The sequence below is a fragment of the Peromyscus eremicus genome, chromosome 5 (genome assembly GCF_949786415.1).
Source record: "Peromyscus eremicus chromosome 5, PerEre_H2_v1, whole genome shotgun sequence".
NCBI lineage: Eukaryota > Metazoa > Chordata > Mammalia > Rodentia > Cricetidae > Peromyscus > Peromyscus eremicus.
This window is the reverse complement of record NC_081420.1, coordinates 46,854,414-46,998,592: the sequence shown is the minus strand read 5'-3', so window position 1 is coordinate 46,998,592 and position 144,179 is coordinate 46,854,414. Positions and strand designations below refer to the sequence as shown.

Genomic DNA, 144,179 nt, shown 5'->3' with positions numbered 1-144,179 from the left:
TGAGTTCCAGGACAGCTAGAGTTGTTACACAGAGAAATCCTATCTCAAAAGAAAAAAAAAAAGCTATGCTTCAAATGCTTTTTAGAATGATTGGTGCTTTTCATATCATGTTTAGATGGGTGTAATTCATTTCCCTCTGATTGAATGTTCTTAAGTACTTAACCACAGCTGTTAATTTTCTTCCTCCATGGCTATCACAAGATTAAATTTGGATTTATTGATTTAAACACTGAACATAAAAGGACATATGTGAATTGTAGTACTTTGTCATGGCTTTCTCCATAAATACCTTTTTGAGTCTCTATGTCTTATGTGCATTTGTAAATTCACTAATTGCTGCACCTGTGAGACTATGCTGGGCATGGCACTTTCAGGCTCTGAATGCAACCAGCCACTGAGCATCAGGGATTGTGCTATGTCAATTTTATGAAACAGGTGTCCACTGTGCCCCAGGGTAAATGTGAGTCAACTTTTGTTATCTTGAAGATAATCATTATAGAGAAAGAGAAAAACAATGATTTAATACTAAATATAGAAATAAGTATTTGAAAAATCCTCAATATTGCATTTTAAGTAAATCTTCATGCTTGCCATCACATTATTATTTAATGAATATTTGTAATTTTTTACTGAAGCTGTATGTAAATCTCTATAAACACTGATTACCATTTTAATAAGCTCAAATTTCCTATATTCCATAATTGTTTTCCACAGTTCACTGTTTCTTCTTCTCATGCTGTATTTCATCCCCATCAAAAAATAAAATAAAGTCTTGGAAGAATTCTCAATGTTTTTGTTCCCAAAGCCAAAGACTCTTTTTAACTGCCACTTCCATTACTTTGGATCCTAGCTTGCTTGGTATGCCCTCTTTGTTGTTTACTTTGGATAATTTTATTCCTCTAGGACAATTAAATTTGATAGCAATCTATTATATATTCATGAAGACATTTACATTTAATTGTGATTTTATAATATCTAAGAATTTTCTGACACATCTCACTTGATAGAGTAAAACCTGTCTACTATTTTGAAAGTTAAGCCATCAGTTTGCTGGCCGATCAAGCATGATATTTACTACATGAATTTACCACAGTGTTTGAAAACAAAGGCAGACTCATTAAATCCTAAGAGCCATGCCCTTTTCCTGCCCTCAGTGCCCCTTTTAGGGGGTCCTAAATATATAACTGACAAGTAGGGAGAAGGAACCAGCAAATTCAGCAGCGTGAGTTATGTTCTAGTCGCTTTTTATATTCAGATGCTTCTCAACTTAGAACAGAATTATGTCCTGATCATAGCATAAATAGTGTAAGTAGAAAGTGCATTTAATGCACCCAACCTACTACTATGATTGTATAAATGTCTCCCAAAGACTCACAGGCTAAAAGCCTGATCTTAATAAAGGTAAATCATCCTTCAATTTCAAACACAATAATTAACTTAAAATACTCTTTAGATATGATGTGGAATTTAAGTAACATCAGATTCAAAAGGAAATGGATCTTCTGAAGCTATCAAAAGGCAGCAATTATGGAATTGGAATTAAACATCCTACTCACCTCAACAACAAAGAATGTAAGCATTTCTATGGCTTGAATATTCCTCCCAAATTCACGCTGAATTTCATTGTGACTACAGCAGAATTAGGAGGTAGGACCTCTAAGAGATGACTGGGTCATGTTACCTCAGGAGGGGATTAGGTATTGTGGATGCGGTCTTGTTAGAAAAGTGAGTTCTTACCCACTCATCCTGGATCACTCCTGCCCTTCCCCCAGTGCACACTTTCTACACAGTACCTACTCTGCTGTGTTATGGTGCAGCAAGGAAGTCCTTATTAGATACTGCTCTTTGATTTTGGACTTTCCAACCTCCAGATCTGTGAAAACAAATATTTTACTTTGCTGTAAACTACCAAGTTAGTGGTATTTGCTACTGCAAATGGGATAAGACAGACATTGTATTTAAAAGTAACCCTGTAGTGATGAAAGAGTAAATAAGAACTATGTTTTTATTCCAATCATGTATGTTTCATATGAACTCTTTCAGATTTGAACAAGCCTACATACAATGCTAATGCTCTGTTGGTCCTGAAGGAAATGAGATGAGGAAAACTGAGTAAAATATAAGAGGTGAGATGTAAACCTCTGCATCCTGGCTAGTTTTACGTCAACTTGACACGAGCAAGAGTCATTTTGGAAGAGGGGATCTCAACTTAGAAAATGTCCTCACCAGACTGACTTGTAGTGTTTTTTCTTGATTGATGATTGATGTGGGAGGGCCTAGCTCACTATGGGTGGTACAACCCCTGGGCTGGTGGTCCTGAGTGCTATAAGAAAGCCAGCTGAAAATTTCATGAACAGCAAGCCAGCAAACAGTACTCCTTTAGAGCTTTTGACTCAGTTCTTGCCTCTAGGTTCCTGCTCTGCTTGAGTTCCTACCCTGACTCCCTCAGTGATGGACTGTTACCTAGAAGTGTAATATAAAATAAACCCTTTCCTCCCCAAGTTTCTTCTGGTCATGGTGTTTTGTTACAGCAATAGAAACCATAGATAAGACATTCTGCCTATCTTCAAAGTCTCTTCAGTGTCTTTTCACTCCCCTGTTACTTGATCACCATATCTGCATGACACCACAAAGTCATCTTAAAGACAGACATTGCAGAATGGATCCTGAAGAAAATGTAGTTATCTATTACCTAATGGGGAAACTGGATATGAGGTGTGTGTGTGTATGTATGTATGTATGTATGTGTGAAGTCTATATCTTTAAGTCTCTCAAAAATAATGTGTATTTTTGAAGGGATAAAAGTGGAAATCATACTAAATGAAGTAAGCAAGACTCAGAAAGGCAGATACTACAGTTTGATCATAGGCAGAATTTAGATTTTTTTTAAAAAAAAATAGCTGAAATAAGAAGTGAGACTATCAGGAAGGAGTCAAAGAGAGCATGAAGTAGGGGATATGATCAAAGCACATCATATACACGTGTGAAAATGCTGTCCATCATTCTGTACAGATTATATATGCCTTTAAAAGTCACAACAGCCGGGCGGTGGTGGCGCACGCCTTTAATCCCAGCACTCGGGAGGCAGAGACAGGCGGATCTATGTGAGTTCGAGGCCAGCCTGATCTACAGAGCGAGATTCAGGACAGGCACCAAAACTACACAGAGAAACCCTGTCTCGAAAAAAAAAAAAGTCACAACAATGTACAGATTTTTAAATGTAACTCCAATCAAAATCCAAATGAGACTTTTATTAATAGAGGATAGAGAGAAAAATTTTCCATGAAAATGTTGCCTCATAGGTCTTTGATAAGGCTAAGCAGATGGAGTGGGAGTTGATCTGGGGGAGAGGTGAGGTGGGAGGGAAGCTGGGAGGAATGGAGGGAGGTGAAACTGTGATTGGAATGTATTGTATGAGAGAAATATCTGTTTTCAAGGGGGAAATGAGTAATCCAGGTTATGTAGATGACTACTATTTCAGTGCCCTGTTTCGTGTCTGTGCAGTCTTTCTTCTTATTGATTCTACATTGTCATGGACTTGAGCATGTGCTTATATTTTCATGGAGACGTTTTTCCAGAAATAATAGATTAATGGAATATTTCCTAAGTTTCAGCATGTCTCAAAGTGTGTTTCTTCAGTGGCTGCACAAATGCTATGTTATCTATGCAAAATAATGCAGGCTGACAACCTGGTGAATCTTTGCTTCTTATCAAGTAACTAGCATGCTCACTGATCTAATGATGCTATTGTTCTCTTCTATATGTTATTTTAGTGTAGAGATCTACAGAATCTTTCTCTTTAACCACAAAATTGAAACACATTCTGATTACATGGATATGTGTGTATGTTTCAATATCTTATATAGGCTTAGGAAAACCTTTCCAGTAGAAACCTCAAACCTTTTTCAGTCCATACGAATATTATATCTTTAAAATTTCTCCATTTTCATTTACTCTAGAGCCTTAGTTAAGGTTTCCATTGCTGTGACAAAACACCATGACTAAAAACAACTTGGGGTGGAAAGGGGTTGTGCAAGCTTACAACTCAGGGCAAGAACCTGGAGGCAGGAACTGAAGCAGAAGCCATGGAGGAGTGCTGCTTGCTCAGCAGCCCATGGGTGGCCCACAGTGAGCTAGGTCCTCCCACATCAATCATCAATCAAGAAAATACACCACAGTCTTGCCCACAGGCCAGTTTGATGGGTTCATTTTCTCAGTTGAGTTTCCCTCTTCCAAAATAACTGTTGCTTGTGTCAAGTTGACATAAAACTAGCCAGCACATCCAGGCAGAATGAATAAGGATGGACATTTATTAGATAGACTATCGTCTCAATCATTTATCTTTCAAACTTCCTAATTGTTTACATTTTTGCTCTGCATTCTGCGCCTCTAGTTTCTAAATCTATAATTCAATGATAAATAGTATTTAATTCAAATAATGGGAGAGCTCATTCAACAATCAAATTTTAGATTTCCTTTTTTTGTAACAATTGTCTTTTGGCAAAATATCTTTCAAATACTTTTGAGATTTCTGAATGGAATATATTTCAATGTTTATTTTAAAAATTAAGTTGATTGGCTTGATCTGTTTGGGAGGCATCCAGGCAGTGGGACCAGGTCTTGTGCTCATGGCATGAGTTGGCTGTTTGAAACCTGGGGCTTATGCAGGGTCACTTGGCTCGGCCTGGGAGGAGGGGACTGGACCTGCCTGGACTGAGTCTACCAGGTTGATCTCAGTCCTCGGGGGAGGCTTTGCCCTGGAGGAGGTGGGAATGGGGGGTGGACTGGGGGGAAAGGGAGGGGGCGGGAGGGGGGAGAACAAGGGAATCCGTGGCTGATATGTAGAACTGAATTGTATTGTAAAATAAAATAAAATAAAATTAATTAATTAATTCTATCATATCTTTTTCAAGCAGTCTACATTTTCCTTCATCTGTTTGACCTGTTGTTTTTCTTTAAACCTCTTCAGTTAAGTTTCTTTATTGTCTGCTCATATTTTTAAAATATGATAGTGTAGATCAATTGTTTTTATAAGAACAAGGTTTCCTAAGAACTTTCTATAATTGGCCACAATAGTAAATAACATAAGCATTAAGTCATATAAACCTGAAATGAGACTTCTATGAGATAAATGTCATTTTTCCTGCATGTAATCATCATGAAGTGAAGACATAAGGAAATGCCAAGTCATTGGCATAACTAACTGCCAAGTCATTTTGTCCAGACCACTGAGTTTTTTCAGGCTTCCCAGCCCACCAATCCTTCAGGCTGTCTTGAAGGCTTATCTATGCCCAGTCAGAGATGTATAACCAGCAGAAGTCAAGAAATCATACATTAAATGACTCTTGCTTTCCACTTCACTCTCTCTGATTCCCCAACCACTGTACTGTTGTGCTATTCCAGAGTTAGCTGAAGGCCTGGCCAGGTAAAAGTCATCTGTGCTCCATTCACCCCTTTGCTTAGCAAGCGCTCTACACCAAGTTAAACCTCTTGGCTGAGTCAGCTACTGGTGTAGGGGTGCTGGGACCAGTGCTATAATCTGCTATTACTTTCAGGGCCAACTTACGTTCCTTTTCATCTTCCATTACTCTATGAAAGGAATTTTCTAGGAGACACTTGATACTCCCGTCTTCTCTGGACACCCTTTTGCTTGTTTGCACTGATTTGAAGGTCATAAAGCACTGGCCATTTTTTGTCACTATGATCTAATCCTTAAAATGTTGATTGTATGATAATATCAGAAAGAGAATCAACTGTTATTATTATTATAAATAGTATAATTAAAAGCTTAAGTAATGGTTCAAGTCTTAGATCACAAACAAATTACTATGTGAACTTAATCCAGCTATTTTACTTCTCTAAATATCTATCTATAAAGTAGCGATAATAATACCGTTATTGAGGAGAACTATGAGACAGCATATTTAAAGAAAACTGTGTTTGATTTGCAGTTAATGAAATAAATGTTGGTTATCATTTTGTTAACTATAAAACCTTTAGATTCAGCAATGCCATAAGAATAGCTAAGACCACTACAGTTATTCACAATTGTTTAATGAACTTTAGATTTGGGGAAAATAAAGGGTTTTAAATGAATGCAAAATCATTATTTGCAAATCACATGACACATACAATTTAATCAATTCATTTGTATGATCACATTTGTACTTAAAAACATTAGAACAAGTAAGAAGTAATACTGAAGAACATATCTGTGAATCTTGTAATGCTTTAAAAGACAATTACTTTAAAATAATTTAGACTTACAGAAAAGTTGCAAAATATAACAGAATGCTATTGTTCACCAAATTTATCTTTATGTTAACATCTGATTATTATGATACATTGGTCAAAACTAAGTATTGGTACACTGTTATATTCCAAAGACTGTTGTCACAGTTTTTTGATGTACAGTTTTGTTCCAGGCTCTTTCATGGTGTTTGTTTTGCCTCCTTGTTCTTCAATCTGTGGCAATTCCTCGCTCATTCTTTGTCTTCTATGATTAGAAATTTTGAAAGAAATTATTTTGTAAACTGTTCCTCAATTTGGGTTCGTCTAAGAATGCTACATCACAATCAGACTGAAGTGTGTTCTGAATGAGAATCTGCAGAAGTGCTTCGTATTTCATGGTACATTAGCAGGAGGTGTATAATGTCTTGTTACTGGTACAAATTACTTTGATCAACTCATTAAGGTGATATTCGTTCCAAACCTGTTATCTATCCTTTTGTAGTCAAGAATAGAGGGGAGGATATTTTGATAGCAAGCAAATATTTTATGAGCTTTCAATTTCAACATTCATCTACCAGTTTTACCTATAAAAATTACTTTCAGTGTGTTATAATGGTGATTTCCTACTTCCTTAACTTCCTATGTATACACATATATATTAGTTGGAGTTATTTTGCAGAAAAGAACTGACATTTTAAGATATTTAAGACATTTAACTCACTGGTTTTTAAAGCTGAAGTAGTATGAGGCTTCGGATGGGATTGGTATTGAAAACATTTGAGAGCCAGTTATAAATATGGATCCTTAGACACTTCCTGTAGACCCTTTGGTTCATAATCTTCATACTGACAAAATTCCCAAGGGACTCTTCTATTTTAAAAGTCCCTTCAATTCCGTGCTCATTGTTAAGAGGCTTGAACAATTAAGGTCATATGCAAAATCAACAGCAGAGTGACAGGATACCCAGTCTCCTGAATCCAGTTCAGTTCTTCGCCTTACTTTATTATATTCTGAAGAAATCTAAGGTATTACAGGCTTTGGACCCAGGCCTAAATTTAGATAATTAATACTGCTTATCTGAAAAAGCAATTTAAGCACTAAAAACTTCATGTGAATGGGAGATACAAACTACTCCAATGGTCACAAAGAAAATAAGAGTTAATAGGTAGGAAGCACCCGGGGGAGTAGTTGTGTATGAGGACACTGGGCTGTGGGGAGGTTCTCTTCCAAGGGACACTACAGCTGGACTGGTGGGAGTGCTGATGGGTCCTACAGGATCAGAACATGGCACAGAGCTGTTCTCTTAAATCCACACTCCTGCAAAGAGAATCACATCCAAAGACAAGAACTAGAGGTCCAGCCTTCCAAGTCTGTTGGAAAAATGCTGAGATAGTTCTGCTGCAGAGTGCTGAGATGTCTATGGTCATCTTTCTGGCAGACCTATGTGGGTCCCTTGCCTCACAGTTCAGCCCCATTTCTGTCCCAACTCTATCCCACTGGCCATTTGCAAAAAAAAAACAAACAAAAAAACCCAAAAAAAAACCAAAACAAAACAAAAAAAACCCAGCATGCCACATGGCACAAAATGAGTTCTCTCTAAATGGGAATAGGTGTTCTTAATATGAACGCTATACTTTGAAGAGGACAGCTTTGCACTCTTACTACACACAAACTGACTAAGATGTGAATTAAGTACCCATCATGCACCTGGCTTGTGTTAGGCTTAGGAATATGGAATTTAGCAGAATTATGGCTTGCTATCTATCAGGGAAGACTGAAAAGAACAAGTTTGTGCAGTTAAACAAAATTCATTTTTTTGGGGGGGGGGGTTAAGATTTCCATGGCTAGTGGCCAGTTCTTTTTCAATCCAAACTCTTTAGCATATACTTTTCATTTTATTTTTCTTTTCCTGTCAGAACTTGAGATGAACTCAAGGCCTTTCACATGCTAAGCAAATGCTGTATACTATTGAGCAATACTCTCAGCACTATATGTTTTGATACTCCATCAGGGGCTATCTTTGGAGAACCTTGGGAGATAGAATGTCACCATTTGATCAACAACAAAAACATGCCTTTAAAGCAAAGGAATTCATTGTTTCCTTAAATATTTTTTCATCCTTCATACAAAGATCTAGACAGGTATAAGCTGATGCACATGTAATCCACCAGCTTGGATGAATTTCATAGCTCCACTTTGAAAAGTACTTCTTACATGTTTTTAAATGGTTTCATTTCATCTGATATGCCATAACAAAAGAAAAACTACCTCATGGCTCTACTGCAAAGGAATATATACTGAAAGCAGAATGAAATCATGTTTCTTAAAGCAAAGGGCATTTTTTGCACTCTATGTAACTTCTTTTAAAAGGCTCAAATAATATCTTTATTATATATCTCTTTGCACGCTTACTACACACAAATTAAGTGTTCAATTATTTACTCTGATGAAACATGTCTTTGCGTAGAAAATTCTTCAAGGGGTACACAATTATACAAGCACATTATATAGCCCTAAAATTGCCCTTAGACACAGTGCGTGCCCCTCTATGTCCCATGTCTCTATGCCCCTATGTCCCCATGTCCCTATGTCACGATGTGAAGCTCATTATAATCTGCTTGCCTTCTCCACCCTCACCTTCGCATGCCTGCCTATTCCAGATCATATTCTCTACCTTGACGGGCAGCAGAAGCCACTGTTTGTGAGCCCTCTGCGCACACACAAGACTTAAAGAACACCCGACTACCACTGGCTCCTGATGTGCCAGGCTCCTGAAGGAATGTAGTGGGCATGCCAAAGGAGTCTTGTCCAGTAAACATTCTCTTTTATAACACTTTATAAGTTTCTCTCTTCAAAAACATGGCATACTCTGTAGCTAAAGTCTACTCCCAGATAAAAATGCACAGACTGGCAGTAAGTTGGAGTTAACAATGGGCACCGATAACTATTTCTCGGCTCAAATAGACATAAGTGCTATGCTCTTTTTTTTTAAAACTGTTGAGGCTTATTCATTTCATCATTGCTAATTTAAAATGCCACAAATTGTCTTGGAACAAAAAAATGTTTTTTGAGACAAGGTCTTTCATGTAGCCCTGGCTATTCTGGAACTCTTTATGTATGTAGACCATGCCAGCCTCAAACTCACAGAAATTCATCTGCCTCCCGAGATCTAAGATGTGTGCTAATATAATTGGCTCCCAAAAATACTTTAATGTTGACATAAATACATGTGATCTAGTTTTTTAGATTATAATTACATTTCTCCCTTCCCTTTCCTTTCTCCAAACCTTCCATATGCCCCTCCTTCTTCTCTTTAAAATTGAGGGTCCCCCTTTCCATTGTTATTGCATGTATGTATGTATATGTGCATATATAACCAATCAGTGTGTTCTTCCCTGAAGAAGACTATTTCTCCCACTCTCAGCATTCCTTAGTTGCCTATAGTTCTTTGTAGAGGGTTGAGGCCTTACCCTCTTCTCAAGTCCATCTTGGCCTGTCTATTGGTGTTATCCTTGCTCAGCTCACATTTGGGAAGTCATGTCATTATGAGGAGACACAATCTCACAGCAAACTCCTTGATCTTCTGGCTCTTACAATCTTTTTGCCCCCTCTTCCACAATGTTCCCTGAGCCTTAGGTGTGGGAGTGTTTTTTAGATGTATCCATTGGTACTGCAAATACCACCAGTTTTGTTCACTAGGGAACATAAGAAAATGTCTGGTGACATTTTAGACTGTTATATGTGGGTGTCGGAAATGTAGGGTGGTAGCACTAATGGGCAGAAACCAGGGATGTTGGCAAACACTCTACATAGCACAGGGAAGTCTAGAATGCTGATTCAGAGGAAGAATGGTTGTTATAGTTTGGATCTGGAATGTTAATCAGAGGTCTATGGGATAAGGGCACAGTGTCCAATGATACCACTGAGTCATGAGGGCATACCCTCAAAGAGAACTGTGAGATTTTCACATCTTCCTCTTTTTCACTTCCTAGTTGCAGTGAGTAAGTGTTCTTGCTCCTCCATGGATTCTCACCAGTCTGTTACTGGCCCCCCGAAATGGGTCTGATGGACCATGGGCTGAAATCTCTATGCTTGTGAGCAAAAATAACCTTTTCCTCTTCTAAGCTGATCATCTTGGATGTTCATTATAGTGACATAAAGAACTAACATGTGACAAAACTCGAAGTCCATACCCAAATAATTAATAGAAAAGGAAGTTAAAGTTCAGATGGAAAACAGAGTAGTAACTCAGTCAGGGATGAATTCTGGGCTATAAGTGAGCCATGTATTTAGCTCTGAGTTTCCTGTCAGCAGTCGCAAAGAGGGAGACACCACATGGTAGACCAGTGGCTCCCAACCTTCCTAACGCTGAGATCCTTTAATAGGATTCTTCGTGTTGTGTTGACCCCAGCCATAAAGTTATTTCTGTTGCTACTTCCTAACTGTAATTTTGCTGCTGTTATGAATTGTAATGTAAATATCTGACATGCAAGATAACCAATATGTGACCCCTGTGAAAGAGACACTTGACCAGAAAGGAGTCACAACCCATAGGCTCAGAACCACTGTGTTAGACTCTAGCACCTCAATACAAGCACTCTGGAGAAATTCTTGCTAACTCAAAATCTGATATAAACTCTTTGTAGGGGCAGCATACGGTGGTAGAAAAGACCATGTACTCTATCTATCACACATTCCCAAAGGGAATCCAGGCGCAACCCCAGTGTGGCTGCTTCCTATAGCACCACACTACAAAGCAGAGGGGAAACACAGCATAGTTCCGCAAGAGCCATCTCACAAAGGACACAAACTGGTGAGTCCAAGACAATTTTTGCTTTGTTGTCTCTTTTTCCATTCCACCTTGGAAGTTACACAGAAGATTCAAAGTATTGAGCTGACTGTAAAACTTTCATTTTGTTCCTGGCAGCCATACTTTGGATCAGACTGTGCCACAAAGTTCTCTTTTGGTGATAAATTAGAGCAGGCACAGTTTCCAAGTAAGGGAAGATGTGTATTCTTTGGACATCTTTAGCAAGAAGACACATGTACTTTAAGAAACTGTTCATTGGAATATACAAGGGAAAGCAAGAGCAGAACTGATGACTCTCTCAGCCGGATTAATAAGCCAAGTAGATTGAATTCATATAGCCAATAGTCCAGCCAGTCAATATCTTGGTGCTAAAAAGCAGAGAAAACTACATTAAAAGTTTGGGGCTGGAGAGATGGCTCTGCAGCTAAAACATACACTGTGCTTGCAGAGGACCAAAGTCCAGTTCTCAGGACTCATACTTGGTGGGTCACAACTACCTGTGACTTGAATTCCAAGGGATTCCAATACCTCTGGCCTCTATGGGTATCTCCACACAAGTGCACATTACCACTGACACACATATACAAAACTAAAAACAAAAAAGTTTTAAAGTATAAAATGAATCTTATTGAGAGAATTAGTAAAATATTTTAGAAAAATACACTTTATACCATACAAACATAGCTCATGTATTCATTTTTTTAAAAAGAAATAATTAAAATGACACATGAGCAGACTATTATCTCTAAATCCATATAGTCATCCATAATTCTGCCCTGAGAAATTAGAAGGTATTTTGAGAGTGGAAGAAAATAGGAAAAGTTTGGTAAATATTCCTACATAAAATTGAATTGCATGGGATTTGAAACTACAAAATACCATTAATCTCAGGAGCCAAATATTAATGAGTCACCTTGAGAAACCTATATTATACTGTAGCAAAAAGAAAGAAGAACTTATCAAAACATTAGAGAACAAATACATGCAGAGATGCTATGTCAAAGAGACATGGCGGGGGGGGGGGGGGGGTGTCAACCTGTCAACCAAAAGAGCACCTATGACTAAAGAATTTGAGTAACAAGGCTAAGATTTATAACTCAAAAATATAAAGTTAGTACTCATAAGTGCATTCTTATAAAAAGAAAAGATGACAAATTAATAAAAGAGAAGAATTCCATGTTATTTATACCTCAGGAAGTAGATATACCCCTCACTTGGTAAGTGTCTCCAGAATAGCATGCTCCTTCCAAAAAGTACTGTACAGAAAGAAGAATGTCACAGTGGGAAAACCTATCTGAAACTATATCAGTAACTATAAGTGACTAAGGTCAGTATCATTAATGATGAGTCATACACATATAGCAAATGTATTTTATATAATGGATGAACTATGTAGGAGATACAATATCAGTTTTATCTCTGTGAAATTCCTCATCAAAATATGTGTTTCCAGTATAATTGGGAGAAAAAAGAAACTCCAACAGAGAGCCTCTCTACTAATGTTTGACCAGTACTCTTCAACACTGTCAAGAATATCAGAAACTGAGAAGGCCACACAAGCTTCTATAGGCCAGGAGGAAGCTAAGAAGACGAAAGCTAAGTGAACTTGGTACTCTAGATGGCATTCTGGAACCTGCCAGAGATAGCAATATTATTGCAGATAATAAGTGGTCAGAGGCATCAGTGGGAAGTAATGACCATGGTCTTAGTGAGTGAAAGCTGTGTTTGTGAGTACAAAAACAATAGTAATAAAATCTACCTAGATCTGTAGACTTCAAGCTGTGAAAACTCATGATCTCATTTTACTCCAAATTGATAATCAAATAAGATAAATAATTTAGCATTTCCAATGAGTGTGTTTGGAATGGCCATGTGCTTTTGGCAAACTGAACAGTTTATGGCCAGAAAGATTTTAGTCAAACTTCGTAGATAATAGAGGCAGCAACTGCATAGGCATGCATACTGAGTCTGGATTCCTACAGTAACAACTATCGTTTCAAGATGGGGAATGAGAGCCATCACCTAAAGACAGTTTTCTAGTCTCCAAACTGGATCGTCCCATTGTTAGCCCAGGCAGAGCATCCATCACCTGAGTAGGCATTAGGTTCCAGGATTTGCCCCATCTCCTAAACTATGACCCACCTCTCATGCTTTACAGAGTGGCCAAGAGTGCAAGCTAAGCCATGACTGCTGTGATTTCTGAGTATAAGTGACAGAAAGCAGACAAGTGGATGCTAAAGACCCCAAAGTTTAGCCTGGTAGAGTATCCAAAAGCTGCTGTCAAAGTCCAGTGGTGAAATTAAAAAACCTTAAATGACACTGGATGCTCAGAAAAGCAAAACCAGTGGACAAGGTAATGTGAAAGGATGGAGCCTCACCCTGGAGTCAGCTGGAGCCGAGACAAGGAATACGACTGGGCTTTGTGTGATGACCAGGCTGAACCAGAGCAAGAGTGGCACTTCAGGGCAGCAGCTGCCAGCTAGGGACAAGGTAGGCAAGTTGGTATGGTTGGCTCCTGGAGCTGAGATTCAATGCACTAGCTTCTGTGTATGAACAGGCTTTTAAGAATTCTTAATTTAGGTGAGAAAGGTAACACTGGAATGTACAAATAAAACTTGTTTGAAAATGCAGACTTCAGGCACTATCCACATCACTATTGTCCTAGTACCAGGGAATGGGCCCTATTCTGGAGTTTTAGAATCTGTATGTTAATTAGCACTCCTCAAATGATTTGGGGGCAAGGCATCCAGACCAGATATGAAAAACAAAAGTAGTCATTTCACTTTTCAATCAGACCCCAACAATAGTTAACTTGAGTTTTCAGTTCCTCAGAGAATTTTTCCTCACTGTAGAAAATGTGGATTATAGGGAAATGAGTAAATACAGAGTCTGGTCTATCATAATATTCAGATTTTTCAGGAAGGATACAATACTGAGCTCCATTGCATCCAAACTGACAGAGGCTGAGTACCAGAAGGAAGAGTCCTGTTGTGTTATGTAGTGAATCTGGATGTGGTCATTCTGGGGCTTGTGTAATTCAAATGCAGAGAACATTCTTGTTGCTACAAATGATTTTTATTTCTTTGGTTCTTTCAAACTAAAATATCAGTTTTTTACAATCAAAATCTCTCAGTAAATATGATACCAGAACCCAAGTGAAACATCTTATTCTTGGCTTCATTTCAAGAAAGGTGCACAGTAGAGATACCACTGGCTCCCGAGGTCGGACATAGCCCAAGGGCAGGTCCTCTCAGCCAGGAGCCAGCATGCCATGCCACATGTGGCACCTTCCGGACAGGCGACTTCTGTGAGAACCGTGTGGCTGGTCCTCAGAAGAATAGTTTCCTAGTGATGACATTCAGTGGATTCAGGTAAAGCACAGTACAGTCAGAGGGTGCAAGCTGTCAATCACCATCAGTCAGCTTTCTCCATCCCAATACAGACAATGGATGGAATGTCTGTGCTTCCTCAAGAGCCACAGGTTGAGAGTAACTAAAGATAAATGAAGTACTAAGATTGGGGGGTCTCATCTGATAGAATTAGTCTCCTATGAAGACTGCCAGAATATTAACATTACAAATAACCTTATTAGATATCTCTTATCTAAGCCCTGGGCTGGAATCTTTACATGTGTGTCTTTCACGTAAGACCTAGACCAGTTCACCACCAATTCCATGTTGAAGGTCAGAAACTGAGGCTGGGAGAGAAACTGAGCAACCTGCCTGAGACCAGGCAGGACCAGGTAAAAACAGTAGTCAAACTTGTGATCTGCCCCTAAGTCTACTTCCTTAGCTACCATGCTGTCTCCATTTTCTACAGATGGCACCTCCACATGAATCATGAAATAACAATGGTAAGATACAATGCAACTAAATTTGAATTAAGAAAGAAAGTCAAAAGAATGGAAATACAGAGGTGAGGAAAGAGAAATAAAGGACATTATAAAAAGGAAACATTATGAGTGAAAAAAGATATAACAAACCAGAAGAAACAAAATGAAAACCACTTAAAAATCTAGATGATGTACAAACACCTCATTAAAGTAACTTTGAAATACAAGTATCACAAAAGGAAATGTGACATCACTAAAATACAAAAGCAGGAGTCTCTAGCCAGGAAATGGATTCCTACACTGTGAATTCTTGGCAGCTCAAAAGGCTCGCTCATGCTCTGTAAAAGGGTCTCTGAGAACTTCTGGGCCAAAGTGGTTGCATCTTAGTGGCTAAACTCTGGCAAACTCCAATTTTGCCATGATTACAGGATTTCCAACAGATTAGGTGGAGGTTTGCAGTGGTACTCCTCAGTAGACAGCACACTTTACAGCTGCTTTCAGGAAAAATAGCTTCATGCCAGGAGCTTGTAAAGCGCTGTGGTAGCCCCTCTGTGATCCCATTGTTAATGTCTAGGGGTCTTAATTAGATTCATTTTCTCTGCCAGTTTAAGAATTAAAAGGCAAATTGGATGCAACAGGTATCATTGCAGCTGCAGCCCAGAAATCTCAGACACAGCAGACAGAATCAGCTGGTAAAGAAAGGCTTTTATAAGGGGTGGGGAAATGAGTGCAAACACACACACACACACACACACACACACACACACACACACATGCAGAGACATACATACACACAGACACAGAGACACACACACACAGAGACACACAGAGAGATACAGAGAGAGACATACATACAGACACAGAGAGAGACACACACACAGACACAGAGAAAGACACACACACAGAGACACACAGAGACATACACAGACACACACAGAGACATGCATACATACACAGACACAGAGAGAGACACACACATACACAGACACAGAGAGACACACACAGAGACATACACAGACACATACACACAGTCATACACACACACAGATACACACACAGAGACATGAATACACACACAGATACACACAGACACAGAGAGACACACACACACACAGATACACACAGACACACACACAGAGCCAAACACAGGGAACCTGAAGGCCTCTGCCTGAAGGCTGTTTTTGGTTGTTTGGTTTCTTTGTTTTGTTTTGTTTCATTTTTAAAGGGACTTGAAAGGGTTTCGTCCCCTAATTTAGGGGTGGCCAGTTTGAGAACAGACAGGATGGCTGCTTGGCCCACAGTTGTAGTGTAAACATGTCCTGATCCTGTCTTTAGCTTGTTGAGACAGTAAATCAGTAGGGTCCCCTACAGGCAGGGAAAAAAGACCACAAGGACTGTTTTAAGCTTCCAGGCTTTTGTCTCGGGTTAGGAGGGTGAGGAAGAAGCCACCGTCTTGGGAATTCTCCATCTTTCTTACCTAGTTACGGTCCTTCTCCCTGTGTCTGCCTATTGGAAACTCTGTTTAATTCCTATCACCATCACTGTGTTCCTGCTGGAGGCGGTGTTCACGTGAGACCTCCTTGCTGTGCGGACAGGGCAGACCCTCTGCACAGCTGTGGATTAACCTTATCCAGAGGGGGCTTTACTACTCATGGATGGATGCCAAAGGTCCTGTGATGTTCTGCAGAAAAGAAACCCATTTCACTTTGTTCAAACCACCTTATCTGTCTTTGGAAATCTTCCCTTTACTCTCACTCTTACGTTATTTTCTCCCTCCCAAGTAAGCTTTATTTTCATTCTAAAGCAATTTTATAGAAAATATTTGTCCTAAAAATGTTTCTTAAACCTGTGCGTAGTTTCCTCCATGAGAAAGCTCTTTGCTAAGATGCAGGCCAGTCCTCACCATTCAGTGTAGCTACAGCTACAGATTAGGAAGCTGATAGTTCTTCCACGGTGATAAATAGACCACACAAGCAAGTACGTATACAGTTGGGAAACTTGGGATTTTGTAATGGTGCCATCAGGACAAGAAATATTGAAGAACATGATAAATGAACTTCCCCCAAATAACCCTCGACTACTGCCTCCCAGAAGGAAACCACCTGGGTGCTTCATGATTAATTTACCAAGAATGTGGGAACAGATATGCTTTAGGAACCAAAAGAACAAAACAAACACAAAACTAATGTTCCAATAAAGAGATATTTAATCATCACCACTGGGTACACCCTGCAGCACATTCTGCAAGGAGGAAATGATACCTTCACCCTGCTTCTCCATAGTCCCTGTACCACCAGGTTAATGCCAACCTGAACAGAAATGATTCCATCTACACAAAAAACAACATATTCTTGCATTACCTCTCCAAGTTGGAGGGTCATTATTTTCACTCTCTAAAGAACAACCAAATTTATTTATTGCATGTTCTTACAGGAATGATGCAAGTATGCACTTCAGAGGCGGGTAAAGGAAATCCCCCACCATAAAACTAAGGTCATAAAAACACGCTGGAGGCTTCAGGAAACCTGCCACCCATGGGATTCTGGAAAGCAGCCAGTTGCCATCACATGCCGTGGAGGAGCCTGGCAGTGGCGGAAACAACCCAGCTGCCTCATCTCCCACCCTGCATTTTCAAAAAGCCTTTTACCCAAAAGGGCAGTTCCTGGGTCTGGAGCAGACATGCTCTCCCCATCCATGTGCCTGACTACAGAATCTGTTCTCAGACCTCATGCTCTGTGTTCTCCTGTACCTGGGATAACCAAGCAGCAAGGTCTGGGGGTGCCAACCTCTCAGACTGATGAGAGTCTGCTTTCGCCATTCTGAAGTCCAGCTGCTTCTATTGTTCCATTTTCCTCCACATTTGGTGCTGAGACCTGGGAAGAGCTTCCTTCTGGGTTCAGCCCGAAGGGAACCTTTCCTTCACCAGGTGCTTTCTCCACATACTGTTTCTCATCTTTCCTTAACTGTCCAAGAGCCACTCCACCCTCCAGGTTCACTATGGCTTTATGGCAGTCAGTTGTGATCTGGAGACCTAATCTCATCAGGGGCCAGGTTTCCAGCAGCCTTATGACCATGTGAGTGGAGCAACAGGTTTTTGTCTCAGCGCCTTGTTGGCAGAGTAGCAAATCTACTCTTTTTCTTATCTTCTAATCCAACTCCTCACACTTGAGAGGGATATCTTTGCAGTTCTGGGAGACACACACAATGCTGGCCATTCTTCCTGGGCAGGTGAGCAGGTAAGAGCCCAATGGATACCCAGTGGTGCCTGGAGACTTTGACTTCATTTCGGGCCCTGGGGTCTTTCTTCCTGATAGTTCCCTCAGGGAGGTCTGCAAATCTCTCAGGAACTTCATTCTGGTGATATTCCCAAACTAAAGGAAGTGCCAAGTTGGAAATTAGGCCTGGACTATTCAAATCTACAGTATAGGCAATAGCTCCTCTATTCCTAAAGAACAACTGGGCCTCAAGCTGGACCTTGACATGGGCCCAATATACCCGCAATAACCAGAAATTGCTGGCCTTGACTTGGCATGTTCGAACCTGCCATCTAGGGGAGTGCAGCAAAACATCATAGGCATAGGGTCAGAGGTTCCCTACCTTCAAGTCTCCTTTTCATCTCCACTCACGTCCTGCCCTTTATTCCTCTGTTTCAGTGGATCAGGTTTTAGCAGCTTGAACTTCTAAACCCAATTCCTTGAGAATCTCTTGCAAATTTTAATCAGGCAGATTACTCCATCACCCTACCAAACTTGTCTCCTACTCTGTCTCTCTACACATACCTTCTCTTCCCTCATATTCCTGTCTCCACAGTTACTCACTGACCTCTTTCCCTCCTTTGATCCCCGAAGCTTACCCTCTCTGTGCTTCAAACTCTTGGCCTGTAGATCTACTTTTCTTTGGTTGTAAAAGGTCCAATTGAGATCAGAGATCTCATCCCTCCTGAGAGATCCTCTAAATCTTGCTAAGTCCAAGAAGACAGCCCCCAGTCTACACGATTACTGATGGTTTTTAATTAGCTCAGGTGTGCCACAATGGAACCTTCTCTGCTATGGACCAAGTGGGAGCTGCCGGAGCATACGCATGGGGGCGGGAGCAGAGCAGCTGCTGTACATAGGTCATATTGTGGAACTGTCCTGTGCTGTTTAAGCTCATGGAGAAGCTGACCCTGGAGATGGAATCTGCCCCTCCCACTTCAGACTGAGGCATGTTTACTTCAATGGCCTGGGTCAGGCTGCCCTCGACTCTGTGACAACAAACAAGAGAATAACATAATAGCCCAGGAATGAAAGCATTGTGTTTTAAGGACAGCTAACAAGGAAAGTATTTTCAGCATAGGTTACTATTCTTTATCTCATGATATAGAGATATTTATAGTAAAAGCAGCTAATGACATGATCATCATAGAGAGAACAGAAAAGCCTTTCTATCTAGAATTACACTAACCAGTAACTCCAGAGTAATAGTTCTGGCAGGCTTTCCTTAGATGATTTCTAGGGGCAGTTGTAAGTGTTTTACTCTGTATCTGATGCTTTGCATCTGCTACATGCACTCATTCAAAGCCAAAAGCATGGGTATGATAGATGGTTCTATACACAATATAAAGACTGTGCTGTCTTTTCTGTAAGGTTTACTTGGAAATTTACAAAACCTCATAGTTTACAGTATGTAAACAGGTAATGTTAATTAAATTACATTATCCTATGTATGTTGTTTGGATTCAGCTTTCTTTTATTAATATGGTATTTCACAACACTGTCTTTTAGGGCAAGCAACTGTCATCTACATAAGACTAGCTGTGGAGGCTTATAAAAGATCATGGCAGCTGGAATTATTGAGTGTAGGTGTTCTTTCATAGGAGGGAATAAGAAAGGTCATTGGACTATTATCCTGGGGTAAATGTGACTGTTTACTGAAAGGACCAAGCAGATGCCATAACAGGCTGCTCAGTCTTTTCTCAGAGATCAGGCCTCAATTTCAGTTTCCTGAGACTGAGCCAGCAGTCTCTGGGAGGGCCGTGAACAAAAGACATAGTCCTTGCAGTAGCTCCCTTTCTGCATGTACTCTGACTGCTCAAAGTTCAGCCAGATGTTTACTGTCTGGGACCCCTCACCAACTTAGAGTTATGTGCATGAGTCAAAGACAGAGCCTAGACCACTGAGCCAGCCCCCACAGTCAGTACGTGCTTGGCCAGCCAGCCCCCATGGAGGCTTAAGGACAAAGCCTGGGACTTGTGCTGGACTGCCCCCGAAATGGTAATAGTAACCCCCAACCAGTAAATTCAAAGGTTACATACCCTCACCCAATTAAAAGAGAACAGAGATAAAAATAAACCAATCCGAGTTGCACCCGTGCAAACCCCCCCAAACCCCCCTGAAGGGCTTGCGGTTTTTGCCTTTAAAAAGCTAGCTACACAAAGAAAGAGCAACTCCTCCCTGCCTCACTGTATTGGTTGTAGGAATGAGTTCCCTGTCTAGACTTGCATCTACAGAATAAACCTTGCTGTTGCATTCTGGACATCCAAGGTCTTTGGTGGTCTCTTTGGGATCACAATCTGGGCATAACATTTACATTTAACCCTAGAAATAATTTCTGAATCTGAACATCTTATAATCCATGTGTAAAGGGCAATATTTTTTAAAAGTATCAGAAAATATGAAAATGAATTTCAGCTGGATCTTTAGAAGAAGGTAAAATGTAAATTGATTAAAAAGAATGCACAAAGCAGCCCAGGCACAAAAGACATAAAAAAATCCAAGTGAGAATGCATTGTGTTTGACACATTGATGATATAATCATCCATTTTACAGATGGCTGGGAAGAAGTATTGAAAGCATAAGTGTGGAGTACAACCAGGAAGCCCTGCAGGTTCATTCCTGGTCTGTAAGCCTGATAGCACAGGTTGAAGGGAGCAGGTACAAATTCTTCAGCAAACAGAAGAACTAAAGTGCTACGTGTAAGAAGAGCAGAAGGAACTGGGACTTCCATGGAGGGGATAGGAGCCTAAGGGTAAGGTTGTAAACTTGGCTTCAGTGATTCTTGTAGTTGACCTAGCAGAAATGAAGATATTCCAACTGTTGAAACAATGAACATCAAAGAAATGTGAACTTCTCTAAGACTCTCATGTTGGGAAAAGGAAAAGTTCCTAGCCAGACAGAGAACTACCCTCAGAAAGAGACTTCACACATTTCTAACATCTTGTCTTAACACCTTACAGGATGAAACTGAAGCCCAGACAATGATAAGTCAATGGTGGATATGACCACATCTTGCCTGGACCCATTTAGGTGAGCATATCCTTAGCCCTCTATTTAGACTTTGATCTCACTTCAGGTCCCTAAACATGGACTTGAAGGATTTGCTGGATCTTTTTTATCCCTTTTCCCAATGTGGTCACATTGAATAAATCTCCTTTTTCTACTTTTCACTATTAATTTGGCTCATTGTATTGGTTTATTGAGGACTGGGGAGGCCAGATCTTATTGGGGTTCAGATTGTGACCCCCAAGTTCAATAGCATTCTGACATTAACTTTTAAACCTTGAACAAAAAAATGACACCATGAAAACAGGAAGGTTGGAAAGTGTAATTCTGGATTTGTTATTCTCTGTGTGGAGTCTGTCTAGCTCTGATATGTTTACTTGGACACAAGTTTTCAGAAATAGAAGAATTAGATTATAATAACCAGGAAAAGTCATAAATTTGGTTTTAGACACAAACTTACGATGATAAGAAATTTTTCACACGAAACACCTTGTAATCTCAATGGGTTCAGTGTTAAATCAAGAAAATCCTGGGCTGGAGGACATCACTCAATTGTAATGCTTCTGCTAGGATTGAAAACGTAGAATCATATTTCACAGATCAATGGGAAGAATTTCTTAACTGCCTTTTGGGTATATTGGATAGCAAACCTCTGATGTGCTTAGTGGACAATTTTTGAAGGCTATAGAGGTGGAAGCTGCTATCTGTAGCATGCTCCTATTTCAGATAAGCAGCCAAGACAAGGGCCATGCCTTATCAGAAAGTGGTTGTCACAGAAGGACCTGCCTGTTTTCCCCAAATCTCTTTCCCAGCTGGCCTCTTACCACACCTAGTGGGAGCTGCAAGAGTCTCTTAATCTCAACCCAGCTTGGGAAGGACTACCAGGAAAGGATGCTCTCTGCTCTGAGACTAGAATCAAACTCACTTGGGAATGGAGGATGAAATAGTTCTACAAGTCTGCCACCCTCTCATTACCAGTTGCAAAAACTCATGCTCTAGTGATCACAGAACCACATACAACCTTGTGAAGATTCCTATTTAAAATGAGTCTTATTAGATGTATTAGTTTATTTTTTATTACTGTGATGAAACATCATGACCAAGGCAAGGCAACTAATTAAAAAAAAAGAATTTAATTGGGCTTATGTTCCCTAGGAGTAAGAATTCATGCTGGCAGAGTGAAGGCATGGCAGCAGTTGGCTGGAACAGCAGCTGAGAGTTCACCTATCAATCCATAAGCAGAAGACAGAGAGCACACTGGGAACCACAGGAGTCTTTTGAAACCTCAAAGCCCACTCCAAGTGACACACATCCTTCAACAAGGCCACACCTCTTAATCCTTCCTAAACAGTTCCACCAACTGGGGACCAAGTATTTAAACATGTGAGTCATACATAGGGCTCATTCTCAATCAAACCACCACACTAGATAAATGCCAAAATACTGAGTGGCTGCTTCTAGACAGCTTACCCTCTCCCCTCATCAATATTGGGGCCCTCTAGTTCTAGCAAAGGCCACAGGGAGTTTAGAACAGAAGAAATATGTACCTCTGGTACCTGGTCAATATCAGCTTGCTTTTACTGTCAAAAGTAAAAGATAAAAAAAAAGAAGTGTAACCACTAACAGTCAAATAAGAGCACAAATACAAGAATTCAGAAAAACGCATTTTGGAAATGGTCTACTAGCAAATAGTTCTTTAAAATCTTATAAGTTATACTTATTGTGTATCTTGAATGAAATGCCATAAATACACAGATGCAAAACCAGAATTGTTAAAAAATGAAATGAAAATGAACTTAGAGATGCATAAAAGATAAAAAACTGAGAACATAAAGAAAAAATGGGTTAAAAGGGCAATTGCTGTATACAAACACTTTATACCTTTGTTATCTGAGAAGGCTTTTGAGGCACCAAGAAAAATTGCAGTGTTTGCTTAGACAAGAAAGTTAATTCTTTTTCTTTCCTCTTTAGGACAGATCTGGGCCGATATGGCTGCCATATGATGCTGTCAGAAATCCAGACGATTATTTTAGCCCTTGGTCCATCATCTTTAGTGTTTGGCTTTCTTCCTCAGATTACAAAATGGCTCAGCATTCTAGTCACCACACTAAGATTCCCTATCTAATATGGTGGAAGAGTAAAGAGATACTACAGCTTGCCAGATGAGTCAGCTCCCTTAAAGAGCTTCTCAGAAGCACCACCTACTGATTCCCAAATATATCTCTTAAGATTTAGTATATCATATGACTATATCCACTTGACAGGAACACTGGAAAACAATACTTTTTAAGATGGAAATATTTCTAAGTTCCAGCAGGGTTTTTATTTGGGGGAAGTAGGGAAAGAAAGGAAAGGATATACAATAAAATTCCTAACATAAAAATAATAAAGGTACAGAACTGACACACTAAACATGTTAGAGAAGTGTTTTCCTGTAGGGAAAACGGGAATTTAAAGGAAGCATTCATGTTCAGATAAGGGGAATAACAGTCACAAAAGTCTAGATAGCACAGTGTGATATTCAAAATTGTTAAAAAAAAACATCTTAAAACTCTTGAAGTGACAAGAAACAAACAATGCAAATGTAGGCTGTCCTTAGGCTAATCCATGGTCATCAAGGGAAGACTAGTAAATATGCAATCCTGGGGAGAAAATTGTGCCACAAAATAACAATTGCAGTCAAAACAGTAGTTGTGAAAAAGAAAAATATCCCATATCTGTTGAGTAATCGCTAAAGTTTTTGTAGAAACAGACCCTTTCCCTGCTTGTTGTGTGTATGTGTAGTATTTGTCTAAAGATACACACACACACACACACACACACACACACACACACACACACATATATATATATATATATATATATATATATATACATATATACATATGATTCTTATTTTTATTTGTGACCCAGGAATCCCTTGGTCAAATCATCTTTTGAAACATCAGTAACATTTGTTATCTACATTAAGAAAGTATAAGAATATATAATAGTATATACACATACATAGTAATACTTTTTCTCTGTCTTGGGAAAAAGATGAAGATAAAAGTTTGGATTTCACTATTTTTCCCAAAGATGTTATACCATGATCTAAATATACGCTTTTAACAAAGACACATTTTACTTCGTTAAAAAAAAATGATGGAAAATATTTGCAAAGTTCCTTTGAGAAATAGTGCCATACTGATGGAAAGAACACTTACTTATATCATTGAACATGGGTTAGTTCAACTGGTGCTTAACTAGAAGTGTCAATAGTGGCACACATGTTATGGGAGTAACTAACCACTTTCTGGTTGCATTTGAGCTGTACTGCATGAGATGGAACCCATACCTGATACTACTAAAGTAGCCAAGAACCTGAGACTAGATATCATGGGCCTAGGGAAAAACCTATTATTGTTATTCTGCTAAAGGAACATAATAATAAAATGATTTCTATTAACATACTTCTATACCCATAGATCTGGGCCTCACTTAACCCACATCAGAAAAGCTTCTTCTCGACCATATCAGAATTAATACAGAGATCCACAATTAGACAATGTGCTGACAGTGAGATTTTGGAGTCTCAGCCCTAAATGAGATGTTTTCATCAAACCCTACCTCTCATGATTCAGGGGTCTATGTAGAGGAGAAAGCTGGAAGGATTATAAAAGCCAGATGGTTGGCTCCAAGGAAATAGCATCTTCCAGAGACAACAGGTCTGATGGACATATGATTTCACTATACTGTGACAGCATACACAAGGCCTGCATAGGTTCAAGTCAGATGGGGTCTCAGCACTGAGAGGAGGGAGTAGATATGGTGTCCTACCCCTAAACAAGAAGCTAACCACAACTGATATCCACTGACAATGGAAAAACCAGTTTTCTCCAATGGCGTCTCCCTGAATATATCAATCACACTTCAGGGTAGTTCACATTCCCTTTTGTCAACACAAAAGGAGCTCATTGGCATTTTTGTGGACTTTTTGTTTCAATTTGCTTTGTTTTGGAAATTTTTTGTCTTCTTGGTCTTTAGTTTGTTTTGATTTCCATTTTTCTGTTTTTGTGTATCTTGGGATTTTTTATATTTTTTAAAAAGACCGGGAGAAAGGATATAAAGTTGGGAGGCTAAGGAGTTGGGGAGAATCTGGGAGTAACTGGGGGAGAGGAAAACATGATTAAAAAAAAGTTGGGGAGAATCTGGGAGTAAGTGGGGGAGGGGAAACATGATCAAAATATACTGTATGAATTTTTTTTCAAAACAAAGTTGTTCTAACTTGCTATTGACTCCCGTTTTTGTTGATGTTTTATTTTTTGAAAATTAAATACAATGTATTTTTTTATATTCTTTTCCCATGCCCAACTCCTCCCATACTTCTCCCTTGACCATTGTTATTAAAGAAGACAACATTGACCATAAAATTGGAACCAGATGATTTTGATGCCAATTGATTCTGACCTTACAGCCTAAAAAGAAGCAGAGACCAGACAAGTTGTCTAGAAGAAACAAAGACCAGCTGAGCCCACTAGAAAGGGTATTAGCCAGCCTATTGTGTTGCCTCCAGGCTGTGCAGTTTGCCCCAGGTTTTCCAGCTTTTGTGAACTGTCACCCACATGGTGGTGGACTTTGATGGTGCAGCTGCTCCTGTGTTCCTGTCAGTAACCCCAATAAAACGCATTGGTTCACCAAACTGGAATTTTCTGTATCTGTACTTAGGTCTGTTGTGGGCTCCCTTTCTGATCTGTGTAGACAAGTGTGTTGAATGTCCCAGGAAAAGTCTTACTGCACAACAGATAGTCTATGGCTATTAGGGGGAGTATTATCAGCTCAAGTGTGATAACTTTATTTAAACTACATATGTATACACATAGATTATGTACATTACATGTAATTTTAGGTAAATAAATGACTCCTTATAGATTTTCAGACATCCTTTGTGATTTTTTCTCCTTCTCCCTCGATCTCTTCCTGTATTGACCCCCTGCCCCAATTAAAGTTCACTCTCTGTTTTTCCTGTTTCTCCCTTCAACATACAGGTTAGTAAAGAAAAAAAAAAATATGGCGGGCTAAAGAAAGCTCTGTATAAATTGGATTAGTCTTTGGGCTAAGAACATTTGAACCTTTCCAAACCACTGAAGTTTTATCAGTTAATCAGCTTTTGCAATACAGCTTAAAAATGCATTTGTAGACATAGTTTTTCCCCCAACAGTTCTCATTCCCAGTTCCAGAACCAATCACATCTTGTGCTTTGTGTGTGTGTGTGTGGGGGGGGGGGCATATTATTTTCAAACAGTATAACATAATGTCTCACGTAGTTAGGAAGACTTATTCCTAGAATCTGATGTAGATGAGCTGAGTAGTAGAGAAGACAGTCTTCAGGAGAAATACTTGGTACTATTAAGGAAAAATCTCCTAGATTATATAAAAACTATTAGCATAATGATCCAAACCTGACTTTTTTTTTCTCATTTGCTCTATCTGGTATAACATTTATACATGACATATAATAGGATTATTATACTTAAAATAGTCATGAACACTGTTTAATCTGAAGGTAACAGATGAAATATGCATTTTAAACAATCATAATTTATATATTTTTAATAAAAAGCTAGTTTAACTACATGTTCTCCCTGAAGTTACAGTTATTTGTACCATATGAACTATCTTATTTATATTTAGAATATTTATATAAACCTATTGTCTTTTAAACTTAGTTTTCCTTTTGTCCATTTCAACCTTATAGTTATGAGGTCATGTAGAGTGGCTAGCTATAAATCTGGGGAAGACAGATCTTCAATACTTAAATTATCACAGCTCTTCTCTTTGGATACTGACTTGATCTGTTCTATTATATTTGTATTATACTGGCTTTATTTTTGTAACAGTAAGTGGAAAGTCACATTATAGAAAAAATTAGATAACAGTATAGTATTTAAAAAAAAAAACTTTCTTTTTAACAAGGTTGTTTTTTAATGGACCAAATAGTAATAATAGTGATAGAAGCAAGAAGTCAGACCTGTTAAAAATCAGAATTTTGTATCCTTGTAGGCATAACCAAATCTTACTTTTCATTTTAATGGTCAGAAATTGGAGTGGAACCCAGAAGGAGTCATTGTAGTATTGTCCATTTCCATTTATTAAACTATACAGACATTAATTGTATGAGTCCCATCTAACTGTCAATAGGACACCTTAGAGACCAATTTAATCAAGAAACAGTACTTAAGGTACAAGATAGCATGACTGTTCTTGTTAACAGGGACTGATGTCGTCTGTATAATTTGGATGAGAAGATTCCACCTAATCTTTGGATATGTCTAGGAAGGATAAATGGAGTTAAAGTTACTTTGTTAGTTACACATCGTGTGCTATAGAGCCATCTACAGTGCTGGATTTGTTATATCTTCATAGTAATAAAGATGGTGGGGCCTAGTTCATATATGCATATGTATGTGTATATATTTTAATAGGAATATAATATACTATATGTGTTTTTAATAGCAAAAAGTTTTTCTTTGGTTATAAGAAATTGGATCTAAAAATATAGGTACCCCAATATGGAGTTTCTTTTGGAAGATTTAAAGTAAATTTTTGTCCATTTAAAAATTAGATTTTTAAATCGGGGTATCCAAAGCAGGATAAAAAGTCTGACATTATTTTTACTTTATTCCTTCAGAGCCACATGTTTACCCTTGGAATAAGTATGTAAATCATTTAACAAGTATTATACCTAAACTAATTTATCTTTATTTTTAAACTAAAAATACAGAGATGGATAATTGTCCCAATTATATTATTATGATATAAGGTTTTAAGATTAACCGTAAATTTTAAAATGACCTTGTAAGCCTTGAAGCAGACTTTAAAAAAATGACCATTGAAGAAAAATGTTTAGAAATGTATCTTACAAAGCTGGCTAAGAAATGAACCTTGAAAAGTTTGTTCATTCATTTGTTTGTTTTCAAAGAGTCAATAGTGATCAAAAATATCATATATATATATATTTGCACACACATACACATATATGTATATACATACACACATATATATGCATACATATATGCTCACATACATACATATGCACACACATATGCACACACACACACATATATATATACACATACATGCAAAGCACACATAAAAGCACAGAGATAAGTCCACCACTTAGTCTTTGGAACAAAGAGTTTATTGTCTCAAAGGAGGGCAATCATCCAATAGAAAAAAAATTACACTGTGGAGCAGGAGTAATCATCTCTTTAAATTAATTTATATTCTCAAGTAATACAAATCATGTTATAGAAGCAGATTTGAGACAAGGATCAGAACGGTATTCCAATAATTGGAATACTGGACATTTGGTCACCATTAGTCTGCTGGGGCAGTTGGAGTTGAGACTATTTTCCTTAAAATTTTAGTTTTACAGTGAGCCAAAGGAAATTGGGCCAATTTAATAACTTTAGTTTATATGAGCATTTATATACAAGCCAATCTGGTACCAAGTAATGATATAAAACAAACACATGTAGACAATGCATACATATATAATCAATCATAAATATATAATTTTTTAAAAACCAAGATTTTTTATTGTTATCATTTTGAGGGATTATTTATATCATCTGTAATCCTCACTGTGAAAAGGTACTGTAATACAAAGATCATTAGTAAGCATAAATATCCATTGTTTCATATGTAGTCTAAACTTTACATTTAACATTTCAATATTGAGAAAATTTGGAAAAGAAACCATATGATTTTTATGTTACTTATGACTATTATTCAAGTGTGAAATAAATTTTTAATTGGCATATTTCTTCTTTTGGAAGGAAAGCCTTATCAAAATTTATGTATATAACTTTTGATTTTATAGCTTAATGAAATATTTATCTTCTGACTCTAATGGGTGTTGTTCTATATTAACAGTAAATACTTTTGGGTCTTATGAAACAATTGATAGACCCAAAGGTATTCTTTTATAATGTTTTAAGATGTTGTGAGTCTCCAACTTTATGAAGTGGTATATATTCCTCAGGCTTTCTAATGCATGACCAAAATACTCACATTTTAAAATATACACTTGTGCATTTTAATTAGGCATGCCAAAAATCATGTTTTAGCACACAATTAAGATGAGTTAAAAGAAACCAACATGGTCACAGTTTTTAAAAATTTCTTTTGACTCAAATGACACATGAAAACAGTTATCTCAGACACATATGACACAATTACATGCAGGATGCACCTAGTTTAAAAAGTAGAAAGTTTATTTAAAGTTATTTTATTATTTTATGTGTATAGGTGCTTTGATTGCACACATGAATGCAGTGCCCACGGAGTCCAGAATAGGCATCAAATCCCTTGAAACTAGAGTTACAGCTGATTTTGAGCCACTGTGTGGGTAGTGGGAATCAAACCTGCGTCCTCTGGAAGAGCTGTCCATGCCCTTAGCTCATGAGCCATCTTTCCAGGTTCTGCTTTTTAAAAAAATCAACCATAAAATAAAACATACAGAGTTTAAATGTATCTATTTTGACCTTAAAAATTATAGAAGTCAGCTTCCTCTTCAGAACATTATAGGGAAAGCAGCCATGGAGCCGTCCTTGTCTAAGCTATCTCTGTACAGAGTGCAGAGGAGACAGGCAGGAAAGCAAAGAGGCAGAGAACATAAAGACCGCCCCATTTTCCCAAACACTTGAGTTGAAAGTTTGTAACTGTCACACATATAGCTGCCTGGGGTACCAGATGGCAGTTTATCTCTAAACACTTCCTCCTTTCTGGAAACCTTGTTCACACCCCCCATCCCCCATCTGCCTTTCCCCCTTTCTCCTGAAATAAAACTTGCAAGCCTCTTGGTATTAACTAGGGATTCCTGTTCTGGATCAGGTTTACCTGCTGCTTTGACTACTGATGTTCTCACCTTTCACTCCACCCTCTTCTGGTAGGTATTGGGATGATCCAGCACATTTATAAAAACATGAATGTGCTCAGAGACAATGACTTGTCAAACTGTATATGTTGCTGGACAAGTAATAAAGTTCCTTCTGACCCAGGAGCAGGGGTTTGTTGGATTTGCCTAAGAGGCCATGGCACAGACAGCTCTGTTGGGTTGGAGGGAACAAGTGCCTCTTACCGTTCGTTTCTTTATGATCGGGCATTCAGCAATGCCCTAAGCTAAAGTGTGCAATAAGAAGAAGACGCCACCAAAAAGGGGCACAATTAGGCATTTGAAGGGTATCAGGAGACAGAGGGAAAATGTGATAAATCACTCCAAAGGCAAAGAAAACAAAAACAAAACAAACTAGAAATCAAAATATCTTCAAAGGTTTAAAACGGAACAAAAGCTAACGACAAGCCTGTCAGACTCCAGAATGCCTTTGGAGATTTGAAAGCAAGCAAGCAAACAAACAAAAAAAAAGCACACCAAATGTCTAAACCAAAATGTTCCCAAAGTAAACAAATGAAAGAGATACCTTAAACTTTGAAGGCAAACCAAAATAAGAAAGGTATCTATCAACAGGATCCTTAAGTAACCAGCTCAGAATAAACAAATGGACCATCCACCAATCCAAGGGAAGTTTGAGGGAGTCCTGGAAAGAACTCACCAACAATCCACCCAAGGAAACATCTCCAAGTGGCTTGGACTGAATGGGTCTTTGTCCGTACCTCGTTTCTATCCAGGTGACTCCTGTTGTGTGAAATGGATTATTCCCCCAGAGTCCCACCCTGGATGCAAAAACACAGCTCTCACCTCACAGAGAATAAGAATTTAATTTGAAGTCAATGTGAGTGACCATGGTCAGAGAACACACAATTGGGTTACTCCTAATTCCTTTTCCAACATGAAATAGTTTCATGAAGGTTTTTTGTTTTTTTGTTTTTTGTTTTTTTCTTATAGTAACAAGACAAAGGAAACCATAAATCAAGACATTTTTCAGATATGTTGGTGGAAACATCAGAGAGGCAGGTTATAGCCAAGTGGAAGAACATCAGCTGTGGATCTCAGATGTTATCTGACAATATTCTTGGCTTTTTGATTGATGGAAAATAGGGCTTTGTTAAGTTAATACATTCCAAATATTTTTATCTGTTAGTCACTGGATATTAATTCTGGTTTTATCTATTAGTCAGTCACAGGGTGTCAGATACAAAACAGAGGTAGGCAAGGCATGGCTGTTTAGAGGGCCAAAGAGTTCCAAAGGTAAATTTAAATCAGGCTCTGGACCTGAAACGTTCCACCCTCTGCACATCACTGAAGTGCTGGTCAGTCAACCAGTCTTTGTGGACTCAGTTTCTTCCCAGAATTTCTTGTTTACAGGGGTAAAAGAAAATCTGAATATAATAAAGAATAACAAGTCCTTTGGAAGATAGCAACCTACTGTTCCCATGCTATGGTGTTTTCTTGTTTTGTTTTCTTTTTTGGTTTTGAGATAGGTTCTCATGTAGCCCCGGATGGCCTGGAACTCTCTATGTAGCCAAAGCTGACTTTTAATTCTCCAGTTCTACCTCCCACTTCCTGTTGTGGAATATTACTTTAACTATGTGAAGGTGTGTTATATTTGTTTGTGCTGTATTTGTTTAACTATGTAAAGATGTGTTGCTGTTTCACCTTGCCTGCCTAAGACACCTGATTGGTTTAATAAAAAGCTGAATGGGCAATAACTAGGCAGTAAAGGATAGACGGGGCTGGCAAGAAGAGAGAAAAGAAGAGAGGAGAGAATGAGAGAGAAAGAGAGGGAAACACCTGGGGCCAGCCAGCCGCCAGCTGCTAGCCAGCCAGCCAGAGTAAACAGTAGGACTTACAGAATGAAAGAAAGGTAAAAAGCCCTAAGGCAAAATGTAGATGAATAGCAACAGGTTATAAGAGCTAGTAGGACAAGCATAAGATAAGGCCAAACATTCATAACTGTTATTAAGTCTCCATGTTATGATTTGGGAGCTGGTTGGTGGCTCAAAAGTACAGCCTCCAAGTACTAAGATTATAGGCTTTTGTGTCACCACTCCTGGTTTATGCAATACTGAGATGGAACCTAGGACTTCATGCTAGGATCATCCTAGGCAAGCACTCTACCAACTGAACTGTTGCATCCCTCCACATCCTGCAGTCATTTCAGCAGGAAAATGATGAGTTATTGATAGGTTTCATCCATCCAAAGCATGGTCTTCTATTTTATCTCTTCATTGTTTTTACTGCTTAATCGGAATATCTGCCTTTTAATAATGTATATGACAAAAAATTTCTGTTTCTTAAATTTCTCTAAAATTTAAAGAAAAATCAGACAGCATTCTTGCAACTTAAACAGGTGTTAAGGACAAAGTGATTGAATTATAATCCTTGGTCATAGAAGTAAATTTTGGTTCTTTTTTTTTTTTTTTTTTTTTTTTTTAATTTTTATTTTGCAATACAATTCAGTTCTACATATCAGCCACAGATTCCCTTGTTCTCCCCCCTCCCGCCCCCCTCACCTTCCCCCCAGCCCGCCCCCCATTCCAATCTCCTCCAGGGCAAAGCCTTCCCCACAGACTGAGATCAACCTGGTGGACTCAGTCCAGGTAGGTCCAGTCCCCTCCTCCCATGCTGAGCCAAGGGACCCTGCATAGGCCCCAGGTTTCAAACAGCCAACTCATGCAATGAGCACAGGACCCGGTCCCACTGCCTGGATGCCTCCCAAACAGATCAGGCCAATCAACTGTCTCACCCACTCAGAGGGCCTGATCCAGTTGGTGACCCCTCAGCCATTGGTTCATATTTCATGTGTTTCCGTTTGTTTGGCTATTCCTGAGACTTAGAGGCCAGCCCCCAGCTCCCATCTTCCCCCGGACTTCCCTTCTGAAGCACAGGTTCTTTTTTTTTTTCCCTTTCACACACATGATATTTCCCTGACATCTGTGCAATACAAATATATCTAGAAAGTGTGAAATGAAAAATCTGTTCCACTAAATACATAAAGGAGACCCCAAATGAAGTCTCCATGATAGTGTTCATCATCATGGGCACAGATGGTGTCCTCCTCCAGCTCACCCCTCCCTCCCCTCAATGCAGACTTAAGTTTCATCCACTGTATTCATCCAAAAATATCACATGCAAATAGATAACACCAGCAGAGCCCATCTGCACACTATATTTTTATTTTTCTGTCCTTTGTGTGCATCCAACTCTAGATTGATAAATCAAGAAAAGTATGGTTTCCGGTCACACAATGCTCAGATTGAATATGTATTGTTGCTGCAGAAATTCAGTGACCTAGAAGTCGAGTAGTCATTAAAGTATTTCATCAATAATCATGGCATTATTATCAAATTATATCATTATTATAAAAAAATCTTGCACCATCCCTTGCCATTTTCTCCTCCAGTGCCCATGCCACAGAACACTATAGTCACTTACTAATAACCCCATGTATGTGCATTATGAAACAGGATCTATAAAATCATCAATCTGCTGTTCTCTTTCCTAAAATATCTAAAAGAGGCTTTAAGAGACAATTGCCTGGAGTTTACACTTCAGGTGGAGTTGAGAATCTGTGAAAACAAAAATACTACCATATCCTTGAAGACTCCAACTGTCTCTCCAACTCACAGTAGCCTGATCTGGAAAAGTGCTGCTGACAAGTGAACCTTGGGATGCAGAACTGGGCAAGGCAAGTGGAAAGCAGTGGACTCTGACAGCCCCCTTGGTGTAGCCCACGGGGTGAGTGGTAGGGACGTGTTTTCAAGATAGGGGAGGTGTTTGTTTCAGGAGACTGGGTTGAAGTGAAACATGAGGGTCAAAATGGAAAGTAGAGAAACTGAAAAGGGAAAGTGCTGGTGAATCTCAGGGAACACTTTTGAGCACAGATCAGAAATTGCTGGTAATGGAAGCAGAGCCTTGACTATCAAATCCTGAAATTCTAAACATTCTGAAATTGTACATCTTTTCAACACTGCACTCTACAAACAAGAAATGTCAAGGATCTCCTTTCTTTAACACAATGCATTTAGTTTTAAAATTAGGAAAGAATTACTGTGAGTATCCACAGAGAATAGGATTAACAGAAAGCTCAATAAGATTACTAGGAAACTTGTCTTGCACACAAGTGGCCTTAAGTTACTCTACACACATACAAGACACATACATTTAAAATGCTAATTGGATTATCGATTGTTTTTCACCCTCCAGTTTGCTCAATGGAATAAAACAAACATAAACAAACAGAATCATGGTCTCAAAGTGACCTGTAGCGTTGTCTTGTTAAACTTCCTGCTTTTAAAGAAGAAAGTAGATCACAGAGAGGACAAGTGACTTGAAAGAAGCTACCCAGAGGTGTAGTGCAGGGAGGGCACAGGAGACTGGGCCTCCGAGTTTCCTGAGGTGGCTTGTCCTGGTAATAAGAAGTGGGAAGTCTCAATGTCTGTAAGTCATACCTGTCTATCCAAGAATCTGTCTACAGGAAGGCTCTGTCTAAGTAAGCTGGCCCAGGAAATAGGTTTGTCTCTAACTGCCAGGTCATTTCAGAAATACAGTGTATGATGGTTCAATGTGATCTGCACAAATATGGGTCAGTCCACTTTCTAGACACATCTGTCATCCTTGCAAAACTTGAGGAAGAAGCCGCAGCAGTGCCTTGTTCTGCTTATGTACAAGTTAGAGGACAGAGAACTTGGGCCAAACAGTTTTCCTTCAAAGCCAAGACAGAATAAAAGCAGTGACCAGATGTATTTTTATCAAAGCAGACAAATACAGATCATTCAAGTAAAAAAAAATTAAATAACCCAACCCTACAGCATTTTAGTGTCCTCTTTACATAGTGTTGTTTGTTTTCTTGAGATGAGTAAAGCCTCCCTCAGAGGTATCTGCTGAAAGGCCTGGATTTGAGTCCTCACTTACCATTTCCATTAAGCATCTTACATAACCTCTCTGATTCTTCCAACTGACTCATGAAGCAGAAAATACCCACCTACCTCCTGCCTATACAATTACAGAACATTTCCATGACCTGAAATCGATTCAGTAAACATTCCTCACTACAGATCATGTACCAGGCAAAGTGTGAGGTACTGCAGAGATGAGAGGTGAGTTTGATAGTGCCCTTGTTCTGAAGAAGCTCAGATGGACATTTAAACCAGGAGGCTGTGGCACAGTCACAACTCGGATACCTGCAGTATGATCAGTACTAACTTAGCTGTGTAGATGAAATGGCTATGGGCAAACAGTAAACTGCCTGGAGGGTACTGTTATTCCAGGATGTTATTTTGATTGTATCTTTAAAAGGAAATTAGTGCTCAAATGTGGTATTCTATGTAGCTAGGCTAGAGTCAATGATTCAATGCCTTACCATGTCTAACTTTTCATAATTACTGAAGGAAATGAAAACATTTTATTTGCCTGTTTAGAATCGCCATTGCCTCACTCGTTATCAAAACAGCAGCAAATGTTTACATTTATTATGAACAATACCAAATCCTATCAGAGAAAGTAAACTTGATACCATTGCTAATTACTGCACAAGACAAAACACACGTCTACACTCTTTCATTAGAAATGAGCCAATAGAAATCAGTAGTTGGAAAAGTTAGTTCTCAGTTATCGAACATGAGGTAGTAATGAACAATCAAATCTTAAAGTAAGAAGACCTGTTACACAACACTCTCCACATTCTTCAGTGCTCCCCAGCTCCCCTCCCCCCCGTGAAGTCTCTCTAGTGGGCTGAAATGGATCTGTTGTAAGTCATTAGTTGATTTAATTTATGGAAAAAGTGCAGACGCTGGAGTTACATGTTTTAAGATGTAAAAATAAGGTCTGTAATAAACCCATAGTTTGTTCCCATTGTTTGGGCTATGACTGTCTTTCCTAGAATGGGTAACTTTTCTTGTCCCCTTGATCAGTTATCAAGGAGTGCTGGAACTAGAGGGAACTATTGAATTAACAGGACGAACTCACTTTACACTTAAGAAATGGAACGAAGGGGTTTCTTCTAATGATTACATTTTTCCCTGTATTTCTTCATTAATAGTCATATCTAACGCATGGGAGGCAGAGCTTCAATAGGCCCATCTTTAAAAGCCCAAGTGTGAGAGGAATGAGTCGAATGATGCTATATCCACAAATAACAGCAGCTGCAGTCCTTCTGCATGATGCTTCTGCATGATAAGCTGTTCCGGCTCAGGATGTGGCCTCCTGAACCACGTCAATAATGTCACAATCTGAATAAATTTAGGCAATTGTCTTAATGAAAACCCATCCCCCACAAGAAAAGGTCTGTCATTCTGCAAAGAAGCCAAGTGCGCTCGACTGGGATCCTAGTGTGGGTCTGTCAGAACATGGTTCATTCAAAGAAATACTCCAGACCTCAATTTGCCTATTGGTCTAGGAATTAAAATAGTTCTTCATTTTACCAATGACACATTCCAGAGGAGGTAGCAAGCAGAGGAATCAGGCAACAGGGAATTCTGCCACAATCTACGTCTCTACAAACAGACACACACATTCATATTAGGGTAGGCATGTGGATTGTAATCCCTTCTTAGTAGAAAACACATTTTCAAAATGAATCCCCAAGCTAGAGTGAATTACCGTGATAGCCACAGCCGGAGTGAGTCCCACTGTTGAGAAACGCAGATCTGGCCACCTGCTTGAGAAGCCTTGTAGCACAACACTGTTGGGGTCTTTTAAGGGGTGGCCTTTTCAGGTAGGGCACCTACCCTCCTAAATTGTCTTTTAAATTCCAGGAAAAAAAGAAGCCACCCCTTATCTTTGAACTACGCTGTTCTTCCTATATCCACTTCTGCTGAATACAGCATAGTTATCTTTTCAAAGAAAGAAGGAAAACAAGGGAGACTCGAACCAATGCAGATCCCAGAAGAAGTAGCCTCAAACCACAGCAACGTCAAAATAATATCTTCAGCAGCTAAGAAAATCCCCGCATGCTATCTGCTGTGAGCTCAATGCAGACTGAGGCTAGCTGTGCCCGGAACCACAGCAAGCTGGGGCATCTCTGCAGCCTGTGTCCCTGCCAGCTCCCCCCACCCCACCCCCATGCGCTGAATTTGGCAGAGAAGTTACCCTGCCAAGCCTCTGTGCACAAGATGAACAGACCACACATCCACACTCCCCAAATTAGTTCGGTGCCTGGGAAATCGAGGCTTCAGGGCTGTCAGAAAGCCCTGGAACGGAGGATGGAGGGCCACTTTGAGCTCTAAGATTTTGCTGCATTGTCATGGCCTGGTAAACTATGGGGAATGTGTCGGATCTCCAGCCAAAAATGGACCGGATGCGGTTTTTCCAGCGCCCCCTGCATACCCTCTACCCCTGCCCCTCTTCCCGCTTGTGTGCAGGTAGCAGTAGGGTGGGCGAAATGACCAGCTGCTCCCGCTGAAACTCAGGTGCCAGGCCCAGCTGAGAGGCACAGCCAGCCAGGGATAGGGAGTCGCCTGGGGAACACCCACACCGCGCATCTTCCCAGCCAGTCACCACCCAGGGGACTGCACCTGGCCACCGGCTTCAGGAGCCCTTGAGTAAGCACAAGAGAGTTCGAGCGGAGACCATGGGATACAATTGTCTAAAAGCCCATCCCAAGCGTTGGTTCATAAGGAGTGGGTGTGGGCTAGGAAGGGGGATTACGTAGGTCTCTCCGCCCCCTCCCCTGGCATCTTCTAGTCACTGGGAGGGCGCCCAGGGGCGGAGGAGGCGCTGCGAACCCATTTGGGGGCTTCTTTGTTTCTCTCCGGGGCCCTCAGGAGGGGCCCGGTCAGCCTGCTGTACCCAAGCTTTGGGATGCCATCCCGGCCTGGGCGGCGACCCACCTCAAGCCAACAATTGAACCTCGCGGGAGAAGAGAGAGGGTGGGTAGAAGGGTGGATCCCGGCTGTAGGAGGGAGGGCGCTGCAGGGGCTTCACGGGGTAAAGAAGCCGCCCGAGAAAGGGGGAAGGGGAGGCTGGTGGTTTGAGCGTGGTGTCTGCTTACCTTGGCAGCCTCCGACTGGACACAGATCATGCTCCGGTCAGCACGCAGGTTAGAACTGGGGGTCGCACGTGGCTTGCATAGGTGCCAAGCATTGAGGACCGGGTTTGCAAGCCCTGGACGATTAGCGTCTTTCGCGTTGCTCTGACTGCCGGGAATCCAGAGCCAGTTACTGTCAGAGCCACCGCCACGGCTGAAGCAGCTCGCGGCTGGTGAACCTGTGCGAGCCAGGAGGGGGCCTTCTGGGTCAGAGGCGCGTGGTGTTGCGGCTCAAGCAAGGGCTCCCGGTGCGTGGCAACGCAGCACACTTTATTGCTTTATCCTCCCTCCTGCATCCCCTCCCTTCCTGCCTGCTCCTCTGTGGGAACCAGACTTCAGAACCAACCAGGAGCCAGGCTTGTTCTCTGTAGCTGTGCTCCGCCCTGCAGCTTCACGCACCTCCTCCTCGCCCCCATAGTAAATATATATTGATTCTTGTTACCACCGGCCCCATCCTTCCAACACCCAGCACGCGTGCGGGGCTGATCCTGCACCAGCCATGGCTCATCAATCCCTTTGTGCATATGCAAATGGTGTGTTCCGAAAGGATGCAGTATAAACCTTCTAGGTAGGTACACTGTGACAGGTGTTCTTGCCTCAATTTTAAGCACCTTTCTTGTCCATCTCACAGACTTATTTCAGAGCGTCCTCCAGTATTTCCATAGCAAGTACCCAAAACAACATTGCTATCCCAAACACAAAGGTTGAAAATCGCCCCGGGTATCTATTGTTGGCAAGCTTAGCTTTCCAAACAGGCTTAGTATTAAACTGTGCACATTATCAACAGGAAAATTGAAAGTAGGAAAAATCCAAACCTCTCTTTGACCAGCCAACCAAGATACAAAAGAAAATGAAATGCTGGTCACTGATTGCCAACTCCTCCACATAAATGAATTCGTGTGCATTTGATCTAATTTGGGCTTGCAAGTGTTCACATAAAGTATAAAGGTTCTGAGCGCATAATCGCCATAAATCCATGATTCTGTGCTCTTCACAATGCTTATTTATTTCTTCCCATTTTCCTGCCCAGCATCCCCTAGATACCCCATTTTTCACATCCTTAGAAGTGATTTTTTTCTCTTACCCTGACAAGACCTCTATCTCCAGAACCTTTTGCTGAAGAACTAACTGACTGCACACATCTCCAACCCATTCATAACAACAAGACGGGTGGCTTCTCAGTGATGCCCTTTGCATTGACCCACCTCTTGTCACTGATTACACTCTCACAGTAGGAACTTTCCAGAAGAGTAAACCTGGGCCAACTGAAGGCACCCTTACCATTCTCCCCCTTCTCTCTGTTCACTTGAGGCTCTTTGCCCTTTCCCAATAGACACTTCCCTTTGTCTGGCAGGAGTCCGAACCTTCCTGCCAGATGAGTTCAAAGCTGAGTATATATTTTACCAGATTTTATACTTGAATTAATATAGAAGTACTGTCTGAAGAAAACCTCCAAGAAGAGACTTGGTTGAGCTGCAACAATAAACACCAGAAACAACCAAACTATAATACCAACCAGAAACTTGGCGGGGGGGGGGGGGTGTAAAAACAACAAAAGTCTCTTGTATGAAGTAGTATTGAGGGTTTCTAAATGCACACACAATACCAACAAACTGCAGCAAAGGATAATTACCCCCCTCAGTTGCTATGGTGTTCAATTTGACTTTCAGTGTTGCAGCATCAATTTGGCTCGAAGAGATTGTCTTTTTCTTGTGTCATGAGGATGACTGGACAAGTCACCATATCTCTGGGAGTTGTCGAGGCAGCAACCCTGGGGATGCTTCATTCATTTTCCTCTGGACACTTCTTTCTTCTTTTCTAGTTCTTTTTCTACTGAAGGCAAAAGACACCAAAGTTTCACACTTTTGGTAATTTTAGAATTTTTAATTAATTAAAATATAATTATATCATCCACTCCTCTTTCCTCCAACCCCTCTCATTTACACCCCTCCACTTTCTTTAAAATTCGTGAACTCTTATTCTTTAATTATTATTACACACACACACACACACACACACACACACACACACACACACACACACTTAATAACTTGCTGAGTCTGTTCAGTGTTACATTTAGGGGCTTATTCCTGGAGAGGACTAATTCTCCCTCCCTCGGCAGTTTTTAATTGCCTGCGGCCCTTCAGTTAGGGTTGGGGCCCTGCACAACGTTCCCTACCTATGTTAGCATGTCAGCTGGTGCTGTCATTCTTCAGGTCTTATTTAAACAAACACATTGTTGAGATTTCATGTGTGTAGCTTCCTGATCATCTCTGGAAGATACAGTCTCACAGCAGACTTCCTGGTCCTCCCATTCTTACAATCTTTCTGCACCATCTCCCCTGATGTTCCCTGAGCCTTAGATGTAGAGGGTGTGTTATAGATACACCAGCTAAGTCTGGACATTTTAACGAGGTGTGACTTCTGTAATGGTCTCTGAAAAGGAAACTTTTTTGATAACTGTTGAGAGCTATACTTATCTGTAGGTATAAGGACAGATATTTAGAATGTAGTTAAGAGTCATACTGTTTTTTTGTTTTTTCTCTCTTTCTTTCTTTTTTTTTTTTCCGAGACAGGGTTTCTCTGTATAGCTTTGTGCCTTTCCTGGAACTCACTCTGTAGCCCAGGCTGGCCTTGAACTCAGAGAGATCTGCCTGGCTCTGCCTCCCGACTGCTGGGATTAAAGGCGTGCGTCACCACTGCCCAGCTGAAGAGTTATACTGGTTTAGGGATGAGGTCTTTCTCTAAGATCTATGACCTCATTAATCATGGGTGTTTGGCTATGATTCCAGTACCAAGCATGATTTCCCTCCCATTGAATAGACTTTAAGTCCAATTAGACAGCTATTGGTTATCACCAAGATGTAAATGCCAGTTTTGCACCTTTGGGATATTTTTCCATACTGATTAGTGTTGCAGTTCGTAGGTACCACAGCTTAACAGGTGGAATACATAATTGAATTTGTGTAAAGCACTTTCTATATGCTCCATCTGCCAGTGATCTCTGCAGTGCTGAGAAAATCATGACTGGTCAGAGGCTTCATCTTTGGAAGAGACCTTCAATGTGATGTCAGAAGTGCATGCCATATAACTAGGAAGAAGATGGACCTGTTGAAGTGGCACTCATGGTGTAACGTCTGACACTTCTGAGAGTTGGGGCTCTTTCTTTAGGATAAATTGTATCTGGTTTGCAACATGTTATGGGGCAGGCTAGCATAAGAAGTGTCTTAGCAATAACTTGGCTTGGCCTATGCCCACAACCCACTCTGAACAATGTGCCTACCAATCTGTTAGCAACCTAAAAACCCCAACTGTATCTAGCTGCATGCACATCTCACGTCAAAGAATAGAATGAATCTCTCCTTCCTTTAATGACCATCAAATATAGCCATCTTCTATTCATTCATATTTTATTTTTAGCAGAGTAGGGGCCTGATATACACAATAAGGGCTTCACATACTTAATAAGGCAACCTATGTCCTCTAATAGAACTTTTAGAGAGAATCTTCTACTTAACATCTTATGCTTATGCATAATTCACTATATGACTAAAATGAAATATATTATAGGAAGGGAAATGCATAGTGTTCAAAGATTAATGATATCCAAGCTTGTTAATCAAAAGAGAACCACCCAAACTACGCCCTTAGCAACAAAACTTTTTCCTCACTTGAACTCCAGAAAAGGTAGGTCCAAACAAAAACTGGCCCTGAGTATTCTCATTTAGATGGGCACTGTCACTCTTGATAGTGTAAGCCAATTTGTACTGTCTCTTTACTTTGAATAAAGTTTCCCTGCTACATTGCAATCTGTGTGAGCCAAGATGCTAAGAACCTGAAAACATTTGATATAGACTGCTATGACTTAAGGCTTAGGACAATAGCTCATAGGCAAGACTGCCCAACTTCAGTTAACAGAGCAAGTTATATATCTGACCCTTTGCAATGACAGAATATTTTTAATTTTGAAGAAGGGGTAAACCTGCATATGGATATTGAGTGGCAGTGGCCTTCTTAGAAGCTATAAAAGTCTTAGGGTGGTTTTAGGTAAAAGGCCAATTCTAGGCTGACATTGTATGAAAGAACATAGGAATCTCTCCATATGAGTTTCTTTATTAAACAATTTTTGAAGCGTGATGACTTATCAGAAGAAACTTTGAAGAAGACAGTCTCTTACTTGTTAGAGATTAAGGTTGAGAGCATGAAAACTTCTAATGAAACAAGCAAGCATTGCACATTTGATAGGAATAGTGACAGGTCAAATGTCAAGTTGACAATACATAGAGGTTGTATGTAATCCAGATCCAGATTGGGAGGGGAAAAGGAAGAATGGGAGTTGAGAGTAAACTTCAATGCCTGAGTTGAGGCTTGAAGGATTAGTAGGAACAGAAAGTGAGGGAGTGGAAACAGAGTGGCCAGAAGACAGAGAATAGCAAGAAGACAGTGAGGCCTGCAGTGTTCAATCTGATTCGAATGTTGGCTATGGTAGAAGTGGGCTGCTGTGTGATATTTTGTTTGTGTTCTGACAAATAAAGCTTGCTTGAAGTCAGAGGGTGGAGCTACCCACTAGTTAACCATACAGGCCTGGAGGTCTGAAACAGGAAGTGATAAGGCAGGTAGAGACAGGATCTCAGTACTTTTGGTTGGAGGAATGGAAGAGGTAGGAAGTGACTGTGGCTGTTCCCCTGCTTCTCTGATCTTTCAGGTTTTTATCCCAATATCTGACTCCTGGTTTTTATTGATAAGATTAATTAGGTTTATACATCATCTGGTGCCCCACATTGGGTGCCATATGTAGACAGAAGTTTTCCTATGTCTCACAGCCACTCTCAAATACCCAGCAGCTGCTTCCCAAATTACCACACAAAGGCTTATATTAATTATAAATGCTCAGCCAATAGCTCAGGCTTGTTACTAGCTAACTCTTACACTTAAATTAACCCATATTTCTTATTTATGTTTAGTCACATGGCTTGGTACCTTTTTTTAGTTCAACATTCTTATCTTGCTTTTCTGCATTTGCCAGCAACTCTCTTACTCTGCCCTTCCTCTTCCCAGAATTCTCCTAGTCTGGCTCTCACACTAAATCTCTTCCTGCCCAGCTATTGGCCAGTCAGCATTTTATTAAACCAATTCAAGTGACAAATCTTTACAGTATAAAAGAGGATTATTCCACAGCAGTGGACAGTGCTATTTCACTGTACTCTTATTGTGCACATTCCTAATTACTGATATGGCATGTATTTTTTGTGTTTCTTTCCCAATTGTCATTTTTAGTGAAGAATCTTTTTGAAACATCTTCACATTTTAAATGGTTTGTTTGGTTTTACACAGTTTATTTTGTAGAGTTGTTTGTCTTACATATGAATTCTTTGTCTGACATGTAATATCTGAGTATTTACTCTCAGCATGTGGCTTATCTTTTAATTCTTTTAGTTTTTCTTTTGTCCAAGAAAATGTTTATATTTGATGGAGTTCATACTACCAGCTTCCTTTACAGATCATGCTTTTGACATCACATCTAAGAACTCTTTTTGACAAATCAAGATTATAAGAGTTTATCATGGAATGATTTACAGTTTTATATTTATACTTAGGTCTGTGGACCCTTTCATTTTATTGTTATTTCTTAGTTGTGAGGTATAGGCCATGATTTATTTTACTTTAGTTCATTGTTTGATTATGCATCTCAAATTATTCCAGCACCATTCACTAAAGACTGTTCTATCTCAATTGAATTGCTTTTGCAATTAAAAAACAAGTCAGTTGGATGCTCTGTTCTTCATCAGTGATCTGTATGTTCATCTGCTTGCCAATGCTATTTTGATTATGTAAACTTATATCATGTTAGTCCTCTAACTCTGTGATTTGGCAAAATTCTTTTCAATGTTTATATTTCTCTTCCCATATTTAAAATCAACTTATTTGATATTTAATATCTACCAAAAATCTCTGCTTAAATTTTGATTGAAATTATATTAAACTTATAGGTCAATTTTGGGGAGAATTTTAATAATTTTCCAATTCATTAATATCTTATAATCTATAAACAGTATAATTCTGTGCATATTAGCTTTATTTATTTTATAAGATGTTGAAGTTTGTGTATATTATATAGATACTACACAGATTTTTGAAGATGTTTACTCAATAATTTCTCTTTTTTTGGTGATATTGTATAAACTATTGAGTCTGATTTTGAATTTTTCTTTACCTTTTAAAATTGCATTTATTTATTTTTGGGGGGTGTTAATATGCCTTTGTATGCATGTGGAGATCAGAGGATAACTTAGGAGAATCGGTTCTCTCCTATGTGTGGATCTCAGTGGTCAAATTCAGGTCATTAGGCTTGGTGGCAAGCACTTTTAAACATGGAGCCATCTCACGAACTTTGTGAGGATTTGTATTACTCATGCATGGACATACCGACAACTGATACAGAAATGATTAAACATTGCCATGAAGTAGGAAGTGTTTACTGGTCAGTCACTAGAAACAGGACAAGTGGCTGAAGCAGAGTCACATGGGCAAGCAATGGAGTCAGTAAGAATGCAGAAGGACCACACACCATCTGCCCCAGAGGGTTTATATGAGCAAGAATTGTTGAGACCAAGGTTGGATAAAGCACAGGGACAAATAGCCAAACGAATGGAAACACATGAACTATGAACCAATGGCTGAGGGGTCCCCAACTGGATCAGGCCCACTGAATGGGTGAGACAGTTGATTGGCTTGATCTGTTTGGGAGGCATCCAGGCAGTGGGACCAGGTCCTGTGCTCATTGCATGAGTTGGCTGTTTGTAGCCTGGGGCCTATGCAGGGTCGCTTGACTCGGCCTGAGAGGAGGGGACTGGACCTGCCTGGACTGAGTCTACCAGGTTGATCTCAGTTTGCGGGGGAGGCTTTGCCCTGGAGGAGGTGGGAGTGGGGAGTGGGCTGAGGGGAAGGTGAGGGGGGAAGGAGGGGGGAGAACAGGGGAATCCGTGGCTGGTATGTAGAACTGAATTGTATTGCAAAATAAAAAAAAAAAAAAGAATGCAGAAGGAACGAAGGGAGAGCATGGCCTAGAGTCAGTATTTTTGCTGTGAAAACAAAAAGGTGATGCAGGATGGGAAATTCCTGTAGCTCTAGGCCGTATGTTAATCTTTAGCTGTTTTTTCCTTAGCCTTGGTATGATCTTCCAAGACAACAATGCCCACTTCTGTTTTTTCAGGACACCAGGTGCTGACATGGTTTACATACACACATGTAGGCAAATGCTCATAGACAAATAATAAAAAAAAATAAATTTTATTATAAATAAAAAATAGGATTGATAGGCTTGTTCATTGCCAGCATAGATAAGAACAAATCAATGTCTATATTTTATGCTGGGACTTGACTTGATTAATTTTTTAGTCTTTGGAAGTTTTTGTGGAGATTTCCTGAAGTGTCAATATAAGCAATTCTATTTGTTGTGACCTGAGGGACCTTTATTTATTGTTTTCAATTCTGTATGCCTTCCTCTTTATCTTACTGGCTGTCTTACTTCTTGTGTATGTTTTTATTTTATTTATTAACAAAATAATTTATTCTTAGCTTCTAGTTCATGACAGGCAGTGTAAACTTGTTAAATATGTGTGATTATATTAAACTTAAGAATAATATGATATAATTACCAAGAGTTAAGGTTGTGTTTTCAGTGTGATATGAACAATAACACTAACTGTGGGAAAGCAAGAAAGAACTCTGAAAATATGAGTTTATAGAGAGAAGCTTATTGAAAATCCAAAAGACACTGTACAAGAAATATAATATGTAAGAAGAAAAAGAATGATGGAGAAAAATGTAATTGTTGTGAAGAGTTCATTCTAACTGATACAAAGACAAAGCAAAGTCAGAGATACAACTTGAAGGGAAGGTTTAAGATGTATGATGAATCAAATGTTGGCCTAGTCCAGCTTTTAGGAGCAATTATTGAGAGTATGAAGAACCCTAAAGAGTTTTAAAGCCAACAAATGAAATAAGAATTTCTTTTGCTAGGGGAGCGGGAGGTCCCAGCTGAATCAGGAACAGAGTGGGAGAACAAGGAAAGAGATACTATGATAAATGAAGACCCCATGGGAATAGGAAGAAGCAGAGTGCTAGAGAGGTCCCCAGAAATCCACAAAGATACCTCCACTATAGATTACTGGTAATGGTTGAGAGAGTGCCTGAGCTGACCTACTCTGGTGATCAGATGGCTGTACCCTAACTGTCATGATAGAGCTCTCATCCAATGACTGATGAAAGAAGATGCAGAAATCCACGGCCAAACCCCAAGTGGAGCTCCAGGAGTCCAATCGGTGAGAGAGAGGTGGGATTATATGAGCAAGAGATGTTGAGACCATGATTGGAAAAAGCACAGGGACAAATAGCCAAACTAGTGGAAACACATGAACTGTGAACCAATAGCTGAGGAGCCCCCAACTGGATCAGGTCCTCTGGATAAGTGAGACAGTTGATTATCTTGAACTGTTTAGGAGGCCCCCAGGCAGTGGGACCAGGACCTGTCCTCAGTGCATGAGCTGGCTGTTTGGAACCTGGGGCCTATGCAGGGACACTTTGCTCAGCCTGGGTGAAGGGAGGAGGGGACTGGACCTGCCTGGACTGAATCTACCAGGCTGAGCTAAATCCCCGGGGAGTCCTTGCCCTGGAGGAGATGGGAATAGGGGGTGGGCTGGGGCAGGAGGAGGGAGGACAGGGGAATCCATGGCTGATATGTAAAATTAAATTAAATTATAAAATAAAAAACAAAACAAAACAAAACAAAAAAGAGTCTTCACAAAACTGAAACACAACTAAAAGTTTAAAATTGTTTTTAAGAAAAGCTAGATATTAAAAATATATAAAGAGAGGTGCACTGTTTATATTCCATTTAGGGCTGAACATTTCACAGTCTCTTATTGTATGCACCTTGGCCAGCTGTGGATCTCTGTATTAATGACTCTCTATTGCAAATTTAAGCTTCTCTGATGAGGGTTGAGAGACAATTTCATATATGGGTATAATAATAAGTCATTAGGAGTCAGTTTAATGCTATGTCTATTTAGCAACACATAGTAGTGGGCTTTCCTTTAAGGCCTATGGCCTGCCTAGCCATAGGTTCTTGACCCAATAATGGTACCAAGCTTGAATTTCATCCTGTATAGCAGGACTTGAATCCAATCATAATGTTTTTAGTTATTCCCACGATGCCCATATCACTATTACACCAGTGGTATGTTGTGTTATGCCAGTCATTATTGCGGCTCTCGGGGTTCACAGCTAGCTCATGGACCATCAAAAAAGGAGGGCCTGAAAGAATATAAGAGTCAGAGGTGGGAGATGACCACAAGGAAACAGTGTCTTTTAGACACAACCAGGCAGCTGCATGTGTGAGCTTGCAGCAGTTAGGACAACTTGCACAAGACTTGTGCAAATTCTTCTATCCTGCTGTTGAAGAATTCCTTCACTGGTGTTAGAACCAGCTTCTTTAGGATTCCAGTGCAGACCAGAGGCTGTCAGCTCTTTAGGAATCTTCTGAGACTCCAGCACCAGATTTTGACTGCTGAGACATCCAGTCTAACAGACTCAATAAATACACGGTTATTGAACTTTTTGTAGTGAGACAGCCATTTTTTTGTTTGTTTGTTTGTTTGTTTGTTTGTTGTTTTTTTCGAGACAGGGTTTCTCTGTGTAGCTTTGCACCTTTCCTGGAACTCGCTTTGGAGACCAGGCTGGCCTCGAACTCACAGAGATCCGCCTGCCTCTGCCTCCCGAGTGCTGGGATTAAAGGCGTGCGCCACCACCGCCCAGCGAGACAGCCATTTTTAGGCTACCTAAATCCCAAGCAAACCCAAGCCCTCAGAACATTGTTCTGCTCCTTTAGAGAGTGCTAATATGGATCACAATCTGGGAGTGGCCCTAGAAAAACAGAATAGCAAGTATGAACCCTTTTAAGTATCTGGGACTATCTTGACAATTCACTGTACCTACAATTACCTAAGACTTCCTTGGTAGAATGGAGAACACTGAAAGGCCATGGTTAGAAATATCTAAATGGAGGGTATATTGTAAGTCAAGAGTTTTGTTAGTGTCCAGGTTTCTCTTTCTGTAGCCTGCAGAGTATTTTCCAATGCCAAAGAGACTAGAATGTAGGGGTGAAGGCTCCATGTAGGCACTAGCTAGATCTCTCTACATTCAATGAGCTGTGTGGATGTTGTCCTCAGCAATGGAGCCCACTGTCAGTTTTCAGAGCATCATCCTGGGTTGTTTAGAAATCTCCATGAGACTCCCTCAGCCAACAACTCAACTGAATGCAACCCAGTCCCAACACTGGAAGCCTTGCCTGACTACATAAGATGGCCAATTCAGATCTGTATCCTCCATTACTAGAAGTCCTCACAAGGGTCACCCTCATAGATTTTAGAAGTTTCCACTACACTAGGTTTCCACACTGCCCCCAAAGTGCCCCTCAATTCCAGATGTCTCTCCCTATACTCTCTTCCTCCATCTCACACCCCCTTATCTTTCCTGCTCCTGCCCCCACTCACTCCCAGTCCACCTGCAAAATCTATTCTATTTCCTCTTCCCAGTGAGATTCATTCTTCCCTCCTAAAGCCCTCCATTTTACTGTACCTCTCTGGGTCTGGACTATAGCTTGATTATCATTCACTTAATAGCTACTATCCACTTATACATGAATATATACCATATTTGTCTTTCTGGGTCTGGATTACCTCACTCAGGATGATTTTTTTCTAGTTGTATTCATTTGTCTGCAAAAAAAATTTCATGATGTCTTTTTTTAAACAGCTGAGTGATACTCCACTGTGTAAATGTATCACATTTTCTTTATGCATTCTTTGGTTGAGGGACATCTAAGTTGTTTCCAGTTTCTGGCTATTATGAATAAATCCAACCATCATGGACTTGGTTGAATAAGTGCCCTTGTGGTAGGATGGAACATTCTTTGGGTATCAGAGCCAGACATTATGTAGAAAGAGAGTCAAAATTGGGTCTCCATTGGGTCCCTCCCCTTAGAGCTTGGAGGACACCACAGAAGATTAGGAGGAAAGACTGTAGGAGTTGGGGGGGGGGACACCAGGAGAACATGGCTCACTGAATCATCTAAGCAAGGCTCATATGAGTTCACAGAGATTGAAGAGGCAAGCACTGGACCTGCAAGGGTCTGCACCAGGTCCGCTGTATATATGTTATGGCTGGTAGCTTGGTATTTTTGTGGGACTCCTAATAGTGGAAGTGGGTGTGTCTCTGACTCTTTTGCCTGATCTTAGGACTCTTTTCCTCCTATTGAGTTACCTTGTCCAGCCTTGGTGTGAGGGATTCTGCTTTGTCTTACCGTATCTTGTTTTGTCATGTTTCATTGTTGTCTCTTGGATGCCTGCTCTTTTCTGAAAGGGAGTGAAGGAGGAGTAGATCTGGGGGAGGGGCAGGGGATGGGGAGCTAGGAGAAGTGGAGGGAGAAGAAACTGTGGTCAGGATGTATTGTGTGAGAGAAGAATCTATTTTCAATTTTAAACCAAAAGAAAGGAATATCAGAAGGGCTTACTGTGAGGAACAAGGAATTCAATGAATATATATATAAAACTTTTGACACTTTGTGGAAAATGATGGTGCTGACAGGTTGCTTTTAGAAGCTTCAGATAAACTGACAAAGGAAATGTACGCGTTCAATGAAAAAAATCTGACTGGCTCCAGATAAACTGTCAAGAGCTTTGTAAGTATGCCCTTGAAGAGAATCTTCTCTCCAGCAGTCATAGAGCTCAAGTTGCAGAAAAGCAAACCCAAGCCCTCAGAACATTGGCTGACCTACAGTGCAAAGGCAAGTCCCAGCCTTGGAGAGTGTCAGTGTTAAAGTAAAGGCACTGATTGGTAAGGAGTGGGATTCTGTAATTCGGGATGGAGATCTGTAGGAGGACCCAAAAGAGGTTGAGGACTTGGAAGCCTCCGAGTCTGAAGAATTTATCTCACCTGAGGAGCAGTTTCTCCACCCTTAGCAGAGGCTGTATTGCCGCCCCCACCTCCTGCTATACTGCCCTGTCCACCTTTGCATGAGGAAATTAATTATTCAATGTCTATGGAACTAACAGTGACTTACCTTGCAGAAGATCCCAGGAAGAACAATACTGATGTCACTCAGTCCTCAACAAGAGTTGTCTCTAGTCCTATGAACAGACTTAAGACTAAGCAGGCTCCTTCCTAGAGGGGGAATAGAAAGTATGGTCTATGAAAAGGTGTGCTAGGAGAATGAGTTTGCTAATTTGTTCAAGCAGAAATCTGGGGAATATGTGTCAGAATGGATTTTAAAGATGTAGGATAATGGTGGAAAGGTAAAACTGAATCAGGCTGATGTAACTGATATAGGCCCACTGAGTGGAGATTCTAGGTTTAATGTAGAAGTTTGCACGGTTTTAAAAGGTGTCAGTTTGTTTGACTGGTTGGTTGAAGCATTTGTCATAAGATGGCCTACCAAAAGGTAGCTGGAGATACGTAATTTCTCTTAGCACAGTGTTGAAAGAATTTTAAGGCTTAGGGAAACCAATTTGAGAGTGGGTTTGCTGTGTAGAGTCTAATCCTCGCAATGGAAAGGCCCAGAATACACGCCCTTCACTGATGCTATAAGACACAAAATGGTGAGAAGAGCACAGGCACATTTGAAGAGCTTTGTTATTGCTCTTTTCCTTGTGCCAGACCTTAGGGTCAGAGATGCTGCTTCTCAGTTGGAGGAATTAAATGCAATGTGTTTAACTGGGCCAAGGAGTAGCAGGGGCCAGGTGGCAGCACTGAACTGCCAAAGGCAAGGTCAACACAGTTTTCCTAAAGGGCAGCACAGGCAAGGCAACGTCTACAGTGGCCTGACTAATAATGGGCAGCATCGGCAAAATGATTTTTATGGTGGCACGACTTGTATGATTTTGGTAATAGTTAACTAATCATGGTGTTTCTAGGAATGAAACAGATAAGAAGCCTACTATATTTTTGTTTGATCTCTATAAGCAGAAAAAAAAAATGAGAAAAAGCTGCATTGGATCACAGCCATATAGAATCTTGCTAACTAATTTCTAGACACAACTGGGTTGCAGACCCAGATTACCCCTTGATGAAGGGAAGGCCAGGTACCCCTGACAAAGGACCTTGATAAAATACCCCAGAATTTTACCTTCTCACATACTGTGCAGAAGATAGATGGATCATGGAGAATGACTATTAAAAACTTAATCAAGTAGTGACTTTGATTTTAGCTACTGTATCAGATGTGGTATCCTTATCAGATTGCCATTGATCTATCAAATCCCTTTTTATTTTAGAAATCTGTCCACAAGGACCACCAGATAGCATTGAGTGGGGCTTAGGACAGAAGAAAATTCTTCAGGAAGTCCAGGCTGCTGTGCAGGCGGCTCTACCACTTGAACCATCTGATCCAGCAGACCTGATGATACTGGAGGTGTTAGTGGTAGATGTGGATGCTTTTTTGGAACCTTTGAAGGCCCATATAGGTGAATCACAGATGATACTCTTGGGATTTTAGGGCAAGACTCTATCATCTTGTCTGTAAACAACTATTCTCCTTTTTAGAAACAGCTGTTGGCCTGTTATTGGGCCCTAGTGAAAAGTGAATGTTGAACAAGGGACCACCAAGTTAACATGTGAACTGAGATACCCATAGTAAGCTATGTATTATCTGATCCACCAAGCCATAAAGATGTACATGCACAGTAGCAATTCACTATAAAATGGAAATGGTATATATGTGATTGAGCCTCAGCAGATCCAAATTGCCCAAATGTTGTGTGATATTATTTTTGTATGTTAATAAATAAAGTTTGCCTGGAGATCAGAGGACATAGATAGCCAGCCACAAGCAAAAGTCAGGCAGTGGTAGCACACACCCTTAATCTGATCACATGGCAGGCAGAGTCTCCGTGTATTCAAGGACACAGCCAAGCATGGTGACACATGCCTTTAATCCCAGTACCAAACACAGAGACCTGGAGGTCTGTACAGACAGGCAGTGATGAGGAAGTGAGGTGGCTGGGCTAAGAGCCAATAAGAAAGCAGAACAGCGAGGTAATAAAGGCACAGATTAGACAGGAAGAAGCTGGGTTTAGTTCTCTTAGGAAGCTATGGTGACATGGTGAGCTAAGGTTAGTTGGTGGCTATCACTAGTCCTCTGATCTCCAGGCAAACTTTATTTATTAACATACAAATAAACTATCACCACATTTCAGCACAAATAAAATATCACCACAAAATGTCTATAGTTTCTAATGCTGTTACAATGCCTTCTGCTCCCAAGAATGTCTAAGAGGGTATGCCCTGTGATCAGGTGACTAAGGCAGAGAAGACGTCCTGGTTTACTAGTAGTTCTGCATGCTATACAATATCACACAGAAGTTTACAGCTACAGCGTTACAACCCCATTCTGGGAAAACCTTGAAAGACATCAATGAAGGGGAATCCCCACAGTGGGAAGAACTTCAAGCTGTGTACAGAAATGTACACTCAGAAGGAGAAATGGCCAGATGTGCAATTGTTTACTGACTAATAGGGTGTAGTCAATCAATTGGGTGGATGGTCAGAAACTCACTAAGAGCATGGCTGGAAAATTGTTGAGAAAGTGGGAAAGTCCTTTGAGAAGTATGTGCATAGATCTCTCCAAATGACAAAGGATGTGAAAGTTCTTGTGTCCCGTGTAAATGCTGAACAAAAAGTGAGTTCAGAGAGGAGGAGTCAAGCAATGAAGTAACTAAGATGACCCGTTCTATGTACAGATGCCTCTTTCCCCAGCCATTGCTACCATTTGCCCAGTGGGCCCATGAACAATGTGATCACAGTAACAAAGATGAAGTTATGCATGGGGTTGACAATATGGACTTTCCCTCACTAATTGCTGAGTGCCAGATCTGCCAGCAGCAGACACCAACACAGAGTCCCCCAAACGGCACTATTCCCTGGTGCCAAAGCTACTATATATGGATTACAGAACACCTTATCCTCAACCATGGCATTCCACATAGCATTGTTTCTAATGAAGAAACTCACTTTCTAGACAGAGAATTGTGACAGTGGTCCCCTGCTTGTGGAATCTACTGCCCTTAGCATGTTTCTCACAATCCTGAAACTTCTGGATTGATAAAATGTTGGAACGGTCCTTTAAGGCACAGTTACAGCACCACTTAACTGTGTTATACAGGGTGGTTTGAGTCTCAAATATCCCCAAGTACCTATGTGTTTAAAAAAGAAAAGTCACCAGATCTGGTACTATTGGGGGGAGAGTGTGGAACCTTAAGAAATAATAAGACTTAGTGTAAGGAGTTGTGATGCCTGGGGCATGGCTTTGAAGTCATTGCTGAGACCACAGCTGACAGTTTCAGAGGTTTAGAGCCCAGGATGGCAGAGCTGAAACTGCAAGCTGAAAGTGGCCGAAGCCGCAGCAGAACACTCACATTCGATTCACACACAGGAAGGAGAAAACTAATTTGAAATGGCTCCAGGCTTTTGGAACTTCTAAGCTGCCCCTCATGACATAATTCCTACTAATCCTCCCCAAGCAGCTACCAAGTGGGGACTGCTATTGAAATGCCCAAGACTTATGGGAGACATCTCATTCAAACTACTATAAGCATTCATACTATACACCATTGCCTATTAAGATTTTAGTAATTTGAAAGTGTTAGTACTTACTTAATTTTGATGAATTTTAGTAGAGTTTAAAACACATTTTCAACTACCTAAAGGCTAAAATATAAACCAAGATTTCAACAGCAACTGCAATCCATGCACTGGATCACATAAAGCAGAGGTCATGTTCTTAAAGCCAGAGCATCATAAAGTAAGTATAGATTGAGATGAAGAATGCCTTTTGGGGCTGAATGGAATTATAAATTTGGCTTTATCCCAGAGATCCAGTGATGGTTCAACATAGTAAGGCAATGAATGTAATAAATCAAACAAATGGATTTAAAGACAAAATTCACATACTCATGTTAATAGACACTGAAAAAAACTTTGGCAGAATCCAACATACTTTCATGGCAAACTTCCTAGAGAGAGTTGGACTACAGGGGGCATAAACCAACATAATAAAGGCTCAATGTAACAAAACTATAGCCAACCTTCCCCCCCTACCCCCCGCAAGAGCTCAGGGAACCCAGCACAAGAGAAGGCAGAAGTAGGGGAGATCTATGAGACAGAGGGCACCAGGAGAACAAAGCCCTTTAAGACAACTAAGCAAAATTCAGATGAACTCACATAGACTGAAGCAGCAATCACAGGGCCTACATGGTTCTGTACCAAGTCCTCTGCATATATACTATAGCTTTCAGTTTAGCATTTCCATGAGACTCCTGAATGTGTGAACAAGTGGGTCTCTGATACATGCGCCTTCTCTTGAGGCTCTTTTATTTTTCTGTTGGCTTCTCTTGGCTAACTTTGATACGACGGTTTTTGTTTTATCTTGCTATATTTATTTTGTAATGTTTTATTGTTATCTCTTAGAAACTTGTTCTTTTCCAATGAGAGACAGAAAGGGAGTGGATCCAAATGAGAGAGGAGGTGGAGAGGAACTATGAGGAATAGAGGGAGGGGAAACTGTACTCAGATTATATTGTATGAGAAAAGAATCTATGTTTAATAACAGGGGAAAGGCCTGTTATAAAACAAAAGAAAACAAGCCTTTCCATGTGATGAATTAAAACCCACTTGTACAATTAGAAAAAAAAACAAAAAACACACAAATCTTAACTGAGTACTCACTGATTTGCATACTCAATTACAGATTGTAGTTATTTGTAGTTACTTTCATTTTACAGAGAAAGATTTCATGCATCCTGTGATTCATTTCACGTATCCTTTGATGGCCACAATCACACAATTGGGAAGTGGCAAAGATACAGTATGAACTCAGGGAGAATGGCTTTACCTCCCACAGGCTGAACCTTCCACTGAGTGTAGAAAGGCAGGACTACTGTCCATGGGTGTCAGCACTAGATTAAAAAGCTGGGTTTTGTCTTTCCACTTGAAAGGCATTAGACTAAAAGTTTGCCTTAAAAAGTGATTCTCCTATGAAAGTAGAATTTTTCCTTAATCTTTCAGTGTAGTATTAAATACTAAAGAACATTTTCTCTGTGCCTTTATAATGTCAATTATATTACAAACGGTTTTTAATTTTAAAATATATGTGTTTCCAAAAGAGAGAGAAAATAAAATTAATAGGCTACAAAGAGGAAAAGAAGAAGTCAAATTAGTGCTATTTGCAGAGGATATAATAGTGTGCATAAGACACCTAGAAACAATCAACACTTTCAGCAAAGTGGTGGGATGCAAAATCAGCTTACACAAATCAGTAGTCTTCCTACACACCAAGCATAAACACACTAAGAAGGAGATCTATTCTCCTATTCCTAATAGCTTTAAAGACCATAGAATGTCATGGAATAAAAGTAACCAATAAGATGAAAAACCTCTACACTGAAAACTTCAAATCTCTGAAGAAAGAGACTGAGAAAGACACTAGAAAACAGAAAGAGATTCTGTCTTCAAAGATCGGCAGAATCAATATATGAAAATGACCATTCTCCAAAAGCAATTTACAGACTTAATGCATTCTCCCATAAATACCCATGATATTTTTTTAACAGAAATAGAAAAAAATCATAAAACTCACATGTACCTGTGATATATTATGTACCCTAATAAACTTCCCTGGTGATTGGAGGACAGAGCCAGCCACTAGATTAGACGTAGAGGCCAGATAGTGGTGGTACACATCTTTAATCCTATCACTCGGGAGGCAGAGATCTGCCTTACTATATTCAGTGGAAGGTTCAGCCTGTGGCAGGTAAAGGCAGTGGTGGCACACACCTTTAATCCCAGTACTGGGAAGCACACATGCCTTTAATCTCAGGAAGTGACAACAGGGTGGAGAAAGGCATATAAAGCGTGAGGAAATAGGAACTAAAGCAGTTTAGCTGAGACCCTTTTGGGTGAGGACTCAGAGGATTTCAGTCAGAGGATTCATGGAGTTGGTGAGGTAATAGGTGGTGGCTGTTGCTTGCTCTGCTTCTCTGATCTTTCAGCTTTACCCCAATATCTGGCTCCAGGTTTTTTATTAAAAGACCATCTAAGATTCAAACAACATATACCCACATAAGATCCTGGATACGCAAAGCCATCCTGAGCAAAAAGAACAGTGTTGGAGGGATTGCCAGTCCAGTTTTCAAGACATATTATAGAGCTATAGTAATAAAAACAATATGGTACTGGCACAAAAACAGACATGTAAGCTAACAGAATAAAATAGAAGATCCCAACATAAGTACATATAACTACAGCCATCTGATATTTTTAAAAGATACACAGTGGAGAAAAAACAGCAACATCAACAGCTAGTGCAGGGAAAACTGGATGACCACACACACAGAAGTGTGTTATGTTATGTATGCTAGACTGTTATGTATCACTCTGAACAAAAATTGACCCCAAATGGATTAAGGACCTCAATTTGAAATGCTAAAACTGAAAGAAATAGGACTCAATTTGCCTAGAAATTGTTTCCTTAGCTGTATAGAAATATTTTAGTTTTATGAGGTCCCACTTGTCAATTATTAGCCCTAATTTCTTAATAGGACTCAATTTGCCCAGAAATTAGGGCTAATAATTGACAAGTAGGACCTCATAAAACTAAAATGTTTCTATACAGCTAAGGAAACAATGTAGAGAAGAAGAAGCCCACAGAGCAGGGGAGAATCTTTGCAGTTATACATCTGACAAAGGGCTAATATCCACAATATACAAAAAAAAAACTGAAAAAAAAATAGTCAAAACAAATGACCTGATTTAAAAAAAAAATGGGCTAGGTTTTTTTTTTAATTTCCATGGTGTTGCAGTTATTTGTATATAAACATGTTTTTCCTTTTCCAGTGTGAGATTTACCAAGGAGGGGAAAGGCCTTTCTCATCTTTCTCATGGTTTATAAATTAATAAATGGAATATTTAATTCTATACATAAGCTCACATCAAGTGTGGACACTGGGGTAGATGATACAATCAGGGTTGATCATATTTGTAAACAGTTAAGACTGTAACTCAGTGGGTAAAGTTCTTGAAGCCCAGTTCCCAGAGTGCTCTTAGAATACATAAAGTCCTGGGTTCCATCCTCATCACTGCATAAACTGAGTGTGGTATCTCACATCTATGAGCCCAGAACTCAGGAGGCTGAAGCAGGAGGATCAGGAGTTCAAAGTCATCCTTGGCAACATAATAAGTTTGAGTTAGTCTGGGATACATGAAACCCTGTCTCAGAACAAACATAACAAAACAGACCTTCGTTATGTTTCACAGTTTACTTTGGCCTTGGCTTGTTCAAAGTCACACAATTCCAAATTTACCTCACATTCACTTCTCCCGGTCTTGCCCCATCTGCCTCTCTGTTGGGGTTCATATTAGAGAATTGATGTTGCTCTTCCACACACCCTTGAAATGGCCTGGTGAAGATACTGACTCTGACTCAACTCCTTCATTTTACGGAAGGGGAAAATGGTCCTCAGAAGACTTGGATAATGTCTATTCAGTATTAGGACACTTGGAGTAGGCAAGAGCTGCCACACCCAGCTTTAATGGGAATTTTGTAAGTACCTTATTTTAAACCATTTATTCTAGAGAAAAGTCAAACTCCTTGACCAAGAAGACAAGCCAGATGTGCTGAGGCAGGGAGGTACCTGAGATTCATTCCCCTGTGTGTTGAGGGGACTCTAGGCAGTGGAATCTTTAAAATCAGATCCCAAGTTCCCAAACCTGAGGATCTAAAACATTGAAACTGTTGTTTCTTTAGTATCAACATCTTGAGGTTTCCATGACATTGACACGTGGAAATAACTGTGTTAATGGTTAGCATTCACAAAAATAGTGGAGGCTGGGGATAGTGATAGTAGTGGGGCTATGGATCTTTTTATGACAGTGCAAGCTTGTACAGCCACTCTGGAAATCAATATAAAGAATCCCCCAAAACTAAAAATAAATCCTCCACATGACCTCGCTATACCACTCCTTGGCATATGCCTAAAGGAACTGACATCCTACACCATAGATACCTGCTCAGAAATGTTCATTGTTGCCTATTCATGGTAAATACGAAATGGAGATAACCTATATTTCCTTCAACAGATGAACAGATAATGAAATGTGTTACATATACAAATGGAATACTATTCATCTGCTAAGAAAAATGAAGTTTGCAAGTAAATTTATAGAACTAGAATAGATTGTGTGGAGGGAGGTAACATAGTCCTAGAAAGACAAAAACCAAATGCTCTTTCTCATCTCTATTTTCTAACTCCAAAATACGTGAGTATATGCAGGAATAACTGCAGAAATCAGGAAAATACAGAGGGACCATGAGGTTGGGGTGGACTTGAGAGAGGAATAGCAAGATACAGGTGATATGAAGAGGGAAATTAGAGAAGTGGAGAGGGTCACTCATTGCGGAGGGAGGAGAGAGGTCAATATAGAAGAATAAAAAGGGGGAACAAATAACATGAAGGCTGTTTGATAATGCCTCCAGGAATCATTTTGTATTTACCTAAAATTAAATGCAATACATGTAAATTTATGTACACACACACACACACACACAGAGAGAGAGAGAGAGAGAGAGAGAGAGAGAGAGAGAGACAGAGACAGAGAGAGAGACAGAGAGAGACAAAGAGAGACAGAGAGAGAGACAGAGAGAGAGACAGAGAGACCCCTTAAACATGGTTATGCTACTTGTACTGATAACACTGCACATAAGAACTATAGACAACCTAACAAAAACCTCAGTACCAGGCATGAGAAACCTCTGTTTGAGTTGTTGGTCAACGTAGGGACTCCCAAAACAATACAGGCTACTATTGTGTTCCTTGGTTGCTCCTTAGATATTGAAGTAAAGTATCTATTGAAGATACTGCACAATTAGGACACAGGATTCAGATGACTTGAGGTGGAATTAACCTAAAACCCTTCTTCCTGCCATCTAGCTTCCATAGTGCCAAAGAGTACTATGCAAACTGCAAGGGAGAGAAACAACGGTCCCATCCAACTATGATGCCTATGAACCACAACAGTGACCAGCATGGCAAGATGTTTCTAAAAATAAAATAGTAACACTCATATGTTGGCAGTAGCTAATAGCCGTCTAATTGGACATGCAACAGGAGAAAATAATGCCTGGTAACAGAAACCTAGCCAACAACTTGGGACTAGTGAAATCATGGATTTTAGAAGAGAATCTACTATTACTCCTTTACTAGACTGGCGTAATTCCTCACTTCATTCTAAGATCTATCTTTATACTCACAGAGTCGTATAGCTCTGACCCCTCATCAAAGAAGCTTCTCTTAATAACAAATGGAGATTATTACAGAAAACCACAACTGTACACAGTGCAGAGATCAATAGATCATAGTGAGCCCAGTCTCAATGTCCACATCTACAACACAACTCCTACTCGTGAATTTTAGGGAACATCATAGAAGATGGGGTAGAGTGATTGTAAGGGCCAGAGGGCCAGGAAGTCTGCTGTGGGATTGTGTCTCCTAGAAATGGCCGCCCAGGCAAGACCTGGAAGATGATAATGTCAATAGACCTTCCATCATTGCTGAGGGGCTGAAGTTGAATAAGGGGTTCAGCAGAACCAGGGGACTCAGGACTATGCTACTCAAAAGTGCCTTTACTGACATCCAGTGAAGCTTTTATTCTGGATAGCTCAGAGTTCAAAGCAGGAACAGAGAAACATGAAAAATATAAGGAGTATTTCTCATCACTAGCACTGAATATGCTCAGGATACAGAAGCTCTCATGACAGAATGGGGGATGTTTGCCTAATGTCCTTGAGTGAGCTAAGCTGCTTTGCTGGAGAGGGGGAGGAAACATCTTGCCTGTGGCATTCCTTGGGCAGGCAGAGTAGTTCTTCCTGGGAGAGTAAACAAAGTTCTATGGGAACAGCGTTCACACAGCAGGATAGTGTGGGAAAATCCTTTATGTGCAAGATACTACATGCTAATATGGAAGAGGGAAAACCTCATGGGGCCCCACCTCCTAGGCAAAGAGCTACAGGCGATTAATGACTCCTGAGAGGAAAAATTAGCCTCTTCCAGAAAAGAGCCCTCTAGTTGGTTATCCAAAACATACTATGTGATCAGTACTGAAATCATATACACACAAACAACAAAACACAGACTCAGCAGGTTGTGTTTACGTGTTTGTGCGTATATACAATGGCACAAAGTGAACATTCCCATTCCAAAAGGGAGGAATCGGGACATAGAAAGATCAGATGGGACCAGAGCAAGACCAAAATCCAAACAGACAGACATGGAATTCTGAAGCTCCAGGTCCGACATCTGGTGAGAAGTGGAGGCATGATGGAGCTCCAGCATTGGTGGACCTGCCCCTGCAGGAGGACCTGCCCCTGCAATCTTGCTTGCAGCAGTTCACAGAACCTCTTTTCTGGGTGGGCTCTGCTCACTGCTTGCAGCTTTCCTCAGCCAATGTTCCATATTCCTGGCATCTCTAACTTTCTGGAGTCATTGGCCTCACCTGCAGGAATTCTGACCATGCACTCATTGTCTGGCCTCCTAGGCCTCCATTTGAAATCCAGATAGAAAGTTCTGTGTGGCACAACTCTTGCATTCTGCTCCAATGATGGTAAGGTCTGTCACCAGTGAGCAATATTTCAGTTTCCTCAGATCATGTCTTTAATGACCTCTGAGTATCTTCATGATTGACAGTGTGGAAACACTTCTCTACACAGCTTTGTAGGGGCAACGTGACCTGAATTCTCTCTTAAAGTTTTTTTAAATGAATTAAAGCATTTGCACTTGATCCTGTCATGATGGTTGAGGTCTGAGCAATTTCTGAGATACCCTTAATGCATTACTCTGTTGTTATTTATTGAGACAGGATCTCATTTCGTAGCCCAGGCTAGCCTAGAATTTAGGGCAATTGTCCTATCTTTGCTGTAAGTGCTGAGGTTATAGACTAAGGCATCTTTTTTTTGTCCTGATGCAAAGTACTTTCCTATGACTCCTTCCTCTTCTTCCTCCTTGTCCTCCTCATCCTCCTCTTATTCTTTCTTATTCTCATTCCTTTTTCTTCAATATTTGGAATGAATCTAGAGCCTCATCATGATAAACAAGTGTTCTACCACCTAGCTACATTCCTAGCCAAATAATGTGACCTTTGAAGAGATTAGAGCCATGTAAATGTGCAAGGCTTTGCGTTCTATCCCGGCACCATACAAACAATAACAGCAAATAAACAAAAAGAAGGATATTAGCACCAGCCTTCTCCACATCTTCGAATGAGATCCTTTTTAGGTCAAACTGCATGGTTTTTAAATCATTTACCCTGCTCTTACTCCTGATTCTCACTATAAATCTGGGTTGAAGCAAATGACATAAAAATAATGCGATAGCTTAAACACCACACTGTTTTGAAATCTCCTTCACCACATTATCTAGTCAGTCACTTTAAAAATCAGCTATGTATGAAGGCTGAAAACAGGGGAAAGGTATGAAAGTTCATTGCTAAAATGTAACATGCTCGACCTCTGGTCATATAGAGTTCTCATTCTCACCTAAAACCTTGGGAGCACAAAAATGTCCCCATTTCTATTGTCATTCTGAACCTGTAAGCTCAAAATTAAAACCATACATTTAAAGCATTATAGGTTTGTTTTTTTCTAACTCACTTCTCCAAACTTCTCCAAATTCCTTCTGCAAACTAATCCCAAAGAGGTAAGAACTGCACAGGCAGTCTTAATAGCAACAACCCATTCCTACCACCCATTTTCTGTCATAGTTAGACTTTTTTTTTTAGTCATTGACAAAATACTTGGCAGAACAATATCAATGAGGAAAGATTTATTTTGTGACAGAGGTTCCAATCCATAGTCCTTGCCTCCATTTATTTTGAAGCCTCAGTCAGGTAGGACCTTGTGGTGAGTTGGAGTATGTGTCAAAGGCTGCACATTTCATAGCAGACAAGAAGTGAGGATAAACAGGATAGGGTATATCTTCAAATGACATACCCCAAAGATCCACTTCCTGTAGAGAGGCTTAGATCTCAATTCAAGATGTGCTGGGCAGGGCTGGGTCTGGAAGTTGGGTGTACCATGGAAGGGATGAAATCAGCTGATCACAGGGTTCTGGGCTGGCAAGCAGGAAGTGTATCCTAACCCAAGCCTAGAGTTTTGGGTCACATAGGAGGTTCTATTTTAGCAGGTCTACCTGATCCTACCTTGCCCCAAAGCTCCTCTATCCTCAGGTCTAGTATGAGTCCTGCATCCAGTGCCTCAGCCTCATCTGATGAGCCCTATCTGTGTATCCCAAATCTCCAAGCTTGGGCCAGGATCCACTCCCACCCTCCAAGGAAGAGGGGTTGGAGATTTCTAAGACCTATTTGTGTTCTTCATTCATAGGCAAACCATGACTCCATGGAAGATTCCTCTGCATTGTAAAAGGTAAGCTTTGCATTTTGTTTTAAGTAAGATTTTAATACAATTTTTTGACAATTTTAACCCACATAAATGTGCTGACTTGACAGTTTAATATATCTTATTCAAATGTTTTTATAAGACTTATAAGAAAGAATACCAACTGTAGAGTAATAGTGCCAGTCAAAGAAACCCACACTGACCCTGAAACCAACACCAGTGAAAGAAACACACTTTGGCCCTGGAATCAGAGCCAGTGAAAGAAACACACCCTGGCCCTGAAACTAGAGCCAAAGAAACACACCCTGACCCTGAGACCAGAGCCAAAGAAACACACTTTGGCCCTGGAATCAGAGCCAGTGAAAGAAACACACCCTGGCCCTGAAACTAGAGCCAAAAGGTTAAAAAGGGCCAGTGAAAGAAACATACTTTGGCCCTGAAACAAGAGCCAAATCTGACTCTGACCAACTCAGCACAAAACCAACCAATCCTGGAGCAGGAAAACCAACCAATCCCTGAGCACAAAATCCAGCCAATCTGAGTTTGTCCAAGCTCAAGGGGATTGAAATCTGACCAATTCCCAGCCCGAAAATCTTCTCCCTGGAAAAACTCTGCCCCTAGGAAGCCTTATCTAAGCCCTGTGCCTGTTCAGTTGGCAGCTGCGCTTCTCCTCTCTGGCAAAGGCAGCCCCTCTCCTGGATTCTTCCCTCCCAAATAAATCTCTTGAAAGAGTTTTAGGTGAGGACCTTCTTTCACCAGAGCAGAGCAGAGTCTCTGCTGGGAAACTCTCTTTGCAGAGTGGAGCAGAGAAGCAACAGCACCTCTCCTGGGAAACTCCCTGAGGGGAGCAGAACTGAAGTAATAACTTTTGGTCCGAGCAAGAGCAGATTGCTGCCTTTCTGCAGGGGTTTCCCCCTTAGCAGAGTGAAGCAGAGAAGTAACAACTTGGGCTGGAGCTGAGAAGAAAGGGACCTTTCTGCTGGGAAACTCCCTAATAGAGTGGAGCAGAGAGGCAATAGATACCTCTGCTGGGAAACTCCCTTAGGGGAGTGGAGCAGAGCTCAGCTGTAATGGCTTTCTCTTGGAGAGGAGCAGGATTGCCACATCCTGTGGGGAGACCATCCCCCACCGCAACCCAGCTTCAGGTATGGCCTGACTCCCCAACAAGTCAGGATACCTTTCCCTCCAGAGCTGTAGGTATCCAGGATACCTTCCCTTCACAGCTTCAGGTATAGTTCGACTTCTGACAGTCAGGGTACCTTTCCCTCCAGAGCTGTAACATTCGCACCACCAGCTTCGGAAAAGTTACTCTGAGTAAAGTTCCTGTCCTATTGAATTCTTTGAAATATCTTCTACTTACTTAAATCTAAGTGTTTACCCTAAAAAGAAATCCTGGGGCCAGTGAGGCGGCTCACCAGGTGAGGCACTTGTTCTGCAAGTGTAATGACCTGAGTTTGATTCCTGGAAGCCATATAAAGCCGAAGAGTGAAAACTGACTCCACAGAGTTGTCTTCTGACTCCCACATACGTATCATGGCATGCACACTCACATGTACACAACACACATCCACTAATACGTACAGTACTTTAAAAGAGAAATGCTTCCTCAGACCTTCAAACTGATTACTGCTCTTGAAGGCAGAGCAGCCAATCTCTTAGTTCTTAAGTGCTTTTGTATCTTAAGTCTTACCAATATTTTCCTGTTCATCATTTGTATTTGAATGTTTTTACGAATAGCTAGCTTTTTGTATATGTATTAGAAACATCTTTTAGTTTTCCGTGTTGATTAGGAAACATCATGGGTCAAATCACCTTTCATTTCTTGCCTTCTTCCCTCCACTTGAACCAAACATATTTGTGTTTCAGACTTTCAATCGTGTTATTTTTGTGTTTGATTATTTAATTTGTTACAATGTATTTTATATGGTATGAAGTCTAATCCTTTCTTCTAAAGTCTAGCTAGATGTTATAAGTTACATGTAGTTTTGAATCATTTGAAGTGATGAATCACTTCTTCCTTTTCACTCTCACTCCCTCTTGCTCTCCTTCTTGCTCTGGCTCTCTCCCTCTTTCTTCCTGGGAGGGTAAGTCACTATTTTTCCCAGACTGGCTCCAGTTTCTTAGCCTTAAACAATCTGCCTATGTCAGCATGTCAGACAGCTGGGACTATGGGCAATATCAGTGTAGCTGGCATTTTCTGTTAAAGTATGACACACAGTGAAAGTGTGCTTACATAGCAAACATCCAACTCACTGAATTTGCCATGTAAACACATTCATGAAGCGCCATACCACTCAAAGAAAAGAACATTGTTAGCACATGGAAGCCTCACACTGACCTTTTCTCAGTCATGATGCTTCGTGTCCACTATGTGCATTTTTTGTGATGTGCCTCCTTCCATCCAAAATTACGCTTTTAAGATTCATCTACGTTGTTATTTTAACATATGGTTTTGTTACATAATGTTCCATCATATGAATATATCACAATTTTGTTTGTTCATTTTACTATTAGTAGACAGTTTTTGTTCCAATTCTCACAAAACCTACACACACACAAAGGAGAAGAAGTAGGAGGAGAATATAAAACTCTAACAAAATGCTTATTTATTGATATTTCTATCATGGTGTTCATGATAGTTCTGACTGTCTGGCCATGTTTTCAGTCCTAGAAATGGAGAAGTCACCAGTCCCTGGAAACACTGGAAATTGATTTGAAGAGGAATTCTCTCATGGGAATTTGAGATGTTTTTACCAAATGGGAATGTGAAGTACCCCAGAAGGGCATTAAGGATAACTGTTGGTTAAGTTCAACTTATTCGTGTTAGTTTAAAAAAAGTTATTCATAATCTCACCAATAAGGAAATTTGTGACAGCATTTTAATATAACTAGGACTCTGGGTGTAAAGTAATGGAACTCTGATCATGTTAGAATGGAGTTTGAAGTAGAGAATGATAGGGCAGGTTACAACTTTTTTCAACAGTTTGTTAGATAAGAAAGGTTTTCCAGTTTTTTAAAAAAATAGTAAGACTCTGTCTCTTGGAGTGAACCTAGCTTAGCTGCTTCCCACTGACCCTGCGAGCCTTCCCTTCTAGCTCACCTCCAGTAGGTTGTGTTAGTACCTCTGGTCTATAGAAACACTTTCTACAGGAACCCAGAGGCCACAGGGCACTCAGGTAGGCAATTTTCACTGACATTGCTGTCCTCCATTCTTGTCTCTCCAGACTTACTCTCAGTCCAGTAGCAGCCCGCCTGCAGGAACCATTCTTCCCACCCTGACTCCATGCCCTCTGGACTCTACCTCTTGGTGCAGACTCAGGTTGGTTCTTTCCTGTTGACCCTGTCAGCCTTCGATTCTAGCCCATCCCCACTCATCTGTGTTAACCACCATGGCTGACCTGCAGAAATGTTTTCTACTGGGGACCTCAGTGGCCACACTAGTCTGGTATTCAAGTAGTCAATTTTCACTATGATTCCTCTCCTCAATTACACTCTCTCCAGACTTATTCTCAGTTGTAAAACAGCTTGTTTACGGAAACCTCTCTTCCCATCCCACATCTGCTCCCTGTGGGCTCCACCTCTTGGTGCAAACCCAGGGTCCCCCTAGTCCTTGCATCTCTGTCTCTCCAGACACATCCTTCGTCCTATTGCAGCCCGCTTTTAGGAGCCCCTTTCCAATGCTACCTCCCTTCCCTGTGGACTTTGCCTCTAGGCATGAACCTTGATACCTCTAGCTCTTTCCTGGGGCCCCTGTTAGCCTTTCCTTTTAGCCTACCACTATTCCTTTCTGTCACCCACCAAACAGCAGACACGCTCTCTGCCATAGATGGATCTCATAGCCACCACCCTTGCCTAGAATCCAGAGAGGGCAACAACCAAAGGATGGAACACTCCCCTACTAACAAAGATAAGACAAGATATTGACATCCAGAAACACCTCAAACATCATAATTCCAGATGCTTAGAAAAAACATAAACAGACATAAACACACGAGGCAATCTGCCTCTGTCAGAAACCAATAACTATACTATAGTAGGCCCTGAGAAATTCAATGCAGATGAATCATAAGATAATGATTTCAAAAATAGCAATTATGAATATGCTCAAGGACCTTAAAGAGGATATGAATAAATCCCTTAATGAAGTCCATGAAAACATAAATAATTGAATAAAATAATGAAAATAATTCAAGACTTAAAAGTAGAATTTAACAAAGGAACAGAATCACTAAAGAAAACCGAAAATGAAATAAAACTGGACATAAAAAACTTAGGATGTCAAACAAAATTTCAGAGGTAAGTCCCACCAACAGATTAAAAGACATGTAGGAGAGAACCTTGGGTGTTGAGGATAAGATAGAAGAAATGGATTCCTCAACCAAATGAAAAGTTATGTAGACTCACAGATGGGTATTATGAAGCTTGAAAATCTCCCATTAATTACCATGAGCTTGCAAAAATTCTCAATTTCTATGTTCAGGATTACATGTCCTAATTTGCCTGATGAAAAATCCATTTTTCAGGGCTGGAGAGATGGCTCAGCAGTTAAGAGCACTAGCTGCTCCTTCCAGAGAACCTGGGTACAATTCCCAGTACCCATATGGCAGCTCACAACTGTCTGTAACTCCAGTTCCAGGGTACCCAACACCTTCATGCAGACATACATGCAGGCAAAATACAAATGCACATAAAATAAATAAATACAACTTTAAAAAGTACTTTATAAAAAAAAGAGAAAGAAAGAAAAATACATTTTTCATCCTTCCATAACTACCATAGACTCTTCCCAAAGCATAAGGGCTCAGGCCACCCTGAGATAGAGAAGATTCAGTCCTGACGGCCACCACATTGCCAGCCTCTGAAAGGTGGCCCTTCCTGTCTGCTGGGTCTTATGGTTCACTTTAAGCCACTTTGTTTCTTAGTTGCTCTTCATTTTTCTCGCGCTTTTGTAAAACAATCAAATCAAAGTATTAATGGCTCTTAGAATTTTCAAGGTCTTGATAACAGGCTTTAGACAGAAATTATTTTCTAAATTCCACCAGAAAGGACAATCTAGATTGAAACCATTCTTCTGAAGAATATATATTCAAGACAGGATTTCTCTGGGTAGTCCTGGCAGTCCTGGAACTCACTCTGTAGACCAGGCTGGCCTTGAACTCAGAGATCCACTTGCCTCTGCCTCCCGACTGCTGGGATTAAAGGTGTGTACCCCCACTGCCTGACGGAAAGATTAATTTTTAAAGTTGATTTCTGAATGACAGGTTGTATCTATTTTAGTCAATTAAGTTCAAATGTCCAAACAAACATCATCAACAACAAAAATTGATGTAGCAGCTCGAGCTTTCCAGTTCTCATGTGTGGAGTCCAGCAGCAACAATAATTAACCTGCTTCCACTTAACGCCAATCAGCACAATAGGATGAATTAACAATTTGCATAAGTTGCCTTTTGCTAATTTATGCACAGTTTGGCAGCTTTTCATTTTCTACTAAGGGCATGATGAGAAGCTTAATTCCTCCCCAGGGCACTGTGCACAGCATATCCTATTTGGAGATGGGGAATTGGAGAATCATTGTTCTCTTCTGTATACATAGCTAAAATTCAATCCCATTTCCACTTTGGTCACTAATAATATTGCCCATTTTCTTTTACAGTTAAAGTTGAATAGCCATATGTTGAAAGAATTAGCTATATTGTTGAATTTATTTTTCAATTGAAAATAGAGGCCAAAAAGTGAGGCACATGTTTGACTAGGAGTCTCATTGGAATAGGTTTATTTTTGATTTTGTTTTATTTTTGTCTTGCACTTCTCAACAGACACCTGCTGTTCCAGGTCTGCCTACACCTCCTGGTTGTATGAGTGTTATAGTAAGGAATGGAATCTACCTACCACTGTCTCCTCCCTTGGTTGGTAGAGATGAGCAGGTCAATCACCTAGCTAAGGGACTACTCAGGATGATGAGATAATGCACTTTTTCATCCGAGAATTCCCACCCCCTCCTGCAGGCAGTCCACCTCAGAGTGTCCTTGGAGACCTACCTGTTGGGCCTGCATAATTTTGACTTTTTCTTCCTTCTGCCTATTTTTGGTTTTCCAGATGCCAGAGCCTAAGAAGGTTTTCCTCAGCACTTGAGACTTCACTGTTTCTTTAAAGCTCCTCTCTCCTCTTGTGGCTGCTTGTCTGCCTTGTGCCTCCATGCTAGCCTAACTCAGTGCTTTCATGCTCCTCTTCTCTTTCTCCCTCTCTGGGCAGATGCCAAGATTTATAGCTTGTCTGCTTTGGGGATTCTCTTTCAAACTCAGTGGAATTGTACTTGAGCTTCTGTTCGAATCCAATCTACAGCACATGTCAGGAATTCTGTTTAAATTGGTCTGTTCTGAGAAAGCTCTGGGGAAGAGCTGCTCTGTTAATATTTAGTAGGTGCTTACTAATGTTTATTTACATGTTTTTCTGATCATATATTTCTCATCATGTTTTTCTGAACTCAAACAACCTTCCTTGGATCCTTATTTTCTTTGTTTCATTCATGTATAAACGTACACTGAAACTGAAGTAAGGCTGTCTACAGCACTAGACTGTAGTCTGCCCCATTCTTTCAGGTCTTCAGACCCCAGGTCCAGCAGACAAGATCTGCACAGGTCAGCTAAAAATCCACAGTCCTGAGAGTAGAAGTGGGCTGGTGAGCCAGGAAAAGATGCTCAAGGCCCTGAGTTGCCTGAGTTCTGGTTCTTTACAGGGCATTTGCATAGCATTCAACATCTCCTGAATGTGTATAACCAATGGGATTTTCTCACACACGCTTAGTGACATGTATCCCAGACTTTCTGCTAACTTGTTTCTTATAATTCTCTCTCTCTCTCTCTCTCTCTCTCTCTCTCTCTCTCTCTCTCTCTCTCTCTCTCTCTCCCTCTCCCTCTCTCCCTCTCTCCCTCTCTCCCTCTCTCCCTCTCCCTCTCTCCTTCTCCCTCTCCCTTTCCCTCTCCCTCTCCCCCTCTTCACTCCATCCTTTGCAGCCACACCAAGGGACCTCTAAAAGCTCTTCCAGCTCTTCATTGTAGTTGTCTTTTTAATGTAAGGATTTGCCCTCAGAAATAACTACTTATGAAATTATTATTTTAACGTCCCATTAGAAATGAAGAACAAGTATTATTAACCTTCACAAAGAATGGCTAAATAAATTAAGAAAGAATTTTGTGTTTTATACACAATATAATTGTTAGGTCTCGAGCAGTATGTGTCCTGAAATGAGTTCATGCGGGACTGTAGAAGGATTTCTGGCGAAAACAAGCATTCCTCCAGAACATGTGAAACGGGTTCCAATCACCCAAAAAGAGTCTCCCTTAGCTCTGGCAGAAGGGACACAGCTAATGGTTGTATATCAAAGCCCATGCTGGCCTCCAGGGTCCTCAGTTCCTATTTACAAGTACTGATGACACATTTTAAAGGCCCCACCAGCAGCTAGCATCCTAGCTCTTCCCACCCTGACCTCTACCCTACACTCCTTCCAGCTCAGGGCTTCCCTCTCTGCTGCTGCTTCTTCTCCTTAGAACCTGGTTACCCTTGCTATCCTTTCCTTTGCTGTCCCCTTGTATCCTCTCCTTTGCTGTCTCCTTGTTATCCTCTCCTTTGCTATCCTCTTGTTATTCCCTCCTTTGCTATCCTCTTGCTTTCTTGCTGTCTCAGTCATTCTCTGTACTGTGTTCTCTTGTTACCTTGCTTTTCTCTGTCTCTGCTGATCTCTTGGGCTCCTGCTTCCCTAGCCCTGGACATGCCCAGTCTACTTCTTTTCTCACTGCTCTGGACTCTTTCAGATACCTCTGGATATTTTCTCTCTGATGTACAATGAAAACCTTCCCTGTAATAAAGCAGCCATTTCAGTGGTTTCTTTGCTGTACCTGCTTACATATGATAATATTAATGAAATAACTGGAAATAAAATATAAATCTAGAGATGGCCAGGCTCCCGGTTAGCTTTGTATCCTACTTTGGCAACAGGTGTTCTGTAAAAACTTTAGAGTCCAGCAAACAGAAATTCAAATTCCAAGTCCATCTTCACCTAGCATCCACTTATTTTCTATCTTGGTTTGGGAGTGATAGATTCTACATAACTCTACAGAATGGTGCAAGACAAAAATGATTCATCTGTTTCAAACCAATCCTTTATTTTTTTTTATTAAGAATTTTTTTTACTCATTTTACATACCAACCACTGATCCCCCTCTCATCCCTCCTCCCATTTCCCCGCCAGCCTTCCCCCAATTCACCCCTCATCCCCACCTCCAAAAAAGTAAGGCCCCCCATGTGGAGTCAGCAAAGCCTGGTACATTCAGTTGAGGCAGGTCCAAGGTCCTCATCCCTGCATCAAGGCTGTGCAAGGTATCCAACTGACCATAAGTAATGTGCTCCAAAAAGCCAGCTCATGCACCAGGGATAGATCCTGATCCCACTGCCAGTGGCCCCTTAAACAGACCAAGCTACACAACTGTCTCACTTATGCAGAGGGCCTAGTCCAGTCCCATGCAATCTTCATAGCTGTTGGTCTAAAGTTCATGAGTTCTCACTAGCTTGGTTCCATTGTCTCTTTAGGTTTCCCCATCATGATCTTGATGCCCCCTGCTCATAGAATCCTTCCTCCCTTTCTTCACCCTGACTCCTGGAGCTTGACCTGGTGCTTGGCTGTGGATTTCTGCATCTGCTTCCATCAGCCACTGGATAAAGACTCTATGATGACAGGGTATTCACCAATCTGATTACCAGGGTAAGCCAGCTCAGGCACGCTCTTGACTATTGCTAGTAGTCTAAGCTGGGGTCATCCTTGTGATTCCTGGGAACTTCCCTAGCACCAGGTTTCTCCATAACCCCATGATGCCTCCTTCTATTAAGATATCTCTTTCATTGCTCTTCCACTCTGTCCCTGATCCAGCTCCACCATCCTGTTTCCTTATGTTCTCAAACCCCACCCCTACCTTTGCCCTCCCCCGCCCCGCTCCCAGTTTACTCAGGAGATTTCCCCTTTCCAAAGCAATCCATGCATCTGTCCCTCTTAGGGTCCTCCTTGTTAGCTAGCTTCTCTGAAGCTGTGGGTTGTAGTCTGGTTATCCTTTGCTTTACATCTAGTATCCACTTATGAGTGAGTACATACCATGTTTGTCTTTCTGAGTCTGGGTTACCTCACTCAGCATGATATTTTTCCAGTTCCATTTATTTGCCTGCAAATTTCATAATGTTATTGCTTTTTTACTGCTGAGTAGTACTCCATTGTATATATGTACCATATTTTCTTTATCCATTCTTCAGTTGAGGGGCATCTAGGTTGTTTCCAGGTTCTGGCTATTATGAATAATGCTGCTATGAACATAGTTGAGCAAGTGTCCTTGTGATATGATTGAGCATCTCTTGGGTATATGCCCAAGGTGTGGTATCCTTGGGTCTTGAGGTAGATTGATTCCCAATTTTCTGAGAAGTTGCCATACTGATTTCCAAAGTGGCTGTACAAGTTTGTACTCCCACCAACAGTGGAGGAGTGTTCCCCTTGCTCCACATCCTCTCCAACATAAGTTGCCATCTGTGTTTTTGATCTTAGCCATTCTGACAGGTGTAAGATGGTATTTCAGAGTCGTTTTGAGTTGCATTTCCATGATGACTAAGGATGGTGAGCAGTTCCTTAAATGTCTTTCAGCTATTTGATTTTCTTCTGTTGAGAATTCTCTGTTTAGCTCTGTATCCCACTTTTTAATTGGATTGTTTGGTATTTTGATGTCTAGTTTCTTGAGTTCTTTATATATTTTGCAAATCAGCCCTCTGTTAGAGGTGGGGTTGGTGAAGATCTTTTCCCATTCTGTAGGCTGTTGTTTTGTCTTATTTACTGTGTCCTGTGCAGTATTCTACAGTAGACCAGTGTCTCTTTCAGAACTTTCCCCTGTTCTTTCTCTATTTTTGCTATTTCTATTGTCAGTGCAAAAAAAAAATGTAGCTCTCATCTTAAAGAGAATAAGACACAGTTTATTCTAGGGCCATTTTGAGTCACCTAAGAACTCAGATTTATGTTACCCCAAATTCCATGTTCCAATGTGGAGGGAATTTCATGAAATTTTATAACTTTACAGAACCAAGAAAGTCATAAATTAAAATATGTTTAAAATACAGTGGTGGGTGCATCAAAAAGGTTGTTACCACAAGATGGGGAAGTTTTTCTATAGGTCTCAGATGCTATCTAATGACAATCTCAGCTTTTGGGTTGATGGAAGCTAGGGGTCTGCTAGTTAATAGATTCTAAAAGAATTTTTATCTGTTAGTCAAATGATGTTAGTTCTCGTACAGAGATTAGCAAGGAATGGTTATTCAGGGATCTAAAGTTAGCCAGAAATAAGGTAATTAGCCACTGGACCTGAAACATTTTAATCTCTCCATAGCACTGCAGTTTTAAACAGTCAGTCAATCGGTCTCTGCACACACACCTACTTTCCACTAATTCTTGTTGACAGTTTCCCTTGCTGACCAAGCATCACATTTTGTACATGGAGAGGAACACATGTATTTATTATTATAAAGTCCTTCCTATCTAGGAAGCTCATTCCTAGGATCTGATGTAGATACAACTGAGGAGTAGACAGAGCAGCAGTCTTCAGGAAAGAAGAAGAGCTGGTAAAGCCATTAAGATACCAACCCCTGGATCATGCCATATCATGATCTGGATCTGATTTCTTTCCATATGCCCTCTGTACCTAATGTAACATTTACATATAACATAGAATAGGATTATTATGCCTACAGTTAAAATAATCAAAAACACAGTTTGGCCTAATGGAGTGAAGGTAACAGATGAAGAAGACATACATTTTAAATAACTAAAATTTACATATTTAAAAAATACTAGATTGACTGTATGTTTGTCCCTATATTCATAGTTATTTGTAGTCTATGAACTATCTTACTTAAATAGTTAGAAATGGGATCTGAAAGGAGTCACTGTGGTATTGTCATTTTCTTTGCAAAAAGAAAAAAAATATTGTTTAATTTTTTAATCCCAGCTTATTAGTTTCAGAGGTATAGTCCATGACAGTGTACAGGAAGACATGGTGCTGGAGAAGGAGCTGAGAGTTCTGCATCTTGATCCACAGGCAGCAGAAGCAACTGTAAACTGTCACTCTGGGTGTGGCTTGAGCATATATGAGACCTCAAAGCCTGCCTCCACAGTAACACACTTCCTCCAACAAGGCCACACCTCCTAATAGTGCCACTCCCTATGGATCAAGCATTCAAATACTTGAGTCTATGGGGGTCATACCTATTCAAACCACCACATTCTGCTCCCTGGCCCCCACAGGCTTGTAACCATAACACAATGCAAAATGCATTTAGTTCAACTTCAAAAGTCTCCATAGTCTATCACAGTCTCAACAATGTTTAAAAGTCCAAAGTTCAAAGTCTCTCTGAGATTCATTCAGTCTCTTAAACTGTAATCCCCAAAAAATCAAAATCAAAAATCAAAATACAGATCATGTATTTCTAACATTTAATGGCACAGGATACATTACCTTTCTAAAATATAGGGAAGGGAGGATAGTAAAGAAATACTGGACCAGAGCAAGACCAAAAAACGAGCTGGACAAACTCCAAACTCTGTATTTTCATGTCTGATGTTAAAACACTCTTCAGATCTCCAACTCTTTTCAGCTTTGTTGATTGCAACACACTCCTTTCTCTTGGGCTGGTTCTACTCCCTGTTAGCAGCTCTACTTGGCAGGTTTTCCATAGTTCTGACATCTCCAACATCTTAGGGTCTTCAAGGCAATCCAGGCTTCAACTTCACAGCTTCATGAAATGGTCTCTCTTGGCCTCCACCCAGGGACACTCCTGATACACAAATGCCCTCAGCAGCTTTCCTTAGTTTCAGAGGAAGATTCCATACCCCTTATTTCAGTTTTTGACTCTGAAGCCAGAACCACATGGTTAAAACTGCCAATTTCTGCTGCTTGCTGGGGCTGGAACATGGCCCCCTTGTTCAATTATATCCTCATCAACTTTCTGTTTTCAATGCTTTTCTTCACTGCCTAAGCTTGAATGTCCTGGAACTCACTCTGTTGATCTCAAACTCAGAGATCTGACAGCTTTTGCCTTCCAAGTGCTAGAATTAAATGTGTGCACCACCACACCTGGCTCTAAGCTTTTTTTTTTTACAACTTGGAAGCTTGTCTGGGTGGAGTCTTTCCCTGAGGTTACCACACCCTTTATTCCATTTCTTAATCTGTTTATCTCCTTGAATACAGGACTTAGTTTAATTCCACTTCTTGGTGCCCCTTTTCTCCTCAAAATGTACATTTTGTATTTTTCCTTGTTCTGCTTGCTCCTTTTCATTATAGATCTTCATAAGAGTGAATGCAATAACTATATGACAGAGTCTATACTACACTGCTTTAAGATTTCGCTTGGCAACGGAGTTAATTCAAATCTCTTCACTTTATCCTCAGACTAGCTTTTCAGACAAGGGCAAAAAGCAGCCACATTCTTCACCAAAGTATCACAAGAACAATCTCTAGACAACATACTAAAATTCTTCTCCTCTGAAACCTCTTGAGCCAGCCCCCACAGTTTCAGTCATTCTCAGCACTACTGTCTTCCATGTTCCTACCAGTATGGCCCATTAAACAGTGCTTAAAGCTTTCTACTGCTCTCCTAACCCAAACTCCCAAAGTCTAAATTCCTCCAAACAAAAGCATGGTCAAGACTATCACAGCAATAACCCAGTCCCTGGTACTAATTTCTGTCTTAGTTACAGTTTCTGTTGCTGCAAAGAAACACCATGATCATGGAAATTTTTATATGAAAACATTTAATTAGGGCTGCCTTACAGTTTCATATTTGGTCCATTATCTTCATGGCAGTGTGCATGAAGACATGGTGCTGGAGAAGGAGCTATACCTTGATCCACAGGCAACAGAAGTAACTATGAACTAGTATTACTCTGAGTGTGTTATATGAAACCTCAAAGCCTACTCCACATTAACACACTTTAACTCCAACAAGGCCACACCTACTCTAACAAGGCCACACCTACTCCAACAAGGCCACACCTCCGTATAGTGCCACTCCCTTTGGGCCGAGCATTCAAACACATGAGTCTATGGGAGTCATACCTATTCAAACCACTACAACATCTTAGATATTCATTTAATCAGGAAACATCAGCACTTAAGATATGAATGTTGTTACTAGTGATGTCTTTTGTATAATTTGGGTAAGAAGAGTTGTCTCAAATCTTTGCACATCTCTAGTTAGAGTAAATGGAGTTAAAGGTTAATTTAAAAACCAGATACTTTTGCTTTATCCAAATTATACTGAATAAAAATCTCTCTTGCTCATATATATATACATATATATATATATGTATATATGTGTGTGTGTGTGTGTGTGTGTGTGTATAATGTGTGTATACATGTATACATATACATACATATATACATCTTTTAAACATGAAAACTTATTTTGAATAAGGTAGGGATTAAGGTAAGCAAACAATCATAACAAAAAAGAAACTTTATTCAAAATAAGTTTTCATGTTTAAAAGATTCAAAAGTTTTCTCTGTCATATATATATGGAATTTTCTCCAGTCCTGCCTGGCCCATGGTCAGGAAAAAGCTCTCTCACCTGCCAGTCCCGCAGCTGCTCAGATCCAACCAAGTAAACACACAGAGACTTATATTGCTTATAAACTGTATGGCCGTGGCAGGCTTCTTGCTAACTGTTCTTATATCTTAAATCGACCCATTTCTATTAATCCATAAGTTGCCATGTGGCTCATGGCTTACCGGTATCTTAACATCTCCTTCTCATCATGATGGCTGGCAGTGTCCCTGTCTGAGCTGTCCTCCTCCCAGAATTCTCCTCTCTCCTTGTTCCGCCTATACTTCCTGCCTGGCTACTGGCCAATCAGTGTTTTATTTATTAACCAATCAGAGCCACACATTTAACATACAGAACATCCCACAGCATATATATATATATGTATATATATATATATATACACACACACATATATATATATACATATATATGTATATATATAAAATGTCAGCATCATCTCTAGGAGCACAGGACAGCAAGCCGTGCTGCAGTTCACTGACGCCCCTGGAGTCACTCCAATTGCTGGCCACTTCATGCCTAGGACCTTCACTGAACAGGTCCAAACAGCCTCCAGGGAGCCATGGCTTCTAGTGGTGACTGACCCCGGGGGCTTACCACCAGTCCCTCACAGAGGCATCTTATGTCAACCTGACCACTACTTCTCTGTATAACACAAACTCTCCTCTGCACTACATGGACATTTCCATCCCATGTAACAAGGGAGCTCATTCAGTGGGTTTGGTGTGGTGGTTATTGGCTGGAGAATACTCCACATGTGTAGCATTATCTCCTGTGAGCACCCATGGGAAGTTATCTGATTTCTACTTCTACTGAGACATGGAGGTTGAGAAGGATGAGCAGGCTGCTGCTGAGAAAGCTGTGACCAAGGAGGAATTTCAGGACAAATGGAACGTGCCAGCTCCTGAGTTCACTGCTGCTCAGCCAGAGGTGTCCGACTGGTCTGAGGGTGTGCAGATGCCCTCTGTGCCCTTCAGCAGTTCCCTACTGAGGACTGAAGTGCCCAGCCAGCCACTAAGGATTGGCCAACAGCTCCCACAGCACAGGCCACTAAGAGGGTTGGACCCACCACTGGCTGGTCCTGAGCTGCTCTGCAGACATACAGGCAAAGGCGAAAAAACAGGTAGAAGCAGAATTAAGTTCCTAAAAGCTCGTGGGAGGGTTAAAAATAAAAACTCCATGTGGCCCAACTATACAACTCCAGGGCACGCACCCTAAGGATTCCATATCCTACCGCAGAAGTATCTGTACATCCGTATTTATTGTTGCTCTACTTATGGCAAGGTACCCTACATGCCTGTCAACAGGTGAATAGATAATTCATATATGGTACACTCCATATACACAATGGAATTTTATTCATTTCCAAAGAAAAATAAAAATTTCAGGAAGATGGATGGATCTGGAAAGTATATTACATGAGGCAATCTACACTCAGAAATAAAACTGCATCTTCTTGCTCATGTGCAGATTCTAGATTGTAGAAGCTCTTTACAATATAATGTGTTATTATAGATATAATACAATATATATGTAAATGAGGGTAAAGCCTAAAAAACTAGAAAGGAAACCAAGAGAGTGAAAATAGGAAATTAGGCTTCCTGTCGCGGCTGCCTTCGGAGAGCACCAGCCATGGCCCTGCGCTACCCCATGGCCGTGGGCCTCAACAACGGCCACAAGGTGACGTCAGCAAGCTGAGACACAGCGGGCGGCACGGGCGCCTCACCAAGCACACCAAGTTTGTGCGGGACATGATCTGGGAGGTGTGCGGTTTCGCGCCCTACGAGCGGCGCGCCATAGAGCTGCTCAAGGTGTCCAAGGACAAGCGGGTGCTCAAGTTCATCAAGAAGAGGGTGGGCACGCACATCCGCGCCAAGAGGAAGCGGGAGGAGCTGAGCAACGTGCTGGCCGCCATGAGGAAGGCCGCGGCCAAGAAGGACTGATCCCCCACCCCCAATAAATTTTGCTACCTCACAAAAAAAAAAAAAAAGGAAAAGAAAATAGGAAATTAGGAAGGATATACAGTGAGCAAAAGGTCACATGGGACACAGAAGAGGAAAAGAGACTGGGATGGTGGAGACTGCAAGGGGGTAACAAGAATGTGCAGGGTGGGGAATGAGGAGGAAGGAGAATTTATTCAAATGTTGTTTAAAGGTGCCATAATATTTAGCCTAGTGTGTTAATTAAATTTTGTTAATTTATATTTGTGTGTATTCTGTTGAAAGTTGTCAAGGATACTATAAGGAAAAGTTCTAATATGGTAGACTGACTTATTGTCTCAATTCTTTACTTCCTGGCTGTAGTTTGTGTGTATCTAATTATATTGCCACACATGGATTTGGCCTGTGACTTACTTTGGTCGGTATGTAACAGATGTCCCAAAAGAGTTAAAATGCATTGAGTGGCTGTATTGTCCTATTGCACATGTGCTCATCATTACCTGTACTTAGTTTACCATTTCTTGAAGAATGAGAAACAGTGGGAACTGTCTTGCACCAACCACTTGGCCGAGTTCAAGGCTAGTCACATCCTGCACAACTCACAGGTCAGCCATTTTTTGTTACCTAACACTGGCTGTGCAGCAGTTTGCCGAACAGCACCAGTGTGACAATGGCTCATTAATGTAACTAACACTTGAAAAGGACTGGATAAAATTCAAGGTACCTTACCGGACACAAAATTTGACTTTGAATTCAAAGTCAAAACCAAATTCAGGTTGTGGATTTTCTGTGTTTTCAAAAATACTTGTGAATGGCATTTTTCATTTTGATGAGCATTGTATTCATTAGTATTTTATATTTCTGGTTTGGATCATGATCATTAGAGGCAGAAAAGTAAGAAAAAGGCAGGCATGAGCAAAGCTTCACCTCCTTTAAGAGGAGGCCTGAGGAAGAAACAGAGCCAGGGAGCAAGGCATGTGGTTGTTCTCAGGGCAGAGAGGAGGGATCACACTGTGGATGCATTTCACCGACAGCTTCAAAGCCACTCCGAAAATCCCTTCTAGGGATGCGAAGAAGAAAGTGAAGGCTGCAGAAAAGAGAATATATTACTCAAGATAGGCTTCAAAAGATTAATCTGATTGTAGTCTTCATCGTTTTCATAGTCACATGTTCAAGACTCCTCATTGAAGATCCAGGAAAATCATTTTAGTGGAGGAAAACAATAGGTAAAATGAAAATGAGAAAATAGAGTTCTCTCAGTGAAGTCAACCATGTGTAGCAGGGTGGCTATCATACATTTTTGGACATTCAAGTCTAAAATAAGTATGTCCCTTTGGTAACGTGTGCTGAGAATAGAAAAGGAACTATTTTAGGACCCCAGAGCTGCAGACTTCATTAGTTTTGCAAGTCATTGTCCATTGCACAAACAAGTGTACTAAAAATATAGAGATGATGTTCTTTAAACATGACTGCCTTTTTATCCTTTTTGCAGTCAGGGTTGAACTAATCTGGGACACATTTAACAGGCAGGTTCAATTAGCCTGGAATTCCCTCACTAGCCGGCATCTTTCTGGGCAGCTCATTATGTTCACAAATTTGGCAAATATCATATTCTACACTGGGCAGAAAATCCCTGGAGACAGCAGAACACTTTCTACCCTGGGGATTGATCCGGCTCTCTCTAGTTTTCCTGACTGTAAACAAGGAGGTGATGGTGATTTAATCCTCAGCCTCAGGTAGTGAATTCTTCTGACTGGACAGCACAGGCCCCTAGGAAAAAGTGACCTGGAGCTATCTGAGCCATACTCCTGCTTCCTGGGTCAGAGTCTCTTTCTGTAGAATAGAAGCGGTCAGTAGTTTACATTCTGTACCTGATTCTCTGGTAAGCATCAGCATCAGATGGCCTGGCATCTGCCCAAGATGTTCTGGGTCACATTCACACAGTGCCCTTATGACTCTGCCCAGGATAGCAACTTGTTGTGTGTGCTTCCTTTCTAGCAACAGCCCCTCGCTGTATAATCCAACCATTTTGGTTACCCAGCCCTTTCACCTTTTGGGTCTACCCTTTACCCTCCTGGTCTTCTGGTGCTCTTCTTTCCCCTTTCCCTACATGAGAGAGGGTCATGTTCAGGGTCATGTTCACTCTGGACTCTCCCAGATGTCCCTGCCTCTGGCTATGCTTTTCCTTTTATCTACAATAAATCTTCTCCCCCACCACACCCAAGAGCAGTCATGTCCTTTCCTTTTTTTTTTTTATTTCTTTTTGTCATTCGGTGTGGTGATATTGTATTCCCCAATATATTGTGCACCCTAATAAATTTATCTGGGTTCAGGTACTAGAGGAGATTGAACGTGGGAAGATTTAGAGAACATGTTTATAAGCTTAGCTAGTATTAAAGTAAATTCATATTTAAATTTGGAGGTAGACTAGAAATAGTCCCTGAAATCTTAAAGCATTGCAAGCAGAAGTTTCAACCCATGTCATTAAAATTCATATTGTATCTTGGAGTGTATATCATATATAAAATAATAATAATGATAATATAAAACTGAAACCTTGCTAGTCACGTCTCCGGACCTAGCCTGCTGCAATACGGAAGGTTTGACACCGAAGGAATAGGCTCCAATGGCAAATGTGCTGAGGTTGGAGACCCATTAATAATTCAAGAGCCAGTGCATTAGGAGCATTTGAAGCAGCAGCCCTATCAGCTACAATTAAAGAGCTGCACAAGGAGCAGGCTCTCCATAATTCATGGGACGATTTCACTTTCTATTGTGGGAGGATTTTATCAATAGAAATTTGTCCTTGTGAGTAAATTCCTAAGAAGATCAATTACGTATTTAATGTATGGATAGTTTTAATTACTTTGTAAAAGCGTGTAGCTGGTTAAAAACTGATTTTCTCACCTTTTTACAGTGTTGCTTTTACAACAGCACCAGTCTTTTGAAATTTGGCTTGACACAGAGCAAAGTGTTTTAGAGATTTCTTCTTTTATAGATCTCTAAGGCCAGCCCTTCACCAAATAATCAACAATTTGAACTTCAGTAAAAGGAAAGCAACAATTATTTTTTTTATTCTTTGTTTTAGCTCTATTAAGTAAGAATGAGAGATATTTCTATATGATGCTATGGAAGAAAATAAATGGCTTCACTTACATCAGTTTTCAGTGTGAACGAAAGTTCTTGGGAAGAGGCTGTACAAACCTTCCACTGAACCTCCTGCTAAGCTAATGAGCAAATCAGAACTTATTGTGCAATGTTCAAGATGTTACAGGTCTAGATCCAAGTTATCTTGGGCTATTTTTATGGTCCTCCCCTGTATCTAAGCTTATATCTTTGCAATTAACCTTTAAAAAAAGATTTATTTATGTTTTATTTACTTGTATATGTGTATGTACTCCCGTGTGTGTGTGTGTGTGTGTGTGTGTGTGTGTGTGTGTGTGTGTGTACCATGTGTGTACAGATGTCCTCAAAGGCCAGAAGAAGGTGTAGGATCCCTGGGAGCTGAATTTATAGGTGCTTGTGAGCCATCTGGCATGGATACTAGGAATCGAACAAAGATCATCCTGAAGAACAACAAATGATCTTAACTACTGAGCTGTCTCTCCAGCCCAGGAAAATCCTTTTGAATGTATAAACAAACACATAGCTTTTACAAACCAAAGGGTAATAGTACTCTCAACTAGAATCTGAGGCCTAGAGCCTAGATGTCTGCACTTCAACCCAACTACTCAATGTTTCTACTGATGTGTTTTAAAAGTGTCTTGTTTTATAGCTTTCTTTTCTATAAAAGTGTCATCAGATTGTTATCACTTTGGCACATGTACTTTAGGAGAACCTAAATCTTTGTTCCTCAGCCATCATCACTCATATTTGGCTCCAGAATAAACTATCTCATTCCCTTTGTGGTGAGGGTTGTGATTTTTGTTGACACTAGGTATTTAAAAATATTGAAAGAGATTGTGATTTGGATTTCTTTTTAATAAGTATATTTTAAAGAATCTATTAAAAAATACTCAGCAATATTGTGTCTCACTTACTACTAAAAATTACTGATATTTAAGTTTATATCTGATAGAATAAGGCCCATATCTTGCTGCATCTAGTCAGATAAACAGTTCAAAACTAAATAAGATACAACAAAGGAAAATGGAAAATGGAGAACAATGAAAACTGTATTTGATCTCTGAGGTTAGAAAAACCAAATATTTGATCTGTCTGAAAGACCAATTGTTATATAAAGGGACTAATCCTTCCTCTCAATGTATGAGTAATACTAGGAAAGAGATTCTTAAAGAAAATAACTTGATCTTCAACATATTTATATTTGGGAAAATCTAACTGAGGGGTTGGCCTTTTGTTTTGAAGGGCAGGTTATAGATTTTGAAGTTCCACTTTGGAACAAACATCAAGATAAATAAACATAACATAAAGGCACTGGGAAGTTAAGATTGCTAAGACTCATATATGCTCAGAACTGAAGCGTAGGCTTGCAGCTGTCAGGGATGGTTTGGGCTATGGCTTCTCCTTAGGCTACCAGCAACAGTGAGGTGGAAATGGCTCTAACAGACGATCTGTACACTTATGAAATAATCTCCAAGTAAATGACACCTAGATTCTTTTACCAATGATATTAAAGGAGCCAAGATTCTGGCATTCTGCAAACAGGCAGATGTCAGCATCCAGATAAAAACAGAATGATCCTAGTGAGAGATCTTCAATTGTAAGTACTTAACTAGGTATGTCATACAAGTCCAAAAGACAATTGAAAAACTTTAAATGGAGTTCTGGAATGCTCATATAAGGGAATCTGAAAACCAACAACAACAACTGAAACAACAACAAAAACAACAACAAACTGACTCAAATTATGCCACTCAAATTTGGCTACAGAATAAACTATCTCTTATTCTTTTTGAAGTGAGGCTTCTGTTTTGTTTGGTTTGCTTCAACACTACCCTTACAAAGGCTGATCATAATTTGGAGATTGGAGTTCTGTTGTATGTTCCAGTCTCCTACATCTACTAAGATAGATGAGTTTCTCTAAATAGAATGCAGTAGCCCAGCAAGTGTTTCTCAGGTTGGGACTGGGTGTGGGAAACTGAAAGAAAGAAAAAAGTCTAAGAATTGATAAGCAGCAAAGTAAACCATAGTCCAGAAGAAAAAAAGAAATTTGAAACCAAATGCTAGTAGGAATAAAGAAGTGAGATCTAAGTTGGAAACTGAAGTCTAAGTCTGAGTGGTGAGAGAATTTGAGTGGAAAGATCAGCAGAGGACCCTTAGTGGATTCCTAGAACATTGCTGCATTGGAAGCTCACTTTTCCGTAAAATATATAACGCACGGTTGCATGTATCTGTTTTGAAGAACTAGACACGGAAAGGATAATTTCTAACAAACAGAAACCTATGACACCCCTTTAAGCCTTTCTGGAATTTGCTCTAAGCCTCATCTAAACAATCAAGTTTGAGGTAAGAGATAGAGAACAGAAAGTCAAGATTTTACCTTGTTCTCCTTCCTCCTCCAAGACTCACCACTGATTGTGGTCGTGATAGACAGTCGTCCTGTGCATTACATACAGAAGCCAAACCTGATGAAGATGCAGAGAGTTGTCGAACAAGGAGTAGATTCTGTGAGGAGGAGCACATGAAAATGTAGACTTTACTGTTTGCATTACCTTAAATAGCATTAAATACTAATCTTCTAAGTTTCCAAAAGGAAACACAACTTTCCACCTTCTGCTTTGTGGTTCTTTAATATTCATGTAGACATTGGTGCTCTAATTGTCTTCAACTTATACACATGTACCATCAAAACCAAATATATTGAACTTCTAGACTATGCAATAATGAACATCAAAACAATGGGCTGAAACAGATGAAAATCTAGGCCTGCTGGTAGACTTTGACTCCCTCATATTCTACATTCAATAAAAAGCAAAAATCATATCCTTCATTTTCTTCCTCCTTTTCACCTTTCTTGTTCTTTCTCTACCTCGAATTCCTCTTCCTCTTCCTCTTTCTTCTGCTGTTGCCCTTTCTTTTGATTTCTTCTTTAGATCTCAGGCGTAAATAAGCAAATGAATCATTTTTGTATTTTATAACACATTATTATCAGTAGTCCATATAAGTCCCCACCTTTGATTCAGTTCTTTGTTTTCATTCCACTCACCTTACAGCTATACTGCTATTTATCTCCACATATACTCCTAGTTTGCTTTCTGTTATAGCTATGCTCTTGTTTTTCTCCATGTATATGACCTAGCTTGCTTTCTATTGCTGTGATAAAACACCATGTCCAAAAGCAACTTGAGGAGGAAAGAGCTTCTGGCTTACATGGTCTGATCACAATCTGTCATTGAGGGAAGCCAAGGCTGGAACTCAAGCAAAAATGGAGGCCAGAACTGAAGAAGAGACCATGGAGGAATGCCCCTTACTGGCTTGCTCCTGTGGCTTGCTCAGATTGTTTTTTATGTAACCCAAGACCACCTGTCCAGTGGTAACTTCACCCACAAGGTGACTGAACTCTCTCACATCAATCATTAATCAAGAAAACACCTCACAGACTTGACTACAAGCCAACCTGATGGCATTTTCTCAGTTGAGGTTCCCTCTTTCCAGATGACTCCAGCTTTTGTCAACTTGTTTAAAAACTAACTGGAAACACACACACACACACACACACACAACACACACACACACACACACACACACACACACACACTCACCTCTGTGTCTATAAAATACTATGTATTGTTTCTTTCTTTTCATTTTCTGGTAATCCTACTTTAAATAAAACCCTTTTCTACTATCAGGTTATTAGAAAAGTCTACTTACCAGTTTCCTTCATAACAACCTAAACTTCTGAACTTATCTCCATGCTTCCAATACTGGAAATGTGATTATAATTGTCCAGGGTCTTTCCTTTGGTCTTGTAAAGCATAGTTCAGATTATTTCACACAAGATGAAATGGTCAAACATCCTGCCCTTTGTATGCTCCCCAGTGGTGTCTTTCCATAGCTTTATTTAATGCCTTCATCTGTCTCTCCTAGAATAGCTATTTCACATATTCTTACCTTGAGGTCTGCCTGATACACTTGTAATTGTTTCCAGTTCTGGTGAAGGTACCTCCCAGAAGGTTTCCTTGTTGCCTATCATTATGGTGATATTTTATTTGTATTAAAATGTTATTTGTATGTTAATAAATAAAGTTACCCGGGGGTCAGAGCTATTAGCAAGCCATAGGAAAGCAGGGCAGTGGTGGCGTACACTTGTAATCCCAGCACTTGGTAGGCAGAGCTGGGTAAGTCTCTGTGTGTTCAGGGATACAGCCATTATTGGATACACATGCCTTTAATCTCAATACCAAGCATGGAAAACCTGGAGGCCTATATAGACAGGCCGTGATGAGGTGGTCATGTGGTTGGGTTTACAACCAATGAGAAGGCAGAACAGGAACTCTATATAAAGACTTTAACACAGGGGTAGTTCTGGTTCGGAGAGGTAGGACCACTGCAGGAGGAAGGGTAAGGTTTTAGCTCTTAGCTCTGACCTCTTGGCTTTCTTCTTTGCATTGGTTCTGTGTTTCTTATTTAATAAGAAGGTTGGTTATATCTACATATCATATAGAACTATCTATACTAGTTTTTCTTGCCATGGTCTGTCCTTACTTCTAAATGCAGAACTTTAGTGTGGTTTTGTTTTGCATTTGTTATTTACAGGTCTCAGTCATTGGGAGGTAGAGGCCATAGCTAACAGTCCACTTCTAATGCTATTCACAAGGTGATTAGCAGATGTAAAGTCTTCATTAGATCTTTGTTAATGGAATAATAAAGTTACAACTAGGTAAAATTATTGTGCTGGTATTTATGACTGGCTTTTATTAGGACATGGGAACAATGTGTAAGGAGGGGTTGGGTTAGGGGTATCAGCCTTACTTAAAGCAGTATTCCAATTATGGGATTCTGGTACTTTCTTTAGTCAAAAAATTTGAGAGAATCTTTTAAGATATGGAAATTTTGTTAATTTTCCATAGCCAAAATACCTGAGAGAATAATAAGTGAAAGCTAGAAATAATTTAGCTCACTTCCAGAAATTTCTGTCCATAGTCCTTGGCCTCCTTGATTCTGGATCCATGGTAAAACAGAACATTATGTCATTGAAAGCACATAGTGAACAGGAGGCAGAGAGCAAATAAGAGGCCCAGGCACATCCCATGGGTCCCACTTCATCCAGCTAGGCCTTACTTCCCAAAGTTTTCACAATTCCCCCAAATAGTGACACCATCCAGGGAGCAAGACACTTCATATTCCATTATAAGAAACAAAACAAGCTCAACTCCTGCTCTAGTTTGTCTAGGCTTCTGTCTCTTGACTCTTTGTACAAACTTTGTGAAATTGTCTTTATGGCTCCCCTCAGCAGCATCTCTTTTATTGTCTCTTTGTGCTATGGAGTTCAACCCATATCTTTCATCCTGCTGCTTCGAAGCTCCCTTGCATGCCAACCTCTTCAAAGAAGATCTTTGCACACCTCAAACATCTCCTTTAAAGCTCCATTTGAGCTGGGCATAGTGGCACACACCTTTAATCCCAGTACTCAGAAGGCAGAGGCAGGCAAATCTCTGTAAGTTTCAGGCCAGCTTGGTCAACATAGCAAGTTCCCGGCCACCCAAGGCTTCATAACTAGACCTTGTCTCAAAATAAAATAAATCTTCATTTTAAGACCAGGTGTGGTTGTATACATCTTCAATCACAATACTATGTAGGCAAAGGCAGGTAGATCTCTGTGAATATCAGGTCATCAATGGTTCCAGGCCAGCCAAACTGCACAGTGAGGCCTATTTAAAAAAACAAAAACAAACAAAAAAAAAAACAACTCCGTTTTAATGTCCTTCCATGTAACAAAGAGTAGTTTACCTTAGGATTTATTAGTGTGAGCTCATTTTACTAGATCTGCAGGGAAGAGCCTATATATTATTTATTTGGAGGTTTTTTTTCTTCCTGCATTTCAGTGAAGGTAAGAGGGAGATAAGACAATTGGTGTCTATTTATAATAGATGGCAATGCCCCTAGTAGATACCATAGGCTAAAAAATAAAAAGCTTCATGCCAAAAATGGGCTCTCTCTTTTGAAGTTGTTGGCCAATGAAGTTCCATAGATCTCCAAACACTGCAGGCTATTGGGAATGCTTTTGTTACCTTCCAGAACTTGACAGTAAGACCTTATTTCTGAAGACACCACATACTTGAGTCTTTGACTAAGACTACGTCAATGGTTTTAAAAGCAAAAGAAAGAAAGAAGACACAAAGTTAAGTGAGTGGAGAAGGGGTTGGTAGATCTGGGAAGAGTTGGGGTGGGGGTTAAGTAAGATCAAAACTCATTGCATTAAATTGTCACAGAATTAATACAAATATTTTTTATAAAAGAAAGAAAATTTGTATTTCCACCAAGCATCAGTTACACAGCAGGCACTGGTTGAAGTACGTTTGTAAGTGTGCCTCGGTTTGTTAGTTAAGAAGTTTATGAGTTTGCTGTGGTCACTTAACTAATAAGTGAGAAGTCAGGGTGTGGATTCAGACTATCCCTTCTACTGCTATGGAGCTGTTTCTCAGCACTATCAAATCCTTCTGGCCAGTGAATCAAAAGGTTTTGTCTGCAAAGTCTGTTTGCTGCTTCTTAAACAGAAAGAAGACACCTGAGTCCCAGCTGATGCCTAACACTTCGAAGCTACTGTCCATTTGTCTATCTTCCAGACTGCCTTTTCTTTTGGTTTTATTTTGGATTTTGGTTCAATCTCTTGCTCTTAAATGTAGCCTTTGCTTAGGGAAGCAGGGAAAATTTTACTATTGATATTATTCTTCATTGAAAGGTCTGGAGAGATGTTGTGACAGAGATTTGTTTAAGCTAGTTTTGTAGAGCATTTTCTGACTTCATAAACACTTGGGCTTTCTATTATAAAGGGAGATGAAAGATGATTTATACTATTTATTTGCTTCTATTTTTAATTATAGACAAAAACGAGTGTATGAGATATACTTTATTGGTCTCTAGGATAAAGACCTACTATTATTTATCATAGAACATGCCCTATAATTGTTTGTGTCATAGCAATAAAAAAGGAAAAAACAGACGAAGTATCTATAATATCTTCCCTTTTAGCATCAAAGGTCAGGAGGCACAGCTTAGCAAGAAATCTCTTTACTGAAGACTAATCTCCCACACTGGTGAAAAATTCATATTCCTCTATCAAAACTACAAAGTCAAAGGAACTAGAAATACTAATTGTTCCCTCTAAGAGGCTGCAGTAACCTTCAGACTGTTGTGTAATGATCACAGGGCCTATGAAAACATTTGCAGCACTTTTTAGAGCCTTTTGAAAAGACCCTATTATACAGGGGTCAGAAATGGATTTGCTGTGAGACTGTGTTTTCTAGAAATGTCAGAAGTTACACCATGAAGTTTTACCAATATGGATACCTAAACATGAGCTAAACAACGATAACACTAATGGACACGTTACATGTTAATGTCGACAGGGAAAAGATCAGGAGGCTTCAATACTATACATACAAAGAACTATAGACAGCTACAGAAAGCTGAGAGAAGAAGAAATACTCTTCTCCAAGGAGGAGCACACTTATGCAATACTAAATTATCAGCCCTGTAATAATATAATACATACATATAAGTAACATTATATAGGCCGAGCAGGTTACGTTTATGTATTTAGGAATACACAGACACAGACACACACACAGAGATACACACATATAAACTACTGAAGGAAAAAAAGGACATGAATTTTAAAGAGAGCTGGGAGGGTACATGAGAGTGTTTGGAAGGAGGAAATGATGTAATTTTATTATAATCTCAAAAAATGAAGAAAATTATTTTTAAAAACCTACTATAAAAAATCTCCCTCATGACTTGCCCTAGGCTTCCCTACAATTATCTGACTCTATGTTCCATCTTCCTTTACAGCTCCTAAGACATGTGAAAACTGCCCTGAGGTTTTTGAATGATAGAACTTAAAATGAAAAGTCTATGGCAGAGAGATTTATTTTTGATGCTGTTGTGTACATTTTTACTTTGGACTGGAATGTTCTCTCCTGGATGGAAATGAGAGATGCTTGTAACACAAGAAGCCAGGGAAACCTAAGAAACTCAGAAAGCTTGGGAAACATAGAAGACTCTGCTCAGAAAGTTACAATGTCACACAGTCTTATCCAAGATTATAAGCAGTAAATAATTTCTGGGGGAAAGAAGATTCTTGGGTGGAGGTGCTGTTGAAGTCAGGCAGGGAGCTTCACGGATGCGGCTTTTATGAGCCATTTTTGCCGAATAGGATTTCCCATGATGGAGGGGCCTTTAAATCATCTGTGTGTCTACCTATAAGTAACCTGTAATCTCATTGGTTCACCTAGCTAGACTTAGACAGAATCACTTCTTTAATTTGTTATCCCTGCCCAATCTGGGATGAAAATACTTTAGTTCATATTTTCCAGGAGTAGTTAGACAATAAATGCTTTCTCCCATTTTCTTCCCCTTCCTCCAGGGAGTAGATAAAGGCAGTGCATTTATCTGTAAGCCTTGTTGACAGATTCTATGTAGAGGAAGAGAGGTAAGAGGCAAAGGTCCTTCTAAGAAAGGTGGAGACAGAGCTGGTTAAAATGAGACAGTATGCAAAAATCTGTGACTCTTACATAAATTTAGCCATGCTAGTTCTCCTGTCAGCTTCCATCAGAAAAACAACTCCTTCATATGCCCCATCCTTCTAGGCTCTGTGCTGACCTGTGAATTCAGACCCATATTCCGTTTCTTTGTGAAAATACCTCTTAATTGGTGTGGTATAATATGCATTATAAATTATTCATAACTTAAGGTTTTAAAATAATAAATATGCATTACCTCATTTTATTGGTATGTCAAGATCCTGGGAGCATTTACCTGTGAGGTTGTAGTCTACAAGCTCTTGACAAGCATCAGTTGAGATGGTAGGCAGGTGTGTGAAGACTTGGTTGGGACTGCCTGAACTACATCCAGGAAGGTTCACTTTCACACTTCTGTCTGCAAGGGTTGTATGAGAGACATTTCCTGGGAAGAAGTGCACATGTGTCTACTCACTGAAGAAAGGCAGCCCATGGCTGACTAAAGCAACGATTACACCAAGTCCAACTTGGTTGAGCAATAAGCTTTTATTGGGGTTACTATCAGGGTCATGGATGAGGGGTGATTACAGGAGAAAGGATAACTCAAAGGAGCAGCACTTGCATCACACACAAGAAAATCCCATCCCATACAAGTGATAACTGCAGAAAGCTGCAGCCCGGGAGCTCTCTGCACAGCTTGTGTAGCTAAACATGTCAGAGAAGTCTCCCCTCTCTGTCACTGCTGACTAGGCTCAGTCCCACACCTCCCCACTCCAAAGAAGTTGTTTATTTCTTCTATAAACCTGGGAAGGGGACTTGGGAATTCTTCCAAGTTTCTGATTCCCAGATACGTGTCCTTTAGCTTACCTCTTAAGTCTCAGAAGCCTCCTCTCCCTCGTGGAGAGAATGTTTCAGTTCAGAGGAAACTGCGCTACAAGAGCCCAAGAAGTCAGTTCCTCCCCACCTTGCCCTAGGTGTCCTTGAGCCCCCTCATGGGATGATACCCGGCTCTCTCCAGAATGAATGAACTGTTTGGGAGAATGAGCAAAAAGCCAAAGTGCATCATGTGAAGAGACAGTCAGAAAGCACCTTCCTTGTGAGGAGAAAGCCACAGTGCATCATGGGATTGACCTTATGGTCATTTGCTGTTACATTTGTCACATTCTACCTGCTAGAAGTAAATTTCTAAGTCTCATTCATCCTGAACTGAAGCAGGATGTGCTGGCATGTAGCTGTAATCCAATTCCTTGAGAAGTTAAGACAGGAGTATTATTGAACTTGGGGAGTACACCCTGTGCCAGCCACCTGTCCTCAATAAACCAAGCAACTGAAAACCAAGCAAATTGAAAGAGCTTATTGAGAAAGACAATTTACTTCCCCCATTCTGCCCCTAATGAAATCCTGTCCTTCTCCCTTCCCTACTCCAGGTTACAAAAACCCTGCTCAAACCCTGTACTGCAGGCTCTCCAGCTGCCCTGGCCACAGTGCCACCAGGTCTTGAGATGCCGCTCTGGTTATCAAACTTGGGGATCACAACTTGTGCCAAATGAAATAAAAACAAACAAACAAACAAACAACAACAACAAAAACCCAATGAATGACTGAATCAATAAATAAAGCCATTGTTCTTTGCTGGCATCATTAACAGGTCTCCAATTGATACCTGGGATAAAACTTGATGTTTTGCAATCAGTTGTTCATATTTCCTGCCCTTTTCTTGCTTTCTGGCTCAGCATCAGATATGGCAGGACTATTTGAAGAGGTCATAGGACATGGCTCCCTGTCATTCTAAAAGCAGTAGCTGAATTTATTATGATCCTGTGAAAGACTTGGTCTTATGAACAAGCCCTGAGGGAAATGTAGCTGGTGAAAAGCTATGGGGTTTGCAGGCCTTCTAAACATCAGAGAGAGCTGGAGGGGAAATGTTTCACATTAAAGCAAATAATTTATTTCTAATTCCTAAAATAACACATTTCAAAATGAGAACATCTTAGTCATTTCAAAAGTCTTCTTATAGTAGCATTTCTCAATTCTCTCTATAAGTTGTTATAGCTATTAAAAATTCAGCAAACACAATGCTGTTTTGACCCACTTCTTTTTCTCTTAGAACTGAAAATAACTACATTTTCTTTTTTTGTTTGTTTGTTTGTTTTTAATGCTTGTTGGGTCATGCGGCTCAGTCTAGACAGTAGAATACAGGTAGAAGTGACTACCTCACAGGCCCCCAGCATTCTCTGTTCTCCTCCAAAGTTGCTCTCCGTGCTCTCTCTTCCTTCTGGAAATAAATACACTGGGATCTGTGAACAAGTGACGAAGGATACACACACCCTGACAATTCATTCTGGTTGATTGAAACCAGTGGATTGTCATGTGTATGAAAATAAACCACTGCAATTTGCCATAAGTACTTTTGTAGATGTAATTCAGTGACTAGAATTAATTTTTTCAATCAATATAGGCCATTACCAAGAGGATTTTTTTGCTTAGCAAAGACAATAGTAACTGTTTCTTGTCTCTGTGACCAAAATGCCTGACACAAACAGCTTTAAAGCAGGAAGAGTTTATTTTAACAGGAGGTCTCAATCCTCAGTCACTTAGCCTGGACAGAGCATCAGAGTGCAGGAATGTGCTATAAGAAAGCATTTCCCTTCATGGTCAACTAGAAAGCAGGCAAAAGAATGTGGAGCTCGGCTGCCTTTCTCCTCCAACTTTGTATTCTGAGTCCCCTGCCATGGATAGTGTTTTCTGTATTCAAGGTGGGTCTTCTTCAGTCTGTTAACTCTCTCTAGAAAGACCCAGACAGACATGCTTATGGGAATGCCAATCAATCTAAGTGATTTTAAATCAGTCAAGTCCACAGTGAAGAAATCAATTATGTTCTATGTAGTTTTGATGGGTTTTAAGAAAAAAAGGACAGGAAGTCGTATGGTTGGGAAGGATGGTTGTATCTGATAAGAGTTGGGAGAGGAGGTGAATATGACCAAATTGCATTATATCAAATTCCAAAGAACTAATAAAGGAGAATGCTTAACCATCCCAGATACTGTTTAAAAGAAAATGTATATTGGGATAATTCAATTTGAAAATATTAAGTATCTGTGGTCTATGCTTGTAATTACTTTGGGAGAATCAAATCGACCCTAAAATTTTCTACTTTGGTCCACTTTCAAGTCTCAGTCAGCTTATATCACATTTCTGTGAATAACTTTTTTCTTACATGTGTTTCTCATCATTTTTCTCATTAAATATAATTCATTTTCCTTCATACCACTCATTACAATTTCTGACAATGGATATTTTTATGTGTGAATTTTTAGTTTTATGCTAGGCAACAGCCTCTGTGAGAATGTCCCTGCATTAATCATAGAACATGACTCAAAATGGGAAGTAACAGTTTTATAAAAGTTTGCAAATAAATAAAGAAGTGGATGAATGAATGTATGCCTGTTTTGTGGCTAGCATTACAGATTAATTGATGATTAATAGTAATGCTTAAAGGGGCATGGTAAAAATGTGACAAGATTTTTTTTAAATAAAAGAGAAGCCAGTCTGAAACAGCTCCCAGTGAGTAAAAATGGGAAAACATGACAACATAATAAAATTTCAAACTACAAAATAAATATCTAAGAATCTACTCAGATATAAAAATGTTCTAATAGACAAATAAATGAGGATGCAAGGCAAATATCACATCAAATAATTGCAAATGCCTTAAGTAGGTGCTTACTTAACCCTCAAGGAAGTGGGCCTGCCTCTGCCCCTGCACCTTAAGCAGATGTTTACCTAACCCTCAAGGATGTGGAACCTAGCACCTTCCCTTGGGTTAGCATTGCTCAGGACTTTTTTTCAGTATAGAGAATATAAGTAAGAGTTCAGGCTCTACCAACTGAGCAAGCTGCGTGGTCATGAGAATGTCAGTAAGAAAACAAGTTTACTGTGAATAAGCCTGGCAAAACTGCTTCAGTGAGGTGTCAGGATAAGGCAGCAGAAAACTCATTTACTATACACATCCTTGGCATGAAAAGTCCCAAAGCTCATGGCTCCAATCAGACCGTGAGAAAAATGTTACACAGACCCAGATTGAGGAGCATCAGAAGTAAGGACAGTCTGGGAAACTGCCATAGCCAACAGGAGCTTTTATTAGGTTTCCCCAGAAAATGTGTGTGTGTGTGTGTGTGTGTGTGTGTGTGTGTGTGTGTACATGTATGTGTGCCTGTGTATGTGTGTGTATATGTGTGCATTTATGTGTATGTATGGGTGATGGGTGATAGTGCACTGTATGCTGTGAATGTGTTGCTCTGATTGGTTGATAAATAAAATGCTGATTGGCTAGTAGTGAGGCAGGAAGTATAGGCAGGATAAGCAGACAAGGAGAGGAAGGCTGAGTGAGGACATGCCAGCCTGCTGTCCAGGGAGCAACATATACGGCACACAGGTAAAGCCACGGAACATGTGGTGACATATAGATTAACAGAAATGGGCTGAGTTTAAGTGTAAGAGCTAATCAGTAGTAAGCCTGAGATAATGGTCAAGCAGTTATAAACAATATTAAGCCTCTATGTGATTATTTTATAACCAGGCCACGGGACTGCAGGGCCCAAGCAGGACCAGAGAAACTTCTAGCTACATATGGGTAAGTGTGCATATTTGTATATACATGTGTATATGAGTATATGTGTGAGTGTGTTTGCATGTGTATGAATGTATATATGTGTGTATATATGTATGTGCATGAGTATTTATGTGTGCATTATGTCTGTAAGTGTGTGTTTCTGTGTATGTATATGTATATGCATACATTTGCATGAATGTATGTGCACTAGTGTGTGCATGTATGTATGCAAGTTTATGTGTAAATGTCTTTTTGTATGTATGTGTACAAGTTTGTGTAAATGTCTCTGTGTATATATGCATGTTTGTATGTATATATATATGTGTGTTTTTGTATATTTATGTGTGAGCACATGTGTTTGTGTATGCATGTGTGTATGAATATGTGTGTATATATATGAATGTTGTTGGGGTTTTCTAGCTCTTTTGGGGGCCCTCCACCCAGCTCCCAAATAAGACACACATGGAAGTTTATTCTTAATTACAAATGCCCAGCCTTAGCTTGGCTTAGTTTCTAGCCAGCTTTACCTCTGGGCTTTTCCCATTCTCTTACTTCTGTAAATCTTACTCTTACTCAGTGGCTTGCTGTGTAGCTGGGTGGCTAGCCCATGATGTCCTCCTCCTTCTCTGGCTACTTCTTTCTTTTTCTTCCCAGATTTCTCCTTCTATATATTCTTTCTGCCTGCCAGCCCTGCCTATCCTTTCTCTTGCCTTGCTATTGGCTGTTCAGCTTTTTATTAGACCATCAGGTGTTTTAGACAGGCACAGTAACACAGCTTCACAGAGTTAAACAAATGCAACATAAACAAAAGTAACATACCTTCAAATAATATTCTACTACATATGAATGTGTGTATTTGTGCATGTGTGTGATGTGTGTGTTGGGCATCAAACCCAGGGCTTCATATATGCTGACCAAGAATTCTATTAGTTGAACTACTTCCCTACCCAAAAAGTTTTTTGGTTTTATTTTTGTGTCTATCTCTAGAAACTTAATTCACAGCTTTGCAATGCAGCAAGTTCTCTACCGCTGAGCTTTGCTTCTAGCTCTCCCTTCCTGACTCTTTGGGCCATATTTTGTATGTCCAGAACTTCTTCTACTACCCACCTCAAAGGAAACCTCCAGGACCTGTATCTTTAACCAGAGACACCCTCTGAAATACTTCATGTGTATTTGTCAAGGCTTCCTAGGAGTTTTCTCAAAGAGTGTGAGAAAAATGAAGCATGGCTCATTTATGTTAGAAAATAAACCACATAGCAATGAATAATAAAAAAACAGGAAGTACTACTTAAAACCAAAAATGACAAAATATTTTGAGATTGAAAATAAAAGACTATACAAACATGATTTATATTTGATTTATTTATATTCATCTATAATGGCATTGGGGCAGAACAAATGCTAACAACCCAGTGTCCATCCCGCAGCCAAAGGTTGGGTGTCAGGGCCTAGCCACATAACAGAGCAGTCCTCCCTCTGGGATTTCAATCAGAAAGGTGATGATGCCTCCAGGACAGTCACTGTAGTAGTTACCTCTTCAGAAAATGTGGGAGTGCACTCCTCTGACATGGGATAGAGAGAAAACAATGTTTTTGTTTTTTGTTTGTTTGTTTGTTTGTTTTTTGGTTTTTTCAAGACAGGGTTTCTCTGTGTAGCTTTGCGCCTTTCCTGGATTTTGCTCTGCAGACCAGGCTGGCCTTGAACTCACAAAGATCCGCCTGCCTCTGCCTCCCGAGTGCTGGGATTAAAGGCATACGCCACCACCGCCCGGCGAAAACAATGTTTTTACTGACCCTTAGGCATTCACCCCTCTGCTTTGGACACTAGAGGATGGATGAGGAATGGTTCACCACACAAAGTAATTCTGCATGGGACACTGGCTGGTATCCTCTAATACAATTCGATTCTGACACTACCTGGACAGCATCAGAACCTACAAGCTGACCACTTAGTCCCTCAAGTCTATCCCTCACTTCATGTCAGATGACAGCCAGGCACAGTAGATTCTTACATATAATTCTGCTGATTAAAGTCCCAGGGGTTGGGGAGGAGTTGTAGCTATATCAAACATTCTACAAGGCTAACTGACTGAAAAGTCAATAATTGTGGAGAGTTGGGATATTAAAGGTTGGGATCCAGATTTGTCTTAGGCTATCTTTAGCTCTCTTAATAGTCATTGATTTTCTGCCTCTGTGTTTGACCCAGCACCCTTGTGACTATTAGGTAAATCCTTTTGGAATGTATAGGCCCCTAGTATCTACCAATGCAAACATTAAGGAAGTCAAGACAGAGTCTGAAGCCTACAGCAGAGACGTTACTGCTTTGATGTAATGGGTCTACCTGATAGCTCCACCAATGTATTTGAAAAGTGCCCTGATATATGGCTTTCTTTGTTCTATGACCACAAAAACTTCATGTTTCCATATCGGAACCCAGTGTTTGGGGCAACTGAATCTATGTTCCCAGGCCAGGATCATTCATAGGTGGCTCCAGAATTACCTGTCTCTTACTTTCTTTGAGGTGAGAACTTTGGTTTTGCATTGGCAATCCAATTGCATACAGATCAGGGTCCCCATTTAGAAGAACAGGGAATGGAAACAGGTTGGATAGGACAGGTACCCCAAAGCAGCAATTCTGAGAATGTCCTTGCAGGAGTCCAGGAAATCCAGAGAGAGTCATGGTTCCTTGCTCCTTGTTATCTCTTAGCCTTGCTTGGAATTTATGAGGAGCTGGCTGAAAGAGAGAGAAGGGACCTAGATACTTATGGCTGAGCTAACTGGGCTGACCCTGTCCTTCCCTCTCCAGCCTCCCCCAGTCTCTGTCACACATCTTCAGACTAGCACTTTGACTGGATGCCTCTCCCAGGGACCGTCTGTCTTCCTCTATAGCTCAGTGGTAGAGTACCTGCTCTGAGTTTGATCCCCAATGCTGCACCACCCCCAAAGTACAGATGAATCACTGATTACATGTGTAAGTTCAGCTGTCTGGAAGCTGCCTCCTGCCCTATCCCTTTTATTTCAGGTTTTCATACAGGCTTTGTAGCGTAAATCAGATTGATCAAGGGAAGGAGAGAGCTCATTGAGGGAGCAATAACAGAGGAGCTTGGAGGTGTTTCAGACCTTTGTCTGTGGCCGGGTTAGGCAAGACCTTTTGTAGGCCACTTATGAGTATCCCCGTTCCCAAATTTAACTTGGATTGTTGTTGTTTTTATTGTTTCTTTGAGACAGGGCCTCTCTATGTAGTCTTGAATGTTCTGGAACTCGATATACAGACTTGGGTGGTCTTCTACTCACAGAGATTCTCTGCCTCTCCTTTCTCAATACCGAGATTAAAGGCCTGTGCCTCCATGCCCTGGCTTTAACTTGGCGTGTTTTAAGCATGCTCCTCTGGTTGAATGAAGCCAGGTGAGTGAGAGCTTCCTGTCTTTGCCCTGCTGATTCCTTTCAGATCTTAATCTCTGGACTCTTTGGATTCACACTGTTCCCTACTCCCCTGTCAGTCAGCTAGGAGCTGTTTTCATTCTGACTTTTGGTTCCATTGTACAGACTCTGCAAAGAGAAAAAAAAGAAAATCACTCTGCCTCCTGACAACTCACATTTTATGGGTGAAATCGAAATTCCACAGGACAGAGATGACATGTGAAATGTGTATACTTTGTCTCTTCCATGTTTCCTGGGACACAAACACTCTCCGGAGTGAAAACAGTATGCTTGGGCAATGATGTGGCTCAGGGTACCTAGGCAGCTTCAGGATTGAGGCTGATCTCCAGAAAGACTTTCATCTCCACTCTTAACCTCCAAAACAGGGGAGGGGACCACAGTACAAGCTTTAGAACTTCTAGTCAGCCTAGGCCCAAATTTTAAACCCACTAACGGTTCTGCTTCTGCTCCCAAGTTACCTCCCACAGTGATTTCATTTCTACTGGGACCCTCGAATAATCCATCTGGGTCAGACACATCTAGGTCAGGATAAAGCAGCACTCACCCAGGCAGACACTTCCCCCACCCCGCTTTTTTTTTTTTTTTTTTTTCATATGTTACTCTTTGGAGGGCCTTCCTCGTGAGCTGACACAGGCTTTGGTGTTCAAGCAGAATCTAATAGAATAGAACAGAGTAGAATCCATCAAGAATCTCTGAGCTAAGCTGGGCCGTGGTGGCGCATGCCTTTAATCCCAGCACTCAGGAGGCTGAGGCATGTGGATCTCTGTGAGTTCGAAGCCAGACTGGTCTACAGAGCGAGTTCCAGGACAGGCTCCAAAGCTACACAGAGAACACCTGTCTTGAAAAACCAAAACCAAAAAAAAAAAACAAAAAAAAAACAAACAAACAAAAAAAACTCTGAGCTAGGTGAAAACCTAGCATTCAAGTTGGCTGCTTCAATCACTCTGGGTAACAGACCACTCCCAGCAAGATGGGCTCACTTTAAATCATGCTAAAGAGACAGGCAGTTATTTTTGTGAGACACTGTACTTTTCCTCCCCAGAACCCCCCCCCCCCCCCCAGTGTAGAAGCATAGAGGACACAGGCATGTAAAGGTCGTAAGTCTGCCGGCTTTTCTGAATTCAATAATTTCCCTTCTGTCTTTCCTTAATGCTTTGGGATTCTTTCCCCTTCCTTAAGCTTCCCTCCCACCACGTGGCTGCTTGTCTGCTGTGTGGTGACCCTCATGCCTACCTCAGTGGCACAGCCTTTTCCCTTCTCTTCTCCATTCTCCTCTGGGCAGCAGTTGACATTGACAACTTGCCCGCCCTAGGGTTTTTCATTTAAACACGAATGAAGTTGACCTTGAGCTTCTGTTTGAGTCCATTTAATTATTTTATCAGTGAGACTAACGGTGCCAGAGAGGAACCTGTTCTCCCTTGTATCACTGGTACCCACTAAGAAGCGGTTTGCCTGCTTTGGGCTTCTATACATCAACCTAGAGGGGCACTAGCCCTGTGTTAGTCCGCTTTCTGTTGCTGTGAGGAAACACCGTGATGGCAATTTATAGAAGGGCTGCGTTGGCTGGCGGTTCTGGAAGGATAAGAGTGTGTTATGGTGGGGAAGCATGGAAGCAGATGGCAGACAGGGTGGCTGGAGAGGAAGCTAAGGCCTCACAGTTTGAACTTCAAGCATGGAGACACCATAGGGTACTGAACATAGCCCAAGTCTTTTAACTCCCAAAGGTCACCTCCAGTGACTACTTCCTCCAACCTCTCAGCCTGTCCAATAGTGCCACCAACTGGGGACCAAGATTTAAATGGCCAAGATTATGGGAGACACTCATTGAAAGCACAGCAGGCCTCTTGTCTAAGGACAGAGAAGGTCTGGGAACTGGGTGGGCTGCACGGGCACTTTCTTAGTCTACTTTTGTTCCTCTAACAGGATCTCTCACAGGACTGCTTCTCCCCTCCACGGTACCCAAAGGCCTGTCTTACCTGTTCCGTGAGACAGGGAAGCCCAGCTAGAGGTAAACAAATTCATGGTTAGCCTGGTTTTTCGAAACCTTCCCTCCTAAAGTAGTTGTTTTTCACTGTTGACACTTTATAGTCTATATAATGAGTTTTAGTTGTTTTTACCTCTTGTTCTTTCACTGGGATCTTCCTCTCAACAAGTCTCCCCACTCCCCTGTGCTCAGGTCTTTTTGTATGTCATCTACCGAAGAGCTAAGTTTTGGGTAAAAACCTTTTTTTGTTTTAATTCTAACTCACTCTCCTTCTTCTGCTTTCTCTTCCCTTAGGAAATGATTAAAATGCTTTGACTTTCTGAAGCAAATGAATGACAAATGATATAAGGAAATATCTCAGAAAAAATAATGCCAAAATGTTATATTATGCTGTACAAACAGTAAATAATCTGTGTAAAATGGTTAGCATTGTGCCTGAATTATACAAACACAGAATTAACAGCAAAATGCTTTTTACTATCTTCCCGCAGGTGTTATTTTAAGGGTTATTCACAATATATGTAAAATGTTTGACATATAATAGTTATTCAGGGAATAAAGTCTGCTATAATGAAGAAAAATGGTTTGACTCAATGTAAACAATATATTTATGAATAAATAGGTTTAAGATATTAAATAGCAATATATATTAGTAAACATAGATTGTAGATGAGAAATTTTGCTACAAATACTATTTTTTCAAAACTTTTGAAATTTGTCTTCTCTATTGATAATTTTTTCACCCTACTGTAAACCACATTCTGTGCTAAGTTAAAGTATACCCTTGGTTGGTCTTGGCCTTCATACCATGTCAACGAACATCGTGATTTACCTCTTTGGAAGAACACATGACATATGACACTGGCCATTAAGTCATCAATACGTTAGACTGGATAGAGTTACTTACTTTATCTAAATATAATAGCAAGGGGAAAAAAGAAGAAAAACTATACATGGTGCTGTAGTGAGGGAGGGCAAATTCAGAGACCTGGGCTTTTAGAAATGTTCCCACAAAGGCTGAGTGAGTCAGACTTTTCAGAAGCAAGGCATTTCTTCCAGCTTCTTGGTATTGGCCTAAATCTTCTAGTCTGACCTTCAGATGTTACAACCGGGGACACAGTTCCTCTTCCAATGAGAGCAAGTGTGGCTCCTTCCACTGCACTTGAGAGCGTGGGAGGGCTGTTCCTCTGTCTTGGTCCTTCCACCTTATCTCTGTCTCTTGCTCCCAGTCACCATCACTGGACCTGTTTTCCTCTTTTACAGGAACCCCCCACCAGTAATTATGCATGTTGAGCTCTCTGGTACACACAGACACACACACACACACACACACACACACACACACACACACACACACACACGCTTGCTCTCTTGTTTGCTACCACCATCTTTGTATGTATGCTTCCTTTTTACAGGATAATTGCCATCAACAATAAAATGCATTTATATCTCTCTCTGCCCTCACCCCCATCTCCCATCTACTCCTCTAGTCTCTCTTTCTTCTAGATTCGATCTCAGTTCTGCATTCCCTGGCAGAGGAAAACCCTTTGGAAAGTTCTCTCTAGGAATGCTGCCTCTACCAACTGAGCAAACATTTATTCTTCAGCCCACTCCAATCTGTCATCTGCCACCAACACTGAAAGGAAATTGCTTTTGTCACTGTCACAAATGAATTCCATTTGCTACAATCCCTAGGTGCTTTTAAAAACTACATATTTTTGATTTTATGTGTGGTGGGGCATAAGGAGAGAGGGGGGAAGAGGGAGAGGATATATGTGCACATTAGTGCCTGTAACTTTGGAGGCCAGTGACAATGGATCCTTCTGGAACCAGAGTTACAAGCAATTGTGAGCTCTGATGTGGCTTTGGAACCCAGCTGAGGTCCTCTGAAAGAGCGGCAGGTGCTCTTAACTGCAGAGCCCTCTCTCCACTAGGTGATTTGAATCCCGTTTACTCCACTTCTTAGCAGCACCCAAACCCATGCGATTCCTCCAGAGAAGGCATCTCTTTGCACTGCAGCAGCACAGGATGATACCCTCTCACTGAGCTCCCCCCTCTCCAGCTGCCTGCAGAACTGTCTCTTTCTTAAGCACCAGACCTAGATAATCTTATTCATCCCCATGCTTGAAACTCCCCACACCAGCTCTTCCAAATGCAGACACTCAGCTTAGTTGGATGGCTTGTTGAAATGTGAAATCCTCGCATCCGCTGCCACACACCCCCATACCCCCTATAACCTGCCTTTGCCTCACTCAGGCTTCATTATGGTCCCTAAACTAAAAGGCTGGGAATAAAGCCATGCTTTTGAGACAGTGTAGAAAGATAGGGAAAATAAAGGAGGGAAAGTGGGGAGGAGGGGTGGGGGTAGGGGGAGATAAAGCCCTTCACCCTGGGATCTTCACCCCAGGATCTTCACCCTGGGATCTAGTTTGCCTTTCCTGCTGAGAGTCAAGAAACTTAAATACAATTGATAAAGCCAAGATTGTCTACAGAGGTAATATGTGTTTTCCTGAAATGATCTCAAACAAGATGCTAAAAACAAGGGAATTATTCTTTTTTTTACATTATTATTATTAGTAGTATTATTATTATTATTACTAAGAAATTTTCTATTGGTTTAACATACCAACCACAGATTCCCCTGTCCTCCCTCCTCCTGCCTCCCAGCTTCACCCCTCCAACTCACCCCCATTCCCACCTCCTCCAAGGCAAGGTCTCCTATGTGGAGTCAGCAGAGCCTGGTACATTCACTTGAGGCAGGTCCAAGCCCCTCCCCCTGCACCAAGGCTGCGCGAAGTGTCCCACCATAGTGCCGGCTCATGCACTAGGGACGGTTCCGATTCCGCTGCCTGGGGGCCCCCTAAACCATTTAAGCTTGCCTATCCAGAGGGCCTAGAAGGATTCTATGAGCAAGGGACATGGAGACCATGATGGGAAAAAGTACAGAGACAACTAGCCAAACTAGTGGAAACGCATGTACTGTATGTGTAAACGAACAGCTGAGGAGCCCCCATGGTACTGGACTAGGCCCTCTGGATAGGTAAATTATTCTTAATCAGGGACAGAATGTTTGTAGCTTGGGTTTTACCAAATTAAACCCTTAAATCTAAACAGTGTATGTTATAAAACCACTGGGCAGTTTCATGCATAAAAAAAAAGTTTTAAAACCAAATTTGCTTTATTCTTGATAATTGCATCCATGTGTATACCACACACACACACACACACCCTCCTGTATTGTGGAATAATCCTTTTGTACACTGTGAAGATGTATCTTTGCCAAGGAATGTTCTAATTGGTTTAATACAGAGCTGAATGACCAATAGCTAGGCAGGAAGAGTTTAGGTGGGACTTCCAGGCAGAGAGAGAGGAAGAAGAGATGAATCTAGGTACTGGGAGATGCCAGAGGAGACAGAGAGGAAGCAGGATATATAGGAGGAGAGGGAAGAAAAGCCAAGAGCCATGTGACTGCACGTAGATTAATAGAAATGGGTTAATTTAAGTTATAAGAGCTAGAAACAAGAGTTAGAAACAAGTCTAAGCTAAAGCCAGGCTTTCATAATTAATAATAAGTCTCTGTGTTATGATTTGGGGACTGTCAATCCCAAAAAGCCTGCCATACTCCTGTTTCTCTCTTCAAGCTCCAATATCTGCCCTGTTCCTGTCTTTGTTTGCTCCTTTATTGCTGTGATGAACACTACCCAGGGACAGATAGTCCTGGATAGTGTAAGACAAGCAGGCTGATTAAGCCATGGAGAACAAGCCAGTAAACAGCTTTCATTCATGGTCTTTGCTTTGGTTCCTGTCTCTAGGTTCCTGCCCTAAGTTCCTGCATTAGCTACCCTCAACAGTGGACTTGTGAGCTGAATTAAACCCTTTCTTCTCCAAGTTGCTTTTGGACATAGCATTGATCATAGCAATCAAGAAGCAAAACAGGACAGAAATTAGTACCAGGATCACAGGATATTATTGGTGTGGCACACTTGGCCATGTTGATTTCAGGCACCTTTGAAACTTTGGGCTAGAAAAAGCCATTGGATACTTAGAGCTTAGGCTGTTGTGGGAGCTTGGAAGGTAGGAATGGTGAAAGAGATGTAGACAATGGAGGCCTGGCTTATGAAGTTTACAGGAAACAGACTATCAGGGATGTTTATGTGATACTTTAAATTAAGGATTTGTGGTTTCTGTGTTAGCTGGGGCTGAAGAATCAGTTGTGATTAAAAAGAGAACAGGATATGAGCTGGGTATTACCTGATTCACCAAGGCATAACATTAGACGTTGTTCACAGCAGCAATCCATATCAAATGGAACTAGTATGTATTATTGGGCAGGTCCTGAGGGGCATAAGCAAGTTGTACAAAGAGGTTGCCTGTGGGAGCCCGTTCTCGGGTTCCTCGTGGCTTTACCCAGCAGGTCCGCATAGAGGATGATTAGACCACGGGCCTGAGTGCAGGTGTCTGGGATAGTCTGCACTTGGCTGTGCTGGGGGAGGAGGTCTTTTGCTCCACCCCTTGGCATCTCTATAAAAACCCTGGGGCAGAGACAGTCGGGGCCCGTTGGAAAAGGTTCCAGGCCCTCTCGAGGCTATCCTTTATTTTCTATCTGTTTATCTCCGCGATACTCTCCGCAATAAATCCTTCTATCTAATATTTCCTGCTGCTCGCACTCAAGAAAACTCTGGGGAACTGTGGGGGTGGTGGGTAAACGCCCCACAGTTGCCCAAATGTCTATAGTTCCTACTCCTGTTACAATACGCTCTGGACCCAAGCATTGGCCAATTTGCTTATGGGGTATGTTCTATGATGAGTTGACTGAGAAAGAGAAAATTAGGGCCTTTTTTACAGACAGCTTTACACACTATGCTGTTATCATCCAGAAGTGGACAGCTGCAGCATTGCAGCCCCTTTCTGGAACAACTGTGAAGGACCTTACTGGAGAAAAATCTTCACAGTGGGCAGAATTTCAAGCAATGAACATAGTTGTACATTTTTCTTGGAAGGAGAAATGGTCAGATATGTGACTGTAGTCGATGGTTTGACTGGATGGTCAGGAACTTGGAAGGAGCATGATAGAAAATTGGTGAGAAAGACATTTGGGCAAGAAGTACATGGATAGATCTCTCCAATGGGCAAAGGGTGTGAAAATGTTTGTGCACCATGTAAATGCTCATCAAGAGTGACTCCAGAAGTGTTCAATAATGAAGTAGATAAGATGATCTGTTCTGTGGACAGCCTCTTCCCAAGACCATCCCGTTGTCCAGTAGGCCCGTGAACAAAGTGATCATGGTGGCAGAGATGGGAGTTTGCATGGACTCGACAAAATGGACTTTCACTTACTAAGGCTGACTCAGCTACAGCAGCGGCTAAGTGTCAAATCTGCCCATATCAGAGACCAATGCTGAACTTCTGATATGGCACTATAACCCTGGGTGACCAGCCAGTGACCTGGTGGCAAGTTGGTTACATTGAACAACTTCCATAACGGAGGAGTCAACATTTTGTCCTTACTGGACTGCTTATTCTGGCCATGACTTTGCTTCTCTGCATGTGATGCTTCGCCCAAAGTAATTTCAAGCAGCATTACTTCTGACTATGGAATCCATTTCACAGATAAGGAAGGGTGTCTGGAATGCAGGAGATCCTTTGGGGTGTCTTTTGGTGTTCCGTGTCCTGTGATTAAAGCCAATGTGAAATTATAACATATCCAGGCAGGATGATGAATAGACCAGACCTTTCAGGTCGCCTCTCCAGGTAAATAACCAAGATATGCTAAAGTGCTTCCCAAGGGTTGGAAGAAATACAGGATAGGATAGCAGAGGGAAGGGAGTTATAAATATCAGCTGAAGCCACATGACCAGTTGCAGAAACAAGGATTGTAATTGCCCTGCTGCTGTGGATTCCTATGCTTATATTAGAAGTATTTCCAAGCTTTCATTGTGGACCAGGGACCAAGGGATCTCCAGGAGACATCTGGGCTTCCTGGCACCAGATTTGGACTGCTGGGGCACCCAGTCTGTGGAATGAGCAACTACCAGTAGTTGCCCTATTCCTCAGTGAGAGACAGTCATTGTCAGGCCAATCTGACTGTTGAGGTGCCCAACCTCCAGGACCAAGTAACTACCAGGTTCTCAGCTCTCAGGTGTGAGGTGGCTGCTGCTGTCACTATGTAGTTCTGGCTGTTCTGTCACTCGCTATAAGACTAGGCTGTCCTCAAACTCACAGAGATCTGCATTTCTGTTTCCCATGTGCTGGGACTAAAGGTATGCATCACCATACCCAACTTAAAAAAACAAACAAACCACTAAGTCCAGTTAGTATTGGCATATGTGCATGGGTGGGGCCATCCAAGAAATTTTTAAGAAAAATTACACCAACTTAAATTCACATATTTCCACAAAGTTTTTAAACTTTAACTTTTAAATTTTGTTTAATAATTTTTTGTTGGATATTGTATCAATGTAACATAGAAAATTGTAGGAAGAAATATGTAAGGATGAATATGACACCTAAGGACATCTCTTTTCCACAGGTGAGTAAATGTTTTCCCTTATTCTTTTTTATTTTCTGTTTTTTCTGAGACACGGTCTCTCTATGTAGCCCTGGCTGTCCTAGAACTCACTTTGTAGATCAGGCTGGCATCAAACTCAAGATTGTCTGCCTCTGACTCCTGAGTGCTGGGATTTATTTTTCCCTTATTCTTAAATATCATAATAATTTTGCTTCACTTAGCATCATTCTGAAATTCTGTTCTGTGGTATAGTCAAGAATTTGCCTTAATTTTACATTTTATTTACTTATTTAGTGTGTATGTGTGTGTGTGTTCACTTTCCTAGTCTCAGGTGTGGATGTCAGAGTGTTTCTGAACTTGGATTTACAGTCTATAACTCAAGAAGCTTGGTTTAGCAACTCATCCTTGGAAAGTCAATTAAAACAGCCAAATTAATAGCAAACAAAGAAAAGAGAGTTATTCAATGTGGGATCCTCACATTGAAGAAGGCCCAAGAGATTCAGGGAGACACACCCCCTACCCTGCCATCTTCAGGGCCCTGAAATGAGATTCAAGTTTAAACAGAGGGCCAGGAATACGTACATTTTACAAGTCCCATTCAAGTTACGGCCCTGCCAATCATCTGGGCTTCATTCTTAACTTGCAAGGCAGTCTTACAAATCAGAGTTGTGTGAAATATCTTTTCTGGGAGTCAATACACTCCTCTGTCTGGCATCAAGTTTCAGTGTTTTTATTCTTCCACCAAGAGATCACTGATGTTCATTGTCTTGACAGTCCGGCAGCTAAAGGAAGGGAAAGGGAGCTTCCTGGCCTGCTGGCAGCAGTTATGGGCTGACTACCCACTACCTGATGTTTGCACCTTCTGGTCTCTATACCACCAAATGATCACCAAATCTAGTTTGTCCTGTTTCTGAAATATGACAATTTCCATTAGTTCTATATATATCCGATCTATATATCCCATTATATCTCTCTATATTACCATCATGGTCTGTACTACATCACTTGGTCCACGCAACTAACTGCCAGACCTGTATTCTGTCTAAGTCCTTTCTTGCCCCACTCCCATGCATTTCCCTTCCTGTCTCTCTAAATTAAATGTCTTTGGAGACAGAGGATAAAGTCAAGTTATTGCTCATTAATTGCTGTGCTTGAGAAGGAAAGAGAAAAACAATATGACTGGAGTTTTGCTGAAGCAACTTGATTGTTTTCAAAGTGGTAAAGCAGGGTACAGATTTAGCTGGTAGGGGTGGGTGTGAGTGGCAGGTGGAGATGGGTGTGACTAGCAGAGGAAGATGGGTGTGATTAGCAGTGCTTTTAATGTTCTAACCTCAAAGTATTAGTTTGTAAAGTAGCTATATTTACTGAATATGCAAGCCAAGCTAGGCTACCAGAGAAGTAAATCTAAGGAGAAAGACTGAAAATGTTGAGGTTGTGATGTGTTAAAGGTTTAAGTGATATTCTAATGGACAACTTGTACTACTTGAATATTAGAGAGCAGGGTAGAAAGGAAAATTAGACTTGGAGGCACAGACACAAAAGCTATCACTGAGTTTAAAATATGGAGAGGAGAGGATGGCACAGTGAAAAAAAATTATGTCACATCTAAAAAAATTCACAATAGAATTAATTTTGACTAAGATAAGGGGAAATAATGAGTATCATTCCTGACTTCTACTGAACAGAATTCAGTAGCTCCCAACCTCAGCAGCTATAACCCATGTCTACAGATATTGTATCAAATATTACATGGGTACAGACAGGGAATTGCTCCTGATTAGCACTACTGAATTTGCCAGGCAGTGGTGGCCCATGCCTTTAATCCCAGCACTTTTGAGGCAGAGGCAGGCAGATCTCAGTGAATTTGAGACCAGCCTGGTTGGTCTACAAAGTGAGTTCCAGGATAGCCAGGATTGTTACACAGAGAAGCCCTGCCTTGAAAAACAAACAAACAAAGAACTACTGAATTCGAATAGTACTGATGAAAAGGTATTTTTCAGCCCCTAAAATCTTGCTATTGGAGAGACAGTATTTTTTATCATCCTGAGCTTATTTATCCTGAAAAAATGCTCATGCCAAAGAACTTGCATGAAGGAGGCTGCACGGACCCAAGAATGTAGAGCAGGAAAGGAGGCTGTGAGAGAAAATTATTTGACACCCAGCTGGAGTGGGCGAAGTACTAAACAGTGATGTGAGACTCAATTGTATCTTCTATTAGTGGCCTTCACTCAACACTACAGACTGCTTTTTTCCCCCCTTGAAGTAATCTTGCCCTCTAGTCACAGGCTGGTGGCTTTGATAGAAGCAGACCATGTCTTTAGCATGGCTTGGCCTGACAGTTTATTACTTGAGAAGACTCTGCAATTAACTGTGGTCCTACAGCGTGGCTGCAGAGTGATGCTTACCTGAATTATGGCAGTTCCTAATGTGGTTTAAAGGCAGAAACTGTAAAGCTAGCTGAGTTTGCCTACCTGGGTCCAGGAGACTCAAATATGTTGGCCCTCTAGTTTTCTTCCCATTCTCTTAACACTAGTGAATTCATGAACTTGGAAAAGGTGAATGAATACACAGGTCAATGGGGACACATGAGAAGCATTGGTAGGTAACACAAAGGCCTTCTAAGGAGCGCTTTCAATGAAGTGAAGAGCTGCTCCATTAAGGCTATGCCATGGTGTCCAATGTACACCATGCTGATCTAGATACCCTTTGCTGTGGAGACCAGTGAAGAACAGCAAGTGGAAAAGATACTTCTGTCAGAGAGAGACAATGAAGTTATTCAAAACACAGCCCCCCATATGATGCTGCTACTCAGGAACTGTAGCTGAAGATAGAGCAGTCTATTTATTTAATTTACTAAGAAATGACAATCACAGGCAGTAGAGTTCTTTAGCACAGATCTAAAGCCAGAGACAAATCTTTTCCCTAAAATTTCCCTGCATATAGAAGGGTGTGGGGGTGGGGTGAGGCTAGAAAAGAGTTTTGAGAAGATAGAACCAAATTTTCATCAACTGGAACTTTAAAGGCCCTACTCTGGGTATTTACTTAAATGGTTTATCTTGGGTTTGCTGCACAAAAACTATGAAAAAATAATTCATACTTTAAAAGGATCTTTTAAAAATTGAATACTTCTCCAACGGAATTAGTCCTGTGTGTGAGGGGCTCAACCCTTATAAACTGCCTCCCAACTGAAAGATTTGTTACCTAGCGTACATTTTGCAGTCTTTCTTTTTTTTTTTTTTTTGGTTTTTTGAGATAGGGTTTCCCTGTGTAGCTTTGTTGGTAGCCCAGGCTGGCCTTGAACTCACGGAGATCCGCCTGGCTCTGCCTCCCGAGTGCTAGGATTAAAGGCGTGTGCCAACAGTCTTTCAATCAAAGGTATATCCAGTGAGCCTTGGCTTTCATGAACCAAGGATTTAACTTCAAGTAGATCCAACTAAAAGTCTGACATATAGCACATGTCCGACTTGCCAAGATAAATCATTTGTGGAGGACTGCTTTAACAATGTCCAAAAATCCATAACCAACTCGTATGTTTTTTCTCCTTCTTGGATTGAGTCAATCCTTCAAAGAGCTATTTACTGGGGTTCTATGCTCTCTAGGTTTAAAAGATTTTTGTTGTATATTTTGTTTGTATTCTGACAAATAAAGCTTGCTTGGAGGTTAACCATAGTTAACCATAGAGGCCAGGTGGTGGTGGCACAAGCCTTTAATCCCAGCACTTGGAAGACTCACATGTTTGATCCCAGCATTTGGGAGGCTTACACCTTTAATCCTAGCACAATCAGGAGGTGAAAGACAGGAATATAAGGTGGGTGGAGACACAATCTTGGCCCCCCTTTCCGTCTGAGGATTCGTAGAGGTAAGAAGTCTCTAGAAGCTGCTCTGCTTCTTTGATCTTTCAGGTTATTACCCCAATATTTGACTCTTGGTTTTTATGGTAAGACTAATTAGGATCATACTTCAGATTTGCTTCCACTGGACTACAGTTTAATACATTCCATGAAATTGGTCATTTGTCTGTAGAACACCCACATGGATGACCTTATTATATTCCTTTCATTTGGAAGCCCCATGGGAGAAGCATTCCCCCAGTTTAGTATCCAGAGACTTCTAGACTCACATGAATATTCCTTCTCTTCAAATAAAAGTTCAGAGTTGAAATTATTTTCAATTAGTAAATGTTCAGATTATCATGGCACATACTTCGTATTAAGTATATTCCAAGTACTTACTGTGGTTCTTAAAAATTTTGTTGTTGCCGGGCAGTGGTGGTGCACGCCTTTAATCCCAGCACTCGGGAGGCAGAGACAGGCGGATCTCTGTGAGTTCGAGGTCAGCCTGGGCTACCAAGTGAGTTCCAGGAAAGGAGCAAAGCTACACAGAGAAACCCTGTCTCGAAAAACCAAAAAATAAATAAATAAATAAATAAATAAAAAAATTTTGTTGTTGTTCATTTAATTTTAATTCCCTTGCTTCAGTGAGCTATCTTTATTGTACTTGGAGTGAAGAAATAAGCTAGCAAGCCATGGGCTACAGAGGGACTCAGAAATTGAAGTGAAAATAAGAAATGGATTGAAGAATGTTAAAGATGTTATTGCTGCAAGTTAGGAAAAATACTAGAATATGAATTAAACTAAAAAGTTATAGTGGTAGAAAAGTTGAATCTATATCCATAGTACATTTCTTTATATACTAGAACTTATTAATCTCACTAAAAAAAACTTTCTCCAAACAATCTCACAAACATCTACAATGACACTGGGATGTGATTTTGATTAGTGTAAAATGAGAACTATTTCTATTATTTAAGTAAATTACTACAGTATATTCCATAAAAAGTAAATCCTTCCGAAGACAATTTTGCTAAAACAACAACAAAGAAGAAAGTCTCTCTCTTTCCTTTTTTGAGACAGAGTCTCACTCTATAGCCCTGGTTGGCCTGGAACTTGAGATCCTCCTGCTTCTACTCCTGAATGCTGGGATAAAAGAAGTGTGCCATATGCCTGGCCTACAACCTTTTCTTATTGACACAACTATCATTTTAAAAATCTGAAAGAATTCAAACAGCCTATATAACCTGCTATGAATTTTATTAAATTACTTTTTCTTTTGGTCTGGAAATTTTAGGTTTAATTAAAACCCAACAGCATTACAGGAACACACATATTAATCTATTGAGCCTTTGCATAAACATATTGAGTTTATTAAAGATACACTTTTCAAATTACCTCATTTAAAATTAACAGCTAATAAAGTCCATTTTAAAACACATTGATGATATGAAAACAAAGACTCCTGATTTTAGAGACTTACTATGAAATTTTCCTTACTATGAATTTATTCTTTTAACTTCTTCAGTGTCAATTCTGGGTGAACCAAGATGGCCTCTTCTTGTTTCGTTCAACAATCCTCTTGCCCTGATCTTGCTCTGATGGTTTCTCTCCTGTGTACAGTACCACAGTCTCGACGGTGGGCGCTTTAAAGGGGCCCCCTTCTTGAGCCCATATTTGTTGTCTGATTTTTGTTGTTTCCTTGCGTACTTTCTCATAGCAATAGCCACAAAGGACATGTTTCTGCTTCATGTGACCACATTCAGGGCAAATGTCTATATTGTTCTTGAAAACAAAGAAAAACATATTAACAACAGGCAACATAATACACAATCACCAGCAGGAGCTCTAAAATGCTGATACTGTAGCTTTCTGAGAAGGTTCATACTATGCGAGGTTATAGACTATCTTGTTCAACCTTAACAGTAAAACTGAGAAAATAGTAACATTGAGTTCAAATTAGTAAGATAATTGGGGCTACAACTCAATCTAGCATACTTTTATTTGTATAGCCTATGAATAAACTATTCTCAGATTCTCTTGTCTACCCTCTGGCCTGAGTAGAATATTCTGATTATGTAAGTCCCGTGACTTTAAGCATTCCACATTAAGCATAGCCAAGGAAAACTTTGGAGATTTTTAGAGAGGAATTGTTTGTGAGGATCCCATGTGACTTTTGAATTGAGAGATCTCTCATTTCTCTAATTTCAAACACTAAATAATCAACAAGGAGCCCATCAACCCAATGAGCTGAACCACTAAGAGTAACTTAAAACATCAAGGAAAAGTGAAATTCCTTTTCAATTTGTGTGGAGCCAAACAGATGATTAAGACTATTATAAAGCCAGTTCCTCTCCTATATAGATATGAGGTTATTCAACAGTAGGCTTGAGGAAAAGAGTGTGTGTACACACACTCACAACACACACACACACACACACACACACACACACACACACACACAACATTACCTTAATTGCAATGAGCTTCCGGGGATTTCTTCTCCTACATCGGTTAACTTCAATGGTGCGTCTGTTTTTGGGGGCTGCCATCCAAAAGATACCATCTAAAAAGCTGGACTCCTCTTTATTTCCACTGGTATCATGTTCTAGTTCTGTGAGTATGGGTGGACCCTGGACTGCTAATGCTGGTGCTGTAAAACAAAAGAGAGACCAGAATCAACTTCTAGTCCCTAAATGACTATTTATCCTGTTCTCTTTAACAATCAACATGTCACTAGACACACACATATATGTGTTTGTGTGTATGTACGCACACATGAAGGTCGGAGCTAGTTCTCTCCTTACACTGTGTACGTCTTGAGGCTAGAACTCAGGCCTTGAGGCTTGGCAGCAAGGCCCTTGACTACTGAGTCATGTGGCTGGCCTGACTTACATAGTTTAGCATGTTAAACTAAACAAATATTAATAATAAGCCCCAGCTATTAAAATATACTAAAGCTCACACAAAAGGCAATTTAAAATAATTCAAATGGAATGTTTTCTTAACCCAACCTCCTGAAGCAACGGGTCTGTTAAGCATTTCTTTCTTTATGCAATACAGGACGCTGTGGTTTAGTAGTAAATAACGTATAAGTAAATCTAATCTTGAGATTCCTTACATGCACTTTTCCTAGCACTGAGATGACTACCCTGGCCATCACCTGTACCATAGTATTCAGACCCAGTTAGCTACTTTAGGAACCACATATGTTTCTAAAGTCATAAACTTTTCCCTTAATATTTAATCCTGACCTGTGTGCTAAGAAAAGGAGCTTTACTATTTATGAGACCATCCAGTGTTTCACTTTTGTTTTTCTAAACTGTTTAGAAAGGCACTCCTTTGTCCTTGCTTTTTTCTTCACACTTGAAATAGTTCGCTCTATTCTTTGGACTTTACCAGTACATAAGCTGTCCAAGCACCAGCCTGAAATCCCAGAATCAGGAGGTTGAGGGCAGAAGAATCAGGCCTGTCTGGGCAGACTGGACATGGATAAGAGACCTTGTCTCACCCCTCCCTCTCCACACCGCTGACCAAAAAGAGTAAAAAGTACATAAAGCTTTCTATACTGGCATTCTTTCTCAACAGACCTTTTAAGTTTTGCTACACATAGCCCAGCCGTTTATAACAGCTCTGGACTGCCTGCGTGACCTTGGGGATTTTTTGGCCTATTAGACACCCAATGGATTGAAATGATTATCTCAGGTAGCAGATGGAGACAAATATTTATTACACTACGTTTATGATCTAATGGAATATATCTCTGTTCAGACTGTCTGGGTATTATCACTTCTGAGATACGTTGTAAATGCTACAGCAATTTAAATTTTAACATCCAAGATACCAGTAGCTCGAAGCTAGCCTGGGATACACAATGAGTTCCAGATCACCCTTAGTTAGCTACAGGAACAGTCTCCAACCCAAAAAAGCACGCCCTGTTTCTCTCATACAACTCGGAAGCCCCCGCCAACCCACTTCCCACGAACTCTCGCCTTACGGACCCCACTGAGGACTGGCAAGCCCGTTCCAGCTCTGTTGCAGTTGCTGCAGCAGCTCCCAGCACCTCCGGAGCGGTGCGGGACGCACGGGGCACGGGAACGACAGTAACAGCAAGGCGGACGCCATGTTTCTCACTGGAACGAGATGCGTGCTGGGACCTTGCGCAAGCTCTCGTGTCCCCCGCCTCCCTGCTCAGAGCATGCGCAGGGCCGCTCCTACACATGCGCACGGACCCAGAGCTCCCGCTGCCTCGGATCCTCAAACTCCAACTCCCAGCTGCCCCTGGAGCGCTGCTGACTCTCCTCCAATCAGAGAAAAGAGAAAAATTAAAGGAAACAGATGCTCTGCGCATGGGCGTGGCTGTTTTCCGACTTCCCGGGTAAAGATGGCAGAGCGCGGTTACAGCTTTTCGCTGACTACCTTCAGGTACCCGGGGGACCCCAGGTTCCACGCACCACAGGTCCCAGGAGCGTCTCAGACCTGGCCCCCATGCCCTGGATCTGGCTGGTGTTTCCGCAGGGGCGCGTGGGGCTGGAGCTGGACTCGCAGCTTTGCAGAGTCATGTGCGGTGCCAGGCCTGCTCCCAGGCTGGGGCCCGCCGCGTTTGGGGCTGAGGGTCAGGAGGCTCCGAGACAGGCACTGGCTTTCCCTCTATAGATTAGAAAAAGGATGCTTTGGGATAGCCTGTTTCCAGCTGGTCCATTTAGGACTAGGATTTCCTTCCTGGCCCAGATAGGCCTGAGCGGGAGCTTCGGAAACTGGCTCCTGCTCAGACGTGTGAGACGCCGGTTTTCTTTTGGGAAATCCTTCTTTACTGTTAGTCCGAGACTTAGTCTCCCGCTTAGGAGCAGTGAGTGCACTTTGAAGCTCACTCAGCTTTCGGTTTCTACTATGCTTCAATAGAAGCCTAAGAGCTACAGAATGAAAGAGCTGATTTCCTGTCAGGTTTTCGTGGCGCACTCAAACTGATGAAACCAAAGTCGATGTTTTGCTTGATTCGTCACGAAAAATAATGCTTTAAAAAGATTTTAGACCTTTCTGTTACGGGACAGAGAGTTAAATATGTTTTCTCAAAGTACACTTGGTGTGTACTTTGTTTCCTCATCGTTCTCTGTTTAAGAAAATTTATCACGGATGAATTTAAATAAACGACTGTGGTGTGACCATTTTTTTAAGGATCCGACTGAAGGCAACCAGGATCTACTTGTTGAATTTAACTGTAACTGGTTTTTCCACTACCACAATATGATGAGTTATGAATGAACTAGCCACAGCCTAAACAATTGAGCATTTTCAAGGTTGTTCACGAGTAGCTAAGTCGATATTCAAACTTTGTTCATTTTGAAAACAAAAATTAGTGTACTTTTCGTTACAATATATTGTTTTGCTTTTGAAAATTGCCTTTTTGTAGTTTAAAATAAAAAGTGAGGGTATGCAATTTTGTTGTCTATGTTTTGGATACTTTGAATGGATTCCACTTAATTCCTTAGCAAATAATTTAATTATATACCATGACAGAGACTAATTGTGCTTGGTAGTCACTTATATTTGTAAACAAAACAGATGTGGTCCTAAGTTTGGTTTCACTGGAGCAGAAACAAAAGAATATAGAGCATAAGGGGCTGAAAATTTTTTTAAATTTCTCTTTGAGACAGAATCATTTGTAGCCTAGGCTAGCTTAAAATGGCCAGTAACTAAGGATGACCTTCAAGTGATCTTCCTGACTCTGCTTCCCTGAGATGGGATTATAGTAGTGCACTGCCATGCCTGGTTTATGCTGTGTCATGCATTCTAGGCAAGCTCTCTGCCATAGGAGCCACAGCCTCACTCCCTGAATCTTGTATAGCAAACATCTGAATGTTTTCACAACAGATTTCTTTCCTATAACAATTTTTTTTAACATGATAAGATTTATCTCTTTAGGAAGAAAATACTGTTTTTAGTCTTAAAAACTATTAGTGGTGCAAGCTGCCAGAGATAGGAAATGAATTGAGTTTTCTTCCAGTTTACATTGGGCTGAAGATGGTAAATGAGCAAAAGAAATTGGTGCCTCCTGGTGCAAATTCTGCACAATACTTTTCTGTTAGTGGAAATCTTATTGAAAGAGGTGAAAGGAGTGTAACCTCAGACTGAGCTCTCAGGAAAGGCCTGTGCTTGGTGAGTTCTGAAACTAGAAGATGAAGAGGAGCTGGCTGCTTGAACATTTAGGAATAAAGAGAATTGTTGACAGGCTAAACCATAGTGAGGAAGGAAGCAGTATGGATGGGGCCAAACATGAAGGGTAGACAAGGGAACAAGAGTATGCCTGCCAGAGTAGGTAATTTTTGTTTGAACTGAGCTAGAAGTTATTGTGGGATCTACGTCAGAGTGACAAGGTACAAAGGAACTGAAGATGAGAAGTAGTCACCGGCCTGTTGAAATTACCCCTGGTTGATGCTGGTGTTTGCCAGTGGGGTACGGGGATTACTGACTGCAGAAACTGCCTGATTGCTCGGTACACTTGCCTAAAGTCAAGGCTGGTGAGTGGTGGACAGAGGCAGTAGTAATAATGCTTTACTAACCAGAGCAGGGGAGAGAACAAAGCAAAGGAGAGAGAATTAGTGCCTGACCCTGAGCGATCCAAATTGTAAGTATAGTTTCCAAAGAGCTTCATGGCAGATCTCAAAGGCCAATAGGTTTGATTAGTGAGGTTTGACCCATATGTCTTCCATCTGTCAGAAGTGTGCCTATAGTAAATATTTGAAAATGTGTGAACATAGCAAATACCTTTGTTTCTTTTTAAGCCCATCTGGGAAACTTGTCCAGATTGAATATGCTTTGGCAGCTGTAGCTGGAGGGGCCCCTTCAGTAGGAATTAAAGGTAATTAAATGTTTCATTCACTTTGGATGCTTGTTAATAGTTACCTGAAATAGATTCTTAACAGTCTTTTGGTTAGATTAGAGGATTTTGAAGTTAAAATAGCATTCAGCCCAGTAATTTAAATTTCACAGCAAATACAGCATTTTAATCTATTGTAATAATCCATATGTAGTCTTTTCCTCAGGAAACCATTATTATTTTATTTTTCGATGAGTTTCTTTCTTTGGAAGTTTTATCTTACTTATAAAGGGCTAATTGTAAAATATCTAAAGATAAAATTATTGTATGTTCTAGTATCCTTATAGAAAAATTTCTTACTGTTTATATTAGAAGAGTTAATGAAGTTTATTGTTTTTAAACCAATAAACCTGAAAATATTGAGAGGGACTGGGTAATACCTGCAGCTATGGGGATTTTTTTTGTTTGTGTAGTATAAATGATCAGTGACAGAAAAAATGATGTATTATTTCTTAGGTAATTTTTGTATAAGAATCCAGAAAAAGGTTTTATAATCTAGAGAAAGCAACAGATTTGTTTAATGCATCTGTAGGTAGAAAGCTAATGAAAAACACATTATAATATTTGTCTTTTTTTTTCTCTTAAGCTGCAAATGGTGTAGTATTAGCAACTGAGAAAAAACAGAAGTCCATCCTGTATGATGAAAGGAGTGTACACAAAGTGGAACCCATCACCAAGCATATCGGCTTGGTGTATAGTGGCATGGGTCCAGATTACAGGTATTATATACTGTTTACAGGGTTTTCTCATCATCTCATATCTTAGTCTTTCTCTGTGGTTGTTTCATTTAGTCCTGGCAGCCTAATGATACCTAAGCTTAGTTTGCTTGTAAGGATTACTTTATGGAGGTTGATCTTGTGATACACAGTTGTAAAAGAGGTGAGAAATTACCTACTTACCTATTTTTTCTCATCACTATCCCATTTCATCCGTCCAAGGACTTGGTAGGAAGGGCTTTGGTATTCTGATGCACCTTAAAATTGATTAAATGCATTCATTTTTTATAAAATATTGTTAAGGTGATTTAGGCAACAAGAGAAAGCATGGACCATGTAGAGTTAACCTCACTCTGTTTATTTCTGCTCTTGTCAAAGGACAAATGTCTTTTAGGCCACTGAAGGCTTCTGAATGGCCAGCTGGGATTCATAGGCTTATAGAATCACTCCCTTTGTATTTCACCGGAAAAGAGAGAGTATCCCTGTTATACTGGTGCACCAGTGAGTAGAAAGAGATGGATACCTTTCTTTCATCATATACAAATAAAAACAAAATTACTTTAGTTTTATGAAACAAGATAGAGTTTCACTTGGAATTATAAGCCAACAGGCTTACCAGAATATGATTAGCTTTCCTGTTGTGGAAAATTCTACACTATTGTGTAGAATGGACACTGCAGTGGACTGTTGCTGATAAGCTAAACTTCAGAAGGAAGGACAGGAGTGTCTTAGAGATAATATGCATATTTCAGATAAGTAAGCATGAGTGGGTGAAGATAATCATCTTTGTCTTAATATCTTTGATTACTATATAGTTGTATTTGTCAGTGTTCTCTAAAGGAACAGAACTAATAGAAGACACACACACACACACACACACACACACACACACACACTCCCCCCCCCCCCCCATGGGATTTATTAGACTGACTTACAGGCTATGGTCTGGTAACATTGGCTGCATGATGGCAGAAAGGCTGAGAATAAGGCAGTTGTTCAGTCCATGAGGCTAGATGTCTCAGCAGCCCAGTCTAGTGCTGGAGTCCTGGAGGATTCCTGCAGGGCTGCTGGTCATTGGTCTGTCTTGGAATCCTCAAGAAGTTGTATTTAATACTGGTGGCAGCAACAGGATAGACACCATCCAGCTAGAGTGAGGTAAGTAGGCTAAAAGCAGTTTCCTTGTTCTGTGACCTTTTTATCTGGATTGCCACCAGAAAGTGTAGCCCAGATTTAGGGTGGGTCTTCTTGCTTCAAATAATCTGCAGCATCTTGGATCCCAGTTAATTCCAATTGTAGTTACTTTGACAACCAAGATTAACCATCACAATAGTACGATTTTCATACCTTATGTAACAAGTAGTTTCTTACTATTTGTTTAATCTTTGAAGACCATTCTGAATTGAGGCAGAGCTTAAGGTAGACTACAGAAAACACAGAGGCTGAGGGATAGAAATATGCCCAGAATCGAATGTGTGTATTCATATGCATCTGTGTTCAGGGTGGCTGGAGTGAAGTCTAAATAGACTCAGGACAAGGAGGTCAGTTTGGTCACAGTCATAGGAGGAGACATGAAGCTCTCATTTTGTAAATTAAATCTATTACCTGCATGTATATCTGCACCATGTGCATACACTGCCCCCAGCGGCCAGAAGAGGGCGTTGGATCTCCTGAAAATGGAGTTAAGATGATTGTGAGTCAGAACTTTAATTATTTTTCTTTATTGCCTTAGAGTGCTTGTGCACAGAGCTCGGAAACTTGCTCAGCAATACTATCTTGTCTACCAAGAACCCATTCCCACAGCCCAGCTGGTACAGAGAGTAGCCTCTGTGATGCAAGAGTATACCCAGTCAGGGTAAGTTGTTTTTATTACTTGAAATGAATCATGAATTTGAAGAAGTAAAAGAAAACAGGTAAGTAGGAGTCTTATTCTTTCTGCATTTGCTGATGAGCAAATGAAGAAAATCACTATGATAATGAATATTTTTTATTTTGACTTGAAATAATTTAAGGTAAAAGTGTGACTATATGGTGGTGCACACCTGTAAACTGAGTACTTGGGACACTTAGGGAGGTAGATCACAAAATCAAGGCAAATCTGCATTACATAGTTAAATAATGTCTCAAAGGAAGAAAAAAGAAAAAGAGAATGTGTTCTTATTCAACAGCAGAATGAAGCGTCTTGATTTTAAAAGGGCCATTTGCCAGTGATTCTTTATAGGCAGTCTTTAGTGCTCCTGTACTTAGCTTTTCAACCTAAAGTGATTGTGAGCATATGAAAACAGCAGTAACATTTTAATTCCAGTATTATTTTTAAAAAGAATTACTTGTTTATGCATTTTATTTATGTATGTAGCTGTTTTGTCTTTTTGTATGTCTGTACACTAGAAGAGGGCATCAGATTCCATGACAATTATATGAGACTACAGTTATTAGACAGTTGTGAGCTACCATGTGGGTGCTGGGAATTGAACTTGGGATCTCAGGAAGAGCAGCAGCTACTGAGCCATCTCTCCAGCTCCCCAGTAGTCTTGAGTTATACTGTGAATGAGATAGTTTAAAAGTAATTGCTGATACATAAGCCTAGTGGGAAAGAAGTGTTTATTAAATTTGTTAGTAATGCTTTGATGGTAACACCTTTCTAGGCATATGTCTGACTCCACTTTGTGTTGCTCTAACAAAACAGGTTTTTAGTTCAGAGTTCTGTGAGTCCAAGGATGTGGTTCATAGTTGTTAGGTAATTTGGTTTTGTTAAGTTTTTTCTGGCAGATTGTATTGCATGGCCAGAGGTCACACAGTAAGAGAAAGAAAGAAAGTGGATGATGACCTACTTCATTGAAACTAATCCACTTCTGCAACACCTAACCCACTCTGAGAAACAAGCATTATTAACCCTTCCCCAGGATGGCACCATGTTCCACCTCTTGACACAATTTTGTAATTATGTTACACTGAAAATTACCTTCTCCTGAACTTTTGGGAACCAAACCATAGCAAAGTGCTACATCATTTGATTTAGGCTTACTGCTGTTCCTAACTGTAATAAAAATAATTCATTTTAAGTGAATTCATTTATAAGTTAAAGCTAAGAAGTCTAACTCAGTTAACTTGGTAATTTGCTTTACTTGTGAGTATATATAAATCCTTTATGCCAAATCATTTTCATTTTCTCTCTACAGTGGTGTTCGTCCATTTGGTGTTTCTTTACTTATTTGTGGGTGGAATGAGGGACGACCATATTTATTTCAGTCAGATCCATCTGTAAGTATCATTACATATATTTGAAACATTTACTAGAATTGCTTTTTATATATCTAATAAAAGTTGAAGCCATAAAACTTTAAAATTTAGCAGCATTTTTTTCACTTGTTTTTAAAGATTTATTTTTACTTTTAGTTATGTGTATACCTGTGTGTGTCTGTGTGGGTATGTCCATGTGACTGCAGGTGCCCAGGGAGGCCAGAGGAGTCAGATCCCACTGAAGTTGGAGTTACAGGTAGCTGAAAGCCACCTGACTTGGTCTGAGAGTAGAATTTGGGTCCTCTCCAAGAGGTGTATGCGCTCTCTTAACTTACCTAAGCCATTGCTCAAGCCTCTTCACGTTTTTGGAAAGTTTTAAAGTAGTACACGTTTGTTTGCACATTCAGCAGTTTTGTATTCAGCACTTTCTTTGATAAAGAAGCTGTGTGCCACATTAGCTTTTGCCCTTTTTTGGTCATCTTTGTTAGCATGTACTAGAATGAGTTGTTGCAGTTACCAAATTTCATTAGGTCTCTTGAGCTGTTATTTTGGCAAACACATCAGTCAGAGATGTGTAACAGGAGGCCAGTGTTACATTCTTTGCCATCACTTGATGCTGGGGCTGTTTTAAGTATGACTCAGAACAAAAGCACTGCTTTAACAATCTTAAATTCATTGATTTACAAAATGATGTGTAACGGTGTCGTGGCTGAGCTGTGTTTTTCTAAAGTAGAAGGTTGATATCTGGATTTAGTCTACGTTGTTGATTTGCTGTGAGGAGAAGCCATAGGTAAAGCTCAAGGTTAGGGAGTGAATTTTTTTTTTTTGTTTATAAATTATTAGATAATTGCAAGTTCTCTCAAGGCAAGCCTTACACTCTTACCTTAAAAATTGAAAAGGTAAAATAAAAGTCATCAGATAGTGAGGCCTTCTGTGAACTTCTGGAGGTCAATGTCCTGGGTTCGGTCTTGCCTTCCTAGCCAGTAGATGAGGGCAGTGTTGGGCATTGTGTTCACCCTTGGCTCTCCTCCTTATGGACTCTAAAAGGCAGTTGTCTAACCCACGCAGTGAGCTTTCCTTTATGTGCATATCTTCATCTTCCCAGGGGAGGCTGTTCCATGTAGTGCTTCTTAAACATTCCACTTGCCGCCCTTTTTCACCTGGTACAGTTATTTGTAACCATGGTAAATATAAAATACATAAACAAGTCAAGTATTGACTGACAATAAATCACAAAGAAACCTGTTTTAAAACAGTTATTTGATGTACTTATAATTTTACCTTTTATTAAAAACAAGCAAGTTTGCTTACTAATGAGATGGATGGGCTCATTTATTTTTACAGAAGGAGTAAGTCATTATAGGATACTTGAATCTACAGGCCCTTGGAGTTTCAGAGTTATTATTTTGATTTTATACTTGTCAATGCTTAAGGATACCATTTCACATAAATACTCACTACAGAAATGGCAGAAAATGCTTAAGGCCATTTCAAAAATTGTTGGAAATTTAATCCCAATCCAAAATTCATTTAATAAATCTTCTTATGAAACTTAAGTCAGCAACCCAAACAACAATTAATATTCTAACAGTGGCATCTAGGCTGAGGAATGGTGTTATGAAAACATCGTCCTCTATTTCTTGTAATTAAATCATTATGTTTCTATAAAGGTAGAAAACTTTTTTTAAGCACAGTAAAAGCACCACACTCCCTAACATACAGTAGTCTCAAGTCAGTGTTGATTGGTGTGGTGGTGTGGCATGATGGCCTAAACAGTGCCAAAGCTGTGGTGAAGTCATTTAGGTAGCGTGGGAGAGAGCTGCCAAAATCACCTTGGATTCTTTTACACATTGATTTTGAACTAATTTTTGATTGTTAAATGTTTAGAAATCTTTTGCTGTTGCCAAGTTTTTATGACCCCATTAAAATGTTCAAAGGTTCTGATATTTGAATGAAAAGCCATCTCTGTTCACTAAAGATGAGTGATCACCAATTTTCAGGATGCTGTGACACAATCTTAGATCCATTCAATCCATTAAGCTAAAGCATTACTTGGTATTTTACTTTAATTCCTACTTCCATTTATCTGGTTTTGAAAGTATATCTTATATACTTTCAAAAATATAGATGATTGCACTAACTCATTGTTACTGTTTGGTGAGTTTTGATATGTATGTGTGTATGTACATATATAAATGCCTGAGTAAACTGTTACCACAGTCAAAATTAACTTCTGAGTTTCTTCCTGACTCTTTGTCATCTGTTGTATAGCCTTTAAACAAAACCTATGCTGTGAAATTTAACTTCAGTAAATAATCCTGACTTTAGAAGTTAGAGACTAATTAGAGTTAAATACAGCTGTCAGAGTAATAGAGTTGTATGGAGGATTTAAAATGTTTCTCTCTCCTGATTAGGGAGCCTACTTTGCCTGGAAGGCCACAGCAATGGGGAAGAACTATGTGAACGGGAAAACCTTCCTTGAGAAGAGGTAGGCTGCCCAGGATCAGATTTCTGGGTAGACTGATCTTACGAATTTCAGGACTCTTGAAATGATTAATTTCATGGATCTAACAGATTGGTTGTATCACTCTGTATTTGAGTTTAGTTAGAAATAAAGGAGAAAACAGTCCTAATATCTTGATTTCCTAGTTTTCAGTGTATTTAGTGTTAAAATTACTCATTTCCTAAAGATACTGCTCAGCCTTTTTTCATTTTTAAAACATTTATTTATTCGGGGGTTTGGGGGTAGCTGAGACAGGATTTTTCTAGGTAGTTCTGGCTCTTCTTAAACTTGCCATGTAGACCAGGTTGGATTCTAACTCACAGGGATCCACCTGCTTTTGCTTCCTGAGTGGTGTCCCAGCAAGCCCAGTCCATTGGTTGTTTCTTAAATGTTTACTTTTTAGTTCATTTCCCCCAGCATATTTTTAAAAAGCCATTGTATTTAGAGTAGAAGAATGTTTAATAATGACTTATGGAAATTAAAAAATTGAGGTAGCTGAATGTGGAGGCCCATGTCTGTAATCCTAGCAATTGTGAGCTAAGTCAGGAGAATTGCTTCAAGTTAAAGCAGCCAGGCTACAGAGTGGGCTCTGGTCCAGGCTGTGCTACAAAATAAGGGCTTGTTTCAACAACAGCAACAACAACAACAAAGATTGTGAGACTAGTGGTTGGTATTGAGCAGACCCCATGATGTGTGTCTAAGAATGGAGTGCTGTGGGAAATTTGCTGTCAGTGCTGAGCACACACATAGCTGCTGCTTCCCTTACTCACAGTTACATTCCGGATTCAGTGTTGTCGCTGCCCTCCACTGTCTCTGAGAGTTTGGACAGGAGGTTTTATAACTGAGGTCTAACAGATGATCCTTGGTCTATTTTTCACATAATATTCATGTTAAGTTATTAAATATGTTAGACTTTTAATCAAATTGTAAACTCAAAATTTTTCTTGTTAATGATTGTGTTCAGCGTGCTGTGCTATAACTAATAATAACAATGGATTTTAGCAATAGTTTGACTATTGTATTACTAAAACATACAAGTGTTTATTTTTCATGGTGTTAGAAGTTCAGTAGAAGTGTCACTTACTTCATTACTGGGGATAGCTGTCATTGAGATGATGAGGGACTGCTTTTACAACTAGTATTTTTAAGAGGGTTAGATTTTTAAAAGATTTCATGTCTTTGCTATCCTTTTATTTAAAATAGACATGAAGAATCTAAACTGCCATAACATCATTGTTTTTCAATATTTTTCTTTAGATATAATGAAGACCTAGAACTGGAAGATGCCATTCACACAGCCATCTTAACTCTAAAGGTTAGCCCATATCCACTCATAGTTTTAAAATGGTTTTTCTAAGAACTGCTGTGAAGTTGACTGTTTTCCTCCCCTCTCAATTAGGAAAGCTTTGAAGGGCAGATGACAGAAGACAACATAGAAGTTGGGGTCTGCAATGAAGCCGGCTTTAGGAGACTCACCCCAGCTGAAGTGAAGGATTACCTGGCCGCCATAGCGTGATAAAGACGTGCCTGACAACCCAGATCTCACACAGTCTATCTATCTACTTACATATGTGTAAATTACCTTTTGTTTGTGCAGACTTATTTCTACATGGTTTAATGGAGTCACATTTTTAAAATAATAATCATAATAAACTGTCAAAACCAATTTCTAGCTTTTAAAGAGTGAAGTTTGAACATACTTCTTTCTCACTTTATCATAGTTAATTTTGGAAATTACATTGCAAAGTAAAATGATAAAAATCACTCTAATTTTCATATATTTTCATTATTAGATTTCACTGCCCCTTTTACTACCAAACATGCCTATGTTTCCATAAAAGATAGCTCTGGGTTCTAATATATATACATCATGGCTTTTAGGACTGAGTGAATCTGTATACTTTGATAAATTCATGAGACAGACTGAATTGTGATATACACTTTTTGGGTATGGATCAGTGATGTCCTGGAGTATTCTGAAGTTGTACTACAGCAGCATTGGTCTCCTCTCGGAGATAAGTGAGTGAATAAACCATGGTGTGTGAGAGCCTGTTTTTTTCTCCTTCTCATGTAGGTAGACATTTAAAAGGATTCCCTAGATTGTGGAAGGACCTTTCCTAAGGGTGAATGTAAATACTGGTAATAAAATACTAAGGTCAGTAGTGTGAGAAGAGCCTTCACTGTAAGTAGCAGTAAAGCAAGCAGTTAGGCGTTTAAGCCCATTTTCCTTGTGGAAGCACGGTGTATACTTCTAATTCTGTTTCCTCCCTCAGGCATCATAGGGTAAAAGACACTCTTACAGAACAGACTGTTTATGAATGTCATCAATATGAAGAGGTAGGCAGTTCAGTGAATTAAATGTAATTGAAGAGATTTTGACCAACATTAAATTTTAGAAAAACGTAGCTTAGGATATTTTTTGAGAATGTGTGCTGTTTTGCTACCTATTGTCACTATACATCCATATGTTGTTAATGGGAGGCAGTAACATTTTAAGAGATGGGAAGGTGGCACCTTGACCTGGAATTATTCATGTATTTATTGCACGTGTGTGGTGTGTATATGGGCATGTGTGTTTGTGTGGGTACCAGTGATGTGGAAATTGGTGTTGGGTGCCTTCCTGAGTTATTCCACCCAGAGTATTGAGACCCAGAGTTTGCCTGATGACTAGTTAGTATAGCTAGTTTACTCTGGAAATCCCATCTCTGCCTTCTGAATGCTGGGACTGAAAGGCTGCCATGCTTGCCACACATTCCTGTGGGTACCTTGTATCCATATTCCAGTTCTCACACTTCACTGCAGGCAGTTTAGCTGGTGAGACTTATCCTCTGCCCTGCCCTTCTCTTTTAAGATATGTCTAAAGGAGCTGGAGAGATGCTCATCAGTTAAGAGTACTTGTTGCTTTTGAAAAGAATTTGGGTTCAGTTCCCAATACCTACATGGTGGCTCACAACCATCCATAGCTCCAATTCCAGAGGAGCTGAAATCCCCTTATGGGCACCAGGTACACACATGTGCACAGATACATGCAGACAAAACACAAATTAAAAATAATGAAAGTTGTGTCTTGAGAGCACCATATCTCTAGATAGGCCTTAGTGTATTTGAATCTAGCACAATAATAAGCATAACATTAAAAAGGGTTTTTTAAAGTCAACTTATTTACTGGCTGAGTTTGTAAAGAGCAGTGGTTCTTAACCGGGGGCTGCCACCCTTTGGGGGGGGGGTTGAAGGACCTTTTCAGGGGTCGCCTAAGACATTCAGAAAACGTTTACATTATAATTCATAACAGCAAAATTATAATTACAAAATAGCAATGGAAATAATTAGGAAGGCTGAGAACCATTGACTTACAGAGTTTTGTTTTCTTTTTTTTTTTTAATTTTTATTTTGCAATACAATTCAGTTCTACATATCAGCCACGGATTCCCTTGTTCTCCCCCCTCCCGCCCCCCTTACCTTCCCCCCAGCCCGCCCCCCATTCCCATCTCCTCCAGGGCAAAGCCTTCCCCGCAGACTGAGATCAACCTGGTAGACTCAGTCCAGGTAGGTCCAGTCCCCTCCTCCCAGGCCGAGCCAAGCGACCCTGCATAGGCCCCAGGTTTCAAACAGCCGACTCATGCAATGAGCACAGGACCCGGTCCCACTGCCTGGATGCCTCCCAAACAGATCAGGCCAATCAACTGTCTCACCCACTCAGATGGTATTGTAGGTGAAAAGACTGGCATTTCTGTTAGCTTCTATTCAATTTAGTTAGACCTCTGATGTCTAAATTAAAGCAGGATGCTGAGTGATGGTGGCTTGCTCCTTTAATCACAGCACTCTGGAGGCAGAGACGGCTCGAGGCCAGCCTGGTCTACAGAGTTCCAGGACAGGCAGAGCTATACAGAAGAAACCCAGAAGAATGTCAACATCTATAAATCAGAGAAAAAGAAAAGTAAAGGCCATCCTGCAGAACAGAGGTGAGAGGTGACATGCAGGTTAGATGCAGGGCTAGTTTTCTTCTGTCTCCGTTCAATGCAGAGCTGCCTACAACTCCATTCTCCACAAAACTGAACAAAATAGTTTCTTTCATTGGCCTTGAAACTAAGCTGGTTCCTTTTTGTCAGTTATTTCAGAAACTCAATTGTTTAATGTAGGGACCCATCAGATTTCTAAACATTCTTAAACTCTCAAATCACTAGGCTTGTGGATTTTAGTTTCTTTTAATCTTACGTATTATAATGTTCCCAGTGTTCATAGCTTCTCCCAACATTTGGTTCAGTCCGTATCTGAAAGATTTTTGTCTCTCATCCCTTACTATAAGTTTACAAAGTTACTAGAAGAGAAACATGGATGTTATTAAAATTTACGTATGTTGAGGGGATAGAAGGGAATTGGAAAGGGAAGAATGAGGAGAACTGTGCTTTCTAGTAGAGCACCGAGCACTTTGATGAGTTTTTGTAATTTCAGTAATTATCATAGACAGAAATTGCTGGCTCTTGGTATTAACCTCACTGACTTTCCTGCCAGTGTTTGCAAGCTTTCCCGGCCCTAACCTCTGCCCACTGTACAGAGAGTAAACTGATAGTCAGTGGGAGGGCTTAGTACTTTCCTTGGATTAGAATTTTAATTCCCTGGCAACCTGTCCAATGGCCCTTTTATTAGTAACAGTTGTTGTCTGTGAAGAAATACTTTCCTCTCTGTGGCCTTTGGAATTTTCAGTATTCTGGAATCTCACAGTGGTTTTATTGACCCTTTGGTGAGTTGTTTGTTTGTTTAAATATGGATGACTTGGTCCTTCTCTTGGGGGCCGTGCTAATCTCTGGCTCACTGGGTGTAGTTTATGTGCTGCCAAAGCAATCACCTTTGCTGTTTCTTAATGTCCATTGCACTGAACACCCAAGCAGGTTCTTTACTGTGAACATTAAATTCTCTTTTCTGTAAATTTTTTAGTATATTTAAATTTTTCTATTTAATTTTCTTGATTAAGGACCTAAATTTTCTGTTAATTGGATATCTGACTTGCTTTTTGCTGTTTTTCAATCTTACTATACGTTCTAGTCAATTGTTTAAAGTTTGAAGAGATGTTTCCTATGCTATGCCGTCTCTTAAGTGAAGAAACTTCTTATTTGAGGGCCAAAGTAACTGATCATTTGAAGGTTCCATGTGTAAGGTACTTCTTAAAACCACTTTGTTGCGCTGTCTCTGCCCTCTAAATTCCAAACGGAAGAATGTTTGGAAGCTTGTAAATGAGTCTGGTACCTACCTACTTCCTTGTGTACTGTGACTGTCAGATTTCTTTGGAGTTTTATGTATTTTTTTATTTACTGTTTCCAGGGGAAAGGTGGAGGAGGATGGGTAATGAAAGATGGGAGCACTCTAGGAGCAAGCAGGCTAGTAGCACAGTTTTAGTAAGAAAAACTTCACAATAATGGGGCCAGTCTTTTGTTGGTCTTCAATCTGGCACCCTTGTCCACCTTCATCATCATAAACTTATTTCTGGGGAAGGATGAGGAATGGACCAGCTGTGCCGGATGGAAGAGAGGACTCTGGTATGTTCTTAACAAAGGCTTTTAAGGAATCTGTTTCTAATTCTGTCCCCGTCTAGACACCTGAAGTTCGGTTCCAAAGCCCTTCTGGAGTTTGTGCTTGATAAGCCCTGGCAGGTGTTTTAGGCTGTGTCGGCGGAGGCATGTAAACCCAGGTTTAAATAACTTGTTTGTGACTCCGCTGCAAAATTCATGTATCTACCGTCAGTTTATCACTAAATAAATCAGTGCGTAATGTATTTGGAATAGCGCTGGCCACCTACCGTAAGCACCAAATGGGACATTGCTCCTGTCTTCAGATGATTTGGGTAGTGTGATTTGCAGTTAACTTCTATCCTCCAATTACCGCTTGGGACAAGGAGCAGATACCAGAAAAAAAGAAAAAAAAAAAAAAAAAAAAAGACAACTTAAGCCTAATATTTAAAATTAGTTTTTCTTTCTCAGTTTCTTTTCCGGGTAATGTTGGACACTCCACTTGGCTAAATATTCCCAGCCCGTCAGAAGCCACGCAGTTCTCTGCTCTGTTTGGCTGGACAGCACATTTAAAGGCTTCTGTGAAAGGCCAGGATGGTGCAACAGAAAGTGCTTCCGAGCGGCGTTTGGAGCCTCTGCTGGCTCTCCGGTTTTTATTTTGTTAAAAATAGCCAAACCTGAGACCCAAATAAGTTTTACCATCCAGGACTCAGTGAGAGTGAGACCCAGCCCTAGACCCGCCTCTGCTCTCTGGCAGCTCAGCTTTCAGGCACACTGGTGCCCTCAACAAATATGGCCGCTGCGCTGCCGCCTGCACTCGAGCTCAAGCTCACCCGGCCGGAACCACGTAATGCCGGAGGCGGGACTCAGCAGGCGGAGTGTCTCAGCAGAGCAAGGTGAGGGCTGGCTGGTGAGCTGTCCCTGCATACTGCCTCTGTGTGCCCTCGCCATGTGCGCGTGGGGTCTGTGGCGCTGCTGGTGAGGATCTGGGGTCTGAGGGAGTGAGTGGGGAAGAGAGGGAGGTGGGAAGAGAGGGAGGGGCCGGGCCGGGTGTCCCGGCAGGAAGGGTCAGTTCTGCCTCTTCCCTATTCTGGCCTCTAAGCAGTGGGCCAGCAGGAGCCTGTTTGATCCGGACCTGTTGGGCCAGGCTCAGCTGTGCAGGTAGATGTACCGGGTGGGGAACCGTACCCACCCAGAAGCACCTCACCTCTGGCCTTCCCACCTGCTTATAGTTCAACAGCCAGCCTGGCCACCCTGCTGTGCTCTTTTGAGTCCCTCTTCCAGCTTTTCCTTCAGAATGGGAACGGGAAGCAAATTGGTTGTCCCCTTTGTTCTTTTAAAAACATGCTAAGTTGACATCACATGCAGAAATCATGCAGTCTTGATTCCTTGGCATCTGTACCCTGTGGAAATCAAGAGGCAGCTCCTTAAAAGACATCTATCCGGGCGTGATGGTGCACACTTTTAATCCCAGTACTTGGGAAGCAGAGGCAGGCAGATCTCCGAGTTCAAGGCCAGTCTGGTCTATAAAGCAAGTTCCAAGACAGCCAGGGCTACATATAGAAATACTGTCTTAAAAAAAAATCAAAGCCAGGGAAACAGATCACGTACTGAAGGAGTAAAAGGTGATAGACTCTGTTTAGGAGAGACCCTTGCTTTGGACAGTTTGTATCTTCTTTATGTTAAACAATTGTTTTTACATTTAAAAAATCAGTTAGTCTTTTGAGAATTTCATGTCATGTGTTTTGTTCACATTCACCCTAGCTCCCCCAGCTATTACCAGATCTACCCCACCTTCCCTATCCATCTACCGCTGCCCCTCCTTCAGTAGTCTTGGATGTGTGATCTTTCACTGGAGAGTGGGTAGCATACTAGGGGCAATACTCTTAGACAAACTCTCTTTCCCTCTCCCAGCAGCTAAAAATTGCCAGTAGTTGCCTGGTAGTGGAGGGATTCTGGGCCCAACTCCCCTCTTCACGCTCGGTATTTAGTCTGGCTTGTGCTTGCACAAGTTTTGTGCATGCTGACACAACCAGTGTGAGTTCATATAGACAGCTGCCCTGCTGTGTCCAGAAGAGGTTTTCTTGTTATCATCCACGACTTCTGTCTCTGGGCCTTGGGAGAGAGGATGTTACATATGTTCCCTTTAGGGCTGAGAGTCATGCAGTCTTATATTCCCTGCACCTTGACCAGTTGTGAATCACGGTGTTAATTACCACCTATTATAAATAGAAACTTCTCAGAAGCTTCTCAGATGAGGGTTGAGCGGTGCATTCATCTATAAGTGTAATGATAAGTCGTTAGGAGTTAGTTTGTTATTATTATTAATTATTATTATTGTTTTTTTGAGACAGGGTTTCTCTGTGTAGCCCTGGCCATCTTGGAACTCATTTTGTAGACCAGGCTGGCTTCGAACTTGGAGAGGCACATTTGCCTCTGCCTCTTAAGTGCTGGGATTGAAGGAGTACTCCACCACTGCCCAGCTAGGAGTTAGTTTTTTACTGTCTATTTAGCAACGTAATAGTAGTAAGTTTTCCTCTAGGGCCTGTGACCTGCCTAGCATAGGTTCTCAGCCTAATAATGATGCCAGGTATGGGTTTTATCCTGTGGGGTAGGATTTAAATTCAACCATAAAGTGGTTGGTTACTCCCTTGATATTTGTGCTGCTATTATACTGATGGGCCTGTCTTGCCAGGCCAGTCATAATTGTAATTCCAAGGATTCATAGCTGGATATTATTGAAGATAACTTTTCTGTTAGCCTGCATAATACCTTGCAGAAGAATGAAAACTAGCCAGTGGGAATGAAACTTCCAGGTCTTTACCAGCCTGATTTCTCCATGTTCTTTGACCCAGATGGTGGTGTTTTCAGCAATAAGGTCATACTATCAAGTTCTGTATGATGATCAAGAACATTGGCAATACCCTGTAATGTCTGGAGGTCTATGGGAACTCACTGGCCAGCAGCTCCAAAAGAAGTAACCATTTCTGACACTGGGCTTTTTATTTGTTAGCCTTAGGTCTCATAGGGACACATGACACTCTGTTGTAAGGTAACTACATTTTTACTCTTGGTGTATGTGTGTGTGTGTGTGTGTGTGTGTGTGTGTGTGTGTGTGTGAGAATGTCAACGTAGTAGATTTCCATGTGTCTTTTTTGAAAGATCATTAGTGTTATTATTTCCCTCTACCCTACACTCCACTCTCACCCTAGTTTAACCATTCCTGTACCATTTTTCCATTTAACCCTTAACACCAGTGTATTCTATCTCTCCTCCCTTAAAAAGCCCCTCCCTATGGTCCTTTAGTAATGTCCTGACCTCCATGGGTATGTTTTCAGTTCTTTATATATTCTAGACACTAACCCTCTGTCAGGTGTATAGATGGCATTTCTCCCCCATTTTTAGGCTGCCTCTTTACTCAGGTAATGGCATCTTTTGCGGAATAGAAATGTTTTAGTTTCAGGTTTCCTTTATTAATTATTGTTCTTAATGTCTGTGCCTTAAAGGTCCTGTTTAGAAAGTCCTTTCCTATGTCAATGAGTCTAGTATGTTCTATACTCTCTCCTCTATCAGAGAGAGTTAGGATATCAGATCTTAGGTTGAGGTCCTTGACCCATTTGCAGTTGAGTTTTGTGTAAGGTGAGAGATGAGGATCAAGTTTCACTCTTCCACTTTAGCTGTCCAGTTGGACCAGCACTGTCTGTTGAAGATGCTTTATTTTCTCCAGTGTGTATTGTTGACGTCTTTGTCAAAAGTCACGTGGCTTTAGGAGTGGGACTTCATATATGGGTCCTCGATTTATTTTCCCTTGATCAATGAGTTTGTTTGGATGCTAGCACTCTGCTGTTGTCATTGTTATAACTCTGTAGTATGGCTTGACATTTGAGGTGATACCTCCAGCCATTCTTTTGCTGTTCAGGATTGATTTTGCTATTCTGGGTTTTATTTATTAATTTATTTTTTTGTAGTTCCATATGAAATTTAATATTGTTTTTCAAATTGTGTAAAGAATTGTTTTGGAAATCTGATGGGGAGTGTGTTGAATATAGTAGTTTGCCTTTGGTAGAATAGCCATTTTTACAATATTAATCCAACAACACTTGCGTGGTCTTTCCAACTTCTGGTATCTATTCAATATCTTTTTTCAGTGTTGAAAAGTTTTTTTGTTTTGTTTAATATAAATTTTTTTCATATATTTTAATAGTCTTTCCCCTCCCAGATATGCCTTCCCTCCCCTCCCACCCAAATTCATGTTGTCTCAAAACAACAAAAAACAAAGCACACAAAAAACATGGAGTTCGTATTGTGTTGGTCTACTATTCCTGAGCATGAGGCTTGCCCTGGAGTTCAGATGATATACACAGTGTCACTCCATTGAAGAAAACTAATATTTCCTCCCCCAGCAGTAATGAATTGCAAATAGTGTCTTGGTAAGAGGTGGAACTTTGTGCCCGCTTCCCCTTCCCAATGCTGGGATTTTTTTTTCTGGCTTGATTTTATGTAGGTCTTGTTCATGCTGTTAGTTTCTGTACAGATAGAGGATTTTCACAGTCAATCTTCAGGAGTCTGTGGGAGGTACTCAGTACTTTTCCTCAGGCAGTGAGTGCTGGTGGAGTTACTGGTTTCAGTCTAAAGCCTCTCCCTAGAGAGAGGTGGTCATCAGGTTGTGGGGAATGGGTGTAGTTGGAGACGTGAGTCTGCTGTCTACCTAGAAATGGGACCAGGTGTGCATATCAGTGAGTGGGGTGGGTAGAGTTGAGTTAGTGGGTGAATCTCGGCTACCCAGCTAGGGATAGGGGCAAGGGCTTTCAGTGGGAATGGATGGATGCAGTTAGTGGCAGGAGTTGCTGGCTCCCTACCTGAAAGAGGGATATGGGAAAAGGTGCTGGAGGCAGGCAGGACACTTGGGAGGAGTTGTTGGGATGGGTCCTTGGATAGTGGGGTGGTTGTAGTTGAAGGCACAATCTGATGTCTTTCCGGAGAAGAGACCAGATGTAGGCAGTGGGGAGTGGGGTTGGCTGGAGTGAGGAGAGTTGAGTTGGGGGTGGGAAGAGTCTAGGTTCCTGGGGACAAGCACTTTTGGCAGGGATGGTTGTTGGGGTTTCCTAATTGAAAGAGTGTATGGGAAGCTATTTTAAACTTTTAATCTTGATGTTCGGGACCTTTAAAATTTTTTTCAGTAGCTGAATAGTAAGACTAGTTATTGATAGAGATACAGAGCACATTGCCAAACTCCTGCTTTTTATCCTGACATAGGACTTGCTGCAGATCTCATGGCCTGAAGAAATGAAGGTCTAAACAAGTGTCAGAATCCAGCACACTTGAGGAAGAGTTCAAACATACTGCTTGTTTCTGCTGTCAAAGGAGGGAGGCAAGCTCTCCCAAAGTCCCTCACACGGAAGCCCAAGTTCATAGTCTCAACTTTCCTGAACTCTGTTGCTAGATCGGGCTTTTTAATCACCCTAGCAGTAGAAGTACATTGAGATTGTCCCTGTTTATGGTCTTCCATGAAAGGAATAATGCTGTCAGCATGTCTGCACACTCCATGCTCTCTGAAAGAATTGCCATAGCCAAGGAACTGATCAAGAGAGCAGAATCCCTTTCCAGATCAAGAAAAGGTGGCATAGAAGGTGGTGCAAAGCTGTGTAGCAAACTCAAGGCAGAGCTAAAATTCTTACAGAAAATAGAGGCTGGGAAGGTAGCTATTAAAGAATCCCATTTGCAAAGCACAAATCTAACACACTTGAAAGCCATTGTGGAATCGGCAGAGAACCTGGAAGAAGTTGTTAGTGTTCTTCGTGTTTTTGGTTACACAGATACCTTGGGAGAAAAGCAGACTCTTGTGGTGGACGTAGTAGCAAATGGAGGTCATACTTGGGTCAAAGCTATTGGCCGGAAGGCTGAAGCACTGCACAACATCTGGCTGGGCAGGGGCCAGTATGGCGACAAAAGCATCATTGAGCAGGCTGAAGACTTCCTCCAGGCCAGTCACCAACAACCAGTGCAGTACAGCAACCCTCACATTGTGTTTGCATTCTACAACAGCGTCTCTAGCCCCATGGCAGAAAAGCTGAAAGATATGGGCATATCCGTAAGAGGAGACATCGTAGCCGTCAACTCTCTGTTAAATCACCCTGAAGAGTTACAGCTGAGTGAGAGTGAGTCCGATGAGGAGGGCCAAGAACTTCTGCAGGTGACAAGAGTGGACCGAGAAAATGTACTGGCACACGTTGCATTTCCAACAGAGATCAAGGTTGATGTATGCAAAAGAGTGAATCTGGACATCACGACTTTAATCACATATGTGTCTGCCATGAGTTACGGAGGCTGCCACTTTATCTTCAAAGAGAAAGTACTCACAGAACAAGCCGAGCAAGAGAGGAAAGAGCAGGTTTTGCCTCAGCTGGAAGCATTTATGAAGGACAAGGAGTTGTTTGCTTGTGAATCTGCTGTCAAGGATTTTCAGTCTATTCTAGATACCTTAGGGGGACCAGGAGAGAGAGAGAGGGCCACTGTACTAATTAAGCGAATCAGTGTGGTACCAGACCAGCCTTCTGAGCGTGCCTTGAGACTAGTGGCAAGTTCAAAGATTAATAGCCGTTCATTAACGATTTTCGGGACGGGAGATACCCTGAAAGCCATCACGATGACTGCCAATAGTGGTTTTGTCAGAGCTGCCAACAACCAGGGTGTTAAATTCAGTGTGTTCATCCATCAGCCCAGAGCACTCACTGAGAGTAAAGAGGCGTTAGCTGTGCCCTTACCAAAAGATTTCCCCAATGATAGTGCACACTAGCGGTATTCTTTAGGTGTTGTCATGGAAATACATTATTTATACCAAAGGCTGGCCTTCCTGTCTATATTGAGAGAAAAAAGTTTATAGTAAAAATAATATTTAGAACTCATATGTTTAAGTAGAGGTTTTTTTGTGTTTCGTCTATTTAAGGTCTGAAAATTAGAGAACACTCAAGAGACAATCTTATTTATCTCTGTATTACATCACAAACTACGTTCTAGCAGGTAAGAACAGAAATACATCTGTTTAAGGCTTTTAGTGATCTTGTAATGCTTTTGTTTGCCTCAGCAGGGCTGCAGACTCCACTACAGGAAATTGCATTTCATGGAATGTGGCTACATGATCCTTGAGTTCATTAAATATCTGGAGAAAACTCTGAGGCCTGCCTTTCATTGTATTTATTTATCAGTTATGTCCGTTGAAAGTGGGAGATAATAGTTATTTCAGATCTTAAAGTTACTGCTTGTTATTAAGTGAAAAGAAAATGCTCAAAAACTTAAAACTAATACTATTAAAAATTTTTTAAATTAAGCCGGACGGTGGTGGCCCACGCCTTTAATCCCAGCACTTGGGAGGCAGAGCCAGGCGGATCTCTGTGAGTTCGAGGCCAGCCTGGACTACAGAGTGAGTCCCAGGAAAGGCGCAAAGCTACACAGAGAAACCTTGTCTCAAAAAACAAACAAACAAACAAAAAAATTTAAAATTCAAATAAAACTAAAATTCTTACAGGAAATAGAGAATATTTTTAAAATGTTTAATTTTTAAAACAACTGCTTTGTGTCAGACACAGTCTAGTGGGTATGTTTATAGAGTTTATAATTCATCAGAATGAAGGTTCACTTTGATCCGTTGAATCCCATCCCACTTGTCTTAGCTAGGATTACTATTGCAGCAAGTTGGAGAGGAAAAGAGGGTTTATTTGGCTTACATATCCTGAGTCACAGTTGACTGAGGAAGCCAAGACAGGAACTCAATCAGGTGGGAACCTGGAGGCAGGAGCTGATGCAGAGGCCATGGAGGGGTGCTGCTTCTGGCTTGGTTCCCCTAGCTTGCTCAGCCTGCTTTCATATAGAACCCAGGACCACCAGCACAGGGATGGCACCACCCACAATGGACTGGGCCCTCCCCCATCAATAAATGCTCCACAGACTTGCCTACAGCCCAATATTATGGAGGCATTGTCTAAATTGAGGTTTCCTCCTCTCAGATGACTTCAGGTTGTGTCAAGTTGACATAAAACTGGCCAGGACACTACTGTAAAAAGGAAAAGTAGCCAGTAGACTTACTAAGCTAAACCTAGAACATTTAAGGTGAAATATTAATTTGGAGAAGTTGAAAAATGTAATTTTTAAAACTCAGATTTTACTTTTAAGTCCAAACAACCCTGTGTTGCAAGTATTTTGATTTATAAAACACCGCCTTTTCTATTAGCTGATAGCAAGTGGTAATTGCATTACCTCACTCAGGAAATAGTGATGGAAAAAAAACAAAGAAATGGTGGTGGGGATAGTGAATGATGGCTGCTGTTAATTGAAAATAAGTTTTATAACTGCAGTGTACTCAATACTTTATCATTTGCATAAAATAAGTTAGCAAAGTAGGTATGTATTTTTCCTAAAAACTGAGAATTTGAGAGTCATGCTATCTTTACTAACTGTAGGGATTAGTATTGGAATTTGATTTGGCAGCCTGATTGCTGTACTGGGCCAGCTTTGCTGAATCACGAGAAGGGAAACTCAATTTCAAGCAACAATGTTGAGGTGAAGTTTGGTCTCAGGATCTAGGAACACTGAAGTGAATACAAAATTAAATATAGGGTATATTCTCTGGGGAAAGAGATCACTAAACATATTCCCCTCAAGAAAAGCTATGAATTAGGTTTCAAGTTTAGTGTGGGGAGGCATTGTCTAGTTTTAGAAATAAAATTTACAATTTTGCATGCCTGCTTAAGGCAGTGGTCCTCAACCTGTGGGCTTCGATCCCTTTGGGGGTTGAATGACTCTTTCACAGGGATCCCCTAAGACCATTGGTAAACAGAGGCATTCACATTACAATTCATAACAGTAGCAAAATAACAGCTATGAGTAGCAACGAAAATAATTTTATGGTTGGGTCACCACAACATGAACGGTATTAAAGGGTTTCAGGGTTAGGAAGTTTGAGAACCACTGATTTAAGATGTTAAAATACTTAGTGCTAGTTAGTACTAAGCATGGAATAGTTTGGTGTGAAACAGCAGATAATTATGAGGAATGCTTAGAATGGAGGCGAATGATAAATATATAATATATTAAATTATGCCCAAAACACTGTAAGTACATAGTAAGGGAATAATTCTTGATCTGGGGTCAGAAGTCAAAAAGGAATGATGCTTAATGATTCCGGGGTGAAGCTTTATAAAGTATGTAAGTGAAAAAGTGTGATCAAAGAATAAAAGTGAGGAAAACCAGGCCAAAGAAATGGAAAATTTTTAAATTTATTCTTTTTATTATATATATCATATTATATATAATTATATTATAGTTAAATATATTGTTTTTTTTTGTTTTGTTCTGTTTCTTAAGATTTATTTATTTATTATGTACACAGTGTTCTGTCTGCATGTTTGCCTGCATGCTAGAAGAAGGCATCAGATCCCATTATAGATGGTTGCTGGGAATTGAACTCAGGACCTAGGTTAAGAGCAATCAGTGCTCTTAACCTAAGAGCCATCTTTCCAGCCTGAAATGGAAGTTTTTTTTAAAGGTAGTCAAGATTGGCTTAAGATCATATCAGATCTCTTTTAGGAAAACAACAAAAAACCTGTGGCATCTAGAGATTAGAGTTTTAACAATGTAATAAATGCAAAAAGTAGATGTGGTCCTTTAGTGAGGCACTAGGTCCTGGAATGTAACAAACTGCTGTCTCTGGAACTATTTCCTGCAGCATACTCCAAACACCAAAGGCCTACTCAAGTTGACTAAGAGATCAATTCACAGTGTAAAAAATGATGGAAATTACAACAGGAATGTCCGGTTAAATGCCAGCTAAAAACTGTCAAATCATGTTAGAAAGTGAAGCAAATGTCTAATGTCTGAAACATTGTGAAGGGTGAAGTTAAAAAAACAGCCTACATTTGTACCAGAAAAAGTGGTAGTGTTTCGGGGATCCCTCTGGAATGAGCACCCTGACACCAAGGGTAGTGGAAGTGAGTAGATGTCAGTGGTTGACTGGAACCACAACAGCTCCTGGAAGGCTTTGGACGCTGGATCCAGCTTGTCTTCTCATTTCATACTCAAACATAGTGGTTCTCAACCTTCCTAATGCTATGACCTTTTAATACAGTTCCTCAGGTTGTGGTGACCCCCCCAACCATAAAAGTATATTTGCTGCTATGTCATAACTGTAATGTTGCTACTGTTATGAACCGTAATGCAAATATCTGATATGCAGGATATCTGATATTTGACCCCTTTGAAAGAACTGTTTAACCCTCAAAGGGTTTGTGACCCACAGGTTGAGAACTGCTGCCCTAAAACTACAAGGCAGGGTGGCAGTCAGCAGTTTGTGAAGGGCAATGGCCCATTATTTCAGCTAGTCCTCCAGGTCACTCTGTTCCAGGTAGCAAGTGAAGTCAGGCTTGGCAGATGGGCCATACAAGGAGTACTTTAAGTCAATCACTAAAAAATAAATAGATCAGTATTTGATAATTGGCCTTTTCTACCTTATTCTGCTTCAATAAATAAAATAAAAGTATGTTTTTTTTTTTTAAAAAAAAAAAACAAAACGCCTTGATCTAGAAAGATAACTTTAAAATCTGGTTTGGGAAAAAAATCTAATTTTAAGAAACACAACTTGAGGCTGGGGAGGTGGATCAGCCAGTAAAAGTGCTAGTTGTGAATGCCTGCTGACCTGAGTTTGATCAAAGAACCTACATGAGCCAGATGCTGCAGTACACTCCTGGATTCCTGACCCTTCTGCGGAAGGATGAAAGGCAGACAGAAAACCACCGAAGCTCACAGGCCAGGTAGCCTGGAGCCTGGAGTATGGCACAGTGGCTGAGACAGCAAGAGATACCCTGACCCCACAGGGTGGGAGGTGGTAACTCATCGCTAGGAGTTTCCCTATGACCTGTACCCTTGCACAATGACATGTTTCTGTACGCACACACCCAAGTTAAAAAGAAAAAAAAATGTAACTCCTACAGTAAATCAAGATGAATCAATTCCAAATGAGGTGTGAGGAAAGAGAATAATGTAGTCCATATAAGAAAAAGTAAGTCAAAAGAATTCCCAAAGAAGCCTACAAACCGAAGAGCGGGAAGAAAGAGAACCTGAACATGAGAGCTTTGGAGAAGATTAACTATAGGTGAGTATGTTATTTTGGTAAGTTTAGAAATGGCATTGTGTTTTACAGGCCTGTTGTCCAAGCCAAACCACTGCCATCCAGAGTTCTCATCACAGCTGGACTTGTTGACTGTTGATTTCTTCTCATAGGAAGAAGGAGCCAGTTGGGTCTTGAGACCCTCACATGAGTATCTAGCCTCCCCTCCAGCTGTGTGCAATTCCTGCGTGCCCTAATTGCATCTAGCCTTGGAGTCTCTGGGAGAGGTTAGGGGAGGGGTCTTTCTTTACACAGCAACGAAGAAGCCATCATCCTTGCTGGGTGTGGGCCATCCAAGGTAGCTGCTTTAAGGTCTCCTAAAGCTGGAGCCCCTAACTCTTCACTCAGTGCCCTATAAGCCTAATGAACGCATTGGTTTTCCAGGGTGAACTGTGGTAGACTCTAACTTACGTTTGTCATCGGAACCTTGTGTGTGTGTGTGTGTGTGTGTGTGTGTGTGTGTGTGTGTGTGTTGGGGAGTATTTTTGAAGTCTTTCTTGTGGTGAAAATTCTTGGAACACATTGAAACAAATTCCTTAGGAAATATGAATTAGAATCAAGGAAGAAGTATAAGACCAGAAGAAGCAATACTTGAAATCTTTTTTTTTTTTTTTTTAAGTAGGTAAGCAATATTCTCCAAAAGTGTTCTGGTCTGGTCAGCTTTATCAGGTAAGTTTTTAGTTTTAGATATCAAGTCTCACTTTAAAGGTAATATGGTGAACACCTTAACTGGGGCTGCAATATCTCCCGTGGAAAGAAGGATCTTGGGAGGCACTGCTTAGCTCCTGTTTCAGTGGGCTGGTTGTCCGAGCATCACTGTATTGTGAATGTTTTCAAATTTATTTTCTAGGATATGAACATAGGTCTGATATTCGAACTTGCAACATAGCATAAAACAGAAAATGTAACACGCTATAGAATACACAGCTCAGATAAAAATAGCAGAAGCAAAGCAAAACAAAGCAAAACAAAATCTTCTTTGGGAACCTTGTTCCCTGGAGAAAGCGGGCTGAGTATCCACCCTTAATGATTGGCTAATTCCACCATGCAGGAATTAGCCTGTATCGTGAGCTAGAATAAGGGTAGGGCTTGTTGATCCCTGAGATCCCGCACAGGGAGCAGAGGAAGTTCTGAGTGTGTGGAGTCCTCAGTGAATGCAGGTTGCCATGGAGACGGCCATGCCAGGACCCTGGCTTCAGCTCTCCCACTGCAGAAAGACACAGAGAAATGGCGAACGCCTTCCTCGAGGGTGCAAGTATGGATGATGATAGTGTGTGCAGAAAATGTCCCACATAGCTCCCCTCTCCCAATGTTTACAGCCTGAAGACTGCTCCCCAACAGAGACTGCCCCTGCTGAGATTAGCTAAACCTGTCCCCTTGTCCAGCTGTGCACCATAAACTGCCTCCTTGTTCTAAATGTAATAACCCCTTCTTGCTCCAGTAATTCTGCCTGCCTGTTCAATTCTGTGTAATATACACACTGAGCTTCCGAGGTGCTGCGGTTTCGCTATCAGGGAGCGCAATGCACTCAAACCCAGCTTTTCTGTGTGTCTGTGTGTTGCCTTTTGTTCATTCCCTCAAGACCCCAGTCAGGTCCCAGTCCCTGAGGCTGTGCAAGGATGTGACGTTCTTGAAACTAGCACCGTAGAAAGCCTGCAGCCTCTGTGAAAGGGAATCCTCTATACTTTGTCCGGTAACACAGCATGGAAATTTGATTGTAGCAGTTTTGAAAGGTAGAAAAAGAAATCTGAGGAACCCGCGTTCCATCTGTGTTCTCCACAGAGTCCCAATCTTAATAGCACCATGGGAGATTATTAGGTAAATAAAACTTGTATAAAAATTGGAACCAGGCAATACTGTCAGTTACATGACATAAACATGAATAGCTTGAGAACACTTGTTCCCCAAACCTCATCGATTCCAGTAAGATTATGTTGTTGATTGGCTGAATTTGCAGTGAGAAGCCTAGAAGGAAACTTGCCACTGTTGCTGGAGAATTTCTCTCCAGCTCCCGCCACCAAGTCCCGCCAGTCTCAGAGCCCACTTATAAAATAAACACACAGACTCTTACATTATTTAAACTGCTTGGCCATTAGCTCAGGCCTGTTATTGTCTAGCTCTTACTCTTATATTTAGCCCATTTCTATTAATCTTTACTTTGCCACATGGCTCATGGCTTACTGGTACCTTACATCTTCCTTGTCCTGATGGCGGCTGGCAGTGTCTCTCTCCCAGCCTTCCACTTCCCAGAATTCTTTTCCTTGTCCCGCCTATACTTCCTGCCTAGCCAATGGCCAATCAGTGATTTATTTACTGACCAATCAGCAACACACTTGACATACAGACCATTCCACAGCACTTCCCCTTTTCTTTTCTTAAAAAGGAAGGTTTTAACTTTAACATAGTAAAATTACATATAACAAAACAATTATCAAGCAAGAATTACAGTTACAGTATTAAAGAAGAGATCCTATCTATCTTATATTTGTAAGTTTAAGGTTTTATATCTAACTTATCTTTTATTATAACTAAGGAAAATTGTAAGTATCCAGTCTTTAACCACATCAAAGACCTCAGAAGGATATATTACTACCTGAGAAATGGAGAAGGATATAAGCAACTTTTAGGAGTCTTGTAGGGTAGACAGAGACAGCTGGCAGCCTGGACAGTCATTCAAAGTTCTCTTGTAAAGTTGGGGCATCTGTCTTCAGCCCACAGGCCTAGAGTCTCTTATTCACTTTTCTCTGTGTCTTGTAGAATGTCTGGCAGATTTCTCTGCAAAGCAGGAACCTGAAGGACCATTTTGTCAAGCAAAGTTCAGAGGTCACCTTTCTATGGGTCCTGCATGTCCAGTTGATCAGACAGTCCAGGCAAGAACAGTTTCTTGCCCAAATGGCTATTTTTGTCAAGGTGAAGATAAACTCCATATGGAGTGTCTTCGATGCCCATCCTCCTCTCTGAAGTAAACCGGTGCCGTCAGGAGCAGACATGTCTCACTGTCCAAAAAGTCTAAATTTTTAAAACATTTTAAATGCCATATTCTGTAGGTCTTTGAAGTGTTTGAAGACTACCTATCTATCTGAAATATATCTATGTATACCTAGAAGACTTAACTAACATGGCTACAAATATTATCATAGATGACTAACTATTAATCTATTTTTTAATTATCCATTATAATTTTAAATGAGTTACATAAACATAATACCTCAAACAAGAATAGAAATATATATACAGTATAACAAAATTAAGTTTAAATTTGTATCAATAAACTAAAATCTGTAGCAATGTAAAACATTTTAAACAAGTTGTTACTCTTTAAAAGTAGGTTCATTAATCTACCCTTTCATCCTATCATATCTAAACTATCCCCTTTTTTGTTTTAGAAAGAGATTGTATTTATAATCAACCTGATTTAAATAAAAATATTGGTTTTTCTCTGTTCCACACCAGAGGGCTCTTCTGATTTGGGACACAAGAATCTCTTAACCATTTTTTTTTTTTTTGAGCAATATGTCTGGGTTTAGAGGGGGAGTGAGCCAATTCCATCTCTAAAGCCAGCTTGGTATATTTGGGAATTTGGGCGTAGCTTCTCTTACTACTTCCTGCTGGAGGGGGGCGCTGTATCTTCTGGAGACAGAAAGAAAATTTTAGGATCATGGAGTAGTCCGTGAGGCTGTATATCTGAGCCAGTTGACTTGAAACCATTCTGGATGTTGAATCATCTGGGCCATGGTGTCATTGGAGACCTTTCAGGGGGTCTTGGCTGGTCAAACCTGATGTATCTTAATCTGGAACAAATCCATAGTCTCTGGCTTTCTGTGGAAACAAGAGCAGAGACTCTTTTCCAAAGCAACATATCCTTATATCCAAATTTTGAAGTCAAGGTACCTTTAAAATATACATTTTGGCATAACTCAACAGCTTTTACAATCAAATGTTTTTCTGCAGTTACGAATATCAAAGAGAACATAATCCAGATTC

At 40.5% G+C, this 144,179-nt stretch overlaps 3 protein-coding genes and 2 pseudogenes across 4 annotated transcripts; 4 read left to right on the top strand and 1 right to left on the bottom strand.

Annotated features, from left to right (window-relative positions):
- Positions 1–37,335: 37,335 nt before the first annotated feature.
- LOC131911039 (small ribosomal subunit protein uS2-like) lies at positions 37,336–77,326 on the top strand (annotated as a pseudogene).
- A 547-nt stretch (positions 77,327–77,873) lies between these two features.
- On the top strand, positions 77,874–78,188 carry LOC131910477 (large ribosomal subunit protein eL36-like; annotated as a pseudogene).
- A 33,360-nt stretch (positions 78,189–111,548) lies between these two features.
- Mrpl32 (mitochondrial ribosomal protein L32) lies at positions 111,549–114,380 on the bottom strand. Its single transcript, XM_059263383.1, has 3 exons — positions 114,202–114,380; positions 112,672–112,853; positions 111,549–111,985 (listed from the first exon to the last, which is right to left on the bottom strand). The coding sequence occupies exons 1-3, from the start codon at positions 114,323–114,325 to the stop codon at positions 111,731–111,733; spliced, it is 561 nt and encodes a 186-aa protein (XP_059119366.1). The 5' UTR covers positions 114,326–114,380; the 3' UTR covers positions 111,549–111,730.
- A 97-nt stretch (positions 114,381–114,477) lies between these two features.
- Psma2 (proteasome 20S subunit alpha 2) lies at positions 114,478–125,199 on the top strand. Its single transcript, XM_059263382.1, has 8 exons — positions 114,478–114,625; positions 116,983–117,059; positions 117,664–117,796; positions 119,523–119,645; positions 120,970–121,051; positions 123,445–123,518; positions 124,791–124,848; positions 124,933–125,199. The coding sequence occupies exons 1-8, from the start codon at positions 114,585–114,587 to the stop codon at positions 125,047–125,049; spliced, it is 705 nt and encodes a 234-aa protein (XP_059119365.1). The 5' UTR covers positions 114,478–114,584; the 3' UTR covers positions 125,050–125,199.
- A 4,676-nt stretch (positions 125,200–129,875) lies between these two features.
- On the top strand, positions 129,876–136,212 carry C5H7orf25 (chromosome 5 C7orf25 homolog). 2 transcript variants are annotated; one of them, XM_059262403.1, is made up of 2 exons: positions 129,876–129,933; positions 134,294–136,212. In XM_059262403.1, the coding sequence occupies exon 2, from the start codon at positions 134,535–134,537 to the stop codon at positions 135,831–135,833; it is 1,299 nt and encodes a 432-aa protein (XP_059118386.1). In that variant the 5' UTR covers positions 129,876–129,933; positions 134,294–134,534; the 3' UTR covers positions 135,834–136,212. The 2 variants fall into 2 exon arrangements, with proteins under 2 accessions (XP_059118386.1, XP_059118385.1); XM_059262402.1 differs by having other exon boundaries at positions 129,888–130,015.
- The last annotated feature ends 7,967 nt before the right edge of the window (positions 136,213–144,179 follow it).

Coding starts and splice junctions, on each gene's coding strand:
- Psma2 (XM_059263382.1), top strand. CDS start 114,585: ATGGCAGAGCGCGGTTACAGCTTTTCGCTGACTACCTTCAG. Junction 121,052..123,444: donor TATTTCAGTCAGATCCATCT/GTAAGTATCATT, acceptor TCTCCTGATTAG/GGAGCCTACTTTGCCTGGAA. Junction 124,849..124,932: donor CAGCCATCTTAACTCTAAAG/GTTAGCCCATAT, acceptor CCTCTCAATTAG/GAAAGCTTTGAAGGGCAGAT.
- Mrpl32 (XM_059263383.1), bottom strand. CDS start 114,325: ATGGCGTCCGCCTTGCTGTTACTGTCGTTCCCGTGCCCCGTGCGTCCC. Junction 112,854..114,201: donor GCTTGCCAGTCCTCAGTGGG/GTCCGTAAGGCG, acceptor TTTGTTTTACAG/CACCAGCATTAGCAGTCCAG. Junction 111,986..112,671: donor GGAAGCTCATTGCAATTAAG/GTAATGTTGTGT, acceptor TTTGTTTTCAAG/AACAATATAGACATTTGCCC.
- C5H7orf25 (XM_059262403.1), top strand. CDS start 134,535: ATGGTCTTCCATGAAAGGAATAATGCTGTCAGCATGTCTGCACACTCC.